The 144,179-nt window shown below is 33.3% G+C and overlaps 2 protein-coding genes across 2 annotated transcripts; one reads left to right on the top strand and one right to left on the bottom strand.

The window, feature by feature from the left end:
- Positions 1–42,969: 42,969 nt before the first annotated feature.
- LOC123665039 (ABC transporter G family member 20-like) lies at positions 42,970–88,266 on the top strand. The gene is made up of 15 exons (XM_045599395.1): positions 42,970–43,122; positions 55,690–55,849; positions 57,667–57,929; positions 69,898–69,988; positions 75,620–75,761; positions 76,726–76,826; positions 77,528–77,628; positions 79,365–79,486; positions 80,431–80,555; positions 81,861–82,035; positions 82,665–82,768; positions 83,373–83,455; positions 84,671–84,824; positions 86,448–86,646; positions 87,280–88,266. The coding sequence occupies exons 1-15, from the start codon at positions 43,007–43,009 to the stop codon at positions 87,492–87,494; spliced, it is 2,151 nt and encodes a 716-aa protein (XP_045455351.1). The 5' UTR covers positions 42,970–43,006; the 3' UTR covers positions 87,495–88,266.
- Positions 88,267–89,485: 1,219 nt separating this feature from the next.
- LOC123664945 (facilitated trehalose transporter Tret1-like) lies at positions 89,486–97,955 on the bottom strand. Its single transcript, XM_045599311.1, has 7 exons — positions 97,883–97,955; positions 94,981–95,136; positions 93,929–94,131; positions 92,236–92,422; positions 91,650–92,035; positions 91,157–91,271; positions 89,486–90,285 (listed from the first exon to the last, which is right to left on the bottom strand). The coding sequence occupies exons 1-7, from the start codon at positions 97,953–97,955 to the stop codon at positions 89,960–89,962; spliced, it is 1,446 nt and encodes a 481-aa protein (XP_045455267.1). The 3' UTR covers positions 89,486–89,959.
- Positions 97,956–144,179: the final 46,224 nt, after the last annotated feature.

Here is a 144,179-nt window from a genome sequence, read left to right as displayed (position 1 = left end):
TTTTATTACTTACCATTATAATATTACACAAATAAATAAATAATGGTTAGTTAGATGTATGACAAGATAGGAAGGATAGGAAGGCAAGTACGAGCAGAGAGTAAGCGAAAACCGGTATAAAAGAGAGTAGTAGACATTGTAAAAAAAAATTAGTATTGAAATTCTTTGAAATCGGTTAACAAAGTAAAATATCAAAATATCTAAATCATCTACAATGTATAATAATTCTCGTTAACATTCACGTTTCTAATATGGCGAACTAGATTAAACGGCGCTGTACGCAGTTAAATCGCGCTAACGAAATGTTCATCTGGACGGTGTCACCTTTATTCAGCTTATCTTTTAGCAATAAGTGCAGCCAATTTATAATTTTTGAAGGCGCTATCCTATCATAGCGCCACCATAATAGAAATAAATTTACTTAAAATTTGGATAAGGAAATCACATGCCTCTTGCGGCTCTTGCTCTATCCTATTGTGATGTTATATTTAGTTAATTTGTAACAGTATTATAATAATAATAATAATAATACTCTTTATTGTACACCATTAAAAGAAACAACAAATAAAAAACATAAAATAAAAGATGTACAAAAGCGGTCTTATCGCTGAAAGAGCGATCTCTTCCAGACAATCTTTAGTATTAATAAATTGTCAATAATTATTTTCTTTTAAATAAATTAAAATTGAATTATTTCTAAAAAAATCAAAGCTAAATTAAGATCGCTTTTTATATATATATACATATATGAGATAGCCATTTACTACAAATTGAATAGACTTTTCATGTTTCGAGATATAAATACAATTACACTTATTAAGCTATATGTATAGCACACAGCAGGAAATATCTACTATCTATATCCTGCTTAATATCTCGAGCAGCCTGACTGGGAAAGTACCTAAACCTAACGGATGATTACAGCCAAATAACATTGCTCTCAAATACGGTTATGTTACTGTAGTAACGTAGCCAGAGCTTCTGGTGAAGACGGAGTGGTCGGCAACGCGCTTGCGATGCTTCTGATGTTGCAGCAGTGTAATGTATCGCTTACTATAAGGTAGGTCGTAGTTTTGTTTGGCACCCTAGGGTATAAAAAATATACTTACTTCCACTATACAGGATACAATACTATTTTAGAGCTATTTATGTGTGATCTTCTCTAAGGTTAGGTACCACTTCAGACGGACTGCTCAAGATTTCGAGTAGGATATATCCTGCAATGCAAATTGTTGTATTATATATGTAGGAGGTATACTTAAACATTTTGTTAACATCATTAAACAGGAAATACTGTTGATAGTTAATAAACAAAAGCCAAAACAGAAATATAGGCATAAATAAAAGCTATTTCAAAAGGAGCGGTTAGTCAGCGATAAGTATAAAGTGTGTGTGTCCTTATGTACGCACGTAAGAAGTTATACTTCATTGTCTAGCTTACTTCACGTTGCTAACATCTTCTTCCTTGACTAGCTAACTTCAGGGTGTCGGTTTTTTCCATGACGGTCTGCACGCGTCGTAAAAAAATCTCATATTTTTTAACCGACTTCCAAAAAAGGAGGAGGTTCTCAATTCGACTGTATTTTTTTTATGTATGTTACATCAGAACTTTTGACCGTGTGGACCGATTTCGACAATTTTTTTTTATCGAAAGGTGGTGTATGTCATTTAGTCCCATTTAAATTTATTTGAGATCTAACAAGTACTTTTCGAGTTATATCTAATAATGCGTTTTTACTTGACGCATTTTTCGTCGACCTACGTTGTATTATACCGCATAACTTTCTACTGGATGTACCGATTTTGATCATTCTTTTTTTGTTAGAAAGGGGATATCTCTAGCTTGGTACCAAGATCTGATGATGGGATCCCAGAGAAATCGAGGGAAACTCTCGAAAATTCGCAATAACTTTTTACTGGGTGTACCGATTTTGATAAATCTTAATTTAATCGAAAGTTGATGTTTATCATGTGGTCACATATAAATTTTATTGAGATCTGATTACTACTTTTTGAGTAATCTTTGATAACGCGTAGTTACTTGACTATTTTTTCGTCGATCTACGTTGTATTACTCGTCGATGTAATTGAAGTCGGTTTTTTTTTCGTTTGCGAGCAAACACAATTATTTCCTAACGCGCTAAAAGAAGTATAACTTCAAAAAGATAGAAGTAAATTAAGTTGAATGATTTTTTTCTATAATATGCATAATAATAAAATGACACACGAAACTACCGGAAATAAATGTTTCTCGAAAGACCTTTAAATTAACTTGATAAACGTAGCAGTGTATTTTGGTACTTGTCATTTCCTAGAGACATAAAATAAAATATGTTTTTTATTACAATATTGAAAGTGTGGATTGTTCTCTTCCTTACTATCCTTCGTTTTACTCGTACACTTTAATCTGTTTGTCTGTTTCACGGAAATAATCCTCCATAAAGGATATAAACATGTAATCACTTAAAATACATTCACATTCATTGAGACTTTTACATCCCACTGCTGAACTGCTTTTAATGGTTATTTTTTAGCGTTTTATCGCGTTTTTAATAATAAAACATTTTGTACTAGAAATAATATTTCCTGTAAAATTCCGCTACTTCTAATTTTGTAATTTTATTTGTGCTTCAGTCTGTAACATTCCACAGCTAGACATAGGCCTCTTTTATTATTTTGATAACAACTGGGATCGACGGCTTAACGTGCTCTCGAGGCATGGTGGGGAGACCCACAAGGATAGACATCCAAACAGAAAAGAAATATTTATACAAGTACAAATACTCACCCCGACTGGAAATCAAACCCGCAAACCGTCGGTTTAAGGCGACGTCATGCACAACACACCCAAGCGGTTGTTAAAAAAATGCTAAAATACTTTAGGATTAAACTCCGATTTCTTGAGAAACTTCATATGCTGTAAAATATTATCTCTATAGCTCGATGGAAAAAAACAGCCATTAATTAGATATGGAAAAAAAATATATTTAAGGCGTTCTCAAAGATGTTATAGAAGCTCGATAAGTACGTAGAATCGTTTTATTCCACTAGTTATGTATATATGTATGTATATTTACTTCTTTTAATATCATATTGCTCGTTAACTATATGCCAATTCTTTATCAACTCATTGTATACGTCCCTACCGCATCTCTTTTTCTACGCCGTATCCAATTCCCAAAGGTAGTCTGGAAGAAATCGCTCTTAGCGATAAGACCGCCTTTATCACTTTTTTTGTAATGTTTCTTTGTGGTGTAAAATAAAGAGTAATTATTGTTATTGTTATTATTAGTGGGAAACAAGCGTGCGCTTTATCTGCACAATAGGAGTTCTAGCGACCTTAGCCTCCACAGGAACAGAACATTACTTAAGAACAGTATTATTTGTAGTGAGGTACTCCAGATTTTGAGCAATATTGTTTGTCTTACTAAAGCTATTAAGTCTTATTAAGAAAAAATAGTCTTCTGTGCGACAGTCAGCGTCTTCGGTGCGACAAAGCCAGCTCTGCGGTCACCAACCCGTCTGCCCAGCGTCGTGACTATGGGCAAAACACACGAGTTCGCACCATTTTTGGCGCGAACCTGTGGAGGCCTATGTCCAGCAGTTGACTACGATAGGCTGCAGTGATGTGATGTGATGAAGAAAAAATAGTCCTATAAATTTCCAAAGTACTTACAAAGAATACACGAAAACTTTAAGACTTACTTAAAGAATACACGAAACTTAATTCAAATTGTGACAGTGACATAGAATGGACTAGAAATATAAGGTACAAACATATACAAAATAAATAGTTATGTCACACATTAAAACATACTGTTGAAGTAAGCCCATGCCTCGTGGACACAAATGTATAATTAAGTTCATTTCTTATGTCATTATGACAGCTAAACCTCGTATCATGGTAAAAATATGAGTAGTACGTAATTTAATGTCTCTATTGTTCTAGGTTAATGGTTTGCCATAAAACACTTATTATTTGTACTGTCTTTGAAATTCTATTGAGCTAGTTATCTCGACCGCACCGGCAATTTTCTTCGTGTCTTCTCAATCCTTGAAATCGTCTGTGCTAGTTTAATACTATAGTAAACCATAAATCTTCGTTATAGAATATCTAACATAAGTGTACAAATACACTTTTTGACTCAACATTGCTCAGTTAAATAAAATTCTGTGTCCGTAAACACAAAGCACATACAACAACAACAAGCACAAAGACCACGACAAACATTTGTAGGGCAAATAGGTACAAATATTAGCTTAAGCCATTGCTCTGCCAATATTTACAGTGATTCCAATGGGTAGTGGACATTTAGTATACGAGTTCTTCTTTGCAAATTTTTGGCGTTGTTTTGACATTAAAAATCATAATACTATTATGAAAACGTTACGATACAATTAGGATAACATTATCGCTACATTATGACACTATTAGGATGCGAATGAATTAAAATACGAATAAAATTCGAAGTTTGATCGACCACTTACTATTCTGACACTATTTTAATAGCCGTCTATAACTCTACTTTTATCTCCTGTGAGTTGTACCAAAATGATTCACTGTTATAAAATCTTTTCTACTTTAATAAATATAGTATTATATATATATATATACAAATAAATATCAAATTCTTAATAAAAGTATATAATATTTAATAATAATAATAATACTTTATTTCAGACTAAATTTTAAGTCCATATTGGGTTAGTATAACAAAACAAAATTAAATTAAAAAATCAATAAGTAAAAATAAAAATAAATAAACTAAAAGTAAAATAAACATAAAAAAAATATGATAAATATTTGATAGTGGCCTTATTTTTTACGACGTTAGGGTCGTCAGAACAGATAAAAAACAAAAAAAAAACTTGCAAACCTATTAACGCAACGTCAGCGTCACAATACTAAATTCAAAGGCTCTTAATTTTGTTACAATTTACAATTTAATCAGTAGGTATTAAATAAAAAATATTAAAAGAAACGTCAATTAGTAAATACACGTACACAATACATTGCAGTAAACAATAAATCGACAATATAAAAACACGTTAGATAATATTACGTTACAAATAGTTTGTATTAAACATTAAAATAAGCGTATTTCGTTAATAAGGTAATCAGTCCACTCGGATATCATAACAGAAAAGAAAGGCATATTCGGCGTGACGTCACCTACGACCTAGACGTGCACTATGAACTGATAGAGATGGCAAAATAATGATATTTATTTATATATAATTTTGTTCCATAAAGTTATAAAAAAAAATTCTAATGTTAAAAATTAGAAAAAGTTTTCACTTCAAAAGTACTAATAAACATTAAAAGAACCTATATATTAGAAAGGTGGTTAATAGCGATAGCAACCTAATAATATAAAAAAGATCAAACTACCCAAAAACATAAATTAATTGAAATAATTAAGAAACGATATTATACCCACGACATGAAAAAAATAAAGGCAATGAAATGTTTGTGTATGTTTTGATTCTAGACTTTTAATTATAATTACTATATATATATATATATATATATATATATATATATAAACTCCAGTCGCGGGTCGTAGCTGACACACCTTTTATACGTCACAAGAGTGGTAAGCAAGCATACGGTCAGCCTGATGGTAAGCGGTTACTGTAGCGCCTACACTGTAGCATATAGACGCCTGCAACACCAAACGCATTGCAATCACGTCGCCAACCCTGACAAAATATTATTTAGCTGGCAATAATATAGAAAGTTATGTTAATAAAACACTCATTATATACTAATCTATAGTAATACAGTCATGGATCGATTCTTTTATTATAAATATATATTAATTAAAATTTTCGTTGAAATTATAATAACGATACTAATATATAAAAGTGGGATAAAGTGAAATAATATATTTTCAACACGAAAACAATAAAATGAATAACTTTCTCAATGTTTTAATGTCATTATCCGCGATATTTAAACTGTTGTGACGTACCAACAAAAGTAAACGTTTATAAAAAGTTGCCTTGTTATTTATTGAATGATTTTAAAATATTAGTTTCTAAATTATAACGATTAGTTTTAATTGTTATAATTTTGGAAATATATGTGGATGAATGTTTATCGTTTACTTTTGTGATAATTTTGTATAGTTTGTTGGACTCAAGTCATGCGCTATATCATGTTATCACGGGAGACTGGTCAAGAACTTTGTAAATATTTTGATGTAATACACAGACTTGAACTTTATATTTTTGGAATAAAGCCGATAAATTTTATTTACTTATGAAAGACATTTTTAACACATATCTATAAAAAGATTTTCAGACTAAATACAACATTGATTTAAGCAGATAAAACAAAAAAATATAATTTTCGAAAGTAAATTTTCATGGTACCTATTGAATACATGCCACACGACTGAAGTAAAACTTCTTTAGCTCCTACAGTAATATACAAAATTCTCTCTTTTTCTGTCTTCATTAACTTATATCTCCCTCTCAACTTCCGTTCGTCTCGCCCGATCACATTATTCGTAACCCTCTCGTCACGCATTCACTAGCTTACTCCCCAAGTCAAGAGTGCGTAAAAAAGTTTTACTTAAAAAACATTCATATATAAAATTAACTCAAGCTTAATTATGACAATAAAAAAACATACGAAACACAATTTGCCGACTCTCAAGGTTTCTTAGCACTGCATTCACAATGGGAGAGAGTGATCTCTCGGCCGCTATCTGGCAGTTAACATTCGATCGCGTCGTGTGTAAGTCGTTCCCATTTAAAAAAATAACTGTCAAATCGCGCGCCATTTTCGAACTTATTTCGTTGTTCCATTTTCAACTTCTTTAGTGATTATTTATTGACTGTTTTTTAATTTCTATTTTTTTATTATAGTTTATTTTGTGTCAGTGCGTGTTCAAAAGTAAAAGGAGGTGAAACGTTAATAATTTTCGGTGAGTTGTGCTTATCATACTGCCAACGTTCTCCTTTTGAAAAAATATCTTTTTCATATTGTTAATATGCTTCGGTTGTAAGAATTATATAATTTTATTAATAATATGCTCCTTATTAAACGAAATGTATTACAAAATCAAATATTTGTTAATATTATAATACAACGGCTGTAGTTATTATATTTAACTGTTATTATTGTAATTATTTGAAAAAATAAATCGTCAAATATATTCTATTATTCTACACACATAAATAATTTAAAACTTCATATGAGAGACACATAGAAGAAAACACAATTAGTAGTTCATGAAAATATAACTTAGTAGTCACCAGTAGTCACATGAATAGAAGTTTCAAAAATCTTCGATTCATGTAACTACTAAGTTATGTTTCATTACAATGAACGAAAGAAAATACCTATAATGAGAACGAATTAAAAATAGCTGCAAAAAATATTTAAATAAAAAGTTAAAAAAAGTATACATTTCATTTGAAACTAACGAGTCGAGGCAGTATTCCTTTCGACCATTCTCACTAAAGACAATAACAAATAAGAAAAAAAACAACGATAGGCTGTATGGCCACAAATACCAGCCTTACCAGTACCAGACAAAGATTAAAAAATAAGTCATTATATAAATGCACAGATTTGTAATAAAAATATGTTGTTATGTTGTGACGCGTGTGATGAGTGATATAAGTAGAGTTGTACCGTTTTTGTGATTTTAAACGTGAGCAATATCAAAAAAAAAAAAAAAACGATATTTTTAACCTAATTCAGGTACATCTATCTGCTTTAGTTACTGATTTTATTTTGCAAAGTGGGTCAACGTTGTTGAGAAATTCGTGTACATATATAAAATATTTGTCAAGCTGTACCATCAGTAATGAATCACTGAAAGTATTCACCACTATTTTTCATGCTTTGTGGTTTAAGTGCGATTTTATTAAATTGCACAATTAATTTTCAATGCGTTTTGTGTACCTACCCTACCCTTTTGAACCTAAAAGTTTCGTAAACTGGTAAGGCGCATTTCGCCTTTGCCGCCCATGCAATCATTTGGTATCGTTTTATTGTCTTGACTTATTCATCAAGATGTATTCTGAAGCTTAAGGACGAGTCCAGAGTAACGCCATAAGCAGATGATCAGATACAGACAAATCACAGCCGTTAAGTCGAAAAACAGGGGCCACGAGCTTATATTTCTTCGTTATGATAAGTATCTGAGTCTTGTGGATGGTAAAGCGTACTTTGTTTTTAAATACCCCCAGTTTTACCATTGGTTAAACATTGTTAAAACTGGATTTTTAAATTTGGAATTGGATCATTCTTACCTTGAATTGAATAAATCTTATATATATAAAATCACAATCTCGTGTCACAATGTTAAAATACTCCTTCGAAACAGCTGGACCGATTTTTATGAAATTTTGTGTGCATATCGGGTAGGTCTGAGAATCAGCCAACATTTGCGGGTCCAACTAGTACTCTTATAAAGATATAGTCATGGTAATGAATAGAAAACATTTCTTTCGCCATAAGGTGGATATACACTTAACGAAGTTAAAATAATTGTGTTTGCTCGCAAACGAAAAAAAAAACCGACTTCAATTACATCGACGAGTAGTACAACGTAGATCGACGAAAAAATAGTCAAGTAACTGCGCGTTATCAAAGATTACTCAAAAAGTAGTTATCAGATCTCAATAAAATTTATATGTGACCACATGACAAACATCAGCTTTCGATTAAATTAAAAATTATTAAAATCGGTACACCCAGTAAAAAGTTATTGCGGATTTTCAAGAGTTTCTCTCGATTTCTCTGAGATCCCATAATCAGATCCTGGTTTCCTTATCATGGTACCAAACTAGGGATATCCCCTTTCCAACAAAAAAAGAATTATCAAAATCGGTACACCCAGTAGAAAGTTATGTGGTATAATACAACGTAGGTCGACGAAAAAAGCGTCAAGTAAAAAAGCATTATTAGATATAGCTCGAAAAGTAGTTGTTAGATCTCAAATAAATTTAAATGGGACCAATTGGCACACACCACCTTTCGATTAAAAGAAAATTTGTCGAAATCGCTCCACCCAGTCAAAAGTTCTGATGTAACATATATATAAAAAAAAAGAAAAGAAAAAAAAAATACAGTCGAATTGAGAACCTCCTCCTTTTTTGGAAGTCGGTTAAAAAATTTACATTCACAAAAAAACAAATAAAATAAAATACAAATTTAAGGTAGCAAAAACACGATTCAATTTAAAAAAAAATACATTTAACATTAGGTACATTACAAACTTAGGTAATATACATAGTTTTCTAATGTTTACGCGAATTTTACTCATTTAATGAAACAACTTTTTTCGGATTTTATCGCGGTTTATTATTAACTTTTGATTCCCGACCTTTCGGATACTTTACAGCAACCATGGTCACGGGAGGACTGAGGTGTCAGATGTTCCAACGTTACAAAGTTATTCGAAACTACCCGACATACATCAATATCTTATATAGTCCTATCTACGCAGAATGTGCTAATTGAATCTTTAATCTGTGGTAAATTATGCTTGGTTTTTGATTTAATTATATTAATAATGGGGTCCCAAGCAGGTGGTAAAACAAACGTTACAAACGTTGGGACATCTGACACCTCAGTCCTCCCGTGACCATGGTTGCTGTAAAGTATCCGAAACGTCGGGAATCAAAAGTTAATAATAAACCGCGATAAAATCCGAAAAAAGTTGTTTCATTAAATATACATAGTTTTATCCAGCAACCTTAACTTAGTCAAAATATTTAATGAAAACTAAATCTAAGTGTCTGTTGTAGCTGAAATAAAATAATCTAGTTATATCGACATTTATCAGTAACTGTATTGCTTTAATCGTGCTGGACTCGTTTGTTTTGCCCATAGTCACCACGCTGGTCGGTGACCGCAGGCCTTACTTAGTCGCACCGAATACGCTGCTGCCCGTCTTCGGCCTGTATATTTCCAAGCAGTTCGATGTATAGTCCACCATCGGTCAGCTTTATAAGTTCCAAGGTGCTAGTGGAACTTTTTTACCCCTTAGTCGCCTCATGCGACACCCACGGGAAGAGAGGGGACGGCTACATTCTTTACTGCAATAGCCACACAGCTTGCGCGGGAACAGAAGTCCTCAGCAAATCTTACTGAAATTCAAACATCTTGGCATGGAATGTTTCAGTCATATATGCCACCGTGTCCTTTAACTAATTCATATTATTGATATGTTATAGGAAATGCTTGTAGTGAAAGGATTTATTTGCTGGTAGATGGCGGTACTTACACTATTATTCATAAGTTATACATTCAAAATAAAGATTTCATTTAAAAATGATAAAGCACTTGGCTTTACTCATTATAATACATTCATTAAATATACTCGCTGAGTGGGGTGCTATGATAACAACAATTGTGCCCATACCCCAGTGGTGAGAGGTGATTTTAATGTCTAAAGTTTTAAAAGTTTTAATAATCTCATTAGCGTCTATGCGTCTGAAAATAAAATCACCTTTGGTTGGTAGGTAAATTATTTGCCATCTTTATTAACTAATTCATATAAATATTAGGTATAAAGATAAAGGTAAATAGCTATACTTTATTGTAAACTAAAATTGACGATTTATAAAGAATAGAATAAGAAAAAAAACCAAAGTATATACAAAAGCCTATAGTATCACTTTAAGAGGAACATGAACCTAATTGTAGAAAATATTACGCATCTATGCTGTAAAACTGCATGACACATTGATTTCAGAGAAACACTCAATAATATCAAAATGTATTTTTACCTGTCATAAAACATAATTATAACTTGAACAGGTTGCAGATTACGTTACAAAACCTTAACGAACCGTACGATTAATCTTTAAAATATCTTTAAAATACCGCGACGATCATTATTTATTTCATTACATGTATTCTTGAGAAGCTCGCAATTAGGTCGCGGTTTTAATTTTAACAATAGCCTTCTCCATGCTTCCGAGGTGAGTAGAATTTTTTTCCTTCCCTAACAATTAAACAATTACACTCACACTTTTACATACATTCAAACACATGTATACAAATACACACACATATAAACTAGAGTGATTTGTAAATACGCAGGTAGTAGCGCGGTTTCATCCGTATTTACCGTCAGCCTGTTATATCCCACTGCTGAGCATGGGCCTCTTTCCCCATGTAGGCGAAAAATCAGGGCTAAATCTACCACGCTGCTTTTCGTGTTGGCGGATATATTCCCTACTAGGAGTAACGATAGCTATCAGGTGTACATGATAACAACTGGGATCGATGGGCTTAACGTACTTTCCGAGGCACGGTGAGGAGACCCACAAGAACTGCACAAACATCCAGACCACGACAAACATGTCCAATACGAATGTTTGTCATGTGCGGGGATCGAACCCGCAACTGCCAGCGCAATCCGCATTTGCTTGAGAAAAAAACGTGTTAAAATATTATATAGCCTTTGCCGACGAATTGACTATCCAAGATAAAAACAATTGATCTATTCGAACAAACTCGCCAGCTTTATAAAATCAGTATAGATTGTGTTTGCTCGCAAACGAAACAAAACCGACTTTATTAGACATCGACAAGTAATATAACGTAAGAAGTTGAAAAAATAATAATAAGTTAAATACACATTATAAGAGATAACTCTGGGATAAGTATGGGACCCCACACAAACACATCTCAATAATAGCTATCGATTAAAAAAAGAATCATCAAAAGCGATACATCCATTAAAAAGTTATGAGGTAACAGATACAAAAAAAAAAACCGCTGAAATAAGAACCTTCCCTTTTTTTGAAGTCGGTTCAAAAGTACATACATACATAAAAACAAGAGTAATTTGAAAATACAAATGTACAAGAGTAACACACAAACAAGAGTCATTTCAAATGATCGTATTCAATTTTCAACTCTCTTTTAAATGATTTATAACTTAATTTAGAATGGTTTGACGTTTGTCAGCCATATGGTGCATTGATCATGTTGCATTCTGGGTTAAGTGTTATTATTATGACATGATTTTATATTGAAAGCCTTTATTATAATACTAACTGTGCCTGTGACTTCGTCCGCGTCGAATTTAACGAAAAAGTTATTGTTCAGTAAGCAGGATTATGAAATAAATAAATTTCTAATATAAAAGTAGCCTAATTTACTTCTTATTACATCAGCTATCTGCCAGTGAAAGTCCCGTCAAAATCGGTCTAACCGTTTCAGAGATTAGCCGGAACAAACAGACAGTAGACAGATAGACAGACAAAAATTATAAAAAATGTTATTTTGGTATGTGTACCGTGTCATGTATACATCCATGTGCATTTAGTAAAAAGCGGTTATTTTAATATTACAAACAGACACTTCAATTTAATTTATTTGTATAAATTTCCCTCTTCAACATGAAACTTCACTTTATCTGTCAGATATTTAATATATGCAAATGTTGTAGTTTATTAGTAAAGTTAACACAATAAGGAACTGTTTTACCTCCCGCTGATATATCTTATCAGAAGCTTATAACTATACTTATACTAAAATTTCAACATATAATATATGCATTTCTTATGTACAATGACGTCACTTGTATGCAATCTCTTTACCTCTCCGTATGACGCATACCATACCCAATTACCTATTAAATATACTGTTAACCGCTTTATTTCAATACACTTTTATACTACGACATCAGCTATATAACAAATATAATTTATGGAACATATTGGAAATATAAATAGCTGTTTCATAAACATATAAAGACTTATTATGTGCAGTATCTAACCGTTTTGTATCGTGTATGTGTTTAATGTTACTTCATTATTATTATTAATATGAATATTGTAATAACTAATAAATGTCCTTGATGGGAGATAAGGCATTTTCTATTATTAATATACAGCATAATAATAATAGAAAATGCCTTATCTCCCATCAAGGAGAATGACTAGAACTTTATCAATTTATTACAGAAAGTTATGGACTCTTGATACGTAACGATTTCGACTGAGGTACGGCGCAGCTGGAAATTTCCTGATCAAAAAACGGAGTAGCTCGACTGGGGATCTAAAACGACTACCTCGACCTTACAGAAGATTACAACTAAATAATATTGCTTTCAAGCAGTGTTGTGTTTCCGTGGTGAGTAAGGTGACCAGAGCTCCTGGGGGATATAGGTAGGATGCAGTTCCGGGACCCTCCAATTAAAGCGGCTGAAGGCTCCCGCAGGGGTTTTGGTCGGTATTGCACCCCTAAGTGCTGAAGTCGACATACGGTCTAGGAATGCCTAGCCGGGCATCCTGGATATCACCCGTAAATGGGTTCCCTTGCGATACCAAAAAAAAAATGATAATAAATAAAAAAAATAGGTAGGATCGATATAGCGCTTGCTATGCTTCTGATGTTGCAGGCGTTTATAAGCTACGGTGGTCGCTTACCGTCAGGTGTCATATATCTTTGTTTTTTTTATTTTATCATAATGCATTTTCGTTTCACCAAGTTTTAAATCATAACGATTATAAAGAACTTTTACTTAAAAAAAAACTGCCTTATCCATAGTAGAAATCATTATACGGTATTGATGACTAATAACATCTCCAGGATACTGCGGATACCAAATCAAATTACGAGCAACAGATTTTGTCAGTCGCCACTATAAACATGTAGACAGAGAAATCAATAATACTAATCAATCAATACATCATTTTGTTTAAATTTTTCTTATTTGTAAACATCGGTCACATGCAATTTTGTTATATGTATATATTTAAAATACTAGTAGCACTAATTCATAAATTGACCTCTAAAAGTGGGTTAGAGTAAGTACTGCACTTGCCGAGAAAGTAATCCGTTTGGAAATTATTTAATTTATAATATTAAGTATTTTCCACAATTTATAACTGGTATTTACTATATTGCTAAGTCGCTCACATATCGATTTTTACATTATTTCATATATTACCCAATTAAAGTAATTAATTTGTAACATTTTTAATTATGATCTTTCTTGATAATTGGGCCGTCCAATGGCACCGTCGCTAAAACAGTTTTTTTAATTTACTGTTGTACCCTATCTAAATTCTCTTTGTAAGTTTTTTTGTTGTGCAATATAGTTCTTATAAAGTGTTGTAATAGTAAATAAAAATTTAAGAAATCATTTTTTTTTTGTTTTAAACCTCTAAGAGGTAAGGATACCGGCTCTTTCTCTATACAAACGTGGTCGACGTGTTGCGTTTCCTCCCTGTGTGTCGTGTGTTTCCTCGCTGGATAATGACACTAGATCAAATATTCTTATAACATAAAAACCTTTAACTGCCATGTCCATGCCTCTATGTCTTGGTTTTTCTCATATTCATTTTATGGTAGGGAGTAGGAGTCTTCAAAAACTAGAAACATTGCTTAATTTTTTTATACATTTTCAGACACGTAATTTATCATACCTTATCGATATGCGCACAAAATCTCATAATATTTTATTAATCATCTTATACCCCCCCCCCTCCTACTTATAACTTAGGGGTATCAAAAATAGATGTTGTTCGATTCTCAAAACAAAATTTCATGGGAATCGGTCAAGCCGTTTCGGAGGAGTTTAACTACAAACACCGCGACACGAGAATTTTATATATTAGATTTAATAAAATAGTAGTAGTATAGTATATAGATAATATATGTGATATGTGTGAGTGTTTTATGCGTAACACATGTAAATATAATATACATAAATAAATAAATTATGAATTTCCCACATATTAATAAGTTATTTTTTACTCATACAAAAGAAATCTTGACTGCCTTAACGTGACAGATGAATGACAATGATTTATTGCAAAATCATTTTAATCATTGCATATATCTTTGATTTATATAAGATGACCTATGACCTATTTTAAATAGATGACCTATTTCATCAAGTTGTCATCCTTATAGAAAATAATATATTGCAATGTATTTTATTGTCCACTAGTCAACATACGGTTTTACCCGTTTCGACTTTAATAGTTGCAGCCCTCTTTTTATGTTTCTTAAAAATAATTCTAAAATAATATTTGTGTCAGGCAATTTGTCGACTTCAATACAATTTTGCTAACTTCACCTCTAGTCGGTGTATTATGATTAAAACAGCATCCAGTTATAACTATGTATTAGCTTTCGGTATACTAAGACAAACAGTTCGATTCGATTTTTCTAAGTATTTCTTATGTAAAGACACCGAGTGCAGTTTTATTACAATTATAAATTAATAGATGTAAGTTGGGATACTATTTTTTTAAAGTCGATTAGCGTGCAGCACACCTAATGGTAAGCGATTGCCAGCTGCAACGCCTGCAATACAAGAATCATTGCATAATCCTTGCTAACAACTTCCACAATTCCCCCAGGAGCTCTGGTCACCGTACCTACTACCAAGAATGCAACACTGCTTGAAAGCAGTATTATTTAGCTGTGATCTTCTGTAAGGTGACGTACTTTCCAGTCGGGCTGCTTCAAATTTTGAGCGGGATATTTCCAGCTATACCCTGCCTCAGTTCCACTATTAAAAGAAAGATAAAAGTAATCATCAGGTCAAAACTTGCATATATACTGTGAGTACTTGAACTTATCGCCTTTATGAAGTATTAATGGCTATGTAGTAATCAACGCACTACTAGTATTGCAATTTTCTCAATAGCTATATTCTAATGAATTTCCTTCAGAATTTTGAAATGTTCTAGAATTTTCATATTTAATATTTATTTAAAAGTAGCTTAAATAAACCGTCGAATTTCGTACCACCATACTTTTTTTAATGAATATATTATATATGTGGCAAGATACGTTGGTTTCTAAAGAATAATATTTAAGTATACAATGTGCATGGTTGGTAAAAGTGCAAATGTTAATAATCATGTCAATTCTTCTTAGCTGAGTGTTCTGCAAAAAATAATGTTAGAGACAGTAGTAGCTTCCCATGTACTATAATAGTTAATAAAAAATATTATAATAACGATTCCAAAATACTTTTGAAGCATGGTAATTTTTTGTTATCACTTTTTGACGATAATTTGAACCATAAAGTAAATTAATGAAATGAGTCATTCTGTTAAAAATCTATTGAAGAATTAAGACCTAATTCGTTACAAAGAAACACTTCTATTATACTTAACCGGGTCTAGGTTATAAATAATAAATTTCTATGACTATAATATTTTTAATAAGTATTTTATAACATACTTTTACGACTACATTTACTTTGTTACCATTATTCATTTTATTGATACTTTATTTTTTATTATCTTTTGAAGGAAATATTTGAAACGTGATTTTTAACGACTTTCATGTTGATCTTACTTCACTAGTTACAAGTAAAGTAAATACATGTAGAGGTATATAACATGACAATGTATAACAAATATGTAAATAACATGTGCACTTAATTATGTTATACACGTGTCCGTACAACAAGCATGTGTCAAATATGAAAAACCGAGAAGCTATAAAATGTCAAAACTTTCCCGGAAGTTGACTCTTTAGACACATACCTAGCAATATACATCACTACATAGTATAAAATAATCTTTAAAACTACGCAACGGATTTTGATGTGGGTTTTTTTTTAGTAAATAGAGTAATTCCAGAGGAAGTTTTATATTTATAATACATGCATAATATAGTAGAGGCACGCACACTGATAGTTTTAGGGGTTTCTAATGTGATGTCGTAAATAAACACATTTTTTGCGCATATATTACATATTATATTTATTTTATACTTAGTATCAGCATTACAGCCGTGCGCAGCCGGGGCGGGTCGCTAGTATAGTATATATTATCTATATACATATAAATGAACTGCAAAGATCTAAACGCTTACAACTTACGAAGGACTCCAAAAAATTTTCGTTACTATCAGGACAAGGGTTTTATATGAAAAAATAATGGCGGTACAGTGTCGGGTTAGTTAGTAGTTTTTTATAAGTATTTTAACTTATTATATACCATAAATGCCTATAGTCTTGAGTGAATAGGGATAAGTCCATAAACTAGGAAAATCCTGTATCCTGTTTTAACTGAGGTAGGGCACAGCAGGAATTTCTTGCTCAAAATATGGAGCAGCCTGACTGGGGCAGTACCTCGACCTTACAGAAGACCACAGCTAAATAATACTGTTTTCAAGCAGTATTGTGTTCCTGTTGGTGAGTAAGGTGACCAGAGCTCCTGGGGGGATTGGAGATTGGGTCGGCAACGCGCTTGCGATGCTTCTGGTGTTGCAGGCGTCTATAAGCTACGGTAATCTCTTACCATCAGGTGAGCCGTATGCTTGTTTGCCGACCTAGTGATATAAAAAAAAAAAAAAAAAATTATGAATCAATATCACCCCTTCTCTTTCTATTCAATAGGAGTGGCTGAGACAACGTCGTATTTAAATTCTAGTATGGTATATATTGCATCAATCTCTGGGAATGAAATTAATACTTCACGCTGTATTTGTATTATGATAAAGCGTTGATACAGTGACATTGATTGGCTCTTGCGCCGACGGTAGCTATCTAATAACTTCGTGTTAGTCCTGCATACTTTTTTTATAAGTACGTACCACTAGGTTTACGAACAAGAGTACAGACTACCTGACGACAAGCTATTTTCGTAGTCTATAGAAGCGTGTAATACCAGGAGAATAGCAAGCACATTGCCAATCCTACCTCTGCCGTCAACACAGCATATCCTGAAACGTTTTGGCCACTTTACTCACAAGTGAACTACAACGATCCTTGAGAGCAGTATTGTTTGATATTTTTCTTTTGAAGTACCAGTACCTCAAGGTACTGTCAAAGTCGGAACGCTCTAAATTTCGAGCAAGAATATCTTGCTCAACTTTTAACTACATATGCTTGTATCCTACATATTCATCATCTTGTTATCCCTACTATACCTATCCTACATATTATACCTACGTAATATTGGGTTAAAAATACATGTTTCGGCATGTTTAGTACCATAAACTTGCCAGCAAATGACTAGCCCGTCGGTGCACTTTGTTGTTTGCTTTCTGCTCCGAGGGTTGTGGGCTCGATTCCCACCACGAGTCTGGGTGTAATATAAAAATATATTTATATATGTGTTATTTATAAGTATGTTTATCGAAAAAAAAATATATGTAGCTATACCAGTCGGCTGTTACCTATAACACAGGCATTAAGTTGCTTACTTTAGGAACAGACGACCGTGTGTGTATTGTGTAGATATTTATTTATATTATTATAAACTTTACAATATAATATTCTTTGAATATTTCACGCATTGAACATATGGATCTTTTATAGTTACAAAGATATTTTCGGGCAGACGGATAGTAAAGTCTCAGTAACAGTTATATGGCTGAACATTAAATGATTGCTGCTAATCATACACGTGAACCATAAATGTACTATAATTCAGGCATTTATTATTTAGATATTTACGATACAATATACATTGTGAATACATCTAGAGTATTTATTACGATTAGGTACGATAATTTTGCTATTTTAATTATTGATTTTATGCACCTCGATATAATTAGCCCCAATATGTTTATAATTCTAATTTATGAATCTATAAAGTTCATTCAACTATCGCACGACAACCAAATATTAACTTAAAGGTCATTTCTATAATATATTTTATTGTTTTGGTCAGAATTACAAGTTGCGATCTACAACCATGTTGGCGTGATAGGTTAAATACCTAGACGACCACTTTGGTTTAGTACCTTCAATAATTTCAGTATAATATTAACATTATATACATTACAAACTTAGGTAGTGTATCCAGTGTTATGCAATATATAGATAAAGTGTCTCGGTCGACATCGCCTATTTATTTTGTTGACAGTAATACCTATTGCGCGTTATCAAAAACACGCAGAACTAAGAATTTGGTGGCCAACAAGCATGCAGTCCACCTGATGATAAGTGCTCACCGTGGCCTATTGATGCTCGTAACCTCAGACCAATTCTGTTACGATACTGCTCTCTCTGTCAGCACACCGCCATAAGAGCCCTGACGGCTTTACTCACCATGGCAAGACTACTTGATAACATTATTATGTATTTAGCTGTAATCTTCTGTAAGGATAGGTTACTACTATACTTCTTTGATTTCGTTTTGAACAACACTAATGTTCCATATAGAGGTACAACCTAAATAATGTGTTCAGTTTTTTTTTAAAGCCGTTGTTTTGTTATCGATAAATTTATTTGAAAATTTAGTATCGATTAATTTAATTTATAATTAAATTTACTAAAATAAATTGAGTACACAAAAGATAAAATTATAAAAAGATATCTACAAACGACGAAGTTCATAGTCGAATATAATACAGCCATTTCTTATGCTTGTATCTGCAAATTCATTTCATATTCTCTTGCATTACTTTCGTTGCGACAGTACCACCTAACCATCAAACACAGTTTTGTCCCAACGAAACACGCGAGTATTTCGTCGCTAGGAAATCATTGCGTGAGATGTATTTTTATCAGACACATAGTGAATATATATTAGCATTTTAGCGAATGATACCAAGGGCAAGTTACGATCTCGGGCGTGACTTGAATGAGACACGCAAGGTTAATTTCACCCAATGTGCCGCAAGAATAGCAAACGCAATCGTATGCACGATACCGCGGTAGGGGATAGTTTATTGACCTGGAACACGCGTCTGCTGTTATAATTGTATTACAATGATAATAATACACTGAGGCGATTATCATAATGACGTGATGATGAGAGTATTGCTTTTATTTTTTTTTAGTAAAACTCTTAAAATGTTAAATTAGGACGTGGATGAGGAAAATATGGGATGGATTTGTTCAATCATTGTGATACTATTACCAGTTTAATGAATGTAGGTATTTTATGTATTGCTGTGTGGCTACGGCACTAAAGAATTTAGCCACCCCCTCTCTTCCCGTGGGTGTCGTAAGAGGCGACTAAGGGATAACACAGTTCCACAACCACCTTGGAACTTAAGAAGCCGACCGATGGCGGGATAACCATCCAACTGCTGGCTTTGAAATACACAGGCCGAAGACGGGCAGCAGCGTCTTCGGTGCGACAAAGCCAGTACTGCGGTCACCAACCCGCCTGCCCAGCGTGGTGACTATGGGCAAAACACATGAGTTCACGTTATTTTTGGCGTAAACTTGTGGAGGCCTATGTCCAGCAGTGGACTGTATAGGCTGTAATAATAATAAAAAAAAAGGTATTTTAAAAATGTTGGTATTGATTATTCATTGGATAATAGAGTTTACGACTCTGGGTTAAGATTCCGATTTTATGATTTAAAAAATAGTTTTGATACAATAATTTTGACAACGAGCATAAGACAATCAATTAACTTTGTAATTTTACATTACAATACATTCTTAGTATTAAAAGAAAAGGTTTAAAAAAAATCTTAAAATTAAAGTTACATCTAGTAGTTATATATATACATATATATATATATATATATATATATATATATATATATATATATATATATATATATTACAGTCTGATTTTTAAAACTTGGAGTCATTAAAAACTATCATAATAAATATAAGTAGTTTCAGGCTATATAACATCGCACAGTCCACTAGAACTAAGTAGGTACTAAAAACCATGAACACTTCGAAACCCTACAAAAGTTTACGTCAAAAATTCTATTAAACCTCCATAAATTTATTAAAACTCGTTTGATAAAATAATTATTCAAGATGACTACATTTATATAACACAGAAAGTGTGTTTGTATGTTACCTACTAGTCACATGTTATGTTTTTTTATTGATGTCTCATATTTTCTTGACCTTTATCGCGTTTCAAGAAACTACTTGCGTGTATATATTCTGATAAAAAATCAATGATACATTATAGTAGGTATTCAAATAGTGTAAAAAGTCATACGATAGTATTTTACAAATATTTGTTTGTAGGGATACCGGAGCCTATAGTTTAATCTTAATAAATATGTCGGATGAGGTAGATCTCTCTCGCTCATCGTCTCAGAGTATTCGGTCTACTGTGGGCTTCAGTGGTCAATGTTGGCACAAGTAAAGACAATTTATAATATCACCAATTAATTATGACACAGGAATTACTTAACAGACAGGAAACGCGGGATAGTTTAAGTGTCGTCCGCACCAGCCGACCGCCAACTGAAAAGTGAGTCGATGTTCTTCGGCCACTTTATAACCGTGCATTTCAACACTAACTCTATCGAGCGCCAACAGATGGCGCTGGCGTTCCGGAATCGCTACACTATCATTATTTCCGACAAATATATATTTATTTATTTATTCTTCTGTACGTGTGTTTGTCACCTAAACGGAAAAAGCGATTAAGTTGAAACTTTAACTGTGGAATTGACTCATGAATGGTTTGAAAACACAATCGGACCCGGTAGGTGACGCTGCTGTCGACGGTTTTTTTCTGGGAAGAATAACATCTGCCGGGTCTGCTAGTATTGTATAGAAACCTGTATACGAATAATTTCTATTTACTGAGATTTTTTTCCAGATAATCTAAAACTAGTCTTTAAAACTTAACTTAATTCTTTATTCAACGTAAAATACCAAAATATATATAAAAAGTTACTCCTTACAAGTATCATCACAAGTCATTATATGGCTTGAAATTTACAGTGCAAAATCAAAATTACTTTATTTAAGTAGGCTTCGTATCCTCAAAAGCGTTTTTGAATCGTCATTTTACAAAAACAAATTTCTATCACTTTTAATTAATTATGGATAAAAATGAAACTACCCCCGTTGCCAAATGTAGATTCTACAGAGAAGAATCGGCAAGAAACTTCGAATTTAAAAAGAGAATTCAATAAGATGAAATGCATGCGAAACTAATGACATAGTCATAACCTGACACACGATAGCTAAATCTCAGTCAGTTACGTAACATTGAAAAAATACTACAGAGGTCATTGAACTACGTGTCTGTGTGTTTTATGTATTTCGATACTCAATCGAAACCTTTTCACTTATATTTTAGTATTTATATTTAGTTCAAATTATTCATTACGTTTTCTTTAATATCGATTATGTAAATCGTTACTATGAGCTCCAGATAAATTTATTACTGCTTTATAAAAAGGAGGAGGCTTCCAATTCGACTGTCTCTTGCATGTGTGATACCTCATAATATTTTTCTTGATGTTGATTTTGATGATCTTTTTAATCGAAGGCTGGTGGTTGTCGTGTTCTCCCATTTATACTTTATCGACATCTGAGGAATATTTTTTGAGCTATCCCAAATAATGCGTATTTAATTGACTATTTTTCGACTATCTACGTAGTATTACTTGTCTATGTAAATTGAAGTCGGTTTTTTTTTACACACAATGACTGATGATGATCTTATTAAATAGAGAATAAGTGACTTAACCTTTCACCTAGATTAAGTAAGTTTACAGTCACCTGAGGAAATAAACATCATTGCAAATAGTTCTAGGCGAGGAAATGATATTTCATCATAAGTCCACTTTCCCAGTTTCCGTGATTTATCTAACACACATACACGTCCGCATCTGTAACAATGATTAAGGTGACCTAACGTATAAATATAATTTTAATGGTTATTTTTCTTAGCGTTTTATCACAAAAAATAAAATTCCGCTACTGCTGTAATCCCACTACTGGGCATAGCCTCTTCCTCATATAGGAGAAGGATCAGAGCTTAATCCACCACGCTGCTTCAATGCGGGTTGGTGGATATATTCCTTACTATCAGTAACGATCGCTTACAGGTGTACATGATAACAACCAGGACCGACAGCTTAACGTGCTCTCCGAGGCACGGTGGGGAGACCCACAAGGACTGCAGACCACGGCCAAAAACTGTATGGCCAATACAAAATGTTTGTCGTGTGCGTCCCCGTACCCGAACCCGCAACCGCCAGCGCAACAACCACAAACCAATGCTGTGACCGTTGGGCCAACGCGTCGTATATAATCAATAAATTATTGCTAAGTACTAATTATTATGTTACTTTTTATGGGCTTGACACATGTAACAAGTTACTACGTCCTATTCTATGTGCCTCGTATTGATAAAATGTTAACAACTTTACAGCAATGACCACTTGTTATATATTTTAAAAATTGTCATTTTAAAAATTGACATTTGCGTTTGACTATAACTCCAATTACGCTTGTCAATTAATTTCCAAATCGTCAGCAATATTCATTGACACGGTATTTTGATCTTTACTGTTATTATTATTAGGACTAATAGCGTTCACGAATAACATAATTGTGCTTGCTCGTAAAATACCGACTTTATATTATATCTGTACTAATTATAAAGAGGTAAAGTTTCTATCTTTGTTTATTTGTAGGGGGTAATCTTCGCAAATACTGATCCAATTATGAATTTTTTATACTAACAGAAAGCTACACAAGCTAGCATTCTGGACTGATATAGGCTACATTTTACTGTTATTGAAAAAAAAATGTGAACAATAATAGTATATGTAAATCAAGTTGGAGAAATGCGAGCTAGATGAAAACTACTATATATTTGCACCACCAAAATAATTAACGCCCAATTAAGTGGGCACGGGTCGGCTAGTCTAAAAGTAATACAACGAGGTAGTCAACTAAGTATTTAATTAAAAACTCATTATAATAAGTAACTCAAAAAAGTATTCGTCAAATCTCGATCAAATTTAACTCGGGCCTCACGACTAGCACCAGTTTTCGTATAAAAAACCTATCAAAATCAGAACTCCCAACAAAATGTTATAACATAACACCAGTAAAAAATACATTTGAATATAGTTTCCTCCTTTTTACACGCTCTTTATTAGCTTACCTGTATGTTTGTATGTTTATCCTTTGGACTTCATTTTGACCTACTTCAAACGTTGAGATTTTTTATAAACTTATCGAGAACCGATAACAATAATATGCACTAATTTGATAAGATTTTCTACTTTTTAGTTTGGTTTATTTATAAAAGCATGTTTTTTTAGTTTATTTTTTTACAAAAATATTATTTTAATAATATATAATATAAATTAAATTTCATATATATTTTTTTAAGTTATAAGTTTTCCTACTTCTCACGTGTACCTACGCATTTTAAACATATTTTTTATATTTTTATAGGAAGTTAAGGTTCAACGCCTCATATAATTTACAATTAATTAATTATTCAAGAAAATAATAAAATAAAACTAATAATATTTTCCGCATTCAGCGTTTCCTGAAAACGTCAAAAGTTCGTTGACGTTAAAATACCTAACAATAGTTTTAAAAAAAAATTGTTGTGAATGTAAGGTCATTGAACTTTCATGTACTAAATGTGGCAAAATAAGACATTTTACGAGTAATTAATTTTAAGTAAAAGGTATTTTGGCATTGGAACGATAAAGGAATTCTTTGTAAGTGTATTTTTATCTCGTTGGATTCGAAATTAAAGGTCAACTTACATGTGTACCACAAAACAAATAAAATTAAAATAATCTTTTTCTACTGTCAACTCTCAATCTGTTTCGTGTATTCTCCATGCTACGTGACATTGGTGAAATTATTTGTACTATCTTGGCACTATTTCAAGCCATTATATACTAAACCATACCAAAGAAGAAGAAGTAAAATTACCTTTTATTATTAAGTTACATATTTAAGTAGTGTAGCTGTTCCAAATTGTTTTTTTTTTTCTTATATTATTTCTATTACACTAGAAGCAATAATGTATATGGTATTAATTACAGAAAATATATGTCTATATATAATAAAGTAGGCGACCTGTGCCGACTTCGTTGGGAGTTAATTATTTTTGTGATGCAAATATATAGTAAAGTTTTCATCTCGCTCGCATTTCCCGGCTTGATTTACGTATACAATTATTATTCACTGAATTTTTTGCTTGAAAACAATAAAATATAGCCTATATCATTCCTGAATAGTGTAGCTTTCTGTTAGTGAAAGAATTTTCATGATGGGATCAGTATTTGCGAAGATTACCCTCTACAAACAAACAAAGTTAAAAACTTTACCTCTGTATAAATTCTGACGCATATTTCTCATGCGTTAATATACATTACTATTTATTTAGTATAAGTCGTAGCGTGATATTATACAGCCTATGGAATTTTAGATTATCGTGATTTTGATAACGTAGAACTGTGAGAACAATAGATGAGAAAAAACCTTCATTATATTAGCATAATGAACTATTGATAAATAAAATATATATAACTTTTATATCTATTGAAATTATTATAATAATAGATAATTACTTTAAGCAGGCAGTGTGAATAGTAAACACGGACAAGAACGCAGTTTGTGCATATAATGGCATGGATGGTATCCCATTGTTCTTACGAAACAATTAGATAGAAAAAAATTTATTAGATAATAGTTAATGGTACAGTGGTGAGGTTAGTAGTAGTAACTAGTGTAGTCACAGTAACTCAACTCAAGAAACAGGTCCACTCAGTCTTCGGTATGCTTTTACCATATATTTTGCATTGATCCTAATTAAGTTTGTCGTGGTTTGGCTTTATGTTAACTTTATTTTCTTTCACAAAAATTCGATCGATTATAAATATAAAATATTATTTGTACAGCGGTACATAAATAATATAATTTCGTACCTTTAAAATTCGACAATACTCTAATATTCACTATTATATAGAAACTAACGCCGAGTTGCACGAAAATAAATTAAAATTTAAGTAGTGATTAAACTAATTTAATCGCGAGATTTGTATAAAATTCTTGTGATTAAATTAGTTTAATCTCTACTTAAATTTTAATTTTGTTTCGTGCAACTCGGCGTAAGACTCGAAGCTGTCATCTTACGTAACCCAAAAGGAGTGCCTCTGGGTGCAAATATTTTGATTCGTCATTGTTCCGATGGCTGATGTATATACAGCAAACAAGCGTACGGCTCACCTGATGGTAAGCCAATACCGTAACCTTTAGACGTCAAGTCAGGTCAGGAGCTCGGGTCCCCCTAATCACCATCAGGAACACAACACTGCTTGAAAGCAGTATTATTTAGCTGTGATCTTCAGTAGGGTCGAGATACTACTCCAGTCGGGCTGCTTCATATTTTGAGCAGGATATTTCCTGCCGTGCCCTACCTCATTTAAAAGCTTAACATAATTAAAATAATCTTATAATGTGTTGCTTCGTGTAGGAAAATTCCCAAGTTCCTCAAATGATTAAAAAACTCAGCGTATACAATTTTTTTTTAAATTAATATATTTAATAATTATGAATAATAATCTATTGTTTATCTAGGTTATTACTGAGTAAGAGATAAACCATTGTAATTCATCGTAACTAATGTTAACAATAATAAAACAAAGATTTAATTATATCTATCCATACAAATAAAAAAGAAAAAAAAAACAATTACTATCGTTAATCATAAATAATTCATACTCAAAAGGTTTAATAAATGTATTAATATGAGGAAATACTAGTAATATGTAATATTAAAGTTGATTCGTTCTACATAAATTAAATATTTTAGTTTATCAAATTAATTAATTGATATTTTTATCTAATATACTAGTTGACTCGGCAAACGTTGTCTTGCCGCTAAACGCTATTTAAAAATAGGCGTTGGTGGTAGAAGGCTGAAAATTTAGGGTTGTATGTATTTTTCAACGCCAAAAAAGCACTTAATAGGTAAAGCGTATTGTTTGGTACAGGATCACATAGATGATAAAGATGTGTGGACTTAGTGACGCTGTATTTAATGGAGGATATTACCAATTTTGTTCTAAAACACAGTTTATATATTATTACTAGCTGACTCGGCAAACGTTGTCTTGCCGCTAAACGCTATTTTTAAAATAGGGGTTGTTGGTAGAAGGGTGAAAATTTAGGGTTGTATATATTTTTCAACGCCAAATCATAATAAAATAAAAAAATTATAATTTATCTAAAAATTAAAAAAAAATATTGGGGTGGACTACCCTTAACATTTAGGGGGTTAAAAAATAGATGTTGTTCGATTTTGAGACCTACCCAATATGCACACAAAATTTCATGGGAATCAGTCAAGCCGTTTCGGAGGAGTTTAAATACAAACAATTTTTTACGAATTATTTTTACGATTATTTATTTATTTATTTTACGATTATTTTAACTGGTCAATTTGATCACGGCGTTCTAATTAACGATTTAATTGGTCACGGGGCGTGGCGATGCTAAGTGACATCGACGGTTCACTATTACCTTAAAACATCTTATCTGAGAAATTAAGACAATCGTTAAGTTTTCTGTCTTTTTCAAATTTATTTTTCTGCGCGATTTTCTTAATTTTTTGGGTTACCTCAAAAGGAAAAAAAAAACGGAACCCTTATTGGATAACTTTGTTGTCCATCTGTCTGTCAAGACCCCTTTTCTCAGAAACGCGTATCAAGCTGAAATTCATATCAAATAGTCAGGTCTAATGTCCCTTGGAGCTGTGAAACAATTAAATTTCTAAGCCAACGCAATCAAAAGATGCAGCAGTTTATGCTGCAAATTTGACAATCGCAAGGGAATCAAAACCTACACAGGGTATTCCCTTGAACTCAAAATCTTAAAATTTGGTACGATGCAATGTCTTATGACACAGATAAAGGAAAAATTGCGAAAAGCATAAATATTTGGTAACACCAAAAATATGTATTTTTTATAATTTTTGTTTGTACGGAACCCTCGGTGCGTGAGTCCGACTCGCACTTGCTCGGTTTTTTATTCCGTAAGAACCATCTAGAAGATTTAAGAAATCTCAAAGAAAAAAATTGCCGAACTGTTCCAGGCCCTTTTCTGGTTTACGCTTTACGTGCAATTAGGGATTCACTTTTATTTATTTTGATAATAATTCTTTTATCACCAGAAAATCATATTAGCTACATATGACTAGGCCATATAATGGTAATAAAATGGTACACGTTAAACCTTTGTTTTATAAACATTTGTTGTACCTTAACATGATATATGTTCCAACTTTGTAACGCTTAACATTACGCTACCATTTAAAAGAGCTGAATATTACGTAATTAAAAATTTCAACTTAATCGTCAATTTGACGGTAATAACAGGCGGTTAAAATAGTCACAGACGTTAAGTATACATATAAAATTAAATTACTAGCCTGCGTATTTGTGAAGCGCGACGGACGAATGGCATAATAACCTAATTTTCATTCCCTCGTATAACGGTAGTATTTGTTTCATTACATATTAAGTATCGTTTACGATACGATAAGTATGAAGTTGTAAATGTTTTTATTTTATTTTTGAAGTAAAACTTTTTTACGCAAGCTTAACTTGGGAGTGAGATAATGTATGCGTGACTAGAGCGTTACGAAAAGTGTGATCGGGCGAGGCGAACGGAGCCAGAGAAGGATGTGCGAACACAAATTTTTCTTCTATCTTTCTCTCATAGCCAGTTACGTTTCGTATATCAAATACACAGTGCAGGCCTACTGTCCAGAAGTGTGTATTTGATACATACTGTACTTCAGTCGTGTGGGCTAAAGCACACCCGATTCTTTTTTTTTACTTTTCTGAGTTTGTTTATTTTTCCTTCATACATTTCACTTCTTGTTTATAGGTACCTTTTTTCGATGTAAAATGTCCTCTTTTAGTGTACAAATAAAGTATATTTTTATTCGTATTGTATTGTACTATAGTATATCTTATAAAGATAAAGTTGGGAATTAGTCTTTAATAATAATAAACATTTCACACTCAATGCCCATACAATGTGTATGATACGAAAACTGTGTCAGGAGTTCGGATATAGACAACACTAACACAAACACACAGACCACGATAATCATTTATATGGTCTATATAATATTTGCCATGCACAGGAACCTAATCCGTAATCAACGGCCAAGGCGTCGTCAATATCGTTAAGAATATTGGTTAGTCACAAAAATATTTAATTTTGCTGTGAGTTATGTAACGGCGATGACAAATAGTAATAGTAATAGTCACTATTTGAATTGTATTTTTAACCGGATTTACAAATAGGAGGAGGTTCTAAATTCAAATATATTTTTTAATGTGTGGTAACCTCATTACTTTTTGTTGTGTTTACCGATTTTGAAGATTCTTTTTTGTTCGAAACCTCGTGGGTGCGGTCTCTTTCATCAAGTTTTTTTGTGTTGAAATGAAAAAAAAAACTTTATTCAAATAAGCTTAAATAACACCTTTGAATCGTCATCTTACTAATTAAAATTTCAACTATCGTTAAAAGCGAAGCTACCAATGATAAGGAATGTAGATTCTGCAGAGAAGTTTCAAATTATAATTAGGATGCTTATATTGGCCAACGCAAACACAACTTAGTTTTCTTAGCGTTCAAACCCAAGTTGTTTGTTTAAAATCATCTTAAATTTGTGCTAAGGAACTTACATCAAATATTAATTTTTGCATATCAACTTTAAAAATAAGCGATGTATCATCAGCAAATAAAACACAAGTATCCTTAACATAAAATGGCATATCATTTATACATATTAAAAAAAAAGAACTTAGAATCGATCCCGTGGAACGTCCATGCTTAGAACAGGTCCAGAAGACTTCGTTTAGTTTATTACTACATATTGAATTATATTGGTTAGATATGAAGCAATGAGATGAAGAGCTTTACCAGTAACACTCTAGTAATCAAGTTTACTCAATAGAATAGATTGAGATCTGACTGGTTCTAGTTGAATTATCTCTAATAATGCGTATTAAATTGAATATTTTTTTCTATAATTGAATTGTACATTTTTTTTCGTTTGGCAGCAAACACAGCTATTAATTATAGGTTTTAGTTGTACTTTTTTAAAAACTCTTTTATGAATCCGTGTGTATATTAAGGATTTAAACTATATTTTTGTTTGTAAACCTTAATGGCACAAACTAATAAAACATGAAGATATACAAACAGACATAATACTTAAAAGTTACGTCACTACAACTCGCAACTGTTTGTGAGTTACCCAACAATTCATGTCTATAGCATAATGATTTGAATATTCATTTTTTCGATATTCAAAATGTGAATTAAAATATATTTTTTTTTACTTATAAATAATATAACAAATTCATTTAAAATTTAACAATATTATACATATTTACAATTTACAATTATTTTATTTAATTATATTTCGGCACTATTCCATATGTTCTAGTTCGGTACAGCTTTTATACAGATGCAACAACTTGTATATAAAATCATCTTATTTGTAAGATTACCCTAATTAATTTTAAAATGCGCTTTTATCGCTGCAGTTTACAATTTAACATTTTGGTTGACCTAATTGTCAGATTTTATAATTCCAAAAATAAACTCGTTTTAATACCACCAAATGCATATTTCAAGCGGAATACAAACTCTTATGTATATTATCTTTAGATTAACTAATAATAAAATAATTGCTTTAGCTTTAAACTATAAATTAAAGAACTTTTTATTGCCTTTTTACAATACGAATAATTAGGCTGACGATTTGTAGATTTAGTAAAAGTGAGAGAAATCGTATTTGTTACCGTCGTTTTTCTTCAAGTTTTTATTTTTATTTTCATTTCGTAAGTCATTGATTATTGGGCATTGCTTTACATAGACCCCGGCATGCGGCATGTAATTCTGACGTCACTAGAAATACCAACTTCTTGATAATCTTCTAAAGTTTTTTTTTTTTTGGTAGAACTTCCTCTATCTATGCTCTACGCCTCGCAACGTGGTCATTTTTCTAGCATCGCGGATCTGTTACTGTCATTTCTTTGACTTTGACACGTCACTTTCTTACCGCATCGACTTAAGTTGTTGACCATAATTATTCTATATGTCTCAACTTTTTTAGTTCTCGTAGACATTACACATTTTTACTACCTTTTCTTTTTAATAAACATCAATATCCTCTGATTCCGTCCTCTCAACTATAGTAAATATTAAAGTCATACAACATTCCAGATCTTTCTACACAATTCCATGTCACATGGGTCACATGTTGTAATTGAAGTCATATTTGCTTACCATACAGGTCTCATTGACAAAGGGCCACCATTATTAAGTTATTATATGGAGTGTGACAATGCAGATCCATTTAATGTTATCTATAAATGATTTATGACGTACTAACGCCGTCTAAGAATTGGCAAGTCTGAATCAGTAAACTCTACTTATATAATTAGTTAGGCGTATAGCTAGATGCCGTTTAACGCTGTTTTTGGTTTCGTCACAAGTTAAACTTTTTTAATAATTATTTCTTATGTATTTCTTAGTAATTTATCAAGTTATTTATCAGGTATTTATATTTTGAAGTATATAAATACATTTTTATCGAGAATAAGCAATGAATGCATAAATACTTAAAACTTTTCGCTCCTTTCTTGGTATTTATTAACTCCCATATTTCTAAGGTGAATGCTGTGTTCATAATAGATAATACTAATACACATAAAACGTCGTATTATCCTCACATATTTGCATTTATGACACGACAATATTAGAATAAGTTTGACGTATTGCAAGTTACATAATTATATTACATCTATAAATTGTATAATTATTTTATTTAGTTGAACACCCTTTTTCTTCACGTTCTTTTGTTCTTTTCCCCTACTCCAAATTGTCGTGAATTTTGGAATATTTTTGTTACTTATCCACAATATTATTTCAAATCGATGACGAATCAAATGAAACTCGAAGATGACGTGGCATACATTGGAATGTCCAGAAAAGTTTGTTCTTTCTTCATATTTAGTAGTTTAGCTTTTAATATTTAGATACCAGATAAGTCGCAGCAGACTTTTTTGTTAGACGTTACCAGCCGTCATACATACAGGCATTTTTCAAATACAAAAAATGAGTGTTATCAGTTCAGAAATAGACGAAAGATCTAAAGGTGATTAACGGTCTCAGTGACGTCGTTGCACTGACTGGACGATAAGGTCTAAACGGACCCCTCTGAAGAGAAAATTATACAAGTTCAGTGCATAGTATGTGTGACTCCTGGGCTTAAATAAGCACCTTAACAAAACATAGCAATTTAAAATTGTATGCACAGTGAATAAAAAGTATTTACCATGTGTGTGTCTGTACCATGGATGAAACCATTGGATCATAAGGAGTTAAAAAAAATATATTTACACAGTATTCTAACAGTCAAGATTAAATCTTTCTGAGCATCACAGATAAAAAATCTCGTTCCTGTACCTCGGTAGCAACATCGAATAACATTATACGTCGTTGTGATGACTGTAAAAGAACACGCAGTAAAAGCACTCCAAAGATGTTCACTGCGTGCTACTAATTTACATACATTTACATTACATGTAGGGATTGCTTCTAAGTTTGTTGACTATCTATTGTGATCGCAATTAGAGTTAGGGGTGTTTTTTGTGTCAATTTTGATTTTTTAAAATTTATATTCATTATTTATAAAATAGATGTTGTAATAAGATCTCGTTGATAATATTTCATAAAGATGCAGCAATGATGGTGGACCTTCGGTCCACACTTCGCTATGGTGGGACCGAAGGTCGTGAAGGTGGCGAGTGCACTGGGCAGACTCCTCCCGAACCTCGGAGGACCCAGCGCCGCCTGCAGGCAGCTATATTCCGGAGTCTACCGGAGTATGGCGACGTACGGTGCCCCGGTTTGGGCGGATCGCCTCACTGCGAAGAATAAGGCCGCACTGCGGTCGGCGCAGAAGATCATCGCGGTGAGGGTGATTCGGGGGTATCGTACGGTATCGTGGGCTGCAGCTACTGCTCTAGCTGGCGACCCCCCGTGGGAGCTCGTGGCGGAGGTCCTTGCCGAGACCTACTCATACGTCTCGGGTAGGAGGGCTCTTGGTGAGAACCTCACGTTGGACGGGATCCTACGGGTGCGCCGGATGGGGCAAGAAGCATTAATGCGGAGGTGGGGGGAGGACCTGGCGGAGCAGCCGTATGGCACACGCGTAACGGCTGCCTTGCGCCCGGTCCTTGAGCGGTGGATGCGCCGTAAGCGCAAACCCCTCACCTTCCGTCTGACGCAGGTTCTCACCGGGCACGGCTGCTTTGGTGAATACTTGTGTCGGACGGCCCAAAGGGAGCCGACGACTGAATGTCACGATTGTGGCGCGGCGGTGGACTCTGCCCAGCACACCCTCGAGGTGTGCCCGAGATGGGCGGCGCTACGTCGCGATCTGACGACAGTCCTCGGAGGGGACTTGTCACTGCCGAGCGTTATCACCGCGATGCTCGGTGACGACGAGTCCTGGAAGGCGATGGTCTCCTTCTGCGAGACAGTAATGTCCCAGAAGGAGAACGACGAGCGGATGAGAGAGGGGGTCGCCGACGAGGCCTCCGTCCGCAGGCGACGAACGGGGGTGCGTAGGAGGCGCTACTTAATGCGTTTCCAGTAACGCCCCTGTGCCCATGTCGGGCCGGGATGGGAACCCGGTCCTGCTAGACATGGCGTCGTCGGGATTGTTCAGAGGTGAGTCGGACAGTCCCATGGAGGAGAAGTCTGGTCTCTTCGCCGAGGCCAGCCTGTCGCTGGAGGGATCCTGTTGCTTGCAGTTCCGGGACCCTCCAATTAAAGCGGCTGAAGGCTCCCGCAGGGGTTTTGGTCGGTAGTGCACCCCCAAGTGCTAAGCCGACATACGGTCTAGGAATGCCTACCCGGGCATCCTGGATATCACCCGTAAATGGGTTACCCTGCGATATCAAAAAAAAAAAAAAAAAAGATGCAGCAATGATACTCTATATAATTAATAAAAAATATTATGTCAAAATAAGTGTTGTTTTTTTATAATTTGAAAATGGATTACATACGTAATCCACGCGCCACTCGGGTAACTTTTTTGTGCGCAACCAGTGCAGGGTTAAATTATGTAACTTCATACGACGCTCAATCGATTATTTTATTTTTTACAAAATCAATTAATAAAAATATCAAATCAAATATATAAAAAAATATCAAAGGCATTATTCATTTAAGTTACGTCATGACCTACGGCGTTGCCATAAAAGGGTTACCAGTACCTCAAATAGAATGTAATTATTTTTGATTGACAGAGAAATTAGCGATCACTGTATAATTAATTATTAATTAAAATACCAATTAAGCTTTACAGATTGTGTGTAGGCAATTGTTAATGGATATTATCCAAGTAATACTAGGTATTGACCTAAGTAATACTAAGTATTAGATTTTTTTATGTTGAAGAATATTATATTACACACATAAATCTCCAGTAATCCCTTAAAGAAAAATATTCAGAGGAAAAACAGAAGCCTCTGTTCAGACGTTAACAGCAACGTAAAATAAATTTTATACTGAACCGCCAGATACTAAGACTTATCTAAAGATCCTAAAGCGGCTTTATTTAAATTACTAAGTAGAAATAGAACCAAAGCCAAAGATCCCATTACACAGAACACATAAATATCGACGTTTTACGCGGAATACTTAGAGACTAAAAGCTAACACCGCTATGATAAAAGCGCTTTTGGAATGTTAAAATTGTTTTGAAAATTCATCTCGTGCTTGAAGCTCTAACCCTTCTCCTATATAAAGACGAGGTTTTTGCACAATTGTAGGACATCTAAATGGTAATTTAGATTCTTAAAGGAAAGCTGTTTTACTACACAGTGGTAGCAAACTAGCGTACGACGCGCCTAAGTTAGCGACCGTAGTCTGCGATCTCCTTCAACATCTGGAGCCATTACAAGGGTGACCCTACTCTTGATACTCCCTCAGAGCATTATCTACTTTACTGTATTATTTTTTTTATATCTATTATTTGGATACAATCTTACGTAAGGTTAAGTGATGATTAAAACCGTATCGGAATCTTTATATTTAAGGAAAATGTCTAATATAGCTTAACTAGCGACCTCTGCCCGTCCTAATATTTTTATACACCATAAATAATATAATATAATATATACTTATACATATAATATACTAAAACCTTCTCCGAAACACGCTGGGTCTAAAAGTATAATTATTATTCCGATCGGTTCCGTAATTTTCGCACTATAACCAAACAAAAAACCGGCTCCCCATTTATTACTACATATACATATATAAATAGATTAAGTTCCAATCCATCACCTTCATAGACGGATATCATATGCCCAGCCCAGCTGTGAAATAGTTATATAACTGTACTTACTGACCCTAGGATTTTAATGTTGATGGTGTGTAGCATGACCTTGAACCGTGTGCAATTTCAATTGTAATGAATCAAATCAGTTGTTGCAATAAAATTAACATAATTTTGGCAGTAGTACAAAACGTATTTGAAATAAATTAGTGTTAGCTAATAAATCAAGGTTATTTGCCCAGGATGGTGGTAGGATAAATATTAAATAGTATGGTCCCCTAGTACGTCAAAGTTTTTACTTCAAGAAAGTCGAAATTGAAGAAAGTTTTTGAAAAAAAAAAACAATTAAAGACAATATTGAAAATGTCGAATTTTAGTGAGGAGTGAGTGTTAATAAACAATAACACGAGGAAATTCAGCAACTCACACATTATTCCAACAATCACTGCCGTCTCACTAATATGCAACAGTATTCATAACTTCTTCCACCATCATTAGTTAACCAAACACGTCGAAATCAACTTATATAATATCCATGTCGCTTCAGCCTGTAATATCCTACTACTGGGCATAGGCCTCTTTTCCCATGTAGGAGAAGGAGAGCTTAATCCACCACGCTGCTCCGACGCGGATTGGCGGATACATTCCCTACTATGACTAACGATCGCTATCAGGTGTACATGATAACAACCGGGACGGACGGCTGAATGTGCTCTCCGAGGCACAGTGGGGAGACCCACGAGGAATGCACGAATATCCAGACCACGGCAAACATCTGTATGGCCAATACACATGCTTGTCACTTGCGGGGATCGAACCTGCAAATCCATGTGCCAATTGTATTATTATAAATAAACCTTTATAACTTACTGATTTCAAAGTAAATTCAAATAATCGTTAGCAATTGGCACCTATACAAACTAATTAAATTGATACGGTTTTGAGACTATTTGGCTTAAGTTTTTACACAAATATTTTGAGTCTTATTTCTAAGAATTACACCGTACACAGAACTATCGCTTGTTATGTATCTTTGGCGTGACAATTAAATAACTCATTAACGTTTTACGTTTGACTTAATACCTGTTGTTTTTGTCCTAGAATCACGCTATTAAAAAACGTCTACAAGTACGGTCTCTGATGGACGATAATATCTATTGTTATTTTATACTTTAAACGATCGCGAGGATTTACTTTTGATTTCCTTATATGAAGTAAAGTAATGATTTCTATTCAATAGATATTAACGGAAATATTAATGGTAATTATTACTGTAGTGCTGTGTGGCTACGGCACTAAAGAATTTAGCCACCCCCTCTCTTCCCGTGGGTGTCGTAAGAGGCGACTAAGGGATAACAAGGTTTCACAACCATCTTGGAACTTAAGAAGCCGACCGATGGCGGGATTACCATCCAACTGCTGGCTTTGAAATACACAGGCCGAAGACGGGCAGCAGCGTCTTTGGTGCGACAAAGCCAGTACTGCGGTCACCAACCCGCCTGCCCAGCGTGGTGACTATGGGCAAAACACATGAGTTCACGTTATTTTTGACGTAAACTTGTGGAGGCCTATGTCCAGCAGTGGACTGTATAGGCTGTAATGATTGATTACTGTAGTAAGCTTGTGAGGCTCTAATATATTATAAATATCCTGTTCTTAGATCCAAATCTAAAAGCAGACAGTTTTATAAGGTTCAATCAAATCCACATTTTCTAATTACAGTAGGCTCTGAAACATTTTAAATCGTCAAAATTACAAAGTGTATAAAAATTTTAAATAAATAAATTAATTATAATTCATGTGAGTGGAACTACCATTGATTGGAATGTAGGATATGCTGAGAAGAACCGGTAATAAAATTCTCATTTACTATTCTAGCCACCCTCACAACGTAACGTCACTTCGGTCTTACAACGATTATAAAAATATAAGGGGTGTAATCACAAAAAGTCGTGGTACACTTTTTAAATATAGAATTAAACTTGTGATAAAAAGTTATAATTATTTGATTATTACGGAACTATTTATTTATCATTGATCTAGAATAGTGGGATGATTGTAATAATGAAATTTCTTTTTTGATTTTACGATTCTAAGGAATCTTAAAAATAAATTACAATCTTCAAGGAAAAAGGAGTGGGGAAAAGATAGAAACGAAAAGACGGCTTTCGTCCACAGACAATGTCCAAGAAGTCATTTTCGACCATTGAAAAAAAAACCAGCGGCAATAGAACATCAAAATCGAAGTTCGAGTCTGAGGTCGTTCGATTAAGGTCATTTACCACTTGCACCGAGAATTTCGCCGGCCCGACGCGTGACGTAACTAAGGTTAGCACACTGTTCCGGTCATCCGATAGCACGTAATAGTTGCGTCAAGCGGTGTTTGACCATCGGTGCCGATATCTGTAACCTATATATATATATATATATATATATAACTTTTTTGTAGAGTAAAATAAATTTAAGTTAATGTTAATAATAATTTCACGAATAGATTTCTGTTTTGATTATTTTTATGATTTTTAGTACAAGACTGCCACCCTGAACTTAAGCGGGATTCCTTTTATCTAAAAAAATATTGTTTAGATATAATTTTATTTTTATCGCCATGTCGTGTAATTATTTAAAAAAATATTTAAATTCTTATAAATATATGACTAAATTTAAATACTTTATCACGATTCATATATTGCAATTACCAGATATTTAAATGAGTTGTTTATTTGTAAATAATGTATTGAGACATAGCACCTACCACAGCGCTCTACCTGATGGGCGGATACTGTAGCCTATAGATACCTGCTACACTAGAAGCACGCCAAAGGCATTGCCGACCCTAACCCCGATCTTCCTTAGGACTCTGATCACCTTACTCACCAATAGGAACACAACTTTACTTGAGAGCAGTGTTATTTAGCTTCGATCTTCTGTAAGGTCGAGGTACTTCCACAGTCGGGCTGCTCCACATTTTGAGCAGGAAAAAATTATAAAATACTATAATAAATTACTCATTATTACATTAGCTATCTGCCAGCAAAAGTCCCATCAAAATCTGTCCAGTCGTTTCAGAAATTAGCTGAATAAACAGACAGACAAAAATTATAAAAAATGTTATTTGTGTATCCATCCATATGCATTCAGTAAAAAGCGGTTATTTTAATATTACAAACAGATACTTCAATTTTATTTAGTTGTATATATATAGATTACTTCAGTATCATTAGATCTGATGTGCCCAATGGACAATCACAATATAACACATAAAACAAGCGTTGACGCGTCACAAGCTCGTGTGAGTGCGGGAAAGCTCAGTGGGACAGTGGAAACAGGTTTGATGGCCTCGTTTCAATACATAATTCTGCGCATATATCATATTTGCAGAACCTACTTACTTAGTAAATATATTATGTTTACAATTTTATATTTTAGATGTCAGTGTGTTTTGTTTATCCTTTTATATATCTGCGTATAAGGAGAAAAGCTTTTTTCTTAATAAGTCTGTAATAAGTTTTAGATATACATTTTGTGGAAAATAAATAGTTAGTTTCCTTTGAAAAGAAATATTTTTTTTTAAATAAAATGGATATTTTTTTTGGCTATATAAATTCAATTGACTGACATTTATTAACATTATTATGTAAAATTTATTTATTGAGTAACTTCCTTAAAATAAAAATTAAATTATCTACTCATAATGAATGTTAAAATTGAATTTCGTTTGGCAAAAATGTGTGACCTTAATTTCTCACAAAAAAATAATAATCAAATTTAGGTTCTTCCTTTCAAAATCTTTTTATGACTGTTCAATATATCTAAATACCAATGAGTTTTAATACCTAAACAACGTAATCATTACATTAAATAGAAAATGTCGCTATGTAAATATACATAGTCATAATTACGTTATGACTTTCTTGGTACATAAGAACTTTTTAAGGTTTAACGAGCATATTCTGTAGCATATTAGCCAGCTAAATGTTAAAAAATACAAGTATAAAGTAATTTGAGAAAAAAATTTCAAACATATTCTAGTTTTTTTTTGTTATTTGCAGGATATTTAATGTAATTTATTTCTTATATTCTGGCTTTTAGGTATAATTTTCATCGTTATCTGCTTTTCGAGATTCATGATAAATTAAAAAAAAAAAATGTTATAAATTATTATATTTTCTGAGAAAATTGTGATTTTATACTTATTATCTTTTTATATATTCACACTTTAAATCTATAATATATTTAAATTATCTTTTCTGTGCAGATTATTCGCATAAAAAAATAAAAAAAAACAAAACATAATGTGCTCTATATATACACAAAAGTAGACATTAAATTAATTCACAGGCATATAATAGTTACAAAATTATTATTATCTTTAATTTTTTTTGAAATGTGCAATAAAATATTAGATAAATAAATAAAAGTGAATTACATTTTTTTTATAATTAGATAGGCTTGCGTTTGAACACTATTTTATCTGATGTTAAGTGAGAATGTGGTCTAGGATAGAGCACGCTTACTTAGAAGTAGCCTATTCACTCGCGACTTAAAGATCACCAGATTGTAGCCATCCGGAAATACAGACGCTGGTAGAGAGTTCCACCCTTTAGCCAGCAGTTTATGTAGTTTTTTATCAATTAATGGCGTGTTGCATAAGAACATTAAACTTGATACAAAAAAATAGTAATTAAATAACAGCTCAACCTCTGGGCGTGTGATCTCCCTTTCGAGGCGTAACCCTCTATATATTTATCTGTGTAAATTATAGATTATGTACTAATTAATTATATTATAAATGTTTGCCTATCAACAGACAATCAGAATTATTCAGAAAATTACAATAATAAGATATTTATTTCGGGTAATTAATGACAAATACACTGCTTAAAAAATATAATTAATAATAAAATTTAATTTACATGTGAAATAAATTAAGGTCAGTGGACTCAGGGAAGGCCACTTTAACGAAGAAACAGTTTTTATTAGTTCATTTACTGGATAAATGAAAAAAAACAAATTATTAATTTACACTTTATTTTATCGTATAACACATAAATTATTTTTTTTTTTTAAATATTCAAAATTAAAATAACTTCGAGAATAATCTTTTATAAAAACAACACTACTATAAAAAACAATAAAAATTAAAGATAATAAACAAAAGTTTAAAAAAAGGTCTTACAGTGCTTCCACAACTAAATTAAGTCAAGTTATACGATACTAGCTAGCCAAGTATACTTTGTTCTGCCAATTTTTTTCGTGACTGTTTCGATTTTTTTATCTTATACTATTAAACGAGCAATTCTTGTATATATATATATAATCTGAATCTCGGAAACGGTTCTAACGATTTCCATAAAATTTAGTATATAGGAGGTTTCGGGGGAGATAAATCCATCTAACTAGGATTCATTTTTAGGAAATGACGTTTTATCCCTGTTTTTAGGGAGTGAAAAAATAGCTACAATATCGTTAGAATACGAAGGTAAATTTCGCAACTGTCATTAAAGTTGTAATAGCTCGGTGGGAAATCGGCCGGTCGGGATCAACCGAGGAGATCATGGTTCAAATCCCAATGTCCCTGATCAATTATTTTTTTCCTTTTTTTAAATTGCACTCGTTATTTTAAAAAAAATATTATTCATATTTTATAAATATGTAATTCGAATTTAAATATGAATTCCAAAAAACACGAATTACTAAAAATACCGAGCTAGGCTCGGTCACCCAGGTACTTTTTATTTTATACGAAAAACAAGAATGATCTCAATTGATGTTGTCGGAAGTTATGCGCGTACGTTCACTTCGTCGATTCAGTTTTATACATAAAGAAAATATATTTGCCTGATAAGGTTAAAAACCAAACCAACAAAACAATTTTTTTACAACATGAAAAAACAAAATGAGTTTGGCCTTCATTACATTATCATTCTAATCTTTTATAATACGAGGATTAACTTGGTAATGGGTTAAAATCTTGTCTTAATTGTCTGATGCTTAATTGTGTAACGTTTACTTAATTGGAAATAAGTGCGTTGGCTCGGATACAAAAATATAATATTTTTTTAGCTTCCAACGTTGTATTTTACAACGTTACCTACGTTACTACGTCATACAACGTCAAACATAATTATAAGAATTATTACGGATAACTCAAAAAGTACTCATCAGGTCTCGATAAAATTTAAATGGGCGAACACGACAAACACCAACTTTCAATTAAAAAAAAAGAAGTTAAGAGGTAGAAATTTATAAGTTTAATAAAAAAATACAACGAACAGTCTAATTGATAACCTCCTCATTTTTTGAAGTCAGTTAAAAAACGGTAACGGTAGAAGACAGATACCTGTACACGTTTTTTTTTGATTTACAACTACTATTAATTAGAATGAGAGAAAAATTATGTAAAGTTATTTTCGAATAAATTATCTGACAGAACAAATTTCGTACCGCGTATCGCTATATATTTTCATGACTCTATCGCCTTTTTCAGTTACCCTTTATACTAACATTCCCCTGATAATAACGAACAAAAAAAAAAAAAAACAAATTTGATATGTCCATTCGGACTTTATTTAATACATTTAGGTGGTACTTTTTATATTTATATAGATATTTTAATAAATTACAAACATGTACGACGCTAAAAACTATGTTATTTATTTCTTTAATAATTCTGATATTAATAATCAATTAGGCCGAGAGATTCCTTTCTAAAATATTTATTTCTTATTATACGTATACAATATAATATAATACAATACTATGAATTTCATAATGCCATTAAGTGTATTTATCGCCTCCATAAATAATTGATAAGATTATAAAAATGAACTTCCTTGATTATAGCATATAAAATAAATAAAAATTAATATATAAATATGTATAACATACATACAGTCAACTATTCCTAAGGCTGTCAATTTAATGCCTTTGTTTTAGGTACAAGCCGACTAAAACACGAATGCTTAGTACATCCACTATATATTTATGAAAATAAATAAATAAATATTCAGACTCTTATAGGGATCGAACCCTCAACCCTAGAGCATTAAGCAGAGTTTGCCACATGCGCTAATTAGCTATAATCTATTCACCCCTCCGCACCCCTTGACGAATGTGGTCGTAGTTAATTAGAGCGTCATCGGAATGGCTTATTTTGACTCAAAATGAACACTACATTCTAATTGACTATGTTTAAAAAAAATATATATATAGGTAAGTACATTACCATCCTCATCACTTCAGCCTATGGCAGTCCACTTCTGGACATAGGACTCCACAAGTACGCACCAAAAATGGCGTGAACTCATGTGTGTTGCCCATAGTCACTACGCTGGGTAGGCGGGTTGGTGACCGCAAGGCTGGCTTTGTCACACCGAAGACGCTGCTGACGGTCTTCGGCCTGTGTATTTCAAAGCCAGCCGCTGGATGGTTATCCCGCCATCGGTCGGGTTTCAAGTTCCAAGGTAGTGGAACTGTATTATCCTTTAGTCACCTCTTACGACACCGACGGGAAGAGAGGGGGTGGCTATATTCTTTACTAGCGTAACCACACAGCAATTTTAATGTTTGTGTTATAGGTAACAGTCGGCTGATATAGCTACATATTTATTTCGATATGTACATAGAAATTTATATTTAGCTTATTTTTGCACGTTTTGTAATCTAAACGTATGACGCAAATATGTTTTATACAAGGTATCATTAGATTCGCTGTAATTTTGTGATTGCCATAGCCTACGAAATATTTAAACATGGGGTAGAAACAAAAAGCATAACGGGAAACCGTTTTCATGTGTACGTTATGGATATGAAAGTGTAATATTGCGTATAGTAGCCACTAAAGTCATATCTGTAATAAATGTTGTTATTGAAAAATTAAAAAAAGAAACTTTACAATTAAATTACCACTTTGTTATTGCAGGTATCAAAAACAATGAACATATAGTGCTGTACAACAAGAAAGATGGCCGCCCCAGCTGTGGTAGTGAAGCGAGCCTGCAAGTACTATGGCAGGCAGAACAGGTCGGACTACAAACCTGTCCTACAGCACTTGGACATGACCGTCGAAAAAGGCATTATGTAAGTTTATATAACGTGCTTGTCTAAATACATAATATACACATATAATACTGTAACAGATCCAATGCTTTAGCCTGTAATATCCCACTGCTGGGCATAGGCCTCTTTCCCCATATAGAAGAATGATCAGAGCTTAATCAATCCACCACGCTGTTCCAATGCGGGTTGTCGGACAGATTCAAATCTATACTTATACAATAAAGCTATTTTGAAAAATATTTTGGTATAGGTTAATTGGGAAGGTACCTTTAACGTTTTTTATTATTAATTTTTATGTAAACGTAGTATAATTTTCTTTGGCGGTTCAAAGTAAATACGTAAAATACACCAGAAAAAAAATAGTAAGTAATTTAAAAAAACTTGGTTTGGTGGGTTCATGTTACAAGGTTTTATATTAGTACTACGAAATTCAAAATTAATTTCTGTTTGTTTTAGCACTTGTATTATTTATTTATAACTAGCTTTTACCCGCGGCTTCGCTCGCATTGAATTTTAATAAAAAGTATCCTATTTTACTTCTAATACCTCCAAGCATAGCGTGTGCGAAGTTTCATGATGACCGGTTAAGTAGTTTTCGCGTGGAAGCATAACAAATAAACTTACATTCACATTTATAATATTAGTAGAAATCTACATTCTTTTTAGTTTTATACAGCCTTAGCCACGCCAATGGTTTGGGAAAAGCACCCGTTCGTTATTCAGGGCTGCGGTATCAAGGATACAAGTTGCCAGAATGATCGCCGAACTTCGTGAAAAGATGGCACTTTAAGAAGAAGAAGACAGCCTTAGCTTTATAAAACAAACCAGCGATCATGTCATATACTAAAACCTTTTCCGAAACACGCTGCATTTTATGGTACAAGTATTATTCCAATCGGTTTAGTAGTTTTCGCGGTATAACCGAACAATAAACCAGCTCTATTAGTATAGATTTGTACGATAATATAATTAATTTGAAATAAAATTAACCTTTTTTAATCCGTAATTAAACATAATTTACAATGCTAATTCTGTTATAAATTAATATTTGGGTATTATTCTTACATTGTTGTATACATTTCAATTGTGACCGAGATTTTTAAAATTATTTTACCAAAAGAATGCTACACGGGAGAAAACAGAAAAGCCAAGATAGTATAATTAATATATATATAAATTAAGTGAGAAGCGAGTGAAAAGTTAGTTATTAATAGTTATTATCCGCCAACCCGCATTGGAGCAGCGTGGTGGATTAAGCTCTGATCCTTCTCCTACATGGGGAAAGAGGCCTATGCCCAGTAGTGGGATATTACAGGTTGAAGCGAATAGTTATTGTATTTATAATTAGCTGTACCCTTCGCGCATTGTTACGCTTTTTTTAAGTTGTACCAACTCAGAAACCTTTGTCGGCTGATGCATAACACTTTGCTGAAGATCATGACATGATCAAATGCATAGTTTAGGATATAAAGGACATACACACAAACATTGATGTAATATATATGTATACATAGTTTGATCTTTTTAAACGGTTTTATTTAGCTCACCCCGTTTGTTTTATTTTTTATTCTTGGGTCAAATTTAGTAATTCAAATTTCACCCTCTTCCTGTCAACCGATTAATCTGAAATTTTGTATACACTTTGGATTTTGGTGACAATACAATTATGTTTATTCATTATCATTATAAATTCAAGATGGCCGCCGCTACAAAATGGCGGATAATTTATGTTTTATTAATCCCATCAATATGGGTATCAAATGAAAGGGCTCAACAAGCAGAATACAATATACTATAAAAAATTGAAATCCAAGATGGCGGCCGCTACAAAATGGTGGATAACGTAGGTTTTATCAATCCCATCAATATGGGTATCAAATGAAAGGGCTCAACAAGCAGAATACAATATACTATAAAAAATTGAAATACAAGATGGCGGCCACTACAAAATGGCGGATAACGTAGGTTTTATCGATCCCATCAATATGGGTATCAAATGAAAGTGCTCAACCAGTATAATCAATGTACTATATAAAATTAAAATCCAAGATGGCGGCCTCTACAAAATGGCGGATAACTTAGGTTTTATCAATCCCATCAACATGGGTATCAAATGAAAGGTCTCAACAAGTAGAATACAATTTACTATGCAAAATTGAAATCTAAGCTGGCCGCCGCTACCAAATGTCTGATAACAATTTTTTATCAATCCCACCAATATGGGTATCAAATAAAAGGGCTTGACAAGAAGAATACAGTGCACTATACAACCTCAATATTTAAGATGGGCCTTGCAATAATGAAGCACTAAATGAATTAAACAGAATGCGAAATAAAAACTAAAAACTAGAAAATAAAAATAGGTAAAAAAACTTTTTAAGTTAAACGGTTTTATGTTAAACATACATTGCAATGTTTAAGATAAATGTACTAAAAACCAAAAAATAATAAAATAGATACAGTCGTGGGAATTATAAACATATGCATAGACTAGACTAAAATAAAACCGTGGGGCACGTCAATTGTCTACAAATTATCGACTTAATGTGCGATAGAAGAATCGTTTAATTCGTCGTTAAAATAGGCAGTTGGCCCGCAGACGGTGAGGAAATTACTTACTATTTTCTTGCTCATGGAAATTCCAATAGTTATACACTCCATGTAAATAAAAGAGATGTTTCAACTAGTTTATCGTTGGACATTCACACTGCTGGCTGGCGAGGAATCGTTTCACTGCTCGTAGTTTGTCTTTAATCGACAAAACATATGATAAAAGTACTACTCGCTCACCACTATGAAACCCTAAAACTCGCTTATAATCGAGCTTGCTAGCTTGTTTCCACATTCTAGCCCTACTTATCACACGTCCATCGTTGTCGGTTGAACAACTGCCTAATTATAGTGTAACATTACAAAACAAACATTTTAATCAACGATTGTAGACAATTGACGTGCCCCACGGTTTTATTTTAGTCTAGTCTATGCATATGTTTATAATTCCCACGACTGTATCTATTTTATTATTTTTTGGTTTTTAGTACATTTATCTTAAACATTGCAATGTATGTTTAACATAAAACCGTTTAACTTAAAAAGTTTTTTTACCTATTTTTATTTTTATCATTTTTAAAAGCTTTTATTTTAGTTGTAATTTATGTATGTGTGTATGTTTGTTGGGATGAATCTTGCAACTCAACTTTGAATCTACATATGAAAAAAAAGAAGGAAATGAAATATTTTGATCTGGTTGAATTTCAGTTAAAAAAAATTCGAACTAAGTAAATACGAGTACTAACTCGTAAATCCGCTTTTTATATCATACTAGCTGACCCCGTAAACGTTGTTTTGCCAACATGTATATTACGCCAAGAATCAGAGTGGGAATCAAATCCCCACCCGCGAAACAGAAAGTAGGGTCACTAAAAAACTGCGCCAACGGGATAGTCATGTGATATATATAATGAGTATATAAGGTAAATTATTTAGTAATATCACATATTTATTAACATATTCGTCGGCATCTACTTAATTTACTATATTAAAATGTATGAAGCCTTTAGTTGTAGAATAAAAACTTTCATTTAGCTTTCTTTTTACTTCACATTAACATCATTTAGCAGTCGTCCACATAATTTTTGTCGAAAATTTCAGATATTTTAACCTGACTAAACATTTAATTTTATTTATGAAGCTTACAAAAATAACACGCTATAATACGGTTCGGTATTTCAAAAAAAGTTGAATATTACGTTTGTGTTTAAATTAAACGCACTCGTGCTTGGCGTTGAAGTAAAAAAAAAAAAAACGTTCAGAACCGTTCCGCCAATATAAAAACACATCAACTACTTATAATTCGATATATATAATCGATATCGAAATAATTCGATATATATATTCGATATATATAATCGATGTATGTATTGAAAAAATAAATAAATAATTATCGTATAACATACACACACGGTCGTCAGTTCCTACAGTAAGCTAGCCGACTGATATAGAAAAATGCTTTTTTTGGTGATAAAAATATATAGAAATAATACATTTATAAATAAATACAAAAAAACAGCCAGACTCATGCGAGAATCGAACCCATAACCCCCAGTGTAGATAGCAGAGCCACTACAAACTGCGCTAAAGGGCTAGTCGAAAAAACATTATAAAGGCTTTAAATCGCTTTTCTATGCCCTGTCCTATACCCAGAAGTTGTCTGGAAGAAATCGCTCTTTTAGCGATAAGACCGCCTTTGTACATCTTCTAATTGTACTACTTTTGTTTGTATCTTACGATGGTGTACAATAAAGAATATTAATTAATTTAATTGGCTAGAGCGCCGACACGGTCAGTCGGAGACGCAGGTTCGATCCAGCGGGGATCGAACGGTCAATTTTTGATATGATATTCAAAAACGTTTAGAATTCCTAATGTGTGGGTAACACAAAATTGAAATCGTACATATTAAAAATAGCATGGTGTCGTCTCCTGTCAAAGATTTTCATTTTAATATGAAACTTTGAATAGTTACGGGTTTCTGTAAAGAACTCACTATAGACGGCGCCACGGTTCGCTTAAACCGAAAATAAAATCATCACATCAAAAAATTTCGATCTAGCGGATACATCGTTCCATAGCTTAATTGGATATAGCGCCGACACGGTCAGTCGGAGACGCAGGTTCGATCCCCGCTGGAACGGTCAATTTTTGAAATGATATTAAAAAATGTTTAGAATTCCTAATGTGTGGGTAACACAAAAATAAAATCGTACATAAAAATATTATTATTATTAATGGATCAATAGAAAATACACAAATGTGTTTCTATGTGTCTATATAAAGATGCTGTGATACGTAAGCGGAACTGTAACCACTAAAGTCAAAGCGGGTAAAGCAACACAGGTCATCTAGTCCATAATACTAGTAAAACAAGGTAAATTAAGGTTAAAAATAATTTTGTTTGCTCGCAAACGAAAAAAACTGACTTCAATTACATCGACGAGTAATACAACGTAGATCGACGATAAAATAGTCAAGTAACTACTGACTGATAACTGATAACTACGCGTTATCAAAGAATACTCAAAAAGTAGTTATCAGATCTCAATAAAATTTATATGTGACCACATGACAAACATCAGCTTTCGACTAAATTAAAAATTATTAAAATCGGTACACTCAGTAAAAAGTTATTGCGGATTTTCAAGAGTTTCCCTCGATTTCTCTGGGATCCCATCATCGGTCAAAAGTTCTGATGTAACATACATAAAAAAAAAAACAAAAAAATAAAAAAAATACAGTCGAATTGAGAACCTCCTCCTTTTTTGGAAGTCGGTTAGTTATAAATTATTTATTAAAGATTCTCATGTACACATGGCGATAACGATGCAAATTTCCCTAACACGATCTTACTGTGTTCTGACCTGATGGATAAAGACTTACTGTAACGTAATTACAATTTTAAATTATAATTGTCATACATAATACATTTTGCTAATTAGAGTATGGCTGATAGGAATTTTTCTAGTAGAATTATTATTGCATTCTCTGGTATAAGAATGTCCATAATAAAGTATTTATTTATATTTAATTCAATAAATAATTATTAAAGTAATTATTTCCAACTATGGATATATTTTATTTCGTAATGCTGCATGCTGTGACACCTTCATAGGCTGTACAGCTACCTTATTTGTTATTTAGTGTTAGTATTAGATATAAGATTTGCTGTATTAGCTACTGGCTGTCAATAAATAAATAAATAAATAAGTAATGTTTAGTAATAATGACCGAGTCAATAATCATGATATACCTTTTTAAAATCCTTGTATTGTGCCCTTCAATTTGATATCCATATTGTAGTATTCGAGAATAAAAAATATTTTCTCATTAACTACAATGCCTCGCGCAGCTGCCATGTTTGATTTTTTTTAATGTCACCTATCTAAGAACACTTGGGCAGCTAAGACGAACCTAACGATACCTCAATTATGTAAATCCGTTCAGTGGTTCTGGAAATATGAGGTAGTAAAGAATATTACATACATACACATACAAGATACGCGCGAAAAACATAACCCTTCCTTGGCAGTCGGGTAAAAATCAAAATCAAGAACAACTGTATTCAAATAGGCTTCAAAAGCACTTTCGATTCGTCATTTTACAAATTAAAATTTGAAAAGGGATAGTTGTTTTTAAAATTGAAGATACCACCGATTCCTAATGTAGATTCTCCAGAGAAGAATCGACAAAAAATTCCGCAGTTACTCTTTGAAAATCTTATATATAAAATTCTCGTGTCGCGGTGTTTGTAGTTAAACCCCTCCGAAACAGCTTGACCGATTCAAATGAGATTTTGTGTGCATATTGGGTAGGTCTGCGAATAGAACAACATCTATTTTTCATCCCCCTAAATGTTAAGGGTAGTCCACTCCTAATTTTTTTTTTAATTTTTAGATAAATTATTTTTTATTTTATTGTCATTTGGCGTTGAAAAATATATACAACCCTAAATTTTCACCCTTCTACCACCAACCCCTATTTTTAAATAGGTCTTAGCGGCAAGACAATGTTTGCCGAGTCAGCTAGTAATAATATATAAACTGTGTTTTAGTACAAAATTAGTAATATCTTGTATGAATGCATCTATGTGATCCTGTACCAAACAATACGCTTTACCTATTAAGCGCTTTTGTACGTAATGGTCACGGGTTAGAATCCCGCTTGTTATCATATATATCTGAAAGAGATATCAATGTATTCGTAAAAGGGAAATTATATGCCAATTCGCGGCGGAGCAGCTTAGAAACAATTAACTCCGACCCTTCATTTATTCATTTATTAATTAATCAATTTATTCAATGTATTAGTAACTTTTGTGGGATATAAATTTTATCAGCAAAATAACAGAGAAACAGAACCTGTATGTGGCAGGCTTAACTAAAACTTTAATAACATTACAATTAGTACAAATTTACTCATTATAGAAAAAGTTAAAGAAATAGATTTATTTCTTGTAATTGTTGTACTTTACACCTACAGATACATACATAAAATTAATCTAAAACATTTCATTTCATGGATTTTCCATACATATTTCTGGCATACAGTTTTACATATTAAGTGGTATACGTAGGTATACTACTAATGTTATTCTACACATAATGAATATGAAGTAAACGGTGTGTAACGCATTATATCTTCCTCATTAAACACGCTCGTGAGGCAGGTAAAATACTTAAAAAAAAACTATAAATTCTGAGATGAGCGCGTTGAACCATAGCTGTATTTGAAGTTAAACCACATTACAAAGAAGTTCTTTAAAAAAATTTAATTTATCTAAGAATCTAAATTCTAAGAGATATGAGATCTTAAACTCAAATTGACAAAAAAACGACTTCAAAGCTCCCGTTGCTGTTAATCTATAACTTATACCTTATATTATTATATACATTAAAAAATATCTAATTACGTATTACACACAAAGGTTGATGGCAAAGGTGAAATTATCTCTAATAGAGATATAGGTATTTTAGTCAACTCATGCCTGTGAGAAAGTTTCGCAGAGCAGAGAGATAGTACAAGAGGCAGATTATTATAAAACATTAAAGAAGGGCAAAGCACATTAAGCTAGGGTTTAACAGGAAAAACCTCGCTAAATAGGGAGCAGCCTAATTTTTTGATATTATTTTATTTACTTATTATTTAAACTCGTTTTACATAAAAAGTTACAGTAATGCACTGCAAAAATCGCAGGGATTTATCCGTAGTGTTAAGTTTGAATACAGTTCATTAAAAATAAGGTGGGTAGTTCAACAAACTTAAGTAAGTATAAAATGTAATAATTCAGTGTAAATGTTTCGGTTTGTTACAAACAGTTACAGGATGTAACTGTTTGTTACAAACAGTTACAGGATGTTCAGATAATACGACTTCAATTCATTTCTTATATTTTTTATAGTGATTATTTTCTTAAATGCCACATCTAATACATTCAACAAGCGAGGAGTCAAATATTCCGTAGTCCTTTCACCATATACGTTATTTGTTGCAGCAGGTGCTATAAGTCTAGTTTTGTTATTGTGTGTAAGTAAGAGTTTTGTTTTGTTATTCGTCGTGTATTAATTTTATGGTGAACTATGCTGTATGTCCATATTAAAAAAAAGTTTTCTTTATACGCTATTTTTTATATTTTATATATTATTTTTATATATATTTTACGTTTAAAATTTATATTCTACCAGTAACACATTGCAATGCTTAAAAAGTTTATTGTTGTCATTTTTATATTGTTCTTTTATTTTAGGAGTTACGATTTACGACCTTATGATTGAATCAGCCAACACATTCTAAAGCATAAGTAGAATTTTAAATGGTATTTTCTTCTTAATTATAACTACATTAGCTGAGAAGGCTCTGAGTTTGTCACATACAGTACTTAAATGAGGTTTCCAATTAAAATAACGGTCAGTTTTTTTAAGTTCTTTGTTTACATTTGAATATGCTATTAGGAAGCAAGTGTCATCAGCGTACTGATACGATGAGCAAGCGAAGGAAGTACCTTTTTTTATTATATTATGGGCTTACTCTTAATCCCAGTCTAGCTCTAGAGCAGAGACGAGTCAAAGATGGAGCGAGCTTGTCCAGAAGCAGCCTGGGCTAAGCTTTAGACTAGGAAAAACCGAATTATGGGGTTTTTGGGGGTGGAGAGCGGAGGGTGTAGGGGAAGCTATACATGGTAACACTGCCACACTTCGAAACCCCATGGTTATGGAGATATCCATGGTTAAAGTTTTGAGATTATAGGAAGAATTTAAAGCTATTATAATACCTTTGAGCTCCGCGTCTGACTTCACCTTAGCTCCGGCGCTATGGGGAGTGTCACCCATGCGCCGTTTCGCAACTTTTTTCGCAAGTTATTTTCGAACAGGAGTACGTAAAAACGATCTTGACTCCAAGATCAACAAACGATACAACTTGCGGTAACCATGCTTAGTTCCGTAGCTTTCACATGTTATATTCACATTTCGCACTTGATATTAACATTTCAGACGTTAAGTTATTGTTTTCACACGGTTTTTTAACAAACGATACAACTAATGTTTAATGACTGAGATATAGATGCTTTAAAAAAAAAATGGCGCGCCACTTAACGGTTCGCTCTAAAGCAATGTAAGCATAAATTCATTGTTTTTGTTTAAATAACTGTAAAGGCAAAGGTCTAAGACCATATAGCCTTGTTTTATGTTATGTTTTTTTACTTAAATATATTTTATTTTTATTTATTTACTGTTATATACGAAAAATACTCAATATTTTAGTTAATTTTATATGACAATAAATAAATTTAAAAAAATATAATGAAGCGAAAAACATGACATGAATATAAAAAAAATTACCATAATCTATCTGACTGTTTTGAATTCTACTGTATTTTTAGGTATTTAACGTTGCGGACGTTGCAACGTTTGGAATCATTTTTATGTCAATTAAGAAAATCGTGTTGAGTTGGTCTTTCGTATGCCACCCGGGCCCATTGCCTCCCTGGCAGCCTTTACGCTCCGCCACTGGCAATAATCTTTTGAATGTCACACGCCCTGCAAAAATGCAATTTCAAGTCATCTTATAATAATAATAATAAAGACGTTTAACATTTACCAAGCATAAAAAAAAAACAAAAGATTTCTTAAAGTCTAATTTACAGATATTTTAGAAATAATGCTGGTGAAAAGGTCGTAGACTCAGCTTATAGCTGCATTTCATTCCGTACCTTTACAAATGCTGCCAGCAAAGGACGTTAGATTTACAATTAAAAACTAAATATAGTAACATATATAGCATTAACAAAGTATATGAAAATAGTATTTAATAAAAATCAGGATTAATAAATGAAGTATATTTGTATATTAGGTTAATCACCAATATTCGCATTTACACGTGAATTCAAAGTTCAAATTAAAATGATATGTACTTAATTATTGTTGACTTATCTTACTTCTGAATTATAAATTTTAAATTATGAGTGTTTCTGTTTTAAGTGATTTTACTGCCTGTTAAAAATAAAATATTGCTTCTGAAAATAATTTAATTCGAGAAATTATTGACTTCAAATATATTTTTATTTTAAGCTTCTTAATTAAATACATTTGTTAACAACTACTTACTAGACAGATACTTAGATAACGTACTTCGGTCCAACACATTTTAACACAAAAAGTATTTATAACAAAAGCTATTTTAATTTCATATTTAATATATAACAGCAAAAAGCTGTCAATGTCGGACCATTCTAGCAATTCTAGACAGTTTTAGATCTGCTGGTCTGAAGTTAAACTATTGTAAAAAAAACGCACGCCGATAAGATAACAAATATTTCATGTAGTACAAATGGCATGGGCAACTTAGAATCGAAGTTATGAAATATAAAAAAAAGTAATCATTTGCAACGGTGTAATATTGTAGATATTTTAATTAAAGATTTTTTAAGTATTCTTTAAATTGAAAAACTGTATATTGTACTTCTACTGATATTACGAAATCAAAAATGTTCCACGCTCCACATTTTGGCCTTAATTCTTTGTAATTATACAATTCTTGTCACTATTTAGAAACAGACAATGACATTTTTATAAGAAAATATAAGTAATGTTGTGTAATGTTTACGCGAATTGCACTCAATATAATGAAACAACTTTTTCGGGAGGACTGTCCTCCGTAACCATGGTTGCTGTATCTTATCCGAAACGTCGGGCATCAAAAATCTTAAATTAACGATATCAAATGAAATATTTAAGTATATTGTCTCGTGTGTGTTTATCTCACGTAACATTGTGGTCATTTACAATTTTGTTACAGAGAGTCAGTCAGTTACAATGTTGTTGCTCTTGTTTATCACTCATTTCCTCAGAACCTATCTAAACGTCAAAAACACGTACGCTTAGATTATGTAAGCATAAACCATCTATCTAATATATAAAATTCTCGTGTCGCGGTGTTTGTAGTTAAACTCCTCCGAAACGGCTCGACCGATTCTCATAAATTTTTGTGTGCGTATTGGGTAGGTCTGAGAATCGAACAACATCTATTTTTCATCCCCCTAAATGTTAAGGGTAGTCCACCCCTATTTTTTTTTAATTTTTAGATATTTTTTTTTAATTTTATTATAATTTGGCGTTGAAAAATACATAGAACCCTACATTTTCACCCTTCTACCACCGTCCCCTATTTTTAAATAGCGCTTAGCGGTAAAACAAGGTTTGCTGAGTCAGCTATATATATCATATATAACAAATATGTATACATAAGACGAACATTTTAATTAAGATTAGGTTAATTAGGTTATTAGGTTAGGTCGGTAGGTTATTAAGGTAGAGTACAGCGGGATATATCCAGCTCAAAATCTCGCGCAGCCCGACTGGGCAAGTAACTTAATGTAATAGAAGATCACAGCTAAATAACACTGCTGTCGAGTAGACTTGTGTTCTGAAGTGAGTAAAGTTGCCAGAGCTCCGTAGGGGTTTCGGGGGTAGGGTCAGTTTTGCGCTTGCGATGCTTCTGATGTTGCAGGCGTCTATATGCTATGGTAATCGCTTACCGCCACGTGGGCCGTACATTTGCTTGCTGACCTAGTGCTAAAAAATAATTAAAAAAAAGCTATAGATTATATTGAAATTATGATATTAAATATATGAAAATAGTTTCTGTTTATAAAATAATATTTGTTAGTAACGTTCATAAGTATGCAATTTTTATACCATTTTATTATCGATTAGGCTTTGGTCAAAGAACTTTTTCATCTATTTATTTTCACTTAGGTAAAGTTCTATATAATGCTATGGTATACTAACAGTTTTCATATCAACATTGTTCAATAAATGGCTAATTACGTATTTACTTATAGTTTTAATATCTCTGTATATAAATTGTATATTATATTGTTTAATTTTTTATGATCTTGATACACAAGCACGTGCTGGTCTGATGGATTACGACAAAAGCATCACTACACACACATACAACAACATAATTAGCTAGTTTTAATTATTTTTATATGGTAACTACAAAAGAGGGCTTAATTATTTCTAATGTGTTTAACAGTCCAATAGCAAATAAGGTTTAAAAATACAATATTGTAAAAAAAACTTTTTCTTAATATGTTTATGTATATATTTATAAAGTTTATTTATTTAACCGAGGGACACAGCAGGAATTTCCTGCTCAAAATATGGAGCAGCCCGACTAAGGGTAGTACCTCGACCTTACAGAAGATCACAGCAAAATAATACTGTTTTCAAGCAGTATTGTGTTCCTGTTGTTGAGTAAGGTGACCAGAGCTCCTGGGGGGATTGGGGATTGGGTCGGCAACGCGCTTGCGATGCTTCTGGTGTTGCAGGTGTCTATAAGCTACAATAATCGCTTGCCATCAGGTGAGCCGTACGCTTGTTTGCCGACCTAGTGACATAAAAAAAATATAAATTTAACAAAAAGTTTGGTAATTGTATCAAACTATTTCTTGTTAGAATTCTACACACTCTAAGTACCAGTCCATTTTTGATCAGAATTTGAATATACTTTAAATATTACTTTTTATTACAGATACGGTCTTCTGGGAGCTTCTGGCTGTGGTAAGACGACGTTACTATCATGTATCGTCGGAAGACGGAAACTCGATAGTGGAGAAGTATGGGTCCTTGGAGGGAAACCGGGGGAGAAAGGGAGCGGGGTGCCTGGGCCCAGAGTTGGTTACATGCCTCAGGTAACTATAATAGCACATACATATTATCAGTATTTTAGGTAATAGTACTAATTTTTAATGCTCTCTCCTACCATGTAAATTTTTATCCAATTCTTCTAGAAAACTGTTAAATTGCTCATACACTGTTGTACTATATAAATGAATAAGCCTTTTATTTTTCATTTCATTTAGCATACATTATCGTTGACAAAGTATATTATCATATAATTTATTTCATTATATTTCATTTAAGAAAATTCACTTATATCATAATAATAATAAATAATCATATATTGTATTGTACTATCCAGTCCTTAAATGTCCCACAGCTGAGATATCCTAATTTATTGTTAATTATTGTATGCCACGTCGAAAATATACTATTTGGATTGACTTGTAAAGTGTTTAAAAATTTAGGTAATGCGTTAACATTGAAATAATTAATGTTGAAGTAATTATAATTGCAAAAAATCGTCGAAAATTAAATTTTATAAATTAATACGCAGAACGTATTTAAAACAGAGGCTTTCGTCATATTAGGAAGTGAACTTTAATTAAAACCCAGAATTTTATTTTATTTTTTGTTTCATTATATTGAGGATGTTGTTCGTAAACGACATAAAATCGAGAAAACAGAAAAAAGGTTACCTCTTTCGTTTTTGTTACAATCAACTTAAAATTGAATCGTTAACATTTATAATAATTTTATTTATTTAATATTTTACTAATGATTATTGTACTATTAATCGTCTTCTTTTTGTTTCAAGAACTTGATATTTCTCAAACTGTTTGGCGTTTTTAATCATTAATCCATTTAATTGAATCGTTTGATGCCTCATAATAAACATTCTCTCCAACGAAGAACTATTTTTTTTAATAAAATATACCTATATTATTACTGACCGTTCTGGTGTAATGGTGCGTATGCCGTGTCGGCGGCGCCTTTACACTGGCGGTCACGGGGGGGGGGGGGGGGAGGGAATCTCTTAGGCTGATTCAGGTACGGGTTTGGAATAAAACCGATTACACTTAGAATACTAATATTTGCACCAAAGGACAATCGAGCTCTAGGTTACACTTTTTTATTCAACCCAATACCGCAGTGTTCGCGTCATGTCTCGGTAGTCGGCTGGACAGGGGCTTCCCCAAGTTCACGCCAAGCAACCTGGTTAAAGTATTAAATCAACGTTTTTGTTAAGTAATGTTATATGTATATTGTATTATGTATGTACAAATTGTACGTTTGTATTTATCTATTTAGATGTATTATTGGTTTCATTTCTTTTTTTATAAATTCTTAGGTTAATTACTTTTATTCAATTCTCAAATTTGAAACGTTAAAGACATGCTAACATTAATTCATTTTAAATACAACGTATTTTTGTAAACATAAATACAACGTTAATGTACTTAATAATTATTTTAAGATATTTTTAAAAGGGATAGTTAAAAGTAGTTGACCTTCGGGACGCTGATTTTTTTATAGGATACAAATGCGTGTGTTAAATGGCGAACGTGAAGTTGAGATGAAATAAGAGAAAAAATAAATAGGTAGTTGTTTTGCGAGATAACCGCAGCTGGCATCGTATTCCAAAAATAAAACTATTTTTTTTTATATTTTTTTATATTCAATGTACCTAAAGAACCAACGACGACGAATGGAATGAAATTTAAATTTAAAAAAAAAAGTATCTTTAAATGTGTTCTGTGGCAAGCATTGCCCGATAATTGTGCATTTTTAAGCTGATACAGTAACAGTAGTGAGTTATGTTGTCATGAATCCATTAAATCTTCATAATACGTTATCTTTTTCTCATCATCTCTTCTCTTCTCCAAAGGACATTGCCCTCGTCGGCGAGTTTACTGTACGGGACGCTGTTTACTACTTCGGAAGAATATACAGCATGAAGCAACAGAAGCTGAAGGAACGTTTCGATTTCCTTTCGAATCTTCTAGATCTATCGGACGGCAGCCGGTTAATAAAGTCGCTATCTGGAGGACAACAAAGAAGGGTGTCGCTGGCGGCAGCCTTGGTTCATGATCCAGAACTGTTGATATTAGATGAGCCGACTGTTGGCTTGGATCCAGTATTAAGGGAACGGTGAGTCAACCATTTATAGCTAGAGTAGAACAACGTGTTTTTGTATTTTTCAAACATTACCTATAACTACATTGGAACCAATAATCTTATTATATCTAGCCCGTTAGCGCAATTTGTAGTGACCCTGCTTTCTGCTCCGAGCGTTGTGGGTTTGATACCCTCCCCGAGTCTGGGTGTAATATAAATATTTATTTATATATTTATATATGTATTATTTATTAGTATGTTTAACAAAAAAAAAATGTAGCTATACCAGTCGGCTCTTACTTATAACACAAGCATTAAGTTGCTTACTTTAGGAACAGACGACCGTGTGTGTATTGTGTAGATATTTATTTATTTATTATTAAATTAAGGAACAAGTGATTCATATCGTCAATCATAGGGATATACCTATTGTTCATGATCCAGCCTTAGAAAACAAATCTCACTGCTTATTTCCATTCATAAGCTACTATATAATATACACATTTTGTTTAGTATATTACCATAAAAATCATTGACATACATTATATGTTGAAATTATACAGAATAACTTATTGTGATGTAATTTTTGTTATGCTGTCGGTGAGTCATAAACAAACAAATAAATTAGCACGATGTCCACCGACAAAATATATTTTCATAGGTGGGATAATAGGGACAATATATTTGGCACAACATTTCAAAGTTTTAGGAGCCAAGTCACTAATTTTGCTTTCGATTTACCATCTACTAGTCGCTGTGTTTAGACATGTACTTGATGTAAGTTTTGTAGCATTCGTTTAACCACTATTTGGATAAGTGATTTAATGTTTATCTACTGAACTGTGTTTAATTATGTGTGGTGTTTACCTACATGAGTTGTGCACTAAGATTAACCATAATGTATGTTCCGATTTGTAATATTTTTTAGTGTAATAGCTGCTGGTAAGCCAATAAATAAATAAATAATAAGTCCTGCACGATGACATCAGAAAAAAAAAACTTTTAGATAATTAATTATAATAGGAAAATTTAAACACGCGTACCACAGATAATTATGTATATTAAGGTGTTAAATATTTCTTAAAATTTGAAATAAAATGAATAATATAACAATTATGAGATAAATATCGTTAGATAAGTACGATATCAAGAATTAAAATTCTCATCTGAGTATTTTTATAAGATACTTATTGCCTTAACCCTTTAAATAATTTCATTATAAAGAATTAATGTCACTTATAGGTAGATCAAACTATAACTTATTGAGATAATGTCATTACTGATTTAATTTAAAGTTAAAACATCTAACGAGTTTAAAATCATCGAATTGAACTACAATAATCTGGAAAAGTCCCAACCTGGGCAAAAGCTTTTTATCTACTCAAAAGAAGCATTAGAGCTTAATTTGGTTAAACCTCGGTTATAGCTGCCAGCAGTAAACTGTATTTGTTTATTTATTTAGCCGAATTCTAAAAAGGAGGAGGTTACTTAATTCGACTTAATAGCTTCATAACTTCGTCGTTTATGAGCCGATTTTGATAATTCTTTTTTTGTTGGAAAGGAGATATCCCAACTGTGGTACCATGATAAGGAAACTAGGACCCGATGATGGATGATGAATTCCAGAGAAATCGAGGGAAACCCTCGAAAATCGTAGTGATGACTAGTGCATTTGTTAATTTGTTTCGTCTACCTACGTTGTATTACTTGTCGATGTAATTGAAGTCGGTTTTTTTTTTTTTTTTTTTTATACAATGATAGGCTTGCGTTTGACCACTATTTCACCTGATGATAAGTGAAAATGCGGTCTAAGATGGAGCACGCTTACCTAGAAGTAACCTATTCACTCGCGACTTAAAGATCCCCAGGTTATAATTTTCTGGAAACACAGACAGGTTTTTTTCGTTTGCGAGCAAACACAATTATTTTGTATCTTTTTATATAGGTACTCGTACTCAAAGCTGATCTGAAACGCGTTCTTTCGTGATTGTGAAACTCGTGAAGTAATATCCTCTGCTTAGTATAGTCGTTACATATTATATTATTTGTTATAATATAATAACTTCTTAATTTTCCATTCCAGAAGAATATTCACGATGACGATTAAAAATGTAAAAAAATAGTGAAGTTGTCCTGTCTCGAGTTTTGCGCAAAAATACCTACATTTAGATACTCATTTTTATTTATATAGAATGTAGATACACTATTTAAAAACACACTTACCTTGTCCCATGAGCTATGAATTAAAATAATCACTAACAAGCCTATCTTTCTTGTTTTTATTTTAATTGAGTCATGGTCGACGAGAATGTTTGCAAATTAACATGCTTGAAATGGTTAGTTGTACGTTAACATTGAAGCTTTAGAATTAACTTGAAGACCTTCGATAGTTAGCTTATCTTTCTATAAATCTAAATTTTAAAATGAAATTTAATTTATTTCATGGCTTATGTTTCAATAAATATATTATTTGTTTGTTGAACTTTATCAGCTCAGCCTATTGCGGTCCACTGCTGGACATAGGCCTCCCCAAGTTCGCGCCAGATGCACCGGGATGCAGTTTTCCGCAATCCTCATCCAGCCTACACCGACAATCTTACGTAGATCGTCGGTCCAACGGGCCGGAGGACTTTAGAACTGACTGACTATATAGACTGACTATATATAGATAAACTGTTGAACTTTAGTTCAACCGTAATTAACTAGTCACTTGTTCTGTTCTTTTCATATTATTTTTACAATTAAAAATCTTGTCCAAAGAGTAACGGAAATAAAAAAAAAGCTAATTTGGTGCCTTGTTCAGTGCACTCATTCGTTTTTTTTTTTTTATATATAGATTTTTAATGACAAAATGTAGGATCATGAGCATAATACTTGAGCACATTACCTTAGCAATATTTATGCAAATAAAAATTTTGTAACCTTTTTAAAATCAACATAATGAACAATATCAACGCTAAGATCGTTTGCAGTCGCTAAATGGTAAACTTAAATATTTAATTAGCATTATATACCTTGAAAAGTACGATTTTATTTACTGTTTCAATTAACGATGTATCGAAGAAGTAAGGTGTGTTGAACCTACTTTTATACATTCCACGTGACTTCGGTAAAAACTTTAGTACTATTTAAGTACTTATAAAAGCCGTTAATTTAAGTGAATAAATCTATAGTTCTATAATTGAAATTGAATTGCTAAATATATATTATATCAAAGCTCAAGAAAGGCTAGGTAAATTCGAATCGTTTTTTTTTTGTAGAGAAACTAAAAAAAAAATCGATTAGAATTAATAAAAATTGTTGAAAATTTCTTCAAATAAAACGACTACTCCAACTGCACGAGTCTGTCGTTTCGCAAGATAGGACAACGCCTGCCAGGTCAGCTAGTAATCAAATAAATAAGCGAGCTGCCAAATTCCATATCACCTTACATTCCATACATGTTTACTAAGCTGTATCAAGTTATGATATATTTTTAATGAGTGTATTGAACTACGAATCTGTTTTATATCAAAGTTCTTCGGGCTTTTGCGCTTGCGGTCTTGTCATCCCCGCTCATGATAAACATTTGTATTTCCCATATAGATATTTGTCGTGGTCTGGACGTTTGTGCTTATGTATTGTGTTTTCGGACCCGCGACACAGGAGAAAATATTACTAGGGCCGTTCCATATGAAGCGTTTATTAATTTATTGAAACCTACGTATGACGATGCAGACATACTCGTAGTAGTACTTTGAATCATAATAGATATTATCTGACTGTTAAAACTATGACTAATATTTAAACAAATAACATATTAATTTAAAAAAAAACGCAAAGCATATTTCTATAATATTTTCAGCCTATAATATCCCACACTGCTGGGTATAGGCCTCTTTCCCCATGTAAGAGAAGGATCAGAGCTTAATTCACCACGCTGCTCCAATGCGGGTTGGGTGGCGGATTTTCTTAAAATAGTTATAACTTAAAAAATATTTTATTACATTTCTATATGACTACTCATTTAAAAATAAATAACTAAAATGTTTAACTATAACTTATATTTACATATTCTATCACGGTATTAGAATTAAATTAAAACGATGTATAAAATTTATTAAGAATGTCTAATAATTCTAAATTAAAGTTTTATTATAATATGATTTTACATATAGTTTAAGGAATTTATATTAGATATTTATATAAAGTATTTAATATGATAATAATGTAATTATAGTGAGTGACATCACAGCGACGCGGAAATTTTGAACCTTTGACAAGTACGAATGATTTTTACATCGTTGCAAATCCGTTTCTTGTTGATCCAATATTTGTCGTGTCTTGTATCAAAACAGAACGAATATTGCTTATCAAATAAAGGTGACCTTAAAAAAAGCCGGATCGAAGTAATTTAAACAGACGCCAAAAACGTTTGAGTTCTTTATGATAGGCTGATTTTTTATCACCTTGCTTTAGTGGCAATTTTGTTGTGGCTTGATTTAGGTACTATGTGTTGGAGTACATTTCATTTATGATGTGTGCAGTTCAGAACTAAAATATGGATAGAAAATGTAGCAACAACAGCCGCATTTTATAATTAGAGAAGGCTGAGATAGTAGGAGATAGAAGTTAGTCCATATATTATTTTCGTTCTTACCGTAATTTTCTACTTCATTATTCTAGCTAAAATATCTATGGAATTTAGGACTCTTAATTACTTTATCTTCGTAACAGATTATTTATTAAAATCTGGATGGTATTACTTAATTATCATTAGTAATAATTATTAAATAAATATTTATAAGAGCTTTTACAATCTGCCTGAAAAAGCGTATTATTGATTTCGATTTTGATTAGCAGTCTCTTTAACTATGCAAATTTTGAATGCTTAACGATTACAAATCTAGTATATGTATAATTTATGTAATTTCGTAATAATATTTATGGATCTATTATCTCGTTACCTTCTCATAATGATTAATGGTTATGAAGAAAGAACCTATTTAAAAAAAAAACTGTAAATTTAGTAATACAATCTTTATAGAAAATCCAGTACCGTTTAATGCGGTCAAACATTTAGTATAGAGGCAATGACTTTTTATCTCATGACAATGACAATTTACCTTTACGAAGATCATAAAGCTCAATAGCTTATACATTTGAAGGCGTTGTTTTGGAAATACTTACGACGACGTAAAATACGACGAAAATTGCAGGCTTTATGCAATTTTCTTTAAAAAATAAAAACCATATGAGGACAACAGCATAGCGCGTTGAGAATTTTTATGAAGGTTCACTATTAAAGGGTTAACTTTAAAATACCCACTAAATCTCACTGAATCACTCACTCAATTCAGCCTATCGCAGTCCACTGCTAGACATAGGCCTCCACAAGCTCTCGCCAAAAATGCGCAAAAATGGCGCGAACTCCTGTGTTGCCCGTAGTCACCATGCTGGGCAGATGGAATGGTGACCGCAGATGCAAATGCAGTGTAATAAATTAAGATTCACGTAAAAGTGAAAAATTTGAATGCTACACAGATAATATATATTGAAGATTTAAGTTAAAATCGAAAGTTGTTTTGCATCAATAGTTATCAGAAATTTAACTGCATCAAGGCCATGTTTGACGTGAAATATACTTTTTATTACTATTTGTCAAGATCATTACTATCTAAAATTATTGTTAATCGTTTTTCTGTAATCAAAACTCTTTAATAAAAACAAGCTACTAAGCTTACTTTGTTGTTTCGAAACAAACTAAACACAATATTACCTTTGTACCAACTCTTAGCTTCGCTTCAGCCTGGTCATAGATCTCACTAAGCTCGTCCAAAAAATTTACGGTTGACTGCATTCCTTTTTTGTTTTTTTGTTGACTCAGAAGACTCCAGCCCGGGGGAGCTGGTATGTCCAATTCACACGGACTAAAACTTCTGGGATGTTCCTTCTCTCGCCTGGGGTGGGATTACGGGGACGCTAAGCACTTCCGCGATCCTGCCGGTGTTGCCCAATTAGGGCCCGTCACCAAAAGCGACCTCCGAGAAGCTCCCTCGAACACTAAGGTTGCCTCCCTCCGCGGGACTGTCAAATACGGACGATAAATCCCCCGGTATATCACCCGCTGGTCCGGCGTTACGGTGGCAGGTTGGCTTGGTCGGATTCGGGAGCGAATTTGGGTCCTGTTCCCACTCCCGCTCAGCCGCTGTTGTCTGCAATCCTCATCCAGCCTCTAACAATCTTGTGCTTATTTGCTGTCAACAGAAAGATATTAAGATGAAAGCTGTTGCAATCGGGAATTGTAATATATATAAGCAAAAGAATAGAATGAAAAGTTGTAAGCAGTTTTACCAAAAAATTTTATAGATACACCCTGTCTTTCTCTTATTTTCTATGCTGATAATAAATAAAATGAAATAAAAACCTAGAATTCAGATTCGAGTAGTTAAGAACCCACGCAGAGAATGAAAGGTGTAAATGACAGAAAGAAACGGTATGAAAAATGAAAGGACGAGAAACATAATCGATAGAACTGGAATGAATGTTTTAGAATAAGCAGTCTCCTTCCAAAAAAAAATAGGTAGCTATATACTAGTCGGCTGTTACCTATAACACAAGCATTAAGTTGCTTACTTTAGGAACAGACGACCGTGTGTGTATTGTGTAGATATTTATTTATTTATTATTTATTTATTTATAAAAAAAAAAAAACTTATGAGCTTAGAGTAAATAGGGTTGATTAGGAAGAATGAGGAAATTACATGTGCCTGTTTCTGGACCCCCGACACCAGACAAAAATTCTACGTTCAATGTGAACCGTTTATTTATTTATATATTTTTATTTACATAATAATATCTAAATTAAGCTTTTTATGTTAAAAACTTTATATAAATAAATAAGCAATTATTGATAATTTCATATTACAAAATTAATGTTAAATATTATGTGATTTGATGTCAAGGCGAAGACTTATATGATTTAATATAATGCATATATTATAATTTATATCTATACCTTCGACAGATTTTATCTATATAATTGTACGTTTGTTTAGTGGTTATAAGACATTTTTCTTATAATAGTAATTTACATAAAATTAAATTAAAACTACCAAATAAATTAATAAATCCTTTATTTTAATAGACATAGGTAAACGTTTGCTCAGTTGTGAAGAGAACACAATTCTAGAGATCTATGAGAAAAAAATGGATTGTGTATGAATTCCACGACAGAATTAATTTTATCTGAATGGTCACTTTCTATTAGAAAGTCTGGAAAATAGTTATAGTTATTTTCAATTTATTTTGTAATTTTTTTTTTGCTTGTTAACTTGTAAATTTTCTTTTGGGCTATAGATCTTTTTTTTAATAAAATAGACATAACAACAAAATATATATGTTTCAATATTATAATACATACTAGCCCGTGACTTTGTCCGCGTGGAATTTAACAAAATAATTATTGTTCAGTTTGCAGAATTATAAAAAATAAAATAAATATAAAATAAAAGTAGCCTAAGTTACTCGTTATTACATCAGCTACGTGCCAGAGAAAGTCCCGGAACAAACAGATAGACAGACAGACAAACACAAAAATTGTAAAAAATGCTGTTTTGGTAAATGTACCGTGTATACATACATATGAATTTAGTTAAAAGCGCTTAATTTAATATTACAAACAGACACTCCAATTTTATTTATTTGTATAGATAAACAAAGTCGAGAAATAAACCTCGTTTGTAATTATCATGTCAGGGAAATATAAATTATTCTTGCAAACCAAAACTTGTTGAAACACTTAACAAGAAGAGACTCATTGAATGTTTGATTTGTTTAAACAATATAAGAATATATTTATATATACGCATTCCTTACATAAATGGATACTTATGTAATCGAAGTATATTTATAGTCACATGACTAATTCTCTATCAGCTCATCACCCATTAAGACATGTGCATTGTTTCCCTTTGAGGCATCGAGTATGTCTCGAATTTATGGGAAATTACCTCAAACTAAGAAGAAATCACAGCTAAATAATACTGTCAAGTAGTGTTGTGTTCCTGTAGTGACTAACGTGACCAGAGCTTCTCTGGAATGTCGCGAGTAGGGTGAGATGAGGGTCGGCAACACGTTTTCTATGCATCTAGTGTTGCAGGCGTCTATAAGCTGCGAAAACCACTTACCATTATAGGTGATCCTTACGCTTCTTTACAGACGAAGTCAAATAAAAATGATCGTTAAAAATAAAGAGACCAATAAAATTCTTTATAAAAAAGTCTGTTTTTATAATCAATCTTGTAAATGTCTCATAGTTGCGCAAAAGCTTCTTTACTATGAATGAGAAGTGTTGCTTTGCTTGTTACGTAAAATATCTATTCTTTAGAAATAAATTAGTTTCGCGTTTGCAATATAAGCATTTTGCAAATTATTTTATGTAGTAAATCGATTTATTATTTACAATTATTTAAATGATCATTTTAATGTCGGTATTTGACAGGAATACAAGATTATAAATATCAAAATGTCAAAACGATGGCGTGAATAAACTGACTTTAGCATTATTTTGGAATGAAATATAGATTAATTTATACAGAAAATCGATTTCAATTTGAAGATAAAACAAGGACTCGTCGAGACAATTAATTAATAAAAAGTGTCTATATAAGCTGGTTGTTAAAATAATAATAATAAGTAACTTTATTGTACAAATAACATACAAACATGTTCACATCCATCATCACATATTGTGATGGCTACACAATAATTATATTGTGTAGCCATCACAGGCCAAAGCGGTGGCCGGTGGCTGTTCCGCTAGCGGTCGCGGATGTGATCCCTACTCATGGCAAACACTTTTATTGGCCATACAGATGTTCGCCATGGTCTGGACATTTGTGCTAGTGTATTGTATGTGTTTCCGGACCCCGACACAGGAGAAATTTCTTCTGGGAGCCGTTGAGTGTGAGCCGTTTATTTTTATTAACCATTTTAAAGCGATGTGCAATAATACATTACTCGTATCTTTGTATCTATCTATCGATTATATAAGGTTCTAACTATTCTAAAAGCTGTTGTTTAAATTAATTACGTGAGTATGACTATCTCAATCATCTGATTTATCAGAGTTTCAATCATGATTGTCTGATAGTCTTCCAAAGTAAATACATTATTTGCTTTTGTTGTCTTACTTTGGATTTAAATGTCGTCTTTGCTGTATGATTTTAAATGTATGGTTGTTGCGTAAGGTGCCATCCATAAATTACGTCACACTTTAATGAGGGGGGGGGGGGGGTAAAGGGTCGACGAAGTGTGACATTGTGTTGGTTGGGAGCGGCGTGTGGGAAATTTTTGACATTACATACTAAAATGTAATATAATTGATAGTTAAATGGATATAAAAAAATATGTTGAAACTGATGTTTTAATTTAATAAATAAGAATTTACAGGTATAAAATTGCAAAATATGTAACTTCAGACCGGTTGGGGTGATGTCTTATGTGCCCATCTGTGACAAGGGCGTGGGAGGGACCAAAAATGATGATATTCATGTCACGTAAATTTATGGATTAGGGGTCATTATGTACTGAAAGGATTTGACCTTAATCCACGATAATCCACTTCTATGGATAAGTAAATAGACACGCGTCGTTCAAGATTTCACTCCAAAACATAAATTTCGAAAAGCAAAACTCTAAGCTTGTGCTCGAAAAATCAGCGGTCATAATCTGAGATTTTAATCAAATTTACTGGAATCAAATAATTTTTTAATATTTTGATTGAATAAGATCAATCGAAAAGTGAATTAAGTAATATTATTTATTGGTAATAGTTAAAACTGCCTCTCTTTTAATGAATATTTCTTCAAAAAAACCCTTGCTCTCTCAGATTGAGAAACTCCTTCTATTTAAAATCAGTTAAAGCCATACCTACCGTATTGTGCACTTTAAATTATGCATCACCTTACGGCACGGTAATTATTATTACTACTCGATAAATATTGATAGGAAAAATATTATAATTTAATTGCATTGGTACATTTAAAATGGTCTGCGGAGGTCGGGTGTGTTAAGTATATAGGTACTTAGAGTTTTCAATAGCTGTTAGAATATGAATAAGAGGGTTTTATTTTGTATCCAATTATTAGAAATATATTAGAAATAAGGCGTGACAGCCGTTCTGGTGTGATAGTACAGATTTTGTTGAAGGTCGCCTTGACTCTGGCGGTCGTGGGTTCATATGTAATGTATGTGTATCTCCATTGCCACGTATCTACTAAATTAATACATAGCTAATTAATACTGGTCTGAAGTAGCATTTAGTATTGAGATGAAATATTTACGTTATCGTAATGTTTCGACGACGTTGCAGATACCATTGTCACCTACTCAGCCGTTCAAAATGACAATAGCAGTAAATCCCGTAACATCAAAAGTGATCATAGTGACCGTAAAAGCTTAAAAACATATATTTTATGTTAAGGAAGGTGGAGTCGATACGACGCTTGCGATGCTTTTGGTTGTGGGCGTACATAGACTACATTAACACCTTACCATTAGTTGGATCACGCGCTTGATTGTAAAGCTTGTAGCACTAAATCTATATAAAATTTGATAAATGCAAATTCTTTAGGTAGTCTAGATGATGTCATAGTGGCGCCCTCTGCGGGTTATAAAGAATTATTTTATTTTATTATAGATTTCATATTTTTTTATTTTTTTTATAGATGAGTGCAAATATTTTTTCCGGTTTTGATGTCTCTCCTTGTGTCCTCCCACCGTGCCTCGGAAAGCACGTTAAGCCGTCGGTCCCGGTTACAATCATAAATACCAGATAGCAATTGATACTCGTAGTAGGGAACATATCCACCAAAGGCGCATTAGAGCAACGTGGTGGATCAAGATATAATCCTAGTAGGAACACGGAGAAAGAGGCCTAAGTCCAGCAGTTATATGTTAGAGGCAGAATCGTAAATCGTCAATATATAATTAATAATAAATTTATCACATTTGGTGTTCAATGAAAGGAAACATTAGCAAATTTGAAATGTACATACGGATATGTATAAGTTGTTTAATATATTATTTACAGTTTACAATACGACACTTATATCATTAAATACATAATAGGAATAGCCATGAGTCAGAACTCTTTAAACGTATATAGTAGGTAGTAAGTCTTTTTATTTTTAAACCTCTCATTTTTATTTAAAATGTGTACGCATAACTTCTGAACTATTGCACACGATTGGTTTTTTTTTCGTTCGTTTTTTTAAAGTTTCTTAAAAGAAAATAAAAATAGTTCATCAATTTATAAATAGTAAATAATATCCCATAATAGAAAGTTTGAAAAATGCTTATAACTCTTTCACGATAAAATAACTAGTATTTACAAAAAAAAAAAAACTCGGTATGTAGATAGCCGAATAATTGAATTTATTTATACCTTATTTTTTTAATATTCAATGAAAATTAATTAATGATGAGATTTTTTAAGTGTTTTTACTCAAAGGTCTAAGACAATTAGCTATCAAAGTAAACGTGCTGAAAATTATTATAAATCGATAAATGTAGTTTTTAAAGACTCTAGAGTTTTCTGGACAATACGAAGTCATAACTGTTGACAGGAGTGATTCATTTTATTTCTAAGATATTTTGAATCGCGATTCAATGTAATGATGAAATGCTGACAGCATTCTTGCAACTGTTCCATTTGTTTTTTACAATAATACTCACCATCATCCATTCCTAAGATTGGCAATCTAAAACATGGGTTTTATGTAATCATCTGACTGAAAGACGTATAAATACACAAACATTTAGGCAGGAATTGAATCCAACAAAACCCTGAAGTGCGAAGCACGGTCACTTAAACTGTAGCAACTTTGCAATCGTGATTATTTTCTCGTAATTGTAAAGGTTTTGTATAGTAAATATGTGCTAAAAACTCCTATTGCTTCTCATATTGTTATTCTGTTATTTTATTGGTTCGATTTATATTAGTTTCCTTTTTTTACAGAATCTGGGATTACCTGGCTGGACTGGCGAGAGGTGGTACAACAGTTATAATAACAACACACTACATCGACGAGACGAAACAAGCACATAAGGTAAATTACAACAAGAACAAAAATGGACTGAAAATTTAATATCACAAACAAAAGTTTTATCAATAACGTTTTCGTACTTTGAAGGTCGTGATTATATAAATAAAAATGCTAGGCTTTTTTAAAGGAAATTTATTTTACTGTACATTTATTATTAGACTGTACTGCAAAATAAAGGTTGTTTGTTCTGGATTATATAATCAACGTCAAATGACACCCTTTTTATTAAAAGTTCTTTTTACAAAAAATAGTCAATCGTCAACATCATTACATAGTGTAAAACAAAGTCGCTTCCACTGTCTGTATGGATAGATCTTTAAATGTACGCAACGGATTTTGATGCGGTTTACTTTACTAAATAGAGTGATTCCAGAGGAAGGTTTATATGTATAAAACATGCATAGTATAGTTGAGGAATACTGATAATTTTTGCAATCGCGCGAAGCCGGGGCGGATCGCTACTAAAATGCCATAAGAACGAAATAAAAATAAGCTGTCTCTGACAGTTATAAGCAAGTAAATGATCTACGATCTAACGATAACCGCATTGACATTTATGGCTACGATAAGTCATAGCACAATATTTTAAAGCCTACATTATCATCATCGTATTTATAATATAAAGTATACTGTAATATTCTCTTTAATTAAACTGAAGCCTGCAACTTTACACACACATGTATAGACATATACACTGCCTTACTAAAGATCTCAAACACGTAGATACACATTTTTGAATATCATATCAAAAATTGACCGCTCCAGCGGGATTCGAACCCGCGTCTCCGACTGACCGTGTCGGCGCTCTAGCCAATTGAGCTATGGAACGATGTACCCGCCAGAGCGAAATTTTTGATATGATGATTTTTATTTTCGGTTTAAGCGAACCGTGGCGCCGTCTATAGTGAGTTCTTTACAGAGACCCGTAACTATTCAAAGTTTCATATTACAATGAAAATCTTTGACAGGAGACGACACCATGCTATTTTTAATATGTACGATTTTATTTTTGTGTTACCCACACATTAGAAATTCTAAATATTTTTGAATATCATATCAAAAATTGACCGCTCCAGCGGGATTCGAACCCACGTCTCCGACTGACCGTGTCGGCGCTCTAGCCAATTGAGCTATGGAACGATGTACCCGCTAGAGCGAAATTCTTGATATGATGATTTTTATTTTCGGTTTAAGCGAAACACGTTGATACACGTTGTTTACGTAGATACACGTTGAAATTTCTCTAGAGATACAAAAGTTTCCTTAAATTATCTCTTCAAATTTTATTATTTATCCTTCTTTATTACGGAGGAAGAGATATTTGCCCGGCAGTGTGGAACATTACACTCAATAAAACTCATCAAACAGTATTTGGCGGTGCAATATAAATATGATTGAATTTTCCACATAAAAATCGCTGAGTCATTTCAAATCTTGCAAAAGATGCATAGTAATTTAACACACGCCATTTAATTCAACACAGGATTACTAATTTTCCTTTGTTAATTAATATTCTCCGACCTAGCTGAAGCAAGCCATTGTTACCATCAATCGTTTGCGTGTCACGAGATTGTTCAAAGTGCAATTAACCTTCGGTTTTTTTTTTCGTTTTTCTTGTTACTTCAGTCTTACAAAATAGCTCTCGTTCGCGCGTTGTAATTGATCGAATTGTAAGGCATATTTCATAACATTTCTGGTGATATTTAAAGCTGTATGCACATGAATTTGCTATGTTTTTTTCAATTTATAACATAGCATTTAATTTAAAGCAAATATGCATATCATAGCAAATAATTCTTTACATTACCTACTCATTGAGTCCTTATTTAATGTTATATTGCAAATTAAATGCTATTTTTAAGTTAATCTAATATCTAAAAATTATGCTTAAAAACTGCGTTAAATTTGTTACACGCCATATCGTCTTATTTGTCTACAACGCGATGAGAAAATATAAGTCATAATAAATATGAATTCATTTGAATTGGTCGCGCTTATTATCGCATTATGTCAAATCATATCGCCTACCCATTGTCCTGCTTGACAAGTAAACAGCGTACCAACCACAATTGTACAGCAATATCCGTTATTCTACAAGATCGGGCGCAACAATATATATGACGTCACGTATTTGTCGCGTAAAACTGCATTTCATCGAATTGCATCGTTTATCCATTCCTTTCTCGTAACAAATATCAAAATAGTATGATATTAAGTTTGGTCGCGTATTTTTGCTTCGCCTCGCTCTCGTTTTATACCGTACAGCGCCCTATATTATAATAGTTCAGATTGCCAATGCACTATCAAGAGTGATAGTCATTTTCTTTATGTAATGGTATAATTTGTCACTGAGCAGTTTGCAATATTGCCTACATATTTGTTTATACATATACATTATTAATGTAAGCATTTAACTAATAGGATGAAACTAAGTATATTTCTACTGATTTGTCATATTGTAGAACTTCTTATCATTTTTGTTTCTTAATTTAGTTTAACATCTTAATATCTAAGATTTTTATTTTTGTGTTACCCACATTAGGAATTCTAAACATTTTTGAATATCATATTAAAAATTGACCGCTCCAGCGGGGTTCGAACCCGCGTCTCCGACTTACCGTGTCGACACGGTAAGTCGGAGACGCGGGTTCGAACCCCGCTGGAGCGGTCAATTTTTGATATGATATTCAAAAATGTTTAACATCTTAATTTTAACAGATGCAAACTACAGAATATAATGCTGTGTTGTACGAAGAATATTATCCAATTTATTTGAAAACCATCGAATCTCATCCTGTATAAACTGTTGAATGGAATGGACGGTGCGGGGCATGTAAAGTAATAAACGAATGGATATTTGCCACTCTATCAGAATTACTGAATTATGGCAATGACACTGATGCAGAAAGATTCCGAATATTACATAGGTTCGTTTGGCATAGAATCGTAAAATATCAAACACGGTCGGGAGATATGCGGTAAAAGAGCGAGAGTTATATATATACTATTCCTTCAAAATGTACCGACTTGGTAGTAAATTAAGCATTTATATAATTATCACAGGTTCGATCTTTATTTAATACAGCTATCATCATTGTATTGTTTCTATTACTGAGTCAAATTAGTCTAAGTTATAAAAAACGTGTATCATAAATCCTGGAATCAGAATACCATCTAAACGAACGTATAGTTATCTAGATTAGGTGTTATTATCAAATTCGTTTGCTGTGTTGTTACGGTAGAAAAGAATATGGCCTCCCCCTCTTGCCGTGGGTGTCGTAAGATGCGACTAAGGGATAACACAGTTTCACTACCACCTTGGAACCTAAAAAGCTGACAGATGGCGGGATAACCATCCAGCAGCGGCTTTGAAATACACAAGCCGAAGAAATATATATTTAATGAAAAACGTCATCTTCACAAACGTCAAATAATAATTACTACAAGATTCTATGGAAAAGTAATAATTTTCGAGTATCGTTTTAAATTATATATGTTTAAAAAAATTGTGTTTATTTTAATTTATTTGCAAAAGAACGACCGCGAGACATATAAGGAATTATCATTAAAAAAATTTAATTATTCATAACAACAATTCGACGCAAACGAAATCGCAAGTACTCAATAGTTTGATATAAAGTTTAAGAAATACTTCACACTTAAATATGAAAACTTATCAAATATAAGTATAAACAAACGACGTAAATGATCGTCAATCATCTTACACCGTATTTACCTAAAATATTAGTACTTTAAAACATATGTACAAGTGATTCTCAAAGTGCTTTATATTCACCCCAGGAACTCAATTTTAGCTCGGAAAAAAAAAACATAAAAATTAATATTTGTGAAAGTGGTCCTATTTAAAAAAATGTTTTAATATGGGTCAATTATCAAAATATGTCGCTTCAGCCTGTAATATCCCACTGCTGGGCAAAGGCCTCTTTTCCCGAGAGAAAGATCAGAGCTTAATCCACCACGCAGCTCCAATGCGGGTAGGCGGATAAGTTGTTGTCATTTGCGGGGGTTTAATTTAAATAAAACTTAATGATAAAATCAAATAATTATAAAACGATTTCTACTTTGGAGGGGTTCTCAAAAACAGATAGTTGGCAGCAGTATTGATATAAAATAGTTTGAGAACTCATGCTAGATCTATGTTGCTACACGAACAGTTCTTGACACTAAAAAGTACCTACTCATATAACATACATATATACATATCTATATTTTTTATATCTATATTATAATATATGTGATTATTAGTAATTAGTAGACTATTACAAACACAATATTTTTCACACATTGACATAAATTTAATAATTTGGACATAAATAAGCATTTAAATGTGGTCTCGGGCTAGATAAGTATAAGTAGTACCTGGGTGACTGAGCTTAGCTTGGTGTTTTTAGTAAACCGTGGTTTTTGGAAATCATATTAAAATACGAATTACATATTTATAAAAGAAGAATATTTTTTTTACTGACAGTAAAAAACATATAAATATTAAAAAATCAAAAATAAAAAAATAATTAAAAAATAATAATGATATAATTGTATTTGCTCGCAAACGAAAAAAACCGACTTCAATTACATCGACAAGTAATACAACGTAGATAGACGAAAAATTAGTCAAATAAATACGCATTATCAAAGATTACTCCAAAAGTTGTTATCAGATCTCGATGAAATTTAAATATGACCACACGATAGACATCATCTTTCGATTAAATTAAAAATCATCAAAATCGGTATACCCTGTAAAAAGTTATACGGTATAATACCCACCTACCTACGTTGGTCGACGAAAAAATAGTCAAGTAAAAACATATTATTAGATATAACTCCAAAAGTTGTTGTTAGATCTCAAATAAGTGGGACCAAATGACACACTACCTTTCGATTTAAAAAAAAAATTGTTGAAATCGGTCCACCCAGTCAAAAGTTCTGAAGTAACATACATAAAAAAAAATACAGTCGAATTGAGAACCTCCTCCTTTTTTGGAAGTCGGTTAAAAATATGAATAATATTTTTCGATTTTACCGACATAATAATAAAAAATGAGAACTGGCTATTTAAATAAAAAATAACGAGTGCAATTAGAAAAAAAAAGAAAAAATAATCGATCTGGAGACAGGGATTTGAACCGTGGTCTTTTCAGTCGATCGCGACTGGCCGATTTCCCACCTGAGCTATTACAGCTTTATTGATAGATGCGCAATTTCCCTTCGTATTATAAAGATATTGTAGCCATTTTTTCATTGTCTAAAAACAGGGATACAAGGAAATTTTCTAAAAATGAATCCTAGCTAGATTTATTTATCTTCCCCGAAATCCCCTGCATACTAAATTTCATGAAAATCGTTGGAGCCGTTTCCGAGATTCAGATCATATACAAGATTACATAATACATGGTCAAGGAAACATAGTAGACAGTTTTGAAATTGAAGAGACGATAATATTTTAAAAAGATAAATAGGAAAAGTTTTGTGTTTGAGGGTATGACTGTGTGTCTGTTTATTTCTGGAGTGTAAATAGCTACCCTCTGTAACACATACGTAAAAAATATACTTATAAGCTTTATTTAAAATCAATTAATAAAAAAAAACTAAGTTTTGTTTATTTCCTTGCAGATTGGTCTCCTTCGAGACGGTCAGCTTCTAGACGAAGATTCTCCAGATGAAATCCTTCGACGATACGACTGTGATACTCTCGAAAACGCTTTTTTGAAAATGGCGATGCGACAACATGAAAATTCCCACCGACGAAGATCGAGTGAGTAACTATTACATATATGATCACCACTGGGGTAGTACCTCAATAAATAAATAATACTGCTCTCATTGTATTCCTATGGTGAGTAAGGTGGCCAGAACTTCGAAGGGGGTTAGGGGGTATGATAGGGTAACGCACTTGTAATTATCTATTCAGTGTCTATTTTACTTATTTATTCTTAATGTACACCAAAATACAGATACATATAAAGAAGGATACAATATAAGTAGTACAAAGGCGATCTTATCGCTAAATAGCGATTTCTTCCAGATAACCTTTGGGTACTGGACACGATACAGTAGCAGCGGTTAGAAGTGTGCACATATGAAGGAGGAAAAATCAATAATCAAAAACGTTAAACAAATTTTTTACATGTCTATAATGCTACAGTATCCGCTAACCATCAGATGATCCGTATGCTTGTTTGCCGACCTAGTGGTATAAAAATGGTTTTATTTCTAACTAACTAAATCTGTAGAAGTTATCCTGTCTCGAGAAATGTCAAACAAGTCATTTGATAATTATTAAACCTATCCCGCAAACGTAATAGTTGAATCGTAACCTAAATAAAATAATAAATATAAATATGACATTTAGATAAATAAGTGATTGGCATATGAAAAATGAACGATCTTTATATATTTATGAAGCTAACTCCTTAAGAAACAGCATAAAGCGTGCAGTATGAAACAAATATGGGCAATGAAATAATGTGCCACGACTGACACGTGACACTGACGCTTTAAAGCGCTTGTAGCTTTTATGTAAATTAATAAACGTAAAATAGTACCTATATTGGCATTTATGGTACGAATGTATTGGAGTTTTATTAATTTTAAACTTTAATTGTGGAATATTACAGTAATAAGTTCTTAATTAGTCCTGTCGCGTGTTGAAGACACGAACTTTCTTAGACTTTCAGTTAGTGTTTAGGTGCTGTCATCATAACTTCCTCTTGTTCCAGCTCTCACCTCTTCACCCGACGTGATACCCGAGAGTAGTATAGTGAACGACAACCGTTATCCCTCCAGAGAAGACTTTAGCGTAGTTACCAGTAGCACAGATGTAAGTAAAATAATAATTGACTCTGTTTTATCCATATATTAATATGAAGCAAAAACTTTGTACCAAGATACGAAAATTGCGCGGACGTAGGAGTATGAAATTTCGTACACTTATAGTTTTTATAGAGAAGAAGTGCAGAATGCTAATTTTTTTTAATTATGCATAAAAATATATTAAATGACTAAAAAAACACACACTACCATGAATTTGGCACACACACACATATACTCTTTTGTTGGTTGTCAAAGTATGTAGTCAAATTGAAATTTTTTAAAAAAGGTTCTTTATTATCATAATTTTTTTTTAATTTAAATTGTTAATTATGGTCAAATTTCGACCACTGGGCGACCATCGTTTAATTACGCTTAGTTTTATTAAAAAGTACATTCCTCGTCATCGACGTACATAGATGACAGCGACCATGGAAGCTATGCGTTTTTTCTTTGGTGAGCTCTTTAAAACACATTCAATCCTAAATAGTGTTTTGTAGTGACAGAAAGTCATAATGATAAATTCAGAATTCCAAATTCAAATATAACATATGTATATCAATTGTCTATTAGCAGGGAAGACACCAAGATAATTATTAATTAATTGATTTATTCGGCCTGTAAATTGTACTCTTGTAAGAACGCGTGCAAAATATTGACTATAATAAGCGAAATTGTTTTGCACATACAAAATGTATCTTCTATTTTCAGGTATTAACAACTAAGGAAAAAGAATATGCGAAGAAAATGTCAAGAGGACGATATAAAGCGGTTTTTATTAAGAGTATACAGCAATTTTCAAGACATCCGGGGTAAGGCGTTAGTTTAAAACTTCAAATTCAAACTATAACGATTACAATTATATACGAAGCAAGTTATATTGCTGACCTGCGAACCTCATATTTTTAACGTTAATGCGTTGATTTTTTTACTTTCTTTTGTATGTATAAGCCTTGTACTAAATATAATAAAAACAAAAAAAAAGGTGATCCTATTTGGTCCAGTCATTTGGGAGCTATACGCGTGCTGACGTATTGGCAATTCATTTTTATTTATAGAATTAACTATTTTAACAGTATTGACATGAACTCAAATAAATCTTTTAAGTCTGAAAGTCTAAGGCTAATTACAAAATTACCATCTTTTATCCTTTCCCCAATCTAATTTTAGATAACAACGATTCCATTCTTCTTTATATTTCAATGATAATTTTTGCTTTTTATTTTTATAGTACATTCACGTATTTTTGTATCAGCCGTGGTTTATTCCGGCCCCAATATGGCGTGTAACGTGACCATGCGATTATCTATACGTGAACGGAAAGACTTCCTAAAATTATATTTAACTAACGAAACTTCCTGACTATTGTCTTTTATTGTAATAATAAGCGTTCGATTCCTAACTAGGTTCCTTCAAATGGGGGGTTCTGTAGGTGTATTTCTAAATTTGATTTTGTTTAAATAGATGAGCTACATTGTTAGACTCGTTCCGCGCGATACCTTTCGTGAGCGCGTAAACACAGCTATAATTTACAGTAAAAAACATTCTACGAGAAAAACGATTTGTTTTTATATGCAGCTCTTTATTTGTGTGTGATATTTAGTATTAATATTTCACTTTATCGACGTAATAGAGCTAAAAAATATATTATTGACCGGTTATACAGAAGTGTGTTACCACAGTAGCTTGTACATGTATTAAGATAATGTAAAATTTGACAAAGAGCTAGGATTTTTTTTTACATGGAACGTAATCTATAGCACGTACAGAAGCCCCCACTTAAAGGAACACCTTTTGAGTGAACATACTTAATTATTTAATTTTATATGTAAAAATATATAGAGACGGGGATTAAAATTATTAATGTTAGAAAAATACTTTAGTTTCCCGTTACTATCGCTTCTCGGTTGCTATTTGACAAAATATTGAGTAATTAATGCCTTTGTCTAAAATCAATAATTTAAAATATTAGTACTATTTATCACTGCTAAATTACTATCCTTATTTATTTGAATGCAAAACGAATATAATTTGATAATTTAACTATCACTGGGGCGATCTTTTATTATAATTGATTTACAGAAAATATCGCAAAAAGGCACTATTGTCGCTAAATGAGTCAAAACAATAAGAATATGTCATTCGAACAAGTCGTCAGAATAATGTCATTATCAATACATTACAATACATTCAATATTATATATACATAACAATGTAGCAATCCAAAGACTAATTAACATGTTCAAAATTCAAACTTCGCTTTCATTAAAGACTGACGCATGTCAAACTACTTTTTGTCATAAAATAGTATTGATTCTAGCTAAAGCCACGGTAGTTGTAAAGATAGTTGATGAGTGTCGATCCAAAGATATTTCTCTTACATTTGGTTCAGGTTTACGTTTTTAAGAATAAAAAATATAATATAATGAATTTTATTATTGAATGCTATAAGTATGTAGTTTATAATATTGTGCCACTAGATGGCACCACTAGAATTAGCGTAGCGTTTTTGTATAATCTGTTACAAAATGATCTTTATTTTTTTCAGCGGCTTAATATTCTCCGTTCTATTCCCCATCATACAAGTGGTGGCGTTCTTCCTCGCGGTAGGACACGATCCGAGGGACCTCCATTTGGCTGTTGTTAACGACGAAGCCGCTTACTCTCCAAGTATACAGTATACATATATACACTTACAATAATGTCAAAGTTAAATTTTTCTTAAAAATTGTCTTTTTTTAAGCTTCATATAGCCATGTTGAGTTTCATTAAAATTGGATAAACAGTGGTTACGATTTTCGTAACAGGTAGACAAACAGAGTGTGGGACGTTGTTGTTAAGACTAGATTGTAATGCGATTAAAATAGTCATCATACTATTTTTAATGAAAAATCCTCAACTCTACTGGCCAAAAATATTTTTAAAACTAGTTAAATTTTTTTCTAAAAACTAAACTGTTTTCCTGTCATAAGTTAATGTCCTCCAACTCTCATAACAGATTATATGAAAATTATATTATGTTATTTTATGAAAAGAAATATAAGATAAAAAATAATAAAATAAAATCAATATTACTTTAGTTTAACATTTATATCAGAGTGTATGTATCTATAGTTATATATACATATATATAAAGATACAGAATATAATTCCAATCAAAAAACTTTTTTGGAGGTTACTTCTTAAGAATCGATTTTCATATGAGGCATATATATAAGGCTCGGTATATCTTAATATATATAAATCTCGTGTCACAATGTTTGTCCGCGATGAACTCTTAAACTACTTAACCGATTTTAATCAAATTTGCACACCGTGAGCAGTTTGATCCAACTTGAAAGATAGGGTATATTTTGTTTTGATATATGTAATTATTATATTTAAGAAAAAAAATAAGGCGATACGAAGTTTGCCAGGTCAGCTAGTAATAATATATACCGAGGTATGAAAAAAATATGAGGAGTAAAATGTACAGAACAAATGACCTCGTTATTTTTTATTTATTAATCTTTTTCTTAGACTAGTAAGCCTTTTTTGTGCCTATTTAGACAGTTGATCTGAAGGCGTAAACTCCAGTCGTGCGTCAGAGCTGACACACACGCTTTTTTTTACAGTGGGTGCGAATATTTGTAGTTATGGTAATGTAACAATCGTGAAGCAGAGGGAAGACGAGATCTGCGAACAGTACATGTCGAGTTGCTGGTTCCTCGAGGAAATGGAGAAACAAAAATTATACCCGGTAGGTATCAGCTTGGGTTGTTTTAAATTTCTGACACGCCGTGTTTTATCAAAATCAGTTTTACTCTTCAGCCTGTAATATCTCATTACTGGGCATGAGCCTCTTTCCCCATGTAGGAGAAGGATCAGAGCTTAATCCACCACGCTGCTCTAATGCGGGTTGGCGGATATATTCCCTACTATGAGTAACGATCGCTATCAGGTGTACATGATAACAACCGGGACTGACGGCTTAACGTGCTCTCCGAGGCACGGTGGGGAGACCCACAAGGACTGCACAAACACCCAGACCACGACAAACACCTGTATGGCCAATACAAATGTTTGTCATGTGCGGGGATCGAACCCGCAACAGCTAACTCAATAGGTACAATCCTGTGACCGTTGCGCCAACGCGGTGGCAATCAATTTTGGAGTGTGATATTTATTTTCATTTTTATAGCCTAAGATTCGAACTAGACACGATATTCACCCATCAGTATCATGGATAAAAAGAATTTTATTCCTACTTTAGTGTATTTAAAATAAATAATTAACGGGTTGGCTGAAAAATTTCTGGTCAAGCTATATTTTGTTCGCCAACCGCCATTCAAACCATGTTTTTAGCAGACAAACCTGTGTCATTCGCAATGAAACAACGCTCGTTTAAATGTAAGATTTATTTACTAAACATGTGGGTCAACATGACCAGTGTCCATATATATCAATATACCTGTTTATACCTGCCAACCAAAAGCAAAATAAAAGACGACCCAATGTTTCCATTTTCTACAGATTGCATACTATCGAGTGATATTAAATTTATTCTTTAACTCCATCAGTTAATTTTTAAATAAAATATAATTTGAAGCTAGCCAGGAGTTTTTCAGCCAACCCGTTCGTGATTTATTTTTTTGATACACTAAAGTGAAATTAAATTAATTTTTGTCCACTAAAAGTAAAGTAAAGGTCTCATCTCGTCTTCTTTATTTCTTATCTCCCATTTTTATTGATAACATTAACGTAAATATAATAACTAGATACTCGCATTAAAAGTGGAATGATTACTCCAATGATGATCACAATATTTAAAAGAACTCAGTACTTTGTTAAATGTATGAAGCACCTTTAGATTCACGAAATATAATAATTAATTATTTTAACCACTATTTTTGAATTTAAAAACATTTGAAAGTGATGGTGACTTCTTTGATGTCATATTTTGATTTTTTTTAATCCCTTTTTAAAGAAACTTAAAGACTACAGGATTAAACTATAGTTTATAGATTCATACAAACACTCAAACATACATATTCCATACTTCCAGACGATATATAACTCGACGACAGAAGCTAAGGTCGCGGTAACCAAACGTAGCGTGTATGGCGCGCTGTACTTCCCGAGGAACTTCAGTGACGCGCTCACCATTCGAGTGCAAGATGGCGACGTGGACGATGACGTCGTGGACGACAGCACCATCAGTGTCTGGATTGATCTTAGCGGTCGGTACACTTTGGTCTAACTAGCAGTTTCTATTTTGATGTCAGCTTCTACTATTATTTTACTTGTCTTCAAAAACTCTATTTTGTACTCTTTGGTATCTACTTTGGGTTATCTGCCATTTAATTTGATCGAAATGTGACGAATAGTTTTTGATTTATTCCTAGTAATGCATCTTTGACTCGTCATTTTATTACTTGTCGATGTAAATCTGAGTTGATTATATACATGTAGACTTAATAATGTAGGAACTGAACTTTAATCGAGTAAAAGTTAACTGAAACTCGATCCTGTATTCAGTAAACGTTCTTAAATTTGGCTATTCGATAATGAATAGATTTCCTTTCTTTTATAAATGTATGTTCGTAAATTCACAATTAGGTTCACATAAATGAAATCAAGACTTTAACTAAATCACTCACTCACTTCGCCTAATACAGTCTACTGCTGGACATAGGCCTCCACAAGTTTACGCCAAAAATGGCGTGAACTCGTGTGTTTTGCCCATGGTCACCACGCTGGGCAGGCGGGTTGGTGATCGCAGGGCTGGCTTTGTTGCACCGAAGACGCTGCTGCCCGTCTTCGACCTGTGTATTTCAAAGTCAACTAAATAAAGAATCTTATATTTCAGACTACCAGATCTCGCAGTTTGTGAAGATGAAACTTCTCAAAGCTTACGAAACCTTCGCGAGACGCAGTATGAAAGCTTGTGAGAAAAATGAAGACCTTGTGACGGTAACTATAATAAATATAACTGTAAAAACCAAAACACGATAGTTTTCCTACGATCTTATATCGTTCGTGGTCTGATCTCACTCTAAGCACATAAGGTACTGGGATTTAACCACAGCTTGACTTACTGATATTGAATACCGCTATTGTTGCATCTTACGAAAACTTTACTAGGTGAGGCAAGAACTAACTTTGATCTTTATACTCGTAATTTTTGTGATGCCAATATATAATAAAGTTTTCATCTCGCTCGCATTTCTTCGACTTGATTTACTTATACTATTATTTTTCACAGAATTTTTTGTTCAATAACAATAATATATAGCCTATATCACTCCTGAATAGTGTAGCTTTCTGTTGGTGAAAGAATTTTTGTGATCGAATCAGTATTTGTGAAGATTACCTCCTACATACAAACAAAGTTAGAAACTTTACCTCTATAATATTAGTATAGATAAGAGTCAGGTTTTGATGCTAATCTAAAATTGAGAATTACTTGAGAATATAAGTATAAACAACTATTATTTTTGGATTCAGAAAACTGTATTATAATGTGTATCCTCATATTTATTTGAGTAGTTGAAATGATTACATGTGAAATTTTCAGATTCCCGTTAAATTCGAAGAGCCGATATACGGATCAATGGAGACTGAAATGGTTGCATTCATGGCTCCTGGCATTATGGTCACGTGAGTAAAATAAACTTTTTTTTAGTTTTACTTTCAGAGTCTCTACTTTCGCGAAAAAAATACTAAACAGATAATATTAAAATTAATACGATATTAATTTTTGCGATTACACCTGCATCCAATACATTTTTTTTTCAAAATTCTAAAATAAGTGAATTATAATGTCTCTAAATATGAAATTGTTTAAATTTTATAAGTAATATTATCTTTCAAGTCTCTAATAACGGTTTTATAGTGGTTAAAGAAACATCCAACCTTTAGACATAAAATAGTTGTAGCGACATCTATTGCGCGGCATACAAACTAGAGAAAACTGACGTATCCTACATCGCGCTATCAAAGGTATCAAAGTGATTGAGTATATATACAAGGTCCCGACAACAACCGTCGGTGCGTTAGCCCGCCAGACACAACACCCGTCTGGTTGGAGGATCCTCCCTTTTCGATGGGGGACGAGGAACTCAACACCTCGTTCCTCCGCATCCACAAATAGTAAATTAAGAAAATAAGGTTAATAAAACATATTTTGATAACGACCTACAACCACGGTATTAGTGGTAAAGCTCTTAATCTCATTGCTTTATAACTTAATAATAGAATTCAACATGTATAAATAAAGGGAACGAAGTCTTCTAATTCTGTGCTCTAAAAGGGCGTTTAATAGGGATCAACTCTAGCTCCTTTTCTTTTTCTAACATACATAAACGATCTGCTATTTTATATTAACAATATTTATCTTATAGTATATTATTTGGTGATGATATATCGTTTATTTTTAAAGTTGGTAGTAAAACAGTAAATTGTGCCGATGTTAACGATGCCTTATCATGAATAAAATAATAGTTTAAAACAAACAACTTAGTTTTGTATGCCATGAAAACAAAACAACATGTGCCATATGACTTTTGATAAAATACAGGTTTTTAATAGAGTAGCTGTGGAGTTTCTTGCCGATATTTTCTCTAAAGAAAGTACATTCTGAATCGGCGGTAGTTTTACTTTAACTGTAATTACTTTATCTAAAACAAAAATAATTTAAATTTGTAAAATTACGATTCAATTTTTGATTTTATTTGATTTGATATAGTCTCATTTGAAATCAATCGTCTTTCATCGTCAACTGCAGATGGAACCTTTCGTAAGTCGTAGACCTGTTCAGAAGTCCCAAGACGTTCGGTAGTGTCGCGGCCGGTCCAGTGTAGTCGTGGGTTACAGAATCGTGTACTTCCTGGCGGCCATCATCACGTCGACGCTGATGATCACGGACCGGCTGGAGGGCGTGTGGGAGCGCAGCGCGGTGGCCGGCGTCCGGCCCAGGGAGATGCTGCACGTGCACATCCTGCTGCAGTCCTTCGTCATCCTGCTGCAGGTATTCGCTTCCGCCTGTAATATCCCACTGCTGGGCACAGGCCTCTTTCCCCAAGTAGAAGAAGGATCAGAGCAATCCACCACGCTGCTCCGATGCGGGTTGGCGGATATATTCCCTACTATGAGTAACGATCGCTATCAGGTGTACATGATAACAACCGGGATCGACGGCTTAACGTGCTCTCCGAGGCACGGTGGGGAGACCCACAAGGACTGCACAAACACCCAGACCACGGCAAACACCTGTATGGCCAATACGAATGTTTGTCATGTGCGGGGATCGAACCCGCAACCGCCAGTGCAACAGGTACAATCCATGGCTGTGACCGTTGCGCCGACGCGGCTGCAGGTATCACTGTTGCTGTTTTTGTGAAGATTTTACTACGGCGACCAATAGTTCAGTATAAAATGCGCTTTGTGTTTGATTTTTAAGGAAAACATCATTAGGTTTCCAACTTGCATTTGATCTAAACGTAGCCTGTAAAGTTTCTGTATTCCTTTTTATCAAAGAGGAACCAACCTACCTAACCGTTTACACTATCCAGTAATATGGCTAACGTTACTGATTGTTAACAGAACATAATGTTTATCAATTTTCTTAATTATTGTCATATTCTATTGTAATCAAAATAATTTGTGTATAGTTTCTATATTTGGAATATCTTAGCTTTGTTAACCTAAACGGAATTAAATTCAACGTATAATTACTTTCCATTTATTCATCGTCGGATCCAAATCACTACCACTGACTTACTCAAAAAAAAGCAAACGAACTGAAAGTTCTAGCAGTGAAATATTACCACTGTCAAATTTTATTATCATATCAGGCCTTCTCAGATCAGCAGAATAGTTTTTCTATAGCTATTATATATAATTTGGCTCAATACCACTTGTAACATGAAAAGTGAAGATAGGCTCACCTAGGCTCTCATCATCAATCAGATCAGATTTTTTTTACAAGTAGGTCAGCAAACAAGCGTTCTCTGCTCACCTGACGGTAAGGGGCTACTGTAGCTTATAGATGCTTGCAATACCAGAAGCATCGTAAGCGCGTTTCCGACCCCACCTCCATCCAATCTTCCCCAAGAGATCTGGTCACCTTACCCACCACAGAGACACGACACTACTTGAGACCGGTGCTATTAGCTGTGATCTTCTCTAAGGTCGAGATACTACCCCCAGTCGGGCTGCTCCAGATTTTGAGTGGGATACATCTTCTTCTTAGTCGCACACTCTTGTCAGAGTGGTCGTGGCTGCGCTGACGAGGTACATAGTGGGGTGTTTGGTGGGTCGATAATATTTTCGAGGGTAGCTCTCCCGGCGATGTGCTTTCATTTCCCTCTGTTGGAGGCGTCGCGAGTACACTGGACCATGGTGGACTCAGTAGCCCTTGTGATGACGTCTATCCAGCGGGTTGGCGTCCGACCGCCTGCTCTCTTGCCTTCCACCTGGCCCTGTACCACTAGTTTCTCCATCGAGTTTTCATTTCTAGAGATGTGTGTCGATATGACCGTATCAAATGCTTTGCGAAAGTCCACAAAGCAGATGTAAAGGATTGTATTGAATTGTGGGATACATGCTTACCTCAATAATGAGTAAGATCGAGAGCCACGCCCTGCCTCAGACGGTGGAGATGATGCTGGTGGCGTTCGTGGGCTACCGGCTGCCCATCCGCGGCTCGCTGTGGACGTGCGGCGCGCTGCTGTTCCTGCAGGGGCTGGGCGGCATGTGCTACGGCTTCCTGCTGTCCGTGCTCTGCTCCAGCTACACGCTGTCCTTCTACATCGCTACCGGCAGCTTCTACCCCATGATACTGCTGTGCGGTCAGTATCGACGGAAATACACTTCTATGATTACATGCCGCTTTTTAACTTTGTTTTTTCTTTCTTATGCTTTACTGTTTGTTTAGTTTGAGAGACGTTTATAATTTTGAAATAAATTTGAAAGCAGAAATTCTCAGAATATAGCACAAAGTACACCACTATTTGAATACTGTGGTATGGTTTTTTTTATGTCACTAGGTCGACAAACAAGCGTACGGCTCACCTGATGGTAAGCGATTGCCGTAGCTTATAGACGCCTGCAACACCAGAAGCATCGCAAGCGCGTTGCCGACCCAATCCCCAATCCCCCCAGGAGCTCTGGTCACCTTACTCACCAACAGGAACACAATACTGCTTGAAAACAGTATTATTTAGCTGTGATCTTCTGTAAGGTACTACTCTTCCGAGGTACTACTCCAGTCGAGCTGCTCCATATTATAAGCAGGAAATTCATTGGAATGGTTTTAAAAGTAATAGCATATTACATTTTTATCACAAATTTAATTAAAATCTAATTTAGCTTGTTGTAATATTTTTTACTATACAAATAGACCGAACAATGTACAATATCAGAATTTGGTTAATTTTTTAGGTGGGAATCATACAATATTTATTAGTATTTATTATTTACAGGAATTATGTGGCCAATTGAAGGAATGCCGGAAGTCCTCCGAATCGTGTCCTATGGCCTCCCTTTCACTCTACCCGCTATATCCTTACGAGATCTGATGGAGAAGGGTTCACCCATCACACATCCTAGCATCTACATTGGGTTTATCATCAGCGTCGCGTGGATAATTGGTGCTTTAATACTTTGCTTTCTACGATTAAAGTATAGAAAAACGTAGTCAATAATAGGTCCAAATGAATTTTTTAACCTGGAGCTTCTAGAGACCCTTTTTGAAATAAAATTTCTACATTTTCACATTTTTCTATGTCTAATTAATTGAAAGGTATTTTTCATTTAGATGTAACTTAATTATGGATTAACCACCGCCTAATTAAGTTAAATAAAATTAAAATATATTTCTAGATTTGCTCAATATTGTACATAAACTTAGGAATTAATACGATTTTTTTTTTGAGAATCATTCGTCATCTAGATTCAATTTGAGGTAGCGTGCGCTGCAGTATTCCACAAACAATTTAACATAAATATTATAAAACTGCCCTAATTTGAATTATAATGCAAGATATTGCAGAAGGCCATTCACAAAATTCTTATTACGCGATAACCTGATGATATTTAGTTAACTCATCGCTTCGTAGTGCACGCTGACTCTTGTACAGTTTTATAAAGTTTTGTGGAGGGGGGGGGGGGGGGGAATAGCGATTGTAATTTTATTATCGCCCAATGTCTATTGTTATGACCCAATAGATGGCGCTGTGGACAAACTTTCGCTTTGGTTTAGGTAAATCGAGCTCAGAGCTCTGTCGGGTAGCTGTACATAGCTTATGTTAGCTTTATGTGGTATCATAGCATTAATACGGTTAAGTATGTCTAGATAATAAGTAATAGGCTGTCTTGAAATCCAAAACTTTGTGATTTTGTTTATTAAGTATAATAATACGATTTTATTTTATACATACATTTTGTAAAATAAAGGTGCCTTTTATACAGTTATCGTCATTTTATTTATTAATAAATAATAATATACAATTTTCATTTAATATATAACTTAAAATGTATATTTGTAAATTATTATAATTATACTTAATTTTACATTAATAGTGTGATCAAAAATAAAACCCAGCTCACGGGTTAGAGTTAACTTTTATAATTGACGTTTTATATTATTTCGTGACAAAAAGCGGTAACACACGCTTTTCACTGTCAACTCAAAATATTAACTCTAGATGGAATCTTGGATTTTATTTCTGTGCATTCCTTAAAAATAAATAACCTCAACTGAATAACATTTGATGTAAAGTCTTTAAATAAGAAAATTATTTGGTATGCTTATTTCTTTTGATAAACTATATACAAATATTCGGCTACCATTCGGTTTGTATTAGCGTACCTAGATACTAATGCTATTTGGTCAAATATTGAAGACTTAATTAAAACACAAAAATGAAAAAGTATCTGTTTTTATCGTAAATGGTTAATATTACAAATCCATCAGTAGTACGTTTTAATTAATGAAAACATTGCTCATTTCTTTAAATAGTACCCGTTTTTGAAAATGGGCTCTAACTATACATCATAGTCTAAGAAACAGGTTAAAAAAACGTGTTATATAGAGATAGGCTCCTAAAAAATTATTTGTCCAAAGCTTTTGCAATTTTTGCATGCTAGAAAATCCTTCCGATCTGTTTTCTTAGACGTCATTCTGGACCAATGAGCTGTGGCTCATATTTTTAGGAGCTTTAAATCTATTGAACATGGTTTTTGAACTTATTGACAACACTAATACCACAGCAAGAAGACAAAACGATTTCAGTATTGGATACTTTTTGCGATTGCTGACCAACACTGGTAAATGTCCGCCATTGACACGTACGAAATGCACATATCTGCCAAATATTCGGTCGCCGATTATTTGTCACTTCGTCAAAGAACGTAGCCGAATATTCGGCAATTAGCCAAATCACTATTCGCATCTCTAGCCAATACTGCCTTTCTAATAATAAACAAACAATAGTTTAACAAACATTATTTTATAAATTAAAAAAAAATACTGTTTTTTTATCACGTTTACACAAATGTATATTGTCTAACATACAAAAATGAAGCTGAGTTCAATAAGAAAGTTTTACGTTCCTTGCAGTATTAAATGTCGCAGAGATCACTGAACTCATTAAAGTTTGACAAACGAACAACAAATAAGAAAAAAGAGAAGTAGAGCCTATTTTCCTCTATCTTCTATAAAAACACCATTTCTATATTTGCGTCTAACAAAAAATATCGACTATTGATATATTTATAAAACTAGGTATTAAAAGTATTTCCTAAAAAGTCTCTTTTCCGAATATAAATTAAATTATTATAGAGTGCTTTTATTTGATGTATCCAATCGAGTTTCAAATGAATATAATAAAAATGTTGTGTTAAAAATGTATTTTTTTGGGTCCGTTTTAGATCTAGTTTTCCAGAATGCATGTAATGGCATTGTTGGGCGGATCTTTGTACATAAAATATGTTCCTTCGAGACAAAAAATAAGTCCAGACATTAAAACTGTTAATAAATTTTGAGGAGACATTAAATCCAATTTCGGAAACTTTTTTCTTTTAATCTACGAAAACGAAATGAAAAACGTTTATTTTTCGTAACCTTTTGTTTTAAACTATAATTTTCTATAATGATGTTAATTACACGTTACTCTTTTCCTTTTTTCCATCAGCAGTTTTATCTTTAACGACAGCTTTTTTGACACCCAATGCCTCCTGGATTTCACCAAACGTCTTACCTTTAGTTTCAGGTAAGAAAATGTATATTAAAGTTCCAACTAATACACACATACAACTAAAGAACCAGTATGTTGCAGCTGGTCCTACCGTTGAAATCATTGTTGCTAAATATTTGGTTGTTAAAAATACGAGTATAGATGTTGAATTCACGCTTATAGAAAAACCTAATGCCCTGGCTGGTCCCTCGAAGATTTCTGTTACTATCACCCATAACAACGAACCGATACCTGTTGAAAAAAAAATATATTAACGGATAATAATTCTAAATAAGAAACGAAATGCATAACGAATAATTAGTATTCTAAAACAGAATTTAGTTGAAAATATTAAAATTCATATGGTTCTGAAAAATTTGAAAACAAAAAAAATAAGAATAATAAAATTTATCTGTGTATAACGCGCAAAAACAAATAAACCATCTTTACTATTTACACTAATATCATACAGAGGAAAGGTTTGATTTTGTGTTTGTTTGTAGATATTGGATAAACTTAAAAAGAACAGGACCAATTTTGAAAATTCTTTTACCAGTAGAATGCTACGTTATTACTGAATAATATATAGGCTATATTTAAACTGCAAAAAACGGAACAGCAAAAACCGTGTAATCCACAGGACGAAGCTTTTATGCTCTTTAAGATAGTTGATAAGATTAACAAAAGCAGTTTAAATTAGTTAACCAAATGAACTACAGTATATAGACAGATCCTGATCTCAATATAGCTTAGCAGCCATAGATTGAACTTTGGGCTAGCGCAATTCAGTTTTATAGCACTTAACTTATTATTTAGTTATATTCAGCAGTAAAGTAAAATGTCAACTGCATATTTCGGGGGATTTATGACAATAACTACTAACCACGTCATGGTGATTTAAGATTCTATCCACTCCCCGTAGTCATAGGGGAAGAGGTCTTAGGTTATTAGCAGGGTGTTTATGGGATACTTCAATACACTGCAGAACAACAAAACGGAAAAAAAACAAACGGAATTAACTGAGTGACTCTCTGTACCCAGATAAACCCGCGAGGCTTTCGTGATACTTGCAAAGTATAATGTATTTGTTATGTATTGGCCAATAAATTGAAAAAATACTAACCAGCGCAGTAACAGAATATGACCAGTATCAATGATATCATTGGTAAGTAGTTCATAAAGCCGGTAATTTTGTAGCCCTCTGTTTCGATTGTCTTGAAAAACGCACCGAGTCCCAACTGGAAAAGAATGTGGAAAGTTGTTATAATTATTACATTTTGATATTATTCCTCTAAATATCCTAATATTAGCTCAAGTCTGAATTTCAACACTCTGGACTTAGACGGCAGTATTGGAACTGTCAAAGTTACAGGTCGGAGCAGAGCTTTGATAGCTGTAGATGTTTGTACTTGTCTGAGCATTTGCATCTGTGTTGTGAGTGTTCTCGATCCCCAACACAAAGTTTGATCCTATAGATATACCCATAGGGTATTTGACAATTTTTTTTTGTGTATTGATTTCTAAATTTTACCTGAATTGATGGATACAATTTCGTAATAGATGATAGGTAAAAAAGCAACTTTTAGTGTAAATCCAATATAGATTACATAACTTACCATTCCAAAGGATATTCCCGAAAGAGATGTTAACAATATTGTCTTCCTATTGAACCGACTTGTAATCGGAGTTGTGAAAAAGCTAGCCAACATTTGAATTATGCCAATAGTAACGGACGCAATTTCAGGCTTAACGCTAGTTTGTGTAGACTCTAAAATAGTTTGTAAATAAAATTGCACAGCATTAAATCCCGTGAGCTGTGCTCCTCCTACTACTAAAATTCCTAAGGATACGGATTTCAAAAACATCCGGTTCTTGAATAACGCCATTTTGGCAGACTTTTCTTCATTATTTTTACTAGATCTGTATTCTTCCATCTCTTGTTTGGCTTTTTCTTCTGATCCTCTTATTGAAGATAACACTTTCATAGCGTCATCGATGCGACCTGTAACATTAAATTCATTTTTATAGAAAACGATCTTCTCTTGTTAGAATACCAAATTCCCACTTTAACTATCTACAACAAATTTTATTATAATGCAGACAGTATCTAAAGAATAAATTTTTATCGCATTGAAGAAGTTTTTATCGGATTATATCTTTGTAATTATGCATGTAAGAGTTTTTCAAATTTATATAACCCACCTTTAGCATATAGATGGAAAGGCGTATCCGGTAGAAAAATTAAAGGTATAGTGCATACAGCTATCGTTGCCGTCAACACCACGCTATAGATGGTGTAGGATAGAAAAGGTCCCACTCCTAGTGTTACTACAATACCCAGTGACGAGAATATTTGAAGAAACGTGCCTAACGCGCCGCGATTGTCTTTCTGGAAATAAAAACATTCGCTTTTTGAAATAAAATCATATTTAAGGAAACTATTAGTTAGTAGTAGTGTATACATAGGCTATTAAATACTGTATAATTAAAAATAAACAAAATATTGTTTTTTTATATATATCACTAAGTCGGCAAACAAGCGTACGGCTCACCTGCTGGTAAGAGATTACCGTAGCTTATAGACGCCTACAACACCAGGGGCATCGCAAGCGCATTGCCGACCCAATCCCCAATCCCCCGAGGAGCTCTGGTCACCTTACTCACCAACAAGAACACAATACTGCTTGAAAACAGTATTATTTAGCTGTGATCTTCTGTAAGATCGAGGTACTACCCCAGTCAGGCTGCTCCAGATTTTGAGCAGAAAATTCCTGCTGTGCCCTACCTCAATTAAATTTGAATTTGGAATCTGTTATTTTTATATGATTGTTCATTGTGTTTTCTCATTTTCGCGCCAACACATTGTAAAATATTTTGTGATATTAAAATGGAGTGGGGTGATAAAGAGAACCGAATCGCTGCAAATACAATTCTTGAAACTTTCCATAAGCTTGGTATTAGACAAATGTTTGTGTACCGGGCTATTGATAGATACAATGAAACTTCCTCTGTTTGTGTCAGAAAAAGATCTGCATCCACGCGAAGGAATTCGAAGAAATCCTGTCCGAAAACAAAAGATTTTATGTCGGGAGATGAAGATAGCACCTAGAACCATGTCGCGTATTTTAAAAGATGACTTAGAATTTGCAGCCTACAAGAGACGCACAGGTTATTTCTTAACTGATAATGTAAGAAAAGTGGGTAAAATCAAAATAACTATATAAGCGGTACGCAAAGGGAGGTCACGGAAAATTTTTCTTTACAGATGAGAATTCTTTTACGACTGAGCAATATTTTAACAAACGAATTGACCGTATTTATGCTCAAAGCTCTTCGAGCTTCCCAATAAGTCAACAGAGTACAACGTGGGCACTATCCGACTTCAGTGATGGTTTGGTGGGGTTTTAGCTATGACGAAGAAACATTATATACGGTGATAAGTTCTAACGAACTATGTATCAAAACCAAAAAAAAAAAACAGGACTATAGCCATCCCGATGAATTCAATTAAAAATACTTTTATACATATGTACGATTTTATTTTTGTGTACCCACACATTAGGAATTCTAAACATTTTTGAATATCATATCAAAAATTGACCGCTCCAGCGGGATTCGAACCCGCGTCTCCGACACGGTCAGTCGGAGACGCGGGTTCGAATCCCGCTGGAGCGGTCAATTTTTGATATGATATTCAAAAATGTTTACTTTTATACATTTTTAATAATATGTACTACAATTGTTTTCATAATCGAAAGAACTACAAATGTTATGTAATTTATAAAAGTAGCATATAGTACTGAAATTATTTGCTTAAACTTAAATTGAATAATAGCATAAATGAGACATTAGACGATAATTTTAAAATTACAGTAATTTTGGAAGCTATACTTACACAAGCAATTTCAGAAGCGTAAACAGGAACGACCATGTATACTAATGAATCTGTCATCATCATAACTGCTCTACAAAATATGAACATCCATACTCTGTTAGCGAATATGAGTATGAACGAAATTAGTAACTTCGGCAGCATAGCCAACAAGATGCAGTACTTCCTACCGATGACATCTAGCAGCATACCGCCGAAAATATTTGCTAAAAGAATAAATAATAATTAATAAATATTTTTTTTATATTACAATTTTATGATGATTAATTAAAGTTTTAAAATAAGTCTTCTAATTGTGGCAGTTAATGTAAACTTTTCTAGAAGTCGATTATAACACCATCTTTGAATTCTTATTATAAATCTAAATCAAGAAAGTACACATAACATAGTTTTAAAAAAATCAGTCTAACTGTTTATTCTAATATATTATATATATATTGAAAGTAGCATAATCATTTCAAATCAATGATTTCCTCTAGTCACAAAGAAAGATTGTCCGAGAAATAAATGAAATTACGTGACCAACAAATGTCGTCTGGTAGCCGAGCCGATTGCATTGACCTCTGTCAATATAGCTAAAAGGTCACAGTTACCATTGTATGTTACAAATTCACAATAGTTTTTTGACGGTGGTTCTGGCCTTTATCGACTGTCATGGTAATTTTCTAAGTTCATTAACGATGTGAATATTGTTTGAATACTTATTCTTGTGTGTCTTCCTCGCGTTATTTTGAAGAACACGTTTTTATTTAATTTATTTATTAAGGTTTGCTAGCAGTTGTTACATTTATGATACATTACAATATTAATTTTATTGACTACGTGTATTTTATGTCCCGGATGTTTTTGTAAGCGTCTTATAATTCTTGGAAGTGAGATTATTCAAGACTCGACTTCAACTCAAGACTTTACAGGTAATATGGAAATCATGTATCAAATCAATCACTTCTTACTATATAAAATTAGAAACAGTTCTGTCAAAATAATGTTGAAAATATCCGTATCGAAAAATATAGTTAGTACGTGCAATAAAATATTTTTTATAACAAACTTACAAACTAAGCAACATAAGAATCCAGCAGAGACGATCCATGATCCCTCTTCATCTGTGATGGGTTCTGGTAGTGGTGTCTCAGTAGGATTCCGTAGTTTCACGAGAACTGGTGATGGCCAGGACAAGCTCATACCACTGGAGAGAATGGCGAGATTAACTGAAAATAAGAATAATAGGTCCATATATTTATACGTATTTACTTTGTCTTCGCTATTTTATGTCATACTAGCTGTGCCCGCGACTTCGTCGGATTCAACAAAAAGTCATCGTTCAGTTCGCAGAGTTCTAAAATAAATAAATTTCTAAAATAAAAGTTACCTAAGTTACTCCTTATTATATCAGCTATCTGCCAGTCAAAGTCCCGTGAAAATCGGTCCAGCCGTTTCAGAGATTAGCCGGAACAAAAAGAAAGACAGACAGACAGACAAACAGACAAAAATTATAAAAAAAATATTTTGGTATATATACCGTGTATACATCTATATGCGTTTAGTAAAAAGCGTTTATTATAATATTACAAACAGACACTCCAATTTTATTTATTTGTATAGATTGATTATGTTGTGCTGGATAGTCCAACTATCGATGGAGGCTAAGCTATATAACATTTTAGTATGTTTTCTCAAATTAATGCTAGTGAAACCACCTTGCACAGTACTTTTTTTTATAAAGTTATGTCCACAGTCTTATAATGGCCATGCTTGTGTCATTCCGATTTTTATTTTTGTTAGTGATCGTTTACTTGGTACACTTCTGCAGCTTACATTAAGAGAACTAATTATTCTATCTTAGTATCCCTAATGCAGACGTGAGTCCACCGACCAAAATTATGCTAACTTAATATCTTATATCTTACATGCAAAAAGACATAGTTTATTTATGTTATTTTTCTTTTTTATTATTTATTTTATTTTATTATATTGCGCCTTATCTAAATTATTATTGTCTATTTTTATATATACACTTACTTGCTATCTATAATATATGTACACTTATTTTCTAGTTAACGTATATGTTCACTTATGACCTACTTGGCCTACTTACAATATACACTTAACCTATGTTATTATTAGTAAGTTGATTTTTTCTTTTTTTTTTTTTTTCTTTATCCTATTTTTTCCCTTAAGTACATTAAATTACAATTTACTCATACCAATACATGAGTGATATATTAATTATGTAATTACAGCCTCTACTAACGTTTGCCATGTGTGGAAATTGAACCTGAGAGAGCTAAAGCCAGTAACTTACAGATGTTGTGACCATTGCACTAACGCGTTGTCTAAAAAAAATATAAACAAAAAACTTAACCAACAGAGCCTACCGTAATTTTAACGCCTCAATGGATAAAGACCTCAACTCTTATTAAGAAAAGTTATTGGAGTTTTATTGCAAATAAAATTTGAATAAATTATGCTTTTTACAACATATAATATATACAATATAAATATATTATATTATACCGTTTTTAATAAAAAAAATTCAGAATGATTTAAGCCTTTTCTTTAAGATTCACATTTCTGTTATTCATTTCAGTAGATTGAAGGTATACTGGACAATCTACTTGAACATATAAAGAACAACAGACAGGTCACCCATAACTGTGTCTATAATATTGCTTATACATATGTATAAAAAATTACATGACAACATAGCCTGAGCTTTGTGACCGACTAATAAATTAATTATACTTCAAAAGATGAATGAAAAACAAGGTGACATAAAAAAAAATTCTAGATAAAATAGTACTATTTATTTAATGTATTAATTATACAGTAAACTGGTAATAACCGCTTCGAATCAATTCTTTGAACATACATAAAATTAACATTGATTCTCGTTTTTGGAGACCAAACCGATTCAAAACATAACTAGCGAATTAAATAAATCATTATAATTTTACATTACCGATACATTTGCAAATATTTTGACGAGGACGTTATTTACTGTGACGATAGCGATTAGCCGATAACATATTAGATCACCAAACAAGATATATTTGTATAGACTTTATTAGGTGTTTGTAGTAATCTGGACGTTTATGTTGCATGCAGCTTCGTTTTATGTAATATTTATAAATTTATTTAAAAATTCGTATCATCTGACTGTTCTGGTGGCAAAAATATGTACCTATCTATATCAACCTTGCTTAGGTGTAATGATGCGAGTTCCGTATTGGTGGTGCCTAAACGCCGACGGTCGCTAGTTCGAATCGGATACGTTTCAGCCTGTAATATCCCACTACTGGGCATAGGCCTCTTTCCCCATGTAGGAGAAGGATCAGAGCTTAATCCACCACGCTGCTCCAATGCGGGTTGGCGGATATATTCCTACTATGAGTAACGATCGCTATCAGGTACATGATAACAACCGGGAACGACGGCTTAACGTGCTCTCCGAGGCACGGTGGGGAGACCCACAAGGACTGCACAAACACCCAGACCACGGCAAACACCTGTATGGCCAATACAAATGTTTGTCATGTGCGGGGATCGAACCCGCAACCGCCAGCGCAACAGATACAATCCACGGCTGTAACCGTTGCGCCAACGCGGCGTCGTTCGTAGTTCGATTCGGATAAACACAAGCTTATACAAATATTTATTTCCAGTCTGGTTGTTAATCATTGTCGGTCTCCCCACCGCGCCTAGGGCAGCACGTTAAGCTGTCGGACTCGGTTGTTGTCATGTATAGACGATAGCAATCGTTACTCAAAGTATATATCTGCCAATCCGCATTGGAACAGCATGGTGGATTAAGCTCTGATCTTTCTCCCACATGGGGAAAGACCAACATATATATGACCAACAGTGGGATATTATAGGCTGAAGCGTATGCTGGACTACCATAGGAACAGATGACGGTGTGTGTATATTTAAACTTATGAATATTTATTTATATACATTTTATATGTCTGTCTTGTGTTTTTGGACCCATCCGATGTTCTTGCTGCTGAGCTATGAAGCGTCCATTCATTTTTGTAGATAATATTATGATTGCTTGTCTTACAGTCAGTCAGTCAGAAGATCAAACCTCAACATTACTATACAAATATAATTCAAGTGTCTGCTTGTCTTGTAAAAATTGCAAGCTATTGCTAATTAAACACATCCCAATATTTACACAACGCTTAAACCAAAAATTAAGAGCTGACCGCTACAAAAAAACTAAGCTAATCCAAGAAAAACACTATAGATCCAAAAATAGACACGCTTAAAAATACTCAGATTACTTCTTCTGGAGAGTAAAAAGGATGTTGTTACATGTAAATTACAATCGTCATGATACGCCTCAAAGAAGTAATAATGGATGAATAAATGAAGTACATCCTTCACTATGCGACTAATTTAGCAATTGTACTTAAATCTTTTATAGTTCAATGTCGGAAAGATTTGCGTTTTCCAGAAAATCGTGGTAAATTTATAACACGGTTTTTATGATAGGAAGTATTTAATATTAATACAGTTGCATTCAGCCTTTAACATCCCACTGCTGGGCGTAAACCTATTTCACAATGTAGGAGAAGGATCGCAGCTTAATCCACCACACTGCTCCATTACGGGTTGACGGATATGTTTCCTACTATGAGTAATGATTGATATCAGGTATTTATGATAACAACCGGGACCGACAGATTAACGTGCTCTTCAAGGCATGATGGGGAGACCCACTAGGACAGAACGTCTAAACCGGAAAAAAATATCCATCCCGAGGATACTCGCACCACTAACCGGAGCAGTTGTATAATATTTGCATATCATCAATACATATAATCAAAAGGTAACGGGTGGCTGTCTGAACATGGAAGATGCTTTGCGGAATCCGGAAACGGACGCGGGAGACCTTTATCAATGCAAATAGCACCGAAAACAATGATTATTCGAATTTTTGTCTGTTTTTCTGTGCGTTTGGGCATGCTAATCTCAGAAACGTCTTACCCAATTTAGATGTAGTTTTCACTAATATATTGTGGTAAGCTTCACTCAGCACTGTTTGTTTCATGGCAATCGATGCATAAATAAAAAAGTTATGCCAATTTAAAGAATCACGTTGAGCATGTAAATACCCAAACGACGGTATTTATGATCATAGATAAACAAAAAATCCGAAAAATGGTGTCCAAAATCACCATTTAACGCGGACGATTTCGTGGGCACAACTAGTGTATACATAAATTTCGAATCCGAAACACTGCACTAGATTGCATAATTATTATTTTTTTTGTTTTCGTTATTGTTAGAACAGGATTTATATAAAAGAAAATTTAATATTCACGTTAAGATATGCCAATACGAAATTCATCGGGTAAGCTTGTAAAATATAATCAATTTATCTCGTCACGCTCCAGCTCCCGGTAGGAAAAAACCATGGAAGAACCGAATTCTAACACAAACTCAGAACACGACAAATATAACCCATACAAAATGTAATAAGCGAGATTTGATCAGTTGAAACAGTGACCACTGTGTCAATACACTTTCAAAGTATTAATATCAGTATGTAAATTTTACAACATTATATATTACATTAAAGGCAAACAGTGAAGCAGTAATTTCATCGTGACATAGCAGCAAGTCATACGTCATACGTACGTCATCAATCGGTCGTTTATTTTATGTTCCAAGATCGGAACTAGAAACGACCTTCATCCATCTGTTTTATGGATAAATATTGTTTAATTTCTACTTCAGTTAATACAAATAGTTAATACAATAAATTGCGAACGTGTTGGCTGAAAATTCAAGGCCAACGTGACAAATAATTAATTTTAAAATTTAAAAATTACTTTTTATTTATTTCTCGTTATTTCCTATATTTCCTTGGCTCTTTTAATAATCTCTCACTAAACTCCTATTGTAAATGTAATTGTTTATAATATTATTTTATATAATTAATATTAAATTCGTGTGAATTTAATGTATTTACAAATAAAATGAGAAGCGTTTCCTGTACAAAAAGTTTACAGTATTACCATCTCGTTCTTTAGTTAAGATCGTGTATTGTTGTCCGTCAATCACAGCGATACCACGAAATTGTACGTCACAAAAAAGTAATGCCGAGAATAATTAAAAGCTTAATAAAAAATATCTATCCGTTTCATAGTCAAGATTTTTTTTAAATATAGAAAAAGGTTAAGACGCTCGCTGTTAATTTTAAAAAGTTCCAGTAAAAAATTATATTTGTACCAATTCATATAAATTAACGACTTCTTGTAACATAACCAATTAGTAAGAGTGTATAGGTTCGTGGGTTTGTATATTTATATTATCAGTGACTATGGATAAATGGAAAGAGAGTTGAAAAAACCACAAGACCTTGAACAACAACTTAACCTACTTGCTAATAAATTACACAATGTTTCTCAAAAAGAACTTATTCTGAGGATGTAATAAATCTATAAATACGGGCAAATAGAATTTAGCACATTTATATTAATCACGAATGTTTTAAATTCTACTAATATAACTATATGATTTTTTAATTAGCATGTCTAGACGAAAGAAGACGAAAGACGAAAGGTTTGATCTGGATGGAACTTTAACGTCAAACGCAATTATTATTCCCCGGTAACTATCCTGGTATAACGATATCCTCGACCGCCGGTCTCGACGGAGGATTGCGTAAAAGTTCTCAGCGTAATAAATATTACTTTATTTTTACTTTTTTTTTATAAATTTCCCAGCGTAATAAATATTACTTTATTATTAAGCAGAGGAGTGATGTTAACGCCTAACCTTAGTACTTATGGAACCAACGAAGTGACATAAAACATCTTAGTTGGTAAAGCCATAAGGATTCATTATCAATAAAAAAAATCATTTAACCGGTCGATACTGAAAAATATACTTAAATAGAAGTAATGGACGAAATCACTTGCGTAGATGTTTTTTTTTTTTATATTATACAGGTGGGAAAAAAATAGTACGTCTAACCACTGTGCCAACTGTCGTAGATATTGAAGCTATCGTTCTAATAACATTATATGTAAGTTAAATAATAATTGATTCATTAATTTAGAAACTTCATAGACAAAGGTCAATGGCATTTGTCAAATTGAATCAATTACTGATGAATCAATGCTTGGTCTAGATACCAAACGGATACTTATAATAAAATTTGCCTATAACGTATTTTATAAAACAAACTGATGGCGGGATAACCATCCAACTGCTGGCCTTGAAATTTACAGGCCGAAGACGGACAGTATCATCTTCGGCGCGACAAAGCCAGACCTACGGTCACCAACCCGCCTGCTCATCGTGGTGACTATGGGCAACACACATGAGTTCATGCCATTTTTGGCGCGAACTTGTGGAAGCCTATGTCCAGCAGTGGACTGCAGTAGGGTGAAATAATGATTATGATGATGAATGATGATAACGCATTTCCCATTTTCATTTTTAAAAAACACATAGCTGACTAAATTAGGTACGTTTTTCTATCTTTCGAACTATCAAATGCTTTAAGTTTAAACAGTTTTTAAGTTTTTTTTATTATTATTATCTATTAATATGTAAATTTTTCTTCATTTGTACTTCATTAACCTTCTACTAAGTATAAAAAAACTTAAAAAATTATGAATAATTACGAATGGGAAAGATGTCCTTAAAAATAAAATGTGTCATCATGACTTCAGCCTATCGTAGTCCACTGCTGGACATAGGCCTCATAATAGTGTGTATAATAACTATTTAAATTTCGACTAACAGTTTTTTGTTCGGGTGATTGTGGGTTCAATTCCCAGTTGAATACTGAGTAATATGTATTATATGTAGAACATTTTGCTGTTCCAACACATATGGTAACAAAATTCTTAAGATCTCTTTACATAAGCCTTGACAAATATTAACATTCTTTTAAAGTGAAACATTATGTACATACATATTCATTCATTCATTCATTCAAGTCAAATAAAACATAATATGGAATTTTTCATATCAATTTTTTGAAGTATCATCTATGTAAATAAGAAAGTAGATTTCACTGAATCCTCGGAAATTAGAGGATTGACATAATTAATAAATAAAATCTATGCTATTTGTCTGTAAGTTACGAAACAGCTTTGGATACATCTTCCCCTCTTATTTAGCGTATATGAAAATCTCTGCACGACTTAAGTCTAACAAAAAAAAACGAAGTAGGTATTTGATTACCTGTCGATAACAAAAAAAAGTCATGCGCTGACGTCAAAGGAACAAAAAATGCCAATGAAGATTTCAGACAAGTCATTTGCTAATATAGAGAGGGATTTTACGTTGAGTCTTTTTTTAGAGCAGCATTACATCTAATATATAAAATTCTCGTGTCTCGGTGTTTGTAGTTAAACTCCTCCGAAACGGCTTGACCGATTCTCATGAAATTTTGTGTGCATATCGGATAGGTCTGAGAACCGAACAACATCTTGTTTTTATACCCATAAGTTATAAGGAGGGGGGGGGGGTTAAGAGGGTTAATAAAATATGAAATTTTGTGTGCATATCGGGTAGGTCTGAGAATCGGCCAACATCTATTTTTCATTCCCCTAAGTTATAAGAATGTCTGCTAATCTGTGAAGCTATTGGAATTAAAAAAATCCGAATTTCAATAGAGAAGATGGCTGCCCATTACCATCTGCTTGGGATCCCATTGTTAAAATAATTAAATCATTATTAAGCAAAATGTATCACAGAATTAAGACTCAGTTAAGACTTTCTGCGTAGAGATTACTAATTAAAATATATATATGTAACATAACATATATTATGTGTTAACAATTTTTGGAAACTGTTTTGGTGATAATTTACTAAATATGTGCTATTTATAAAAAAAAATATTATATACTGTTTGTTTCAATGAAAATAAATAAATAAATAGGGTAGCTTCGAATAACTTTATAACGTTAGGACGTCTGACACCTCAGTCCTCCTGTGACCATGGTTGCATTCCGAACTATCACTACTTGCTGTAAAGTATCAAAAACGTGGGCATTTACAAAACTTAAACAATATTAACAACTTAAGCATAACAACATCAACCGCGATAAATTCCCAAACTTTTTTTTCATTGTAATTAGAAAAATTCGCGTAAACATTGGAAAATAATGACGTAATTTTACTTATGACATTTACGTTTGACGTTGCGTATATATATATATATATATATATATATATATGTGTATATATAACGTGTGGAGATGCACTTGCATGATGATGATGATGCACAAGCCTTGACAAAATTAAAAATAAATTGAAATTATTTAAACGAACTTTAATTTTTTCTTTGGTTCAATTTAATCTATAAATTAGTGGTCCCAGCGGGATAGCATTCAATATTAATCTTTTTTTTATATTACTACTGTGACAAACAAACGTAGGTACAGTTCGTATTTACAGTGATCTATGAATGGCACCAAAACCAGAAGCATCGTAAGCTCATTGCCGATCTTACCTCCACTTTCAACCCAGTGCAACTCCAGGAGGTCTGGCTACCTTACCCACCAAAAGAAGTGCAAGAGAAAAATTATTGGGCTTTGTATATAAGATTCTCTAGATTTTGAGTAAGATAATTCCTGTTGTACCATACACCAATGATGATGCCATACTTTTTCAAGATTTCTTATAACAGATCTGCATTTACGTAGGTGAAATAAGTAAACACTTAAAAATTTACTGTATAAAAATTAGCAGTCGGTTATGTTACTATGTTTATTTGGAAACAAGTATTAAAAATAAACTAGACAATAAAGCTAAATTCTCCAACGGTACAACACAATTAACAAAAAACGTTCATTTTTCGGGCGTTTAAGTCCGGTCATACAGACTTCCGAAATTAACAGCTTTCTGCCTTTTGTATAACAACTTTAAATATTGTATATTATTACAAATATCATCGCACACTAACCTACCGCCACAGCTACATACTTATACAATACGCACCAAGCAATGCCTTGTCTAAGATCACTTCACAGAGGAAGTCAATTGAGTTCACTATTCATGTCTTTTATAAATGTAGGTCGTCAGTGGACAATACCTTTGACAATCTAGAAGACCATTTATTGGATCCGTTAAGGCAACGATATCTATTTCTATTTTGACTAGCCCGTTGCCGCAGTTTGCAATGGCCCTGCTTTCTACTCTGATGGTTGCTGGTTCGATTCCCACCCCAAGTCTGGGTGTAATTTATTTTCATCCCATCATCACATCAGCCTTTCGCAGTCCACTATTGGATACAGACCTACACAAGTTCACGCCAAAAATGGCGTGAACTCATGTGTTTTGCCCATAGTCACCACGCTGGGCAGGCGGGTTGGTGACCGCAGGGTTGGCTTTGTCGCACCGAAGACGTTGCTGCCCGTCTTCGGCCTGTGTATTTCAAAGCCAGCAATTGAGTGGTTATCCCGCCATCGGTCGGCTTTTTAAGTTCTAAGGTAGTAGTGGAACTGTGTTATCCCTGAGTCGCCTCTTACGACACCCACTGGAAGAGAGGGGGTGGCTATATTCTTTAATGCCGTAACCACACAGCAGTGTAATTTATATGTTTATTTATGTATGTGTTATTTATATGTATGTGTATCGACAAAAAAATAACTATATCAGTTGGCTGCTACCTATAACACAAGCATTATAATGCTTACCTTAGTAAATTACGAGCGTGTGTGTATGTTATAGATATTTATTTATTTATTTATTCTGTGTTGGCAAATACCTCTTTTCATATATTTTTATTACAATGGTTTAACAACTACCAGTTAAGCAATTAAAGTTAAAATTAAAAAGTCTTTAAAAGCAAAGTCATGTTATTTAATAGACGTCTAATATGTCCTACGTTATGACTCGTGCAGGACATAATATGACTAATAGTGTATATTGATTAAATATTATATTAAAGTTATTTTTCAAAAATAAAACTGTTGAGTGTCATAATGGTGATTCTTAACAGAATCTACATCCCGAATGAATCATTTCATTTAAGGGTTTATAGCTTCAGCCTGTAATATCCCACTGCTGGGCATAGGTCTCTTTCCCCACGTAGGAGAAGGATCAGAGCTTAATCCAACACGGTGTAAAGGTTTATACTTTTTTAAAAACCAGGTTCAAATACATTGGAAACCTACTTGAAAAGTACTTTTTTTAAAAATTTGTTGTAAAAGTTTGTATACGAGGGCTTTTTTTAAATTTATTATTACCATACAAACATGTAACAAAAGTACAATTTACACATTCACAAAAAAAAACAATTAGGTTTACACATAGGTCGTTCAACAATCATTCCCAGCACAAAAATCACAATACAGTTCTTAATCAAACTTAATATTTATATTATTAAATTAAGTTTTTTGTTTATATTTCCGTCGTTTAAAAATAATATTTACATCAACGCTTAGTAATATTATTTAAATAAATATTTTTGTTATTTTAGAATTAAAATTCACTTAATTTTATCTCAGACAATGTGATAAGATATTTGCATTGGAATGCTTCAAAAAACTAACTTCTTGATAATAATTGTAATAAGTACTAAAAAAGTGTATGTCTTAGCTCCGACACGCGGCCGAAGTTTTCTTCTTAAGTACAATTACAGCACTTAAAAATTAAAATGTTCTAATAAATGAATACAATTATAATTATTAAAAATAATAATACTCTAAAATAAAACCTAAAATAACGCTTACTATTTGTTTTGGTACAGTAGTTCATACGAGTTGGTCTCGGTATGAACTTGGACAAAACGAAAGTTATGTTTAACAACCAAGTCATACCGAAACCGGTATTGGTCGAAGCTGTTCATGATTATGTTTACCTAGGCCATACCAACCAGTAGCCCATTTTCAAGAAGGAGCCCGATAGGAGGATTCGATTGGGTTGAGCGGCGTTTGACAGGTTTCGTCGAGTCTTCCCTTCGAAGATCCCGCAATGCTTGAAGACAAAAGCCTTCGAGCAATGCGTCCTGCCTGTGTTAACATACGGAGCCGAGACGTGGACACTGACGAAGGGACTGGTCCACAAATTTATAGTCGCTCAACGTGCAATGAAACGGGCTAGGGTTTCTCTCCAAGATAGGATTAGAAATGAGACTATCCGCGAGAGAACGAAAGTAACCGACATAGCCCACAGAATTAGCAAGTTGAAGTGGCAGTGGGCTGGTCAGCTGTGTCGCAGGACCGATGCTCGTTGGAACAGACGTGTCCTGGAGTAGATATATTATATATATGTATATATAATATTCAAAATGTCCTAAGATTTTTTTTAATTTATTTATAAGTTCTTGCATAAATATAGTCAAGTACTTATAGGTACGTAGTAAAAGAAAGGAAAAAAAAACAGCAGTACAGATATAAAATTAAACAAAAAGTAGTTACAATGACAGCATGCAAAGGCGGTCTTATTGCCTTTAACCATTCTCTTCCAGACAACCCGAGGTAAAAGGAGATTATTACTAACAAAGTGGGGGATTGTGGAAAAGTAGAAAAATAGATTTTTTTTTTGTATATCATAAAATTAAAACGAAACGATGAAACGTTGACATATTTAATGTCCCATTTCCTTGGTTTGCAAAAATCAACCATTAACATTTATATAACATAAGAGTAATAACATGCCTAATTGTAGCACAAAAAACTCACTGTGTTCACTTCCGTATCCGTACGGATGTATTGATATATTAAATATATTATCATAATAAGATTATAAATTTGAATATCCGTGTTCAATTAGCCAGTAGATTACCACTGCTGGGCAAAGAGCTCTTTGTACAGTAGTGTATAGGACAAAGTTTTGAAACCCACCACGCCACTTTACTGCGGGTTGGCGCATAATTTCCTTACTACGAGTAACGATAATTATCAATTGTGTCGAAGAAAAGACAGCTATACGTGTTCTCCGAAGCACGGTGGCACAGCATACACGCAGACTAGACACAAGTGTTTGTACAAATAAATACAAGCAATTACCCCGAGAGAGAATTGAACTCGTAACCGCCGACGTTTAAGTTAATGATACTTCAAAACGTTGCTTAATTAATAGTGTGTTTGCTAAACAATTCAATTGCAATATGTATGGAGGACCATCTTCACTCAAGGACATCTTGACCTTATTTTCTAAGAATTATTTTTTTGCTCTCAATCATGTCTCGATCGATTAAATGTATTTTGTTTGATTTAATGTTATTTTCTCAAACTGGTCAAGGTTTGAATAACAAGGAAAGAAATGGAGAAACTTTAGAAATGTAGACAGTATTTTACTATGAAACTTTAATAAAATCTTTTCTGTTTATAACGAATATTCATTAACATGACATTAGCATTTAGTTAGTTAGTTGGCACAACGGTCACAGCCATGGATTGTACCTGTTGCGCTGGCGGTTGCGGGTTCGATACCCGCACATGACAAACATTTGTACTGGCCATACAGGTGTTTGCCGTGGTCTGGGTATTTGTGCAGTCCTTGTGGGTCTTCCCACCGTGCCTTGGAGGGCACGTTAAGCCGTCGGTCCCGGTTGTTATCATGTACACCTGATAGCGATCGTTACTCATAGTAGGGAATATGGATATATATTGGCGGATGCCAACCCGCATTGGAGCAGCGTGGTGGATTAAGCTCTGATCCGTCTCCTACATGGAGGAAAGAGGTCTATGCCCAATAGTGGGATATTACAGGCTGAAGCGTAAGTAGAAAAAAAAATTTTTTTGTTGTCTGTGATTAATAGAGTACGAGAGGTTATGGATTAAACCTAAATATATTAATTTATAAGTTTCTTTTTATTTGTGGTTCATTATTTGAAATATTTAATAACTAGCTGCCCGGACAGACTTTGTTGTGTCAAAACTTAATATTATAATTTTTTTAAGTATAACCTTCCCGTGGGCCTTAAGGAATATACAAAAAATAAATTACCCCAAAATTAGTCGAGCCCTTCTCGAGTTATGCGCTTAGCAACACTCAGTTTTATTTATATAGATTTTGCGTCGTTAGATTAATCATAACAAATGTTAAAGTGTAGTTTAATTTTTTTTTCTCTTCTAGCTATATTTAATGGTAGAAAATAAAATATAAAAAATGCGTTGAAATAATCGAAGGAGTCGATGAGTTTAATAAGTTAAAATGATAGATCTTCTGGGCTGACCTTGCGCTCTGTGCGCACGCATCGGCAACACTTGTTTTAAATGAAAAATGATAGTGGAAAATGAAGAATAGTCTAATTCAGTAATTAAATTGTTTACTCATGAGAATTCTATTAAATGTACAATATAATACACGGAAAAATTCTCAATGTATCTATGAGCTGCTGGACACTTTTTGTATTTAACACACGGGTAGGGCACAGCAGGAATTTCCTGCTCAAAATCTGGAGCAGCCCGACTGGGGTAGTACCTCGACCGTACAGAAGATCACAGCTAAATAATACTGTTTTCAAGCAGTATTGTGTTCCTGTTGGTGAGTAAGGTGACCAGAGCTCCTGGGGGGGATTGGGAATTGGGTTGGCAACGCGCTTGCGATGCTTCTGCTGTTGCAAGCGTCTATAAGCCACGGTAATCTCTTACCATCAGGTGAGCCGTACGCTTGTTTGCCGACCTAGTGATATAAAAAAAACACATTATTGTTATTAATTTCTCAAGTAAGTGAGAAATAAACATTCTTTAAATCTGTCTCTTAATATGTAGAAAGGTATGTTATTTAATCCCCCATAATATAATATAGGAAAGTTATATCAAGTTGAAAGAATAAGATAAGATGTAATACATATACATGTATACATCATTACAGCCTATACAGTCCACTGCTGGACATAGGCCTCCACAAGTTGACGCCAAAAATAACGTGAACTCATGTGTTTTGCCCATAGTCACCACGCTGGGCAGACGGGTTGGTGATCGCAGTACTGGCTTTGTCGCACCGAAGACGCTGCTGCCCGTCTTCGGCCTGTGCATTTCAAAGCCAGCAGTTGGATGGTTATCCCGCCACCGGTCGGCTTCTTAAGTTCCAAGGTGGTTGTGGAACCTTGTTATCCCTTAGTCGCCTCTTACGACACCCATGGGAAGAGAGGGGGTGGCTAAATTCTTTAGTGCCGTAGCCACACAGAACATATGTATACAAACTCCGAACAAATGTAAAACGTCACAAATAGACACATTTTCAATCGTCAAAGGTCAGTGTCAACTAAATACCTAATCCGTTATAATTCTATGTAGGATATAGCAAATTTTCACAATTGTTATAATAATGTTTAATCTAAAACGTCATATTTCACATGTGCGTGATTTTCATACGTGAATTGGTTACAAAAGTGTGTGATAAGTCACACCTAGCCAAATGGTGCAGAACAATAGGAACATTAGGGAAGAACCATTACTTACATCAAACGCTCATCAATGAATTACGACCGACATTAATGAGATTTAGGTCTGGTTAATGGTGTCGACTTGTTTTTATACAAATATTTATTTCCGGTCTAGTTGTTAGTCCTTGTAGGTCTCCCCACTGTGGACTATGTGACGGCTTAAGGTGCACTGGGAGAGCACCTTAAGCCGTCAGTCCCGGCTGTTATCATGTACACCTGATAACGATCCTTACTCACTTGGATTAAATTCTGATCCTTCTCCTACATGGGGAAAGAGGCACCCAACACTGGGATATTACAGACTGAAGCGTAATTATGTCAACTATTTGAATGTAATGCGTGTTTTTAGATCAAACAAACATAAGACCGGGTTGTTTTTTATACTAAAAAAGTAGCAAATTAGCAGATACCATAGCCTATGAACGCCTGTAACACCATCCATCCATGCACGTTGCCGCCTACCCCTGACCCTTCCAGGTGATCTTACTCACCACAAGAACAACACTACTTGAAGGTTTTTTAATATCATATCAAAAATTGACCGCTCCAGCGGGGATCGAACCCGCGTCTCCGACTGACCGTGTCGGAGACGTGACTTGAACGGCTGACTTTCCCAGTCGATCTGCTCTATATTACCCGCAAGATATTCCAGCTGTACCCTACTTCATAAAATGTATACATTTTAAGCGGTAGCCACAAGATATTCCAGCTGTACCCTACTTCATAAAATGTATACATTTTAAGCGGTAACCACTTTTTGATAATAAACACTTACAGCTTGCTGGAGCGTGTGATGTTTTAATATTATTCAAGTAGGCTTGTAAGCAGTATTGAATCGTTGTGTTACAAATTAAATTTTCATCTTTTTTAATCATTTAATTACCTGCAGTTTAAGTGAAGCTACCATTGGTTTAAAGTGTAGATTCTACAGAGAAGAGGCGGTAAAAAAACATCTACTTACTATTTAAAAAAATGTGTAATTATTGTATTTCAACTCTTTAACATATACTATTTGCCTACCCTCACATAGGGTCAAAATTGGAAATAGTGGAGAATAGTAAAAAAATAGGAAGTAGGTTGCATCCGGGTTGGTCACCCGGATGCAAACATTTTCCTGTTTTTTCGTTCTCAATGTTCAAGGTAGATATCGTATCTGCTTTACACTGATTTTTAATTGATTTGCAGCTACACCTTTTTTACAAAAAAATTATTTTTGTAGATAGCTGATGTAATAAGGAGTAATTTAGGCAACTTTTATTTTAGAAATTTTTTATAACTCTGCGAACTGAACAATATTTTTTTGTTAAATTCCTAGCGGACGAAGTCGCGGGTACAGCTAGTCTATATAAATAAAAACGAATGTTGCTAAGCGCATAAATCGAGAATGGCTCGAAAAAAATACTATATGTTACCTTTCGATAGGAAGGTCTGTCCGGGCAGCTAGTTTTAAATAAATAATTATGTTTGCTCGCAAACGAAAAAAAAAACGACTTCAATTACATCGACAAGTAATACAACGTTGGTTGACGAAAATAAATAGTCAAGTAAATACGCGTTATCAAAGATTAGTCAACAATTTGTAATCAGATCTCGATGAAATTTAAATGTGACCATATGATAAACATCGACTTTCGATTAAATTAAAAACCATCAAAATCGGTACACCCAAACTTATGCGGTATATACAACATAAGTCGACGAAAAAATAGTCAAGTAAAAACGCATTATTAGATATAACTCAAAAAGTAGTAGTTAGATCTCAAATAAATTTAAATGGGACTAAATGACACGCACCAACTTTCGATTAAATTTTTATTATCGAAATCGGTCCACCCAGTCAAAAGTTCTGAGGTAACATACATAAAAAAAAAATAAGAATACAATCGAATCGTTTAAAAATATGTAAAATATATTAATCCTCAAATAAAAGAAACTATGAATAAAAATAAATAATTAAACATCGCCTACTTAATTGTTTCTACTTCTATTACGTTAAAATTACCCACGAATAGAAATAACAAGATAATCATTAACAAAAAAACACGTGTCATTTTTTTGCCACTATTAATTATCTCGAGCATGTAAGTGTGTAATAATAATGTGGCAAAAATATTTTTTGTTACATTTTATACAATTGAATGTTAGTGCCATTTTAATAATGACTTCTGTCATCGCACTGATTCAATTGCGGAAAATCACTTTTTTAACCGACTTCCAAAAAAGGAGGAGGTTCTCAATTCGACTGTATTTTTTTTTTTTTATGTATGTTACATCAGAACTTTTGACCGGGTAGACCGATTTCGACAAATTTTGTTTTAATCGAAAGGTGGTGTGTGCCAATTGGTCCCATTTAAATTTATTTGAGATCTAACAACTACTTTTCGAGTTATATCTAATAATGCGTTTTTACTTGACGCTTTTTTCGTCGACCTACGTTGTATTATACCGCATAACTTTCTACTGGATCTACCGATTTTGATAATTCTTTTTTTGTTGGAAAGAAGATATCCCTAGTTGTGTACTGTGATAAGGAAACCAGGATCTAATGATGGGATCTTGGAGAAATCGAGGGAAACTCTCGAAAATCCGTAATAACTTTTTACTGGGTGTACCGGTTTTGATAATTTTTAATTTAATCGAAAGCTGATGTTTATCATGTGGTTACATATAAATTTTATCGAGATCTGATAACTACTTTTTAAGTAATCTTTGATAACGCGTAGTTGCTTGACTATTTTTTCGTCGATCTACGTTGTATTACTTGTCGATGTAATTGAAGTCGGTTTTTTTTTTCGTTTGCGAGCAAACACAATTATTATTATTATATTATTAATCTCGCTCAAGGCCGATTCATTTCATATGTATCTATTATAAAAAATAAAGCTGCATCGGTCAGCTGTTACCTGTAAGAAAGTCAGTAATTTGCCTATCTTAGTAACAAACGTGATAAAGATATTTATTAATTACTAGCTGTGCTTGCGACTTCGTCCGCATGGAATAGTGACTTTACATATTCAACGTGATTCTTTAAATTGGCATAACTTTTTTATTTATAAACCCATTGACATAAAATAATCACTGAATTTAAAGTTAATTTTGCCACAATATATTAGTAAAAACCATATCTAAATCGGATAAGCCGTTTCTGAGATTAGCGTGCACGAAGGCACAGACAAAAGGCAAAGGTCCCAATAATATTTTTTCTCATATACCTTAAACGTACAGACAGCGATCCGTTACATTTTTATTATATGTATTGATAAGCAATCTTATTCACATTTGAACCGATCAGATTATGTTCGATCGGGTCGATAACCGTTCAAGGCAAATATCTGTATGTTCCATACAGACGTACATATGGCGTGGCTTAGGCGTTTGTTTTTAGATTGTGTGTGTGTTCTGACACCTTACACGTGATTTTATCTTTTTGGGTGCTATTGAGTGTGACCTTATAATTTAATTTATTTTTAGTTTTTATTTATCTATTTTATTTATAGTTCCGTAATTTTTATCCAAAGAATGGGATTAGGTTTTTTTTTAATATATAAATCGGTTCCATATGGCATTATGTTTGTACAAATTAATAATCTAGTATACGTTACTACGTTTTTTATTTCACCACACCGGGATCGGACCGTGACGGAACTAAAGTTGGCATTAAAATGAACTGACCTTGAATCGTACTAAATACACCTGTTGGCACGCGCGAATCTATATCCGCAACTTAAAATAGATTATACTTATTTAGTAAATACCTTCCTAAAACTTAATTAGTTAAAATATACTTATGTTTAACTAAAATATGTAAACATATCATTTTGAAACGATTGAATTTTAAATAAATAATCTCTCAGTGCTAAAGGGAAAAACCCCACTGGGACTTATTTTTGTGTCCTTAAATACACAATACACGAGTCTTAACGACCAGACCAAGGCAAACATTTTTAGGGCCGATACAAAATGTTTTACCATGTGCGGGAGTTGTACCCGCGACGCCATAGCTGTCACCGTTACGTCAACGCGACGTTCGTATATAAATGAAATGTTTATATGAATCATAAAACAACTGATATTTATCCTCTAACCTTATGTTAGGTCTAAACCTTTAAAAGCCTACGTAACCTTCAATACAGACGATTTACTATGTGACATGTATGATAGTTAATGAAGGAAGTAACACGTAAAGAAAACTAAAATAATTGTATGTTTCCTTATCATGTCGTGATATTTTACATTTTAGGAGACAATATTCGTGTAATTTTTTTTTTCACTTTGTTAAGAAAGTGTAGTTTAAGAAAGTTATATTCCGTTATAACTTATCAAACATACCTACTTACATTTTGACATTATTTTTATTGTAGTTAATTATTAAAGCTTAAATTAATTAATAATAACACTTGAATAATATTTTGGAAAGAAGTAGCTATGTGTTTATAATTGTGTTTGCTCCGATATGAAAAAAAACCGACTTCAGTAACATCGACAAGTAATACAACATAGCTACACGAAAAAATATACAAGTAAATACGCGTTATCAAAGATAACTCAAAAAGTAGTCATTAAATGTCAATCAAATTTAAAAGGGACCACACGACAAGTATAATCTTTAGATTAAAACAAGAATCATCAAAATCGGTACAAGCAGTAAAAAGTTATACAGTATAATACAGCGCAGGTCGACGAAAAAATAGTCAAATAAATACGCATTATCAGATATAACCCGAAAAGTACTTATCAACTCTCAATTAAATTTAAATGGGACCACATGTCACGCACCACCTTTCGATAAAAGAAAATCATCGTAATCAGTCCACGCAGACAAAAGTTCTGAGGTAACATCTATTTAAAAAAATACAATCGAATTGAGAACCTCCTCCTTTTTTAGTTAAAAATGGCACGTGTATGCCACGGTTTTGATTTTTGTTATTATCATGCTATCTCGTAATTATATAAAACGAGAATAAGGGAGTTCACAAAAACTCCTTAAAAAGAAATTGTTTTTTAACACCTATGCATGTCCTCATAAAAATGATTTTACAAGCACTTTCAAGTGTTTTATAAGGTTTATAAAACTATGTCATTACCAATCCACTTAAAATTATGCGAAAAATTTTGTAACGCTACGCGACAAGACGCGATAAGAAGCGACGAAACTAAATACGCGACAATACGGCGAACGACGAAAATTATACAAAAAATAAAAAGAAATTAGGTACAAAAAAAATTGTCAAACATTTCAATTATCATCAATTGTAAGTATTATAGTATTGATTAAACATTAGCGCAATGATTACAGTATTTAGCTGAGCCGCGAGCGATGACAAACAATTATAGAGTATACCTATATAGTCATACAGATTTTTGTTGTGATGTAGGAGTTTGTGCTTGTGTGTGTGTTGTTTTCGGACCCCCGACACAATATTCACACCCGACTTGGGGTTAAGTGTGAAGCATTTATGAATATATTATTGTTATTTATTTATCGCTTTATTATTTGCTTCTGATACACACCAAATCTAATCAATATTTTTTTATTCTTGTAAGGTGTTAATAGTTTAATCACTTTTTAATCGTCATTTTAGCCGTTATAATTATATAAATCTCTAACAATATAATTATGGTTAATGAACCATAATTATTAATCGTGCTACTTACAATTATAAATGTGTAACACTTTATCAGCTTACCCCAGTTCCGAACAAGAAATCCACTAATAAAAATAAGTTAGGTCGTTTTTCACATCGTTATCATTTATAATTTGAACAATAAAAACGTGTCTTAATTTAATTAATTCTTGACTAGCAGTTATAGAGTCCAGGTGTTTTTAAGACATCATAATCAGACGTTCACAGCAAACTAGGTATTCACGAAAAATTCGAAGAAATAAACCTTTGACATATAAAATAAACTTTTTTAGCAATAAGCCTGCACTGTGACTTAGATATACGAAACGTTATTAGAGAAATCAGTCAGTCAGCTCAGCCTATCGCAGTCCACTGCTGGACATAGGCCTCCCCAAGTTCGCGCCAAACATCCCGGTTTTCCGCAATCCTCATCCAGCCTACACCGGCAATCTTACGTAGATCGTCGGTCCAACGGGCCGGAGGACGTCCCACACTGCGTTTGCCAAGAAGCGGTCTCCACTTCAGGACCCATCTACTCCAACGGCCATCGGTCCTGCGACACAGATGACCAGCCCACTGCCACTTCAACTTGCTAATTCTGGGGGCTATGTTGGTTACTTTCGTTCTCTCGCGGATAGTCTCATTTCTAATCCTATCTTTGATGAGAGAAGACCCAAAACCAAAACACCCCAAAGAGAGAAAGAAAATGTGCACTCGCACTTCTCTCTCTCTTGCTTCACTCGACTCGCCCGGTCACACTTTTTGTAACAATATCGTCACACATCCGTCACCAGCTTACTCCCTATGTCAAGCGTGCGTGAAGAAGTCTTACTTCAAAAAAACGTGAAAAGTGTGCTTTAGACCACACGACTGGAGTATAACTTACGAAACGTAACTCTCTCTTTCCATCTTCACTAACTTATATCTCCCTCTCAGCTTCCGTTTGCCTCGCCCAATCACACATTCGTAACGCTCTCGTCACACATTCACCAGCTTACTTCCCAAGTCAAGCGTACATACACAAGTTTTGCTTTAAAAAAGAATTATCAAAATAAAAAAAGAATAATATTATAATTTGTGCAGTCTTTCGGCAGTTATGTCCGTCCATAAATTTTGTCAATTATAATTAATATATACTTATGTTCGCTAAGTATTTTATATTTTATTTTTAAAAATACTAGTTACAAAGAATTATTGGCAGCCCTAGCCACATGATACATGGTAGCTCCTAATATAGCCTGAGCCTAATTCGGTATTTTTTATTGCTTTACGTCATTTGTGACTTATGGCTACTTCCTGAGTGAACCTAGTACTAATACAAGGCACTAGTACTTAATCTTCTGGTACTAATAAAGCTATTGTTTACTACTGCTAATCACAGCGTTATGTTTTCTACTTAAGTTGTTTATAATCAATAAACTTTCTTATCGTAAAAGAATTATTGATACACAACAAATATTTGAAATGTAATTATTTCGTCATCAACCAAAGGTGACCTTATATACTACAGTACTTCAAGAAAATGTTACATCATAAATCATAAAAAAAATTGCAACTCACTTAGAGATCACAGTTGCGATTATATGAGCGAGATAAAATTAAGTTATCTCTTTTAAATCAATACCTGTTTGTTATATAATCTTAAAATAAGTATTATAAAAAAGAAAGATTTGAGTATTTGTTTGTATATAATAAACAAACTCTTAGACCACTGGGCAAATTTAAAAAAAAAATTCAGCAGTAGCATGCTATGTTCGTATTAAATGACATGGTCTATACTTGGGGGAAGGAAACAGAACAACCAAAATAGTGTTATCTTCGAGAGCGTAGCCGCGGTTAGAACTAGTGGTATTATAAAAGATATTCAAAGATCCTCAAGTACGTTCATAATAACACTACGTAACACATGAACTCTATTCAATAATTTCTAGTAAATGAAAAGGGGAAATACCACACGATCAATCGAATTACAGTCATAGGAAAAAACATGTTGCGAAAAAGTGTAAACAATATGATGTATTGACTGTTCATGGTTATTTTTTTCAGGTAGGTCACAGGGGGAAATATCCTAGATCTGGAACAGCCCGACTGGGGTACATAACTCCGTAATCTCAACCGAAGTTACAAAAGATCACAGGTAAATAACACTACTTTTAAGCAATGTTGTGTTGTGTGGTGGGAGCTCCTAGGGGGAATTGGGTTTGGGATCAGCAACTCGCTTACGATACTTGTGGTGTTGCAGGAGTCTATAGGCTACGGTAATCGCTTACCATCAGGTGAGCCGTACGCTTGTTTGCCAACCTAGATGCGTGAATAAACTTATGACTACCCTCATTTTTTATAACCTTTTTTTTAAATCAAATAAAAAAATTAGACGCACGAGATTGCTAGAGAAAGAGGCATATTTTCTCTATAGTAGAGAAAAGATGGATCTTACCACGTTGCTCTACTGCAGGTTGGCGGATATATCCCCTACTATTTAGTAAATGTAATAGAAACACATATTCACGCGTAATTAAATAAACATTTTATTGCCTACGTCAAACTACACGTGTGCTTAACGTTGCGTTAAAAATAAAAATAAAAATGCAATCACTCATCACTTCAGCCTATCAAAGTCCACTGCTGGACATAGGCCTCTACAAATTCGCGCCAAAATTGTCGTGAACTCGTGTGTGTTGCCCATAGTCACCACGCTAGGCAGGCCGGTTGATGACCGCAGGGCTTGGCTTTGTCGCTCCGAAGACGCTGCTGCCCGTCTTCGACCTGTGTATTTAAAAGCTAGCAGTTGGATGGTTATCCCGCCAACGGTCGGCTTTATAAGTTCCAAGGTGGTAGTGGAACTGTGTTATCTTAGTCGCCTCTTACGACACCCACGGGAAGAGACGGGGGTGGCTGTATTCTTTACAGCCGTAACCACACAGCCCAAAAAAATTCAATAAAACATTTAAAATAAAATAAATAACGTAAATATTAGCATTGACGCACAAAAAAAAACGTAAAAAATTTGAACAAGGCACGAATTACAAGCAACAAAAAATAAAATATATAATAATGTATAAAATTTAGAGAATATTAAATTTGTAGTTTATGGAAAGAGCAATGAAAAAGTATATTTATTTTTCAATTTTATTACTATGATATTTTATTGTTTTACCCATGTTGTTTTTCGTTTTTATTTAATATTTCATGAATATGAAATAAATAATAAATAATTAGGTATTTCTTATTTTCGAATTCATAATTGAAAATATCTTTTCCGAGAATTTCGAATTGACGGAAATTGGCAATGTAAGCAAAATTATTCGGTGCAGGGATTACATATTTAATAAAGATGTGTGGACTTAGTGACGCTGTATTTCATGCAAGATATTACTAATTTTGTACTAAAACACAGTTTATACATTATTTTCCAAAGAATAAATGCGGAGTTTCTTAACGATTCTTCTCTGCAAAATCTACATTCTGAATCGGTGGTAGCTTTACTTTTAAATATGATAATTTAATTATTATATTAGGTTTTTTACATGCCCGACGACTCGGATACTTTACAGCGACCAAGGTCACGGGAGGATAGGTCGAGATAAGAAGTAAAATTCGAAAAAGTTATTTCATTATAATAACAATTTTGTCTTAAACATTGGTATATGTTGTTATAAAATAAATGAATTTCTAAAATAAAATTAACCATAGTTACTCCTTATTAGGTACATCAGCTATCTGCCAGTGAAAGTCCCGTCAAAATCGGTTCAGCCGTTTCAAAAATTAGCCGGAACAAACAGACAAACAGACAGAAATGTAATTGTGGTATATGTACATTTAGTAATCAATATATTAATATACATTTAGTAAAAAGTGGTTAAATTAATATTACAAACAGACACTCCAATTTTATTTATTTATATAGAAAATGCAGTGATGCTATAATGACACCCGTGAATGACACTTTAATGGACTCATTTAAATTATTACATATAGAAAAAAAAAACGTTGAATTCATACTGATCTGTCAGTCTGACGCAGTTTTGTATTTCTAACACTGTAAGCGGAACTGGTAACCTGCACGGTTTGATATTGCCGAAAACAACTAGCCTATAAAACAGCCAAAAATGATATTTATAAAAGAATTATAGCGTAAATACGACTTATATGAACACCATCTTTGATATATATAATTTAAATAATAAATGAATAACGATTAATGTTTAAATAATGACACAAATACAAATGTTTGTCATGTCAACAGCCCCAGTCAGCGCTGTAACCGCTGTGCAAATGCGCCGACAAAATGATAATTTTTTTATCTGCCAAAGAGTCTAAACTTGTTGAAATTCTTAAACTATTGCAATATGGTATAAAAATAGTTTGAATTTTAATGATCAGACAGTAATTAGCATTCAAACGATTGTTAGACTTTTTACTAGTTTACAATATATGATAGTGACACATTATTTTGAAAACTTGAAGTGTTTTACCGAAAATTGATACCCTAAGTTACTAATAATGGCGTTTTAATTCCGGTTTCTATATTCTAAACGTTTCGTTTCACTCAAATTTTAAAAACGAGTCGCATTTTTTAAAATAAGAACTGCGTTTCGATTTGCTTTTTGGTTAATATGACGACTTAAGCAATACTATTGGTACCAGTGTCATCTATACATATAATAAAATGGTAGGAAATCAAAACTGTACATCGAAAATTTTTTTTAAAAGAATACTTGGGGTGTGATCTACAATCGATACGGAAGCCAAAAGTATGGTTTTTAGAATTTTTCTCTCTCAAAAAGTACTGCATGGATTTACTTCAAATTTGGCACGAATATTATTAAGAAGTTGGGTCAACATATAGGCTACATATTATCACGCTATCACCTACGGGGAACGAGCAGTGAATCTTTATTTCTTCAACGCATTGTGTAACAACGCATAATCTAACGACGCATATTTGAATGTTGTTGTTATTATGTTAATAACCATGCTATAAACTAGCTTCTCACTATAAATAAAGACATTTTGTAGTATATTTAGTATCAGCATTGCACCCGTGCGAAGCCGGGGCGGGTCGCTAGTACTATATATAAATCCCTTTCCCACTCGAGAAAGTCGATACAAAATAGAGAGAAAAACAGAGATAGAGATATCTCACTATGTTCTGTAGTGGTATTCTGTGGTGGTTATTATGTGAATAACCATACTATAAGCTAACTTCACACTAAAAATCACGCGACATTCTGTAGTATATTTAGTATCAGCTTGCACCCGTGCGAAGCGGGGCGGGTAGCTAGTTATAAATAAAGTGAAGCTACCATCGAATTGAGAATGTAGGTTCTGAAGAATACCGGCAAGAAATTCCACAGTTGCTCCTTTGAAAATAAACTGAAATTATTTGTGTGTACCTAATTATATGCTATTAGATTCAAAATAAAAACTTTTTTTTATTTATACATGCTAATGACAGGATTCATTCAATTTGAAAAAAAGCATTGTAATGTTTTTTTATTGATAATAACATAACATAACATAACATAACAATACACTTTATTGTACACCAAAACAGAAATAATACATATTATGAACTTAAACAGAGTATCATCAGGCACAAAGGGCGGCCTTATCGCTAAAAAGCGATCTCTTCCAGGCAACCTAGGGGCAGAGGAGATGGTATTGTGTCAGTGTAGGTGTACAAATTGAGACATAAACGTTTGAATATATTTACTTATTTACATACATACATACATAAACATATACATAAATACATACATACGTACATACATACATACATACATACACATATACATACATATATACATAAACATATACATACACAAACACATACATACAAACATACATACATATGTATATATATATATATATAATTTTATTCACGTTGAATATCAAGATAATGCTTCTTGACAGCCTTTTTAAAAGTAGAAAGCGATTGTACACGTCTAATATGCAAGGGTAAAGAATTCCAAAGTCGAGAAGCTTGAACAGTGAAAGATTTAGAATAAAAGGAAGAGGAGTGAGGGGGAATTTCAAGAAGTAAGGTATTCTCAGAACGAAGACTGCGTTCATGGATATCACTAAGAAATTTAAATCGTTGCTTTAGATAAGCAGGTGCAACAGGGTTAAATAGAATAGAGTAAAGTAAGTTAAGAATATGCGTATTCCTGCGAAAGCGAATAGGGAGCCACTTAAGTTTTTGACGGAATTCAGAGATATGATCATATTTACGAAGTCCAAATACGAATCGTATACATAAATTCTGGATTCGCTCAAGTTTATTAATCTGCTCTTCAGTAATGTCAAGATAACATGCGTCTGCGTAGTCCAGAATTGGTAATAGAAGACTATTTGCAAGAGCAATTTTGGTGGGAATTGGAAGTAGATTACGCAGCCTGCGAAGAGATCCAGCCGAAGCAAAAACTTTACGACTGACTTCACAAATCTGTGGGCCCCATGATAGATGTTGATCAAAAATAACGCCAAGATTCTTCACACTTTCACTATATGGAATTACAATACCATTAAAAATTACAGGAGGTAGTTGAGATCGATTTATACGGCTAATTAATTTAGAACTTCCTATAATTATAGTCTTAGTTTTGGTTGGATTTACTACTAATCCGTAAGCTTTACTCCATGTGGTAATGGCAAGTAGATCACCATTTATACGAGAAACACATTGAGGCAAGTCACTTACAGTAGAATGAGAGTATATTTGGAGATCGTCTGCATAGAGGTGATAGAGAGAAGTTATAATATTACAAATGGAATTAATAAATATAGAAAATAAGAGAGGGGAGAGCACACCACCCTGGGGGACACCAGCAGCAACCAATGACCAGTTTGAAAATGTGTCATTCAATTTAATTCGCTGCCGGCGACCCTGTAAGTAACTTTGAAACCAATCAGTGGCCTCTGGAGATATGTTAAGAGAACGCATAATGTCACAAAGTATATCAAAGTCTACAGTATTGAAAGCGTTACTGAAATCAAGCAACGTCAATACTGTAACCTCGCGCCTATCCATGCTAGATCGTATATCGTCAGTTATTTTGACAAGTGCAGTAGTCGTACTATGACCAGGACGGAAACCGGATTGCGAGGTATTTAGGAGACTGTGTTTCAAAAGGAATAGGTTAAGTTGATTATACACAAGGCGCTCGAAGACTTTGGATAAAAAGGGAAGAATAGAAATGGGACGATATTCGGACAGGGATGATGGATTAAGTTTTTTCGGGATAGGTATAATATCAGCATCTTTCCACGTAGACGGAAAAGAGCCAGTGGAGATTGAAGTATTAAAAATTTTGGTTAATATGGGTGTAAGTAAATTAAGGAGAGGAATGATCATCTTACGACTAATGCTGTCAGATCCGACGGAGTTGGACTTAATAGCTAAAATGTTCTTCTTAACATCACATTCAGCCAACTGATTAAGAAAGAAAGTGGGAGTATTAGGAGTTGGCAAGGTTGAAAGTCGATTTCTTGTCAAAGATTTAGTCACACTATCAATGGTAACAGATGAGGAAAAATGGAGATTCAACTCGTTAAGGTCTAAATTTTGAGAGCGATAATTCTGATGCGCTTTGCCAACTCCCAGTGATTTTAGAAAGTTCCAGACTTAAGACAGATAATGTTTATGGAATTTAATTCATAACAATATAATAACACTTTGAAGCATTTCATTAATGTCTAAAAATGTTAATAATTCAATTAACGTTTCATATAGTGAAAAACGCGACAAACGAACGTCATGGAAAAACATACGTACATGATATAGGTAATATATCATTATATAATGTTGTGATTATCTTATGATACATATTTCTAAATTATTCTCGTTTTTCTGTCCCGTAATTCTTCCTTTGTATCAAAAAGGGATTCCTTTCACAGTTATTCTCGCCTAACTACCATACTACACTTTGGTTTAACCACCCTAAGCTTTTCTTTTGTAAATAACAACATTTTGATTAATAATAAATAAATAAATGAACCACACTGAACCTCCACCTGTAACATTTGTATCCTGTCTGGGGTCTATAAAAAACACACACACAACACGATTATAATTGCCGAGACCTTGATAAACATATGTATCCATGTGTAAATATTTGTTGCATACAAGGATTGAACTCCCAACCGCTAGAGCGTTGTTACTATTAACTAATCTCCATAATATACTAAATTTCATCACATAAGAGTAAAGATATTCATTCACACATCAATCTTCATAAGATTTGCGTTTCTGCATCAGTTTTTACAGATATTTTTATAGTAAAAATAGCAGAAATATATGCACGCATATAACTTTCGAACAACTGCAAGTTGGAAAATTCTTTTTGTGATTGTTAGTGGGAGGAAATGTTTTATATAAAAGAAAATTAAAAGGACCTATTCACGAAAAAAATAATATGGTGCTACGAAGTTTGACAGATCAGCTAGTTCTCTTATAATATGCGTTTGTTTATTTATTTATTTAATACTTTTACATTTAGAATTACAGTAAAGAAAATAACGAAATTCTAATTTAAAAAAGTGCAAAAGTGACCTATCACTAATAGTGATCTCTTACAGCAAACCCCTATAAATAGAGAAAACATTTATAACATAAGTAATAAAGTATGAAAAATGATTAATTAAACTACATATTGATATAAAGTACTCGTAAATAAATTATAAATATATGTACACAGATAGTTATAGTTAGCTAGCCAATTCATAAAATTAACTTCATCGTATGAACCATTAGGTATAGCGAGATAGGCTATAATCCTGTCCCTCTTAAATCTATCATCACAGATTTAATTGCAATCAGTCTATAATTCAAACGACAGCTAGTTTGTATTTAGTTACGAATAAAAAATACTTTGTTGTTAATTACTGACGCAGCTAATTGTTGTACTGAGTTATCTAGAAGTCTTGATATTTTTGTTTCGAAAATGTCACGTCGAAATGATAAATCGTTGAAGGAAGTTTTGTAATATTTTTTATACCTTAGTTAATAAATAAATGCTTTGTTCTATTTGTGTTTTGTATTTTTATTGCGAAACCAATCCTGTCCTTGTGAGCTTGTGGCACTAACTCCTGAAATTAGGAGTTCTATGAATCTATATTTTTTGCTTTTTTTTTTATAAATAATAATATTATTGCTAGTTTTTTTATTATTAAATTACAAATTTTTAAATATTATTTCTAAGTGCAGTTCTTCTGTTAATTTCATATCCTTTATTTTTAGTATTGTAAAGTTACAAAACTTTAATTTTTGGGCGCACCAATCTCAGGACTGGTTTATATTACAGGTAAATTTTCAACTAGAAAAACTATGTAATTTTAGTCATAGGCTGTAAAACATCACGATATGACTGTTAAGTGTCATCTTAGGTGGTCTATTTAATTACAACAATCTCACGTGCAAATTTTTATGTTACATGAATGTTGATATGAAACACCCATTGTTTCCATCGCATACGTCTCGTTACCTGCTTGATCTAGTATCAACAAAATTTCGTCGCGATGTAGATGTAAAGTGAAAATTGCCACCGCACAGTATTATAACTAAATATTTATTGATGTCGAACTAAAACCTTGAAAAAAAACATGATTTGTTTTTCATACAATTCTTATGATTTTTTATTTTTATTTTTTTATTGTGGTGTGTTTGTCTACCTTTTACAGTATCAACGATAGAATTTCTGGGCATAGGACGTGTAGGCGAAGAGCTTAGAAATAAAGGGATATTCCCTTTGGAACCATTTTTTACGTAACCTGATCATGTTATCTGAACATACCTGCATGTCTGTTCTAATTTTTTTTTCAAAATCCTATTTAGTTCTTTAGTTGTATATTTGTCTTTTTACCGTTTTTAAATACAATTAATATGCAAAATCTAAAATAATTTATTTAACAGTAATTTAGTCTATATTAAACAAAAAATTATTTTTATTATAATTACCTAAAATTATGTCTAATTTTAAAACAATTTATTATTAATTATTTTATATTTTAACTACAATCAGTTGTTAATTAAATCTTAATTTTATAATAATAAACATAATAATTATAACTCGGTTCATTAACAAAAAATATATAACATAAAATTACTAAAATTAAAAATGATAAAAAAAAAATAAGTATATTACCGGTAAAAACAAGAGCATACTGTCTGATCACGGCTGAAGAAATGTTAATTTTCATTTTGAATTTATTTTCTATTTAACACTGGCACAAATATCACAGACTTTATTTTATATTTATAAAAAAAATATATTAAACACTCAATCATTTACATTATTTTCATAATTTTAATTTCCGGACTGAAATTATAATCACAATTTATTGTTTAATTTAAAAATATTTTACAAATTAGTTTTACCGCGCACGTAAAAACCGCGTACGTAAAAAATATTTTTTATTTCAGTACTGTAGCACGTCGCGACCCGTCGTTACTTAGACGTAGAATACGCATTGCCAATCGTTAGAGCTTGATAAACGCGAAGACAAATGACGACTTTCTGTCACGGAGCAAAAAAGTACAACACATTAGGACAACAAAATTTGAGGGTCTTAGTAAGGTTGTTTTGATAACAATCATAAGCGGAACTTATTACCATCAACCTATTTAATGTCATTGTCATTTGGTACTATTCTGTACGCCAATGAGCTACTTTAAATATAAAAAATAAATAAACCCTTGACACTCTACAGCCTCCAATAGGATTTTCTCCTGTGTGCGGGGTCCGGAAAAACAAACAATACACAAGCATACTATTAGACAGACTCCGACAAACATCCATAAAGCCGATACAAATATTTCTCATGAGAGGGATCGAACCCGCAACCGCTAATACAACACCAACTCCAGTAATCATACATATAATAGATACATATATTTCGACTAGCGCAGTTTCCAGTTGCGCAGATTGGTTCGATTCTAATTGAGATCGATTTGTAGACGCGCGGGCGGTCGTGGGTTCGATTTTCACACAAGGCAAACATTTGTGCAACACAGTTTATCATGGTCTGGAGGTTTGTGCTTGTATTGTGTGTCTTTCCGGACCCCGGACACAAAAATTAAATCGTAATAAGTTGAGTGTGAGATGTTTATTCTCGCCGTAATTGAGGATGTATTACATAAAAGTATTTATATTTTTTTATGTCCATTTATTAAGAAAAAAATGTGTCTATCAGCTGGCAGCTACTTAAAAAAAATAGGCATTTATTGTTTACTTAGGAACAAACGGCCGTGTGTGTATATTATTTATTTATTCCTATAAATATTTCTTTACGGTTTGGATGTCCTTGTAGGTCTCCCCACCTTGCCTCGGAGAGAACGTTAAGCCGTCGAACCCAGTTCTTATCATAAATACTTGATAGTTATCATTACTTATAGCCTGGAACATATCCGCTAATATTTTTATAAATATTTAATTAGATGAGATTTACCTATATACCCACTTCTTGAAAGTAAAACTCTCTGACAATTGGTTTTGCAAAAAATAGATTTCTACTGATGTGCTTGTCAAAAGCAGCACACAACATATACATATGTCCTTTGTTCCTCAATCTAAGATCAATCGGAATTTCACGGCTATGTCATTTGTAATTTGTTGACAGTTATGATCTTCTGTTCTTAATGTGTAGCCTTCATCTCATCAACACCACGCAAACGAAGAAAGACAGATAAAAGTTGGTCTACACTACATGCTTTCAGAAGATATAGGTCACATCACTTTCCATTGTACAAAAATTTATCTAATATCTTTTCCTTATTATTCACACCATTATTATTACGAGTAAGCCTCTTAAATTCATTTCCTCATTTATCTTTTGATAACAATACAATGATGAGCACGTTGACTTGTTTTTTTTTATTCTGAAGGGTAAACCTTGAAAACTAACAACTAAATTTTACAATTATCTACTTGGTATGACTTTGTTATAAATATGTTTTTGATTTTCTCTATAATTAAATAACTCGAATTAAAAATATAAAATTATTTAATTTCAAATTTTGTAAATTATAAAATCTAAATAAATAGAATTAGTTATCTTAAACCGATTAAATTATTTAACTTTTAATTTTCTTAGTAATATAAAATAACAAGTCTGGAAAATGTATTTTATTTAAATTCAACGTTATATGTGAAAAACGTCTTTTGAGAAGATTGTAATTACCTACACACGATCATAATTAGAACATTACTAGGGGGCCGTGAAGGCTTCGCACGGGTGGTCATTTGCGTTTTAAATATTTTGGGATAAACGTAGAGTAAACGTATCTTAAAGAAGATAAGAAGTTTTGAAGTATAACTTCTTTACACACGCTTGACTTGGGGAGTAAAAGCTGGTGAATGCGTGACGAGAGCGTTACGAAAAGTGTGATCAGGCGAGTCTGGTGGAACAAGAGAGAGAAAGAGGTGCGAGCGCACATTTTCTTTCTCTCATGACCAGTTACGTTTCGTATATAGTGTCTTACGACACTGCAGTGCAGGCCTGTTGTGCAGAAATTTCACTTCAGTCGTGTGGTCTAAAGTACATACATTCGTTTTTTTTTAACATTATTTTTTTATCTATAAATGTGTTTTTATTTTCAGTTCATTTTTCTTAAGTTTTAAATTTTATTTATATAAATATTATACGTTATTTAATTTTTTTTTTTTTTTTGATTTATATATAAGCACTTAAGTATTTAATTTTTTATTTAATTTTTTAATTTTTTATTTTAAGAAGCTCCATTTTTTATTTGATCTTATTTCTATGTTCCTTTATTTTCATTTTTGCATATTTTTATTCTATTTCTTGAGTAAATTGATTTTGTAGATATTTACTTTTTACTTGTTTTTTTTTAGACTGTCCAATAGTATTGTTGCTAATCTCGCTTACGAACAATGTTTAGATAGTTTGAGACCTTTTATTCGAGGCACCTCTTTTTAAATAAACAGCATAAATAAATAATGCCGGGAAAGGTTTAACTAGGTAGAAGAACTTTTGATAAATACTTTCTAAGAAAAGCGTTTGAATACTATAAAAACAGTAAAGGTTGAATATAATAATTCATAAGTAGTTGTGATTTTTTTTAATTGGAACGAATAATTGTTTGCTCGCAAACGAAATAAAAACTGACATCAATTACATCGACAAGTACAATACAACGTAGATCGACGAAAAAATACTCAAGTAACTACGCGTTATCAAAGATTACTCAAAAAGTAGTTATCAGATCTCAATGAAATTTATATGTGACCAGATGACAAGCTGCTGATTAAAAATAACAATACTATAAATAGCAATAAAAATTAAAAATAATAAACAAAAGTTTAAATAATTGTGTTTGCTCGCAAACGAAAAAAAAACCGACTTCAATTACATCGACAAGTAATACAACGTAGATCGACGAAAAAATAGTCTAGCAATTACGCGTTATGAAAGATTACTCAAAAAGTAGTTATCAGATCTCGATAAAATTTATATGTGACCACATGATAAACATCAGCTTTCGATTAAATTAAAAATTATTAAAATCGGTACACCCAGTAAAAAGTTATTGCGGATTTTCAAGAGTTTCCCTCGATTTCTCTGGGACCCCATTATCAGATCCTGATTTCCTTATCATGGTACCAAACTAAGGATATCCCCTTTCCAACAAAAAAAGAATTATCAAAATCAGTACATCCATAAGAAAGTTATGCGGTATAATACAACGTTTTTTTTTTTGATATCGCAGGGTAACCCATTTACGGGTGATATCCAGGATGCCCGGGTAGGCATTCCTAGACCGTATGTCGGCTTAGCACTTGGGGGTGCACTACCGACCAAAACTCCTGCGGGAGCCTTCAGCCGCTTTAATTGGAGGGTCCCGGATCTGCAGGCAACAGGATCCCTCCAGCGACAGGCTGGCCTCGGCGAAAAGACCAGACTTCTCCTCCATGGGACTGTCCGGCTCACCTCTGAACAATCCCGACGACGCCATGTCTATCAGGACTGGGTTCCCATCCCGGCCCGACATGGGCACAGGGGCGTTACTGGAAACGCATTAAGTAGAGCCTCCTACGCACCCCCGTTCGTCGCCTGCGGACGGAGACCTCGTCGGCGGCCCCCTCTCCCATCAGTATAATACTACGTAGGTCGACGAAAAAAGCGTCAAGTAAAAACGCATTATTAGATATAACTCGAAAAGTAGTTGTTAGATCTCAAATATATTTAAATGGGACCAAATGACACACACCACCTTTCGATTAAAAGAAAATTTGTCGAAATCGCTCCACCCAGTCAAAAGTTCTGATGTAACATACATAAAAAAAATACAGTCGAATTGAGAACCTCCTCCTTTTTTGGAAGTCGGTTAAAAATGTATATAAAAAATGTTGAAATATTCCGCCACTGCGTCCGCTGCGTAGAAAGCGGATGTTTGAGCCCGTGCGGCTTTTTCAGTAGATGTTCACAACTGCCCAGCCCTCTCCCACTCATCGTCCGTCGTCCCTGCACACGGCGGCGTTTATTTAGCAGTACTTATTTTCCGATGTCCGAAAGTCCGATTTGGATACTTCGAAAAGTAATTTACAGGCATTGAATAGGAAGTTATTTGTTTGGATTACGATTACGAGAATATAAAAGTTTGGTAGTCGTTTGGTAGTAGATAACATGGTCTGATGATAATAGTCTGATTTCTATCAATTTAAAATGAAAAAAAGTAGTTATAGTGACATAACTACCATAGTTTGACATATGTTATTGCGAAGTTTACCAGGGCTTTACATTAGTGAACTTTTAGTAGTGGATCTCTACTTTTTTTCTGCTTACGTTACTTTGAGATAATGTAGCAATCTAATGGTAAAAGAATTTTTATAATCGGTCCAGTAGTTTTCAAGTTTATTCGTTACAAATGTACAAAAATACAAATCTTTTCCCTTTATAATATTAGTACAAATATTTTATTTTACTTCTTACTAGCTGACCCGGCAAACGTTCTACCATATGGATAGGAATACCATTATCACCTAGTCGTATAAAAAATAGTCTACGATCTACTCTTAGGCTTACCAAACATATACAAAAAAAAATATAATAATTGGTCAACCCGTTTCGGAGGAGTTCGGTAACAAATACTATGACACGAGATTTTTATATATTAGATCAAAGCAATATTTATCTTTTAAATAAATAAATACACATTAGCAAAATACTGTAGGTTTTTGTACATACATACATACTAGCTGACCCAAAAGAGGTTGTAACTGGGTTGCGATCTGTCAAACTGGGGACAACTTAATAGCGGTATGAAAACCATAGCATATTTATCTAGTCGAATTAAGATAAACTATATATTTTACAAGCTATTCCCATACCTACCAAATATACACAAAAAATGAGTAAAAATCAGTCGAACCGTTTCAGAGGAGTGCGACCATAATACCGTGAAACACCATTTTCATACAGTGAATTTGATTATGAAGTAAAATCTAAATTACAATTGTAATTTCAGTAATAAGTGTTTCAAACTATTTACACTCATGATATTCTTACCTTTGTTAAATACAATACAATACAATACAAATACTCTTTATTGTACACTATCAGAGAAAAATTTTACACCGTAAAAGAAAATATAGACATGTACAAAAGGCGGTCTTATCGCTAAAAGAGCGATCTCTTCCAGACAACCTCTAGCATGAAAAGGACATGACTAAAGAATTAGACGGCATGGAGGTGTACATACATAATATATACATATAAATAATAAAATAATTGTCTTGTACAAATACAATAAGAAAAAATATTTTATACAATTGTGTAAATTATTTCTTTTTATATTTTAATTTTAACTGCCTCAGTTTCTTGCGAAGTTTTTATATTTTATTTTTATTTTATGTACTTTTAAACAATTGAGTACCGTTTTAGCGCCAATTGTAAAAGATTAAGAAATACTTAATCTATATCTTCGTAACAACATAACATAACAATATACTTTATTGTACAATAAAACAGAAATAATACATATCAGATTGATTTTAACAGATACATACTAAATCAAAGAAACGGCATCTAAATGTCCCATTTTAAAAAGTATCATCTATACAAGGAAAACAGTCTCCTTAACCTTCTATGCTTCTGCACTGCGGGCTAGTGAGTAATTACTAATTAGTAGATGAGTTGATTAACTGATTGTGTTAGTTTAAAAATTATCTAAGATAATTTTCCTTAAGGTAATATAGCACAGCATTTTAAGGGATGAAATTAAGTAGTGGTATAATCTTTGGTCATAGGATACGATATAGTAGTGACGGTTAGGAAGTGTGCAATAATCTTAAGGATGAATAATAATAGTGTTTGATAGATTCAATAATACATACGCATACACATACACAAATATTCATACATAAATAATCATAAATACATACAAACATCCATACATAAATAATCAAGATAGTATAGTATACGTGTATAAATGTAAAATATATAAATATAAAATATACATGTTTAAATTCTAAAATTATTATATGTTAAGCGACATTTATACTTCTTTAGACGTTGCTTAAAACAGGCTGGAGTGGAAGCCGGTCTTATTGGAAGCGGAAGAGAATTCCAAAGGCGGACAGTTTTAGCAGTGAAGAAATTAGAATAGAGAGAGGATGTATGAGAAGAAATTTTTAGAAATAAATTGCAGTCAGATCTAAGGGAACGTTCATGGCAAATGCAAAGATACGTGAACCATCTTTCAGGTATAGAGGGGTATTAGGATTGATAAGTACACAGTAAAGAAAGGAAAGTACATGAGAATCCCTGCGAAAGCGAATCGAGAGCCATTTGAATTTCTTGCGGAAATCGGAGACATGGTCGTATTTGCAAAGCCCAAATATGAACCGTATACAAAGATTCTAGAGTCGCTCAAGCTTATTGAGTTGCTCCTCTCTAAGATCTAAGAAACATGCATCTGTATAGTCAAGAATCGATAAAAGGAGTGATTGTGTCAATGCAATATTAGTAGGCAAAGGAAGAAAGTATTGAAGACGACGGAGTAGCCCGATGGCTGCAAATTTCCTTCTGCTAAGTTTAGTTAATTGATGTGTCCAGGAGAGAAACTGATCTAGAGTTCACCTAAATTCTTAACATTCTTGCTGTAGTTCAGAATAGTATTGTTAATACTACAGGTGGTATAAGTGACCAACTATACAACTAGTCAACTTTGGACTACCCACAATAATGACCTGGGACTTTGAAGCATTAACTTTTAACTTGAACGAGTTGCTCCTTTTGTAAATGTTATTTAAGTCATTATTAAGTTGATTGATACTTGAGGGTAAGTCAGCCAGCTTAGAATGGGTATGAGTTTGAAGATCGTCCGCATACAGGTGGTAGAGAGAAGAAATATTTTTGCTGATTGAATTAATAAATAAAGAAAATAAAAGAGGAGACAACGCACCATCTTGCGGTACGCCGGCAATGACGTTACCCAGTCAGAGAGAGTATCTTGAACTCGTAACCACTGCCGGCGCCCATACAAGTAACTGTAGAACCAATCAATATCCGGTGGAAATATATTAGATACATAAGACAGATAGCAAAATATCGATGTCCACAGTGTTAAAGGCATTTCTGAAGTCAAGTAATGTCCACACCATAAAATTTCGATTGTCCATAACATGTCTAATGTCGTCAGAAATTTTGACGAGAGCAGTAACCGTCTGAAAGCCGAATTGGAAAAGGTTTAAGAGATTGTTCGAGAAAAGGAATTACGTCAGTTCTCGATGTTCAAGTCGCTGTAAAACCTTGTAAAAAAAGGATAGGATAGACAGGGGATGAAATTCGGAAAACTCACTTGGATTAAGCCCTGTTTCAGTTCCCCTGTTTCTTCGAGTACAGATTTATGAATATGGCGTTGTTGTGCGTCTCTACATGCCCTGTTGCAGCGATTACGAGCTTTTTTTTCCTAATAAAAGGGACTTGTATTGGGGCATCAAAAAGATGGGTAAGGAGGGAATTAATATAGTAATTTTTATCATCCACACCCGACGCGACACACATCATCATCTTCACATAGTCTTTTCATGTCCATAACACCAAAATTGCGTTGCAGAAGGAGTCTTGACTTAGCTTTAAGGGATTTTATAGGAAAAAAAATTAGATCGTGGTATGAGAATGCATTGGCAGAGCACTGGGCCTATTTTGAATACGGTCAGGTGAGGAGACAAGAATAAGGTCAAGAAGAGATGGAACACAGTTAGGAAAGGTGTGAGAGGCTTGAAGGGGAAGGATTTGCATATTGTTCGAATTAATGAGGGAGCGTAGACGTGAATATCCCCCCTGTCAAGTTTTAGAAGGCACGTATTGAAATCCCCCATGACTACAGTATGATTGTATAAAGTGTATACAATTCTAAAAGATTTTCAAAAGATAGAAAATAGTCAACAGTCAATGAGGCGTTGTTATACACGCCCAGAAGAATATTGGTGCGTGATAACAAAATTTTGACGAAGAGATGATCAGGACCGCATCCATCATGAGATAATGACTTATGAACCACTGAATATGGAATGTGAGCACGGAGATATATAGCAACGCCGCCACCTGCCCATCCAACACGGTCGTTGCGAATAAGATGGAGTCCGAAGAGGGAATAGGACGTGGACATTAAACAAGCTTCAAGCCAAGATAGAGATAACATGATCGCATGAAAATTTTGAATTGAAAAGTAGATAACAGATCAGGATAATGAGCAGCAATACTTTGTGTGTTTATATGTACGATATTATGATAGTTAGGAACATTGAATTATTGAGAAACAAGATTATCGGAAAGAGATGGGATATTTTGAAAACTATAGTGAAAACTGTGTACCTCAAAGGAAGAAGAAAATGTATAAAAAGAGTTGTCACTGTTGCTATCAATTAACAATAAATATAAATATATAAAATTTTAAAATTATTGTTTTTCTAAAACTGAGAAATTTCATAGTGATCCGAAGTTTTCTTATGTAAGTAAGTTTTCTTAGTATTAATAGCCATAACATACAAACACGTCACCGTTTGGTTAGCGTTAGACGAATAATAATCCGACTGATCTATAGCTACATCATTAGATAGCTAGCAATTGGATTTATTAATTTATGACACACGTGTAGACATTGTGTAACACGTGGAGTATATATATTAGGCAATATTAAATGCTGTTTACTTTTATCGACGTAAAATGGAGGAGATTCTCAATTCACCTGCATTTTTATGCATATGTATGTATACAGTAATTCTGAATTAATGACGAATATTTTGCCGTTTAGTATAGTATTATAAATGTAAATAATATACATTGAGTATCAAGTATCAGTGGAGGCGTAATATCATAAAACATTTTAGAGAAAACTTTAGAACATATTTGAATTTAATTGATTTTTCATAAATATTAATATAGTCGATCTAAATAGCGTTCCAGTCGCACTCATCCGTTTCTTGTGCAACAATTGGCACCAAGTACCTACGTCTGACAGCGGAACAGTCGAGCCAGTGAAATAGATATCCCGACTCCATTCACTAGCTGGCGGTTACATAACCAACGTCAAATCACGGCCAAATATCGACCTATTTTACTTAATAATAATACACTTTTTTGACGTTAAGAAATATACGAATTTCACAAATAAGGATTTTTGAAGTGAAACTCCTTTACGTACGCTTGACTTGGGGAGTAAGCTGGTGAATGTTTGACGAGAGCGTTACGAAAAGTATGATCGGATGAGGCGAACGGAGTAGAGAAGAGCTTAGCACACATTTTCTTTCACTCTTTCTCTCATGGCCAGTTACGTTTCGTATATCGAAGACACAGTGCGGGCCTATTGCTAAGAAGTTTTACTTCAGTCGTGTGGTCTAAAACTATCCACGCTATCTTAATGACTTAACTACATGACGAAAATTGTCGTAGTATTTTTTTTAAATTCAATCACAGTATTTACGTTAGTAAGGTACTAGAGTGACAATTACAACAAAGAGTTACAAACATAACAAAGTTTTGATTTCAATTAAAAATTATTCCAATGTTTCGGAAACTACTTCGCTTTATGATAATAACATTAAATATCTGTTCAATTGTCAATACTAATACTGTTTTTTTTTCTTCGGTATGTTCAGCAACGAAAGGTTTATAAGAATTCAAAATTAATTTATGACTGTGATTTAATATTTATGACTTTTTAACGCCAAATAATTCATGAATGGCATTTAGTGAAATTGCAGAAAAGAGCACAGAATATAAATTAATACAAAAATCAATACTGGCACGTTGGATAGCGAATACACAAAGGAGGTTGAATAATGTTAAAAAATGTTGGTATATTTTAAAGAAAAGAATCATAATAAATTTAATTGATAAAATACTACCGTAGAACATCAATAAAATTGTGTACATATTAGTCAGCTGTTACCTAAAACAGATATTAAGCTGCATACTACTAAGTACTAAGGTGAAATAAGAAATAAAATCATAAAGATGTATTTAAATCTTCATTTTTATGATTTTTGTGTTTACATAAAAATTGATCAAACAAAATCCTCATTAAATATTCAATATTTAGAGGAAGGGGATTTTTATAGAGGTTATCTTATGTCATTGTAAATTATTTGACATCGTATGCACAATTTCAATTATTTATTATATTTTAACTCACCCATTACAAAATTATGTTTATTTTTTTTAATTCAGTAATAACAACCCGTTTCTAGATGATATATATGATATGATATATTACTATACTATAGTACTGATAGGCCTTAATAAAACTTTTGATGGGTTGATTAGGCCTGTGACGTCTCACTGCATATGCTACATTCTCCATTTGAAAGATAGTCGAAGCTACATCCACCACACTGCTCTACTACGACGGATATAGTCTCTCCGAGTCATGATGACCGGACACAAATATTTGCATAATTACTCGCCTTGCGCCGGTATCGAATCTACGACTGCTAGTGTCTAGGCGCTTACACGCACCCAACAATGAGCACAATAAATATCACCTCGATTAATATACAACAAATTTTGGATTCATATATTGTAATAGTGTACTTCGATAGACAAATATATCATTAAATTTATATCTGACGTTTACCGTCAGGTACTAGATAGCTTTATCGTCGACCGGTACAACAGTCTAATGTCACGCAAATCTTTGACTATTTAAATTAAAAATTAAAATAACGCCATGCATTACATTAGTATCACTCGGTGTCAGTTCTCAGTTAGATTAGTTAACATAATAGTGTAATATTTTTAGTTTTATTGTTAGGTTTTCTAAATAAAAACGTACATTTTAATATAATATAAGGACTTAAGCTAAACATTATGTATTATTTTAGGTAGTTTAATAAAGCTAATATTTTGACATTAGTGTGATAAATATATATCCATATCTAGTTGATATGATGGCATAATATGAACTAAGGTGCTTGACTATGATTATAACAATAATTAAATTTTATTTAATCTTCAAAATTTTACCTACCTACCGTATGGTATACCTACAGTTCATTCTACGGAACAATAGAGAAATCACCGTCGCCATTTTAACAGTACCTACTTATTAAAATCCTTTAACTCTATACTATAGAAAAAAATAATCACTATAGTGTGTTTCTCGCACATACAGTACGCGTAGTACACGCGTATGCGTGCACATACAGTATGGTTGATGTAATACGCCTATCAACACCAGAAAATCGAGAGTTTGAGCAATTAAACTCATACTGAAGCCCATAAAAAAATTAGAGGTATAAGCGTACATTGGTAGCAGTTCTAAGGCCAATATTCCTCAATTCATCACAAATTCTCTAACCTATAAGAATAGGTATTCTTCACATGAGAAGACGAATTTACTCATTTTGTCTTGTAGATTTATAAAGGAAAGTTCTAAAGTAATGTATTTACTGAGAGACTATCGTCACTCAACTTATTTCGATTGTATATTTATTAGTTCATAATGTTGAACAACACGGAACTGTTATTTGGCAATGTCACGCGTTGTTGAGTAAAGTTAAATATTTCCAACTAAATTTCAATTGGACTTGCTCTGAATAAGATTATTTATTAATGTGTAATCACAATTGGGAAAAAAGGGCAGAATTTTTTTTAAAAAAAGTTTATTGTTGCAAAGAAATCGCAATTTTTATAACGTAATGTTTAATTTCAATCGTGCAAATACTGGTATAACCTTGGGTGGGCCCCATACATGATCAATACTACATAGCTACACAATGTCACGAATTATACAATGGGTTTCGAGCGGTCAGAGTTACCATTGAAGATTTTGCAATATTCGTACAAAAGTTATGGGTATTTAATTTTTGTTGCAAATTTGTTGTGTAATATTTTTAATCGACTTTAAAAATAATGAGGTTGTGTTAGCGCCATCGACATAATTCTAATTACCGCTTTCTGCAATAAAGGTAGTACAAAAAGTTACTTAATAAGATAGCGCCATAATCTAATTTTTATATACCTAAAATATATAAGAGAAATATTGTGTCAATTTATAATATTACATGTAACCACAAACCACAAGAATATTAGGTAAGCTTATTATTAAGAAGTTGCCTTACAATGATAACAATTAAAAGCAGAGTGCGACAGGTAAACAACCAAATTGTTATTTTTGAATTGTTATTATTGTCTTCAAAAAGTGTAGATGAATATTCGCGGTGAAATAATATTCCCATCAATCTTCTAATGTTTACTGACATTTTTACCATCATAATATTAAAATAAACCTTTACAAGAAATGGTTGGTTTTTTGGTAAATAAATTGAATAGCAATGTATACTAGACTTTACATATTTAAGGGATTATAAAGAAAGATGAACAATGAACATGTATGGATGTCGATTTTAGAAAAAAAGGTAATTAATAGTATATTATTGATCTTACACTCTGACTAGTACGAGTCATTATTGCTATTAAAAGACTTCTCTCACCCTATAACATTTTTTATACCAGAAAATATTATATACCTATTATGTATATAACATATAAACTTTGAAATACACAGGCCGAAAACGGGCAGCAACGTCTTCGGTGCGACAGAGCCAGCCCTGCGGTCACCAACCCAACAACAGCGTGGTGACTATGGGCAAAACACATGAGTTCACGTTATTTTTGGCGTAAACTTGTGGAGACCTATGTCCAGTAGTGGACTGTATAGGCTGTAGTGATGATGTATATAACAAAAGTTGAAAAAATAAAATAAATGAATAAATAATAAATATCTGCACAATACACAAACGGTCGTCTGTTCCTAAAGTAAGCAACTTAACGCTTGTGTTATAGATAACAGTCGACTGGTATATAGCTACATATATATTTTTTCGATAAACATACTTATAAATAATACATATATAAATATATAAATAAATATTTATATTACACCCACACTTGGGGTGGGAATCGAACCCACAACCCTCGGATCAGAAAACAGGGTCACTACAAACTGCGCCAACGGGCTAGTCAAATCAACAATCCAGTCCGGCTAATAGTACGGCTGATAGTAAGCGAATACCAATCCTATCCTGGAGCGGAGCTATGGCCATCTTACAAAACACAGGAATTCTTCTGTATGTTTCAGGTACTTCCCCAGTCTCTTAGGTCCTGGACCCAAGTGGACCAAAATCCGGCGGACGGACGGGACGGGTGGTTCGGTCGCCCGCCCTGTGGCGCGAAAGCGGGGAGTAGCGCAAAAGCGCGGTGTGCCGGCCGGGTTGCACTGGCTCCCTGAAGCTTTGCTCGGTTGCTGGTGTAATCCAGCAGACCAGTTGGGTGAGGGCCGGGCTGTGCTGGCTCCCTGGAGCTTTTAGCACGGTTGTCGGTGCAGTCCGGCGGACCCGTGGGGTAGTTGCCGGGTCGCGCTGGGCTCCCTGGAGCTTTGCTCGGTTGCTCGGTGCGATTCGGCGTTGGAGGTCGGGCGGCCCTGACCCCCAACGCCGTTCAGCCGGGCGTTGGACGTCAGGCCTGCCTGACTTGGAGGGGGGACGCTCTTGGACATGTGTCCCCATTCTGAGGACGGTAGACTGGTCCAATTGAGCGTCCCTTACGTGGGGTGGCCGGCTGGAGGCTCGGGGGACTGGAAGCCACACGCGTCGTCGGAAGGGGTAGTCTTGTGGGTGCCGCTCCTCTCTGGGTGCCGGAGCCCGGGTGTTACATTCGGGCCGGTCTTTAATTATTCAAGATTATAGAATTTTATTCTAAAATTCCATTGATCAACATTTTTTTACCGACTCCCAAAAAAGGAAGAGGTTCTCAAGTCGACTGTATTTTTTTTAATGTATGTTTCTTCAGAACTTTTGACTGGGTGAAGCGATTTCGACAAATTTTCTTTTGATCGAAAGGTGGTGTGTGTCATTTGGTCCCATTTAAATTTATTTGAGATCTAACAAGTACTTTTTGAGTTATATCTAATAATGCGTTTTTACTTGACGCTTTTTTCGTCAACCTACGTTGTATTATACCGCATAACTTTCTACTGGATGTACCGATTTTGATAGTTCTTTTTTTAGTGGAAAGAAGATATACCTAGTTTGGTACCATGATAAGGAAACCAGGATCTGATGATGGAACCCCAGAGAAATCGAGGGAAACTCTCGAAAATCCGCAATAACTTTTTACTAGGTGTACCGATTTTAATAATTTTTAATTTAATCGAAAGCTGATGTTTATTGTGTGGTCACATATAAATTTTATCGAGATCTGATAACAACTTTTTTAAATAATATTTGATAATGCGTTTTTACTTGACTATATTTTCATCTTCCTACGTTGTATTACTTGTCGAAGTAATTGAAGTCGTTTTTTTTCGTTTGCGAGCAAATACAATTATTTAACTTGAATAGTTACGGATCTCTGTAAAGAACTCACTATAGACGGCGCCACGGTTCGCTTAAACCGAAAATAAAAATCATCATATCAAAAATTTCGCTCTAGCGGGTACATCGTTCCATAGCTTAATTGGCTAGAGCGCCGACACGGTCAGTCGGAGACGCGGGTTCGAATCCCGCTGGAACGGTCAATTTTTGATATGATATTCAAAAATGTTTAGAAACCCTAATGTGTGAGTAACACAAAAATAAAATTGTACGTATATTTGCTATTTTGTTCATTTCAGATATGTGAGTGCCTAGAAAGTTTTTCAAGTGTTATTGTTTATACTAATAATTCTTGTTTTATACCATTAGAGAGACAAAAAGCGTACGGTCCACGTGATGATAAACGGTTACTGTTGCCTATGGACAATTGCAACAGCAAGAGCATCACAACCGTGGTACCAACTTTGTGTCTACCATTCTTTTGTGTTACAAAAGTGGTACATTCACGTAATTATACTCTCTTGGAGCAGTCTTCCTCGATCTGACGATACTGCGATATTTGATGTACGCCGATCAGGAAAAAAAATAAAATAATTAAAACATTTGTCCTTTTTCAAATATGTGTTAACATGTATGTGCGAAGCTAACAGTGGGTAGTTAAAATCAAATTGATTTTAATGTTTCTGGTATAGTTATACCTAGACAAGTCAGAGTAGCAACTAAAGATGTGTCATTCATTATCTTAACGACATCAGCATAATCGAGTTAATTATTTCAAAGAGTTTTTACGAGTAGATACCTACCTATATCTATTTTATAAAAAAACTCGACCGATTTTTATGTTTTTTTTTTGAGTTTTTTTTTTTATTTTGATAGGTATAAAAATAAATCGTTGATATTGATATTTTATACACCTAGGTGATTTGGTGTTGCTATCAACGTTTTTTTTTTCTATTTAAGCCTTTTATATTTCACAAGACTAATTTCGGGTCAGCAAGTCGTGTAAAATATACTTATAATATTGAGTAGAAGTATTTTATTTTTCATAGGTGTTTTACTTAGTCATAAATATAAAATTAGTAAGTTGAAGTGGTAGTGAGCTGGTCGCCTGTGTAACAGGTCCGATGTCCGTCGAAGCAGACGTGTGTGGAGTGGAGATCTCCTGCCCGCTAGTCCGAAGATCTATATCCTTCCTATACTCGCGCATTGGTCTGTGAGACCGACGAAACACATATTCGTAATTATTTTTATGCACAAATGTCCTAAGAAGTCGAGTTCCTTGCTAGCTGCCGGATTTGTTCCTAGCTTTATTTTAGTGCACTCCACGCGTTCGTGCGAAGCTCACATGCTGTAGCATTTGGTGCCAATTGGTCCGAGAGACCGACGCGAGTATAGGTGCAATTTTTTGTGTAAGTATTAATGTAATATATTTAGTGCATTTATATATTTTTTTACAAACTTTGAATACTTCATGACGTATATATACGTAAATAAATGTATGTTTGTTGCTCTGTATTATAATTTGACCATTTTATATTCTTTTTAGATTATAATTTATATCAAAATGGACGATGATCGAATCAGATTGCTGCTGGATGAATTGAGTTCTGATTAAAACCAAACTTCACAAGAGAGAGCCTGTACCGTTAGAGACAACATTGAAATGGAAGCTTTTTTAGACATTCTAGTTACTGTTTGCTGGAGTCAAAAAAAAAAAACGGTCGTCTAAATGCTAAAGTTTTTTTTAAAACAGATGTGTCGTGTAGATGGCCAATGGTGGTATTTTATAGTTTAATGAATGTAGCGGGTATAAGTACGTTTACAATATACCTAAATAACAACCCTACCAAGAAAATTAGCCGTAGGATCTTTCTTGACGGCTTAGCATACGATCTGATCAATCCGAAACTTAGACGTCGAGCTCTCACTACATCCTTGCCGAGAACCATAAGGCCCAGGCTCGCTGTAATATGTAAATTAGGTGGACCTGAGTCTTCAGCAACATCTAACAATAATAAAATTGGTAGTTGTGGATACTGCTCATCCAAAACAAAACGCAAGACACGATACAACTACGCCACTTGCAAAAAATACTTTTGTTTGGAACATGCTCTAACCGTATGCCAAGATTGTTATGGTGCGGGTCAAAACTAAGTCAAACATAGATAAATATGTCCTCTGATATGTTGTTTACTACTATTTAGATGTTTATTTTGTTTTTAAAAAGAAGTACAGATTTTATTTTTGTTTTCCTAGTACTTAAGAAAAATATCTCAAATTTGAAGACTGATTTATGATAGACTGAAAGTCAGTAAAATAATTAATAAATTAAGTATTATTTATACTATTTTGTTTCATTATATCCTAAACTTTGAAATATTAATAGTACTTTTTTTAGCTCCATAATAAAAAATATATGTTTTAGGCGTAGAACTATCGGTCTGTGACACCGTGCGCGAGTATAGGTGTTACATAAATTGGCGCGAGTATAGGAATGATATATGATTGCCGGTGTCGGCTGGATGAAGATTGCGCGATGTCTGGCGCGAACTTAGGGAGGCCTACGTCCAACAGTGGACTGCAAAATGCTGAACTGACTGATTTGTTTTACTAATATCGTTTAATTTTACTTTGGAATGGTTGTTTATGTTAAATATTATTTCTTTGAACTTCAATTTTGTTTTGATGTATTAATTAATTACCTAACTGGATATATTCTTCTATTTGTCGAATGAATTTTACGAGTACTTATCTATTAATTCTCTACAATACTTAATAAACAAAATAGTAACAGTGTAGCGACTGCTGATAGTTCTTTATAAATAAATAATATTTAATTTTCTATACATAACAATAAACAAGAGATAAATTCTTTGTAAATGTACTATACACAATATGCTATGATTAGATGAGGTCAACGTGAGCATTGTATAGTATAATTACCTACTTATTGTTATTTCTGACTTATACATTTGCTTGAACATAAGCGAAACTTAGAACTATATTATTTACTTAGCTTAATAACCTTAGTGACAGTGCTGCCATTAATATTGTGGAAATTTTAAAATTTAATAACTTGCACTTACAATTGTATAACTTTGTATAATATATAAGACTTTGAGTTAAGATGGTTATTTTTATTACTAAAATTATTGAAAATGGGCTATTTAACATGGTATATATTCCGTTTTAAATAATTTTGTATAATATGTTTATGTACGTAGCAACACAACTCATGGTTTAGCTGGTAGCACTAATAAAAGAAAATAAAACCTGTAATCTAAGTGCTCCCGCACACATACAATTAATTTGGCCGAACGCCGTTACGACTAAATCGCAGAGTATACTAATAGGTATAGTGACATATGGAAGCCCGCACATCTTCTCCAACTAAGTTGTCCAACTAATTAATTGGATACCGATCGTATCAGAATCGAAATGCACTTCCGATCGACGTACAATTAAAAAGTTGTCCAACTGTTCATTAGCATGGTTACCTAAGCTCGCTGACTATCTCCAACTTATTTGGTCAGTCGCACGGCAAGATGCAGGGCGATTAATCTTAGTACAAAAAACTGGGGACAGCAATAGGTACAATGATACAAAATCACGAAGTATATGTAGTCCCTCTACAAAATAGATTTAGATGTGTTTTTTAATATTGTCGGATTATAATCGTAAGAAAAGTGACAACTATAAATAAGGGCAGTTTTAAAGCATGTTTATAATTCATATACCTAGATGGCGCTAAACACAAATTGTATTGTGTTAAATTCTCTTTGATACAAATTACAAATGTCTGCTAATTTCTGACGCTTGCGCCGGTTTTTTGCGATATTTTGTTTATTTTCGTGATCTTTCTGTGTTATGTTATGCGTTTGTTGTTGAGTTGAGCTAATATGTTCCTACGACTAATTCATATTTGTGATCAGAAAGTAATTTTGTGTGTGGTTGTGTCTTCAAAATTAAGATAGGACTCCAGTGCGTGTGATCAGGACACAGTGCAGGTGTTGCAGGTGTTGCAGGCGTTGCAGGTCTTGCAGGTGTTTCAGGTGTTGCAGGTGTTGCAGGTCTTGCAGGTGTTGCGGGTGTTGCAGGTGTTGCAGGTCTTGCCGGTGTTGCAGGTCTTGCAGGTCTTGTGGGTGTTACAGGTCTTGCAGGCGTTGCAGGTCTTGCGGGTGTTGAAGGTCTTGCAGGTGTTGCAGTGTTGCAGGTATTGTAGGAGTTGCGGGTGTTGCAGGTGTTGCAGGTGTTGCAGGTGTTGCAGGTGTTGCAGGTGTTGCAGGTGTTACAGGTGTTGCAGGTGTTGCAGGTGTTGCAGGTGTTGCAGGTGTCGCAGTTGTTGCAGGTGTTGCAGGTCTTGCAGGTCTTGTAGGTGTTGCAGGTCTTGCAGGTGTTGCAGGTCTTGCAGGTCTTGTAGG

Source organism: Melitaea cinxia, chromosome 23 (genome assembly GCF_905220565.1).
Source record: "Melitaea cinxia chromosome 23, ilMelCinx1.1, whole genome shotgun sequence".
NCBI lineage: Eukaryota > Metazoa > Arthropoda > Insecta > Lepidoptera > Nymphalidae > Melitaea > Melitaea cinxia.
This window is presented reverse-complemented; position numbering and strand designations above follow the sequence as displayed.

Excerpts from the sequence above, each read along its gene's own strand:
- LOC123665039 (XM_045599395.1), top strand. The coding sequence starts at position 43,007 with ATGGCCGCCCCAGCTGTGGTAGTGAAGCGAGCCTGCAAGTACTATGGC. Across the intron at positions 55,850-57,666 it reads GAGTTGGTTACATGCCTCAG|GACATTGCCCTCGTCGGCGA; the intron begins GTAACTATAATA and ends TCTTCTCCAAAG. Across the intron at positions 75,762-76,725 it reads TTCCCACCGACGAAGATCGA|CTCTCACCTCTTCACCCGAC; the intron begins GTGAGTAACTAT and ends CTCTTGTTCCAG.
- LOC123664945 (XM_045599311.1), bottom strand. The coding sequence starts at position 97,955 with ATGAATGGACGCTTCATAGCTCAGCAGCAAGAACATCGGATGGGTCCA. Across the intron at positions 95,137-97,882 it reads ACAAGACAGACATATAAAAT|TTAATCTCGCCATTCTCTCC; the intron begins GTATATAAATAA and ends TCTTATTTTCAG. Across the intron at positions 92,036-92,235 it reads TTTCCATCTATATGCTAAAG|GTCGCATCGATGACGCTATG; the intron begins GTGGGTTATATA and ends TTAATGTTACAG.